This window comes from Semicossyphus pulcher, unplaced genomic scaffold (genome assembly GCF_022749685.1).
Source record: "Semicossyphus pulcher isolate SPU_LCO1_2020_fin unplaced genomic scaffold, fSemPul1.0.p SCAF_6, whole genome shotgun sequence".
In the NCBI taxonomy this organism is placed as follows: Eukaryota; Metazoa; Chordata; class Actinopteri; order Labriformes; family Labridae; genus Semicossyphus; species Semicossyphus pulcher.
The window spans coordinates 1,699,691-1,843,869 of NW_027211737.1; the positions used below are offsets into that span (position 1 = coordinate 1,699,691).

Genomic DNA, 144,179 nt, shown 5'->3' on the forward strand with positions numbered 1-144,179 from the left:
GTGTGCGTAACGGGCCCAGAGCTCACAATGTGTCGCTGATCATCAAACACGTTCAATACTAAACTAAATATTCAGCCTTCATTGGTCTATGAATGTGGGTGATTCTTATTGTATCTAAACAATATATGAAGAGCTTCTCTTTCAGTTCACGAAATCCCTGCAGCTGCAGCAGCTGATACACAGATAAATCCGCAGTCCCGGAGAAGTGCCGCGCCAGAGCGCATTGCCATTACGCACGGCCATTCACTATGTTTTACCTTCATGAAATTCACCTGAAAATGATACCAAGCGGCTATTGTATAACCATACAGACCTACGTACAGACCTTTACACACAGCAGAGTGTTCCATCAATAGTTCTGCTTTTTTATGAAGGAGACGCCGTCTTACCAGGGCTCATCATAGCTTCTTTTCTCACTTTGTCCACAAATCAACACACACGCACACTACTCCGCCTGTTGCAAAATGTTGTTAAATATATTTGTTTAACGTGCCTTTTTTTTGGGCATCAACCTCGCGTTTACACGATTATTGTGGGGAAAGACTAATAGTGTAAATTTACACTTACGACCTGAAGCGTTTATTTTTAAGCGCTTCAGGTCGCCCAAGACGTGAGCCGGCACAGAGCAGGTGCATTTATTGCACTAATGTTTCGGAATTGTTCCGCTCTAACTTCACATGCCTGGTGGAGATCTGCACTAAGATATAGAATATAGAATATCGTTATTTGCACTCTACTGGGAGCCTTAATCTAGTTTTAAATAAAGCCTAGCTATTCTTACCTCTTGTGTCTTGGTCCCTTTCTTGAATACGGGCGAAGATTGTATAGAGGCACTGTTGTGGGGCACTCCTGTGAGGCTGAAGGCGTGCTTCTGTCAAGATTTTGCCCGAGGCCTGTTGTAGTCGGCCTGCCACGATTAAAAAAGGAGCGAACTTCTTCGTCAGGAGAACGGTATTGGGCACGGGTACTATCGGGAGGATTTTGGCCCGTACAAGCACTTTCCAATGAGTTAATAATGTCCTCATTGCTCAGTATTGCTGCAACAAGGTTCCGAGCTAACAGACTCATTCTCACTTCTTGCAGCAAAATACAAGAGGGCAGCAGTGCCTTGATGACGTCAGTCAAGTTTCATTCCATATATTCAAAGTTCATTCAATATATTCAACAATTAATTCAATATATTCAAAGTTTCATTCAATATATTCAAAGATTAATTTCCTGAACGGCATGCCATAATATGTATATGTATATGTATATATTTGGACAACCATGCGATTAATCGCGATTAAATATTTTAAACGATTGACAGCCATAGTTAACTTGTGATTTATCGCACATTTTTTCACCTGTTGTAAATGTACCTTAAAAAGATATATTTTTTAAGGTTTTTATTCCTATTATCTACATGGGAATGGACAAATATGCTTCCTTTATGCAAATGTATGTTTATTATTATTGCAACATTCCAAAACAATGACAAATACAGTCCAGAATATTCTACAGAATAACCTCAAAGGTACTGCATGCTCAAAAAGTATGCTGAAAGCAGAACATGGCAATCATCACATATATCAATGATTTATGTAAGAAGCACATCACATGTAGACTTACTCAGTCTGGATTACCCTCTTTCTAGATGCTTATTTCTTACTTCCACAGTTCAATTGTGCTCTCTCTTTCGCCTTAATTCACGTTTTAATTCACAAACTACTTTAATCTGATATCTTTGCTTTGCTTCAGTCCCCCAACACACCTGCACCTCTGCTCTCTGCACAGTTTCTGGCCCCGCCCCGTCTGTCTGGCTGCTGTGTTGACTGTCTTCATCAGCATCTGTTTGATTAAGTCACAAAAGTTAAATATTTTCTCTCGCAATTCAGTTCTCACAGCACGTGAGCCACGCGTGCAGGACGTTATTAATGACGTAGCGATCGAAATGATTGATCGTTACCGAATGACATCTGCACCTTTTATAAGCTTTATAAACAGCGACAATCAATGCATTTACAATAGGGACATACGGAGATACACAGTAGGAATGTTGACATTGCGTTACAGAACTTCATATGATTGTGTGCGGACAGAGAGCGTCCTGATGTCCTGTGACTCCTGTCACTGTGTCAGTGCTCTTCCTCAACAAGGAGAGCGGGCGAACGACAGGCAAACACTGCTGATGGTCACATCGACAAATAAACACAAAGAACTTTTGTCTTGTCCAGAGAACCATCAAGCAGGGCTTTGAAGCTTAATTTGTCATTAAAAAGACCCTTTTCTTTTTCTATTTCTGCTCATGGAGGTTTCTGCATGCTATCCACAACATTGCGGCTGCATCGCTTCCTGATCTCTCAAACTACGGGGCGGGCGGAGGGTCATAATAATAGAGCGCACTGCGTTAATCACGCGTTGTGGCGGTAAAGGAAATGTGCGTTATTACCGCGTTAACTTTATAGGAATGAATATATATATCTATATAGGAATTAATATATATATCTATATAGGAATTAATATATATATCTAAGAATGCTTTCAAAAATGTTCATAGTTTATTTCCCTCACTGAACAAAATGCAGTGAATGAACAGAAGAGAAATCTAAATCAAATCAATATTTGGTGTGACCACCCTTTGCCTTCAAAACAGCATCAATTCTTCTTGGTACACTTGCACACAGTTTTTGAAGGAACTCGGCTGGTAGGTTTTTCCAAACATCTTGGAGAACTAACCACAGATCTTCTGTGGATGTAGGCTTCCTCAGATCCTTCTGTCTCTTCATGTAATCCCAGACAGACTCCATGATGTTGAGATCAGGGCTCTGTGGGGGCCATACCATCACTTCCAGGACTTCTTGTTCTTCTTTACGCTGAAGATAGTTCTTAATGACATTGGCTGTATGTTTGGGGTCGTTGTCCTGCTGCAGAATACATTTGGGGCCAATCATACGCCTCCCTGATGGTATTGCATGATGGATAAGTATCTGCCTGTATTTCTCAGCATGGAGGACACCATTAATCCTGACCTAATCTCTGACTCCATTTGCAGAAAGGCAGCCCCAAACTTGCAAGGAACCTCCACCATGCTTCACTGTTGCCTGCAGACACTCATTATCGTACCGCTCTCCAGCCCTTCGGCGAACAAACTGCCTTCTGCTACAGCCAGATATTTCACATTTTGACTCATCAGTCCAGAGCACCTGCTGCCATTTCTCTGCAGCCCAGTTCCTATGTTTTCATGCGTAGTTGAGTCGCTTGGCCTTGTTTCCATGTCGGAGGCTTTTTGGCTGCAGCTCTTCCATGAAGACCACTTCTGGCCAGACTTCTCCGGACAGTAGATGGATATACCTGGGTCCCACTGGTTTCTGCCAGTTCTGAGCTGATGGCACTGCTGGACATCTTCCCATTTGGAAGGGAAATAAGCGTGATGTGTTTTTCATCTGCTGCACTAAGTTTCCTTGGCCGACCACTGCGTCTACGATCCTCAACGTTGCCCGTTTCTTTGTGCTTCTTCCAAAGAGCTTGAACAGCACATCTTGAAACCCCAGTGTGCTTTGAAATCTTTGTCTGGGAGAGACCTTGCTGATGCAGTATAACTACCTTGTGTCTTGTTGCTGTGCTCAGTCTTGCCATGGTGTCTGACCTGTGACATGAAACTGTCTTCCACAGCCTCACCTTGGTAGCAGAGTTTGGCTGTTCCTCACCCAGTTTTAAGCCTCCTACAGCTGTTTCTGTTTCACTTAATGACTGTGTATCAACCTTCATGTGAAATTGATGATCATTAGCACCTGTTTGGTATAATTGGTTGATCATACACCAGACTAGAATCCTACTAAATCCCTGACTTTGTGCAAGTGTATCTATAAGAATTGATGCTGGTTTGAAAGCAAAGCGTAGTAACACCAAATATTGATTTGGTTGTTCGCTCACTGATCATTTTGTAAATTGATCAAAAATAAACTATTATTATTTATATTTATGAAAGCATTCTTAGTTTATAGCATTTTTTCACACCTGCCTAAAACGTTTTGCACAGTACTGTGTGTATATATATATATATATATATTGTCTTGGGCCAACTCTTTCTTTTTAGCTTGCTTTTCCTTATTCCTCATATATTATTCAATTTATAAATTTGATATTTTTAGACAAAAGATTTGTTTGGTTTAAATATATATTTCATAAATAATAAACGTTTGTTTGTATAGCAATTATCAAACTAAGGTTACAAGATGCAAATACAAAACATAAAAGCCCAACAATAAAACACGTAAAACAATGAAGGAATACATCGGAAGACACAATAAAACGATAAAAATAAACGACTTTTATTTAGATATTTACATATTTTTGCCGTTTTGATTGACGTCATAAAATCTAAAAAAAATGTTTGAATAATTTTGTATTCTATTTTTCTGAAGCTCGTCACATTAAACTGATGAAGAGACCGGAGGCTGTGTGTGATGATGAGGAGGGAGGGGCCGCACGCACACACACAGACACACACACGCATTGAGGGAAGATGGAGGACGGAGAGGCAGCGGCGGGGCGGACCTGCAGCTTCTTCTCTGCTGAATGAAGGTGAGTTCTGGTCCGGTTCGGTTCCGTTGCCCAAGTCTATAAGCCGCCCCCCTCACAGCCCGGGGGCGGGGGCGCTGCTCGGTTCTGTTCTGTATCTGCAGATCTCTTAACGGAGGACCGTAATCGCTCGCGCTACTCCGTTTTTCTCTGAGAGATGATTCATGAAAGCATTGCGACGCATTCAGAGGAAAAACAGAACCGGGACTCTGACCACGGACCCGGAGCTGCAGGGGTCTTTGTGCCGGTCTTGGGGGGGGGGGGGGGGGGGGGGGTGCTAGCGGTGCACAGAGGCCCTGTTGTTGCAGGTGCAGACCCGCAGCCTCTGTCCGGATTCTGTTCATTACTTCAGGGTTCGGTTCCGGAACACGACTGCAGCTCGGCCTCATCTGGTCACCTGACGCTCGAGTTAAAAGCAGAAACACGTTTAACGCAGCAGACTGTGTGTTTGTCTGTGCGGCCTGCTGGTGTTTACACACAGGATGCTGCTACACATTACTGTGTGTGTGTGTGTGTGTTTGTGTGTGTGTGTGTGTGTGTGGTAGTGTGTGTGCGCACGCGCTGCAGATCCTCAATCACACAGACGTGGGGAGGCGGTTTGGTTGGGGGTCCACATGCTGTTTATCCGTTAAACTGTCAACATGGTTTTTAAATGGTTAATTTGTCGTGTTTTTCTCATGAAAGTTTACATTTAAAGTCTTAGCTGAACTACACACATTAACGGCATAGGGCCGCAATCAGCTCAGAGCTGGCCTATACAAACTGGCCCAACTCTGGACTCCCATATGTTAACCAGCTGACAGCCTGTAAAAAAATAACTGACCGAGTGGTCTGCCAGAGCTACCACAATATCTGCCAATGATTGACCCTGTACATAGCCAGAACTAGGAAATGTTAAATTACATATAATTAAAAAAAACGCAAAGGGCCCTTCCCTTATCCACTGCAATATTAGCTTGTTTGTGAAATTGACTACTCTTCAATTAATATGCAAATATCTGCCCTTCTTAAATGTTTTCCTGCCAGACGCAAGATGTGTCGTACTTCACTGAAGAGTCCATTCTCAGTGTATTCTCAGAATATAAAACGCTGTGTACATACAGTGCATCACTCTGCACAGTGACGCTCCAACAAGTGAAAATAAGCTAAACAAACTGGAGTGGAGGGGGACACATTAGTTCCTCCCCACCCCTGCATTACCCCAACCCCATAACATCCATACATGAGGAACTCTGTCAGTTAGAAACGAAACCATGAACATCATTTAAAAGAATTTATTTCAACAAAAAATAACTGAAACGATTAATCAGTTATCAAAAATAATTGGCAAATCATTTTCTTTGGATCGACTTATCAATTAATTACTAATTGTTGCAACATATGATAACTAAACTGCATGAACTGCCCATGAAGGACTCCTGTTGCACCCTCCTCAAACACACACACACACACACACACACACACACACACACACACAGACAGACACACACACATACACACACACACACACACACACACACACACATACACACACACACGCACACGCACACACACACACAATCAAATCAAATCCTGTGCCATCAAATTACTTTGATGGCACAGGAAGACGTCCCTGAAGTCCACAGGATCTTAAGTATGTGGGGAGACACCTTGTTTTCTTCCCACAGGTAAATATTGTATGATTAAAGTTCACTCAGCAACTAGAATATGAACTTTCAGAGTCTATATTTAATGCTGGGGTTGTTAATCTTCACCAATGCAGCATACTCGTGTACAAACATGTACAAACTGAACATATATTCAAAAGTAAAGAAATATTACACAACATTAAATAACATTAAATATGTTTACTTCTTTTTTGCTGTCCAAAAACTGAAGAACAATCTGTAAAGTTAAGCTTTGAGAGTTGGTTGTTGTACAGTATAGCAGGAACTGCAATCACACAATATCAAGGTAAACAAGATCCCACTAACAAAACAGAGCCTTATATGAATGAAATAATTGTTCAATTTAGCTAATTTGAATTAATTCAATTTTAAATTGATTAATTCAATTTTGCAAAGTAAAATAAATACAATTAAATTCAAATATATCGCCTATTTTTTATTGAAAGAAAGAACAGAGCAAACCAGGTCCATAGGTCATTATGAAATCACATAGGTCTGATGGGTGACACCCTTACAATATATTATTATATTGTTCTAATATTATCATTATGAAGATCATGATGAAGTGATGATAATAATATAGATAAATAATTAACATACAATCAGCCAAGATTTCAATTCTATTGGATCTATTACAATTTGGATACACATACACACACACACACACACACACACACACACACACACACACACACATCTTATAAAGATGTGTGTGTGTGTGTTCTTTGGTGAACTTGTTCCTCAACATAACATTTTTTTGTCTGTCAACATTTAACTTGGATTCGATTGCTGCTTAAAGAGCACTATCGCTTTCCTTTATTAGTTTCCAGGTATCACCCTTTAACCATAGGAGAACCGTCTTTTGACCATGCTTGGTTTTAATGACCTTCTGGTATCTATTTATAACTGAGAGAATGGCAGATATGACTGACTGGCTATTGTCTTCTACATCAGTACCTCATAACTGATCTGACCAGTCATTTCTACCATTGTATTTTCAAATTCATATTACACCTGGGGTATTGCTAATCGATATGAGTTGTTGTTTCCAGAACACTTAAAGCGCTGTTTTGAGAGTTTACGAGCAATAAGTTCACAAGTAAGAACGAGTTCACTAATCAAGTTATGATCTGATAAACCTTCACCATATTGTAAGACTTAATTATCCTCTCTGGTTTGTTGCTAAAGACAAGATCGATATGTGTCTGACTTGAGGAAGTTATTCTTGTTTGTCCTCTTACCATCTGGACCAGATCAAAAGTGTCTACAAGTTGCTTTAAACTCTTCCTGTCGGTTTTATTCTCCCAGTTGATATTAAAACCACCTAATATGATAACTTCCTGATCAAAATTACATTGCCTTAGTAAGGCCTTAAGCTGCTCAAAGAAGACAATTTTTGCACATTAACTACACACTTACTTCACATTAAAAACACATTTACTACATACAAACTACACACAAACTACACACTAATTACAGACTAACTACACATTAACTAAACTTTAACTACACAATAACTACACACTAATTACACACTAACTACACATTAACTACACACTAACTACACATTAACTACACACTAAGTACCATTAAAAACAGTGCAGTCGCAAAGCAACCTGCAGCCATGGTCTGATGTTTCAAACACAAAATTGTGAAAACAGCTCTAAATTCTTGGATGGTCTGGAGACATTACCAAGTGTTGCCAATACAATGTAAATTCTCTGTTAAGCGGAGCAAAAAAAATGTGCCTGCCACGGTGTGTTTAACTGACACTAAAAAGTGAAAATGGCTGTGAATTGTTATGTGATTTGGACACAACATCATGTGTAGACAACACTGTGATATTGTCAGTCTAGCAAAGGATGGATGTAACATGAGGCTTACTGCACTGAACAAAAATATAAATGCAACCCTTTTGTTTTTGCTTCCATTTTTCATGAGCTCTGGTGGACATTCCTGCAGTCAGCATGTCAATTGCACGCTCCCTCAAAACTTGCAACATCTGTGGCATTGTGCTGTGTGATAAAACTGCACATTTTAGAGGGGCCTTTTATTGTGGCCAGCCTATTGCACACCTGTGCAATAATCATGCTGTCTAATCAGCATCTTGATATGCCCGGCAAAGGAGAAGTGCTCACTAACACAGATTTAGACAAATTTGTGAACAATAATTGAGAGAAATAGGCCTTTTGTGTACATAGAAAAAGTCTTAGATCTTTGAGTTCAGCTCATGAAAAATGGGAGCAAAAACAAAATTTGCGTTTATATTTTTGTTCAGTGTACTTTGTACCAGTAGGTGGCGCTCTGATAAAGACTGATTTGCTGTAGGAGTGTTCAGGCAGGGGCATATATCATACAAATAAAGTTTCAGGCTGACCAGACCCTGTATAGTTGAGTTACAGCAACTTCCTGTTTCATGGCGTGACATAGAACTTTGACGAGCTGCCACAGCCATGCCTTTTGAGTTGTGTAAAAGTTTTCAATAACTTTTCATTGTTAATCTCTCCTCTGTATACTGGGTAAATTTGAGGTGGACTTTACGAAAGCCCTAGGAGGAGTTCGTTAAAGTATGACCCCTGGCAATGGCGCAAAAACACAGTTTTTTGACAACAAAATCTAAATTAGCGGTCTTCCTGTTTTACAATATGGGTCTAAAAGGCTTTTTTGTAGGTCTAGACATCATACATATGTGTGCCTGATTTCCTAAGTCTAGGTTTGAAGTGCTGCATGGGCTGCTTTTTTGAAAAGTTATAGGGAACGTAGGGCTGGCCACACCTAACAAAATCAATACAAATCTTCCCATTACCTCACTGGGGACATGTTTACCCATTTTCATGGCTGTATCAGTATTTTAAGTCCCTGAAAAATTAACTTCCTGTTAGTGGCAAACAACGCATCGCTATGAAAATGGAGAATGGCAAAGGTCTTGGGATGTTGCTGACCAAATCTGAAGGGGTTACAAACAAGCTGATAGGAACTGGACATGTAAAAGTAGACAGAGTGACTTCCTGTTGCCAGTAGGTGGCGCTGTGCCTGTTGCAAATATGATCAGGCCAGGACTCTTATTAAGCACATTAAATTTGGTGCAGATATGATGATTTACAGCCGAGTTAAAGCAGTTAAATTGTTATTGGTGAAGGATTTTGGCAACTGTTTTTTTGCCGCGCTGCCACAACCACAACTCTTGAGGCACAGAGTTTTTCCCAGACCTGAAGCAAGGTGTTAGGTCCCTACTGACACAAATTTGAGGAGGATAAGTTGTAACGTCTTGGAGCAGTAGCTTGTAGCATAAAACATGAAATTTCCTGTTGTTTCCTGTCGCCAGTAGGTGGCGCTAGGAGTATCACTGATGGCATATCAACATGTTCAGGCCGGGAGCCTTATCAAACATGGAAAGTCTGGGTCAGATTGGAACATGTACAGCTGAGTTACACACCACTTTTTTTAATAACTTTGCATCCCCGAGGTCTCCTCTACCTGTACACCGAATTTGAAGTGGATCGGGTGAAGTCTCTAGGAGGAGTTTGTTAAAGTATGGACCCTGTAAATATATCATATATCATATCATATATATACCTACCAAATTTCATAGACCTAGGTGAAAGTAACCTCTATGGGGAGGCCTTTTTGAAATTTTCTAGGGGCCGCTATGGAGCCATTTCACCTATCTCATGGCCGAGGTCATAATCAAATATAAAAAAATTTCGCCACACCTGATGCATGTGCACACTTTCTAAGCTATCTCTGCCCAGACAAAAGCCTCTTACTTGAGATCACTCTCTGTAGTGATCAGCGCGTGTTTTGTCCAGTGTTTGGCGCAATCCTTGGTGCGATCCTTGGCATGATCCTCGGCGCGAACAAAGGTGGATCCATGAATGGATTCAAGCAGATTGTCCAGTGTTGGATGAAGAGGGTACAGCTGGACTCAACAAGCTTCTGGTGGCTTCTGCTTCTGCAGGTGACGAGATGCTGTGCAGAGATGCTTTCAAGTTACTTCAAAAAAGTAGGAACTTTAAAACTCTCTGTTTAATCAGCGTGGAGCTGATTGGGGCTGGTGCTGTTAAAGTTAACTTTAAGAGGAAAAATTGAAGGGAAAGGTACCTCCTAATGCAACTAGTCACACATGGGAAAGGCAAAGATTTGTAGATTTAACTGGCTTTTATAACCTGCATGAAATCCTGGCTGTGACACAGGGACCCCCTGGGGTGCCCTCGGCTTTCCTTCAATGGAATTTCGCCCTTCCCTTCACTTTGCACTTAGGTGTGAAGGAAGGAGCATTCTGTGATACTGTCTTTGTGGTGTTTTAGTACCCTTATCAGGCTCCTCATCTCCCAAGTAGGCCTCTCCTTTGTTTGAGCCACATGGTGAGGTCCCAACAACACTAACTACACAATAGTCGTTCTTAGAAGATCTGGTTGACCATATTGAGCCTTCAGGTTCCCCCTGTGACGCTGTCTCTCCTCGTCTCCTTAAAGAGGTTTTTCCTAGTATAGGGCAGTCAGTCCTAGGTATCATTAACAGCAGTCTGTCTTCTGGTGTTGTCCCCTTAAGTTTTAAACATGCAGTGGTGCAGCCACTACTTAATAAACCTGGCCTTGATCGCAGCGTGCTGGCCAATTTTAGACCCATCTCCAAGCTGCCATTTATTTCAAAAATTTTGGAGAAAGTTCATGCTCAGTTAAAATTGTTTCTAGATGAGCATGATGTCCTGGAGGTCTTTCAATCTGGCTTTAAAACTCTGCATAGCACCGAGTCAGCTCTATTAAGAGTTTTTAATGACATCCTTCAGGCTAATGACTCTGGTGACCACGTAATCCTTGTTCTGTTGGACCTAACTGCAGCTTTTGACACTGTGGACCACAACACCTTAGTGGCTCGGTTCCACCACCTAATGGGTATTCGTGGTACTGCTCTACAGTGGTTAAAATCTTATCTGGCTGACAGGAGCATGAGTGTAAGCCTGGGAAATTTGGAGTCCAGCGCTGCTCCACTGTTGTATGGGGTTCCACAGGGGTCCATTTTAGGGCCCCTGCTTTTCTCTTTGTATTTACTGCCTCTGGGATCCATTCTGAGAAAGCATGGCATCTCTTTTCATTGTTATGCGGACAACAGTCAGATATATGTGCCGCTGAAAAAGAAAAATGCTTTCTCTTTCACACCACTTTTGTCATGTCTTGAAGACATCAAATCCTGGATGGCCTTGAACTTTTTAAATTTGAACGAGGAAAAAACAGAAGTGATGGTGTTTGGCCCCAGTGGCTCTTGTGAACCCCCGCCCGTTGACTTGGGCCCTTTGGCAGGCTATGTGAAGCCAATAGTCACTAACTTGGGTTTTAAGATGGACAGTGATTTTAAATTGGATCAGCAAATTAGTGCTGTCGTGACGTCCAGCTTTTTTCAGATTAGGCAGCTGGCAAAGGTGAAGCCTTTCCTTGCACAAAAGCACTTTGAGACAGTGATCCACGCCTTTATAACATCTCGGCTGGATTACTGCAATGCACTTTATTTTGGAGTCAGCCAATCCTCCCTTGCACGTCTCCAGCTGGTGCAAAATGCAGCCGCTCGCCTGCTAACTAGAGCACGTAAGAGGGAGCACATAACCCCCATCCTGGCCTCCCTCCACTGGCTGCCTGTGCACTTTAGAGTCCATTTTAAGATTCTCCATTTTGTTTTTAAGTCTTTAAATGGTCTCGCCCTGCCTTACTTCTCTGAGCTCCTCCAGCCCTACACTCCTGCTCGGTGCCTCAGGTCAGCTGACCTGCTGCTCCTGGAGGTACCGAGGTCAAAATGGAAGCTCAGAGGGGGCCGAGCTTTTTCTGTTGCTGCTCCTAAATTATGGAATGAGCTACCGTTGCACATCAGACAAGCCTCCTCACTGTCCATTTTTAAAACTCGTCTTAAAACCCTTTTTTACTCCTTGGCTTTCAACCCCGCATGAGACTCTGCTCTTGTTTTATTGTTTTATGGTTTGTTTTTATTTATTGTTTTATTGTGTTTGATTGTTTTAAAAACAATGAAACAACTATTTTAGTGTTTATTCTTGTTTTATTTTATTTTATTTATTCTATTGCTTTTAATTGTTTTATTTTGTCTATTTGTGTACAGCACTTTGTTTTCAGCTGTGGTTGTTTTTAAAGTGCTATATAAATAAAGTTGAGTTGAGTTGAGTTGAGATTAACTACACATTAACTACACACTAACTACACATTAACTACACACTAAAGACACATTACACATTAACTACAAATGAACTATATATTAACTACACATTAACTACACACTAACTTCACATTAACTACGCTTTAATTACACACCAACTACACATTAGCTACAAATGAACTATACCTTAACTACACATTAACTGCACACTAGGTACACATTCAAACATTAACTACACACTAACTTCACATTAACTACACATTAACTATACACTAGTTAAGTCTCTAACTACACACTAGTTAAGTCTCTGACTTCCTGTCCAAGAATAATCTGTTGGACCCAAATCAGTCTGGCTTTAAGCCGGGCCACAGAAACGGCACTACTGTCGGGAACAGAATCACTGCATCTGGCTAAAGCTGCTGGACAGTTCTCAGCTCTATTGCTGCTAGATATGTCAGCTGCCTTTGACACAGTGAACCACCAATTGCTCCCCTCTACTCTCTCTGAGCTTGGTATCTCAAGATCTTCCCTCCTCTGGTTCATGTCCTACCTCTCAGGGAGATCTTTTACAGTATCTTGGAAAGGAGAAGTGTCCAAACCCCACAGCTTATCCACAGGGGTGCCTCAAGGGTCAGTGCTCGGTCCTCTCCTCTTTACAATACATATCACCTCACTTGGTGCAATCATCCGCTCCCATGGTTTCTCATACCATTGCTATGCGGACAATACCCAGCTCTTCCTGTCATTCCCAACTAACGACACCACAGCCTCGGCACAAATCTCATCATGCCTTGCCGATATCCCCAAATGGATGAAAGAATGCCACCTTCAGCTCAACCTATCCAGGACTGAACTCCTTGTCTTCTCAGCCAGTCCCTCTATGCAACCACAGATCAACATCCAGCTTGGACAAACTGAACTCATACCCACTAAGTCTGCCCGGATCCTGGGCGTCATAATTGATGACCAGCTAAGCCTCATGTGGCCTTGATTGCTCGGTCATATAGATTTACCCTGTATAACATCAGGAAGATCAGACCCTACTTTTCAGAGCATGCAACACACCTGCTGGTACAGGCCCTCGTAATATCATGCATTGATTACTGCAACTCCCTCCTGGCAGGCCTTCCTGCATGCACATTAAAACCTCTGCAGATGATCCAGAACGCAGCAGCGCGACTGGTCTTCAATCAACCCAAAACAGCACATGTAAATGGACTGTACTTATATAGCGCTTTTCTAGTCTTTCGACCACTCAAAGCTGCTTTTACACTACATATCACATTCACCCATTCACACACACATTTATACACTGATGGCTGCTACGTACAGTGCCCAACTGTCAATCAGATATCACATTCATACCTGTTGGCTATGCCACCGGGAGCAATTTCGGGTTCAGTGTCTTGCCCAAGGACACTTCGACATGTAGCCTGAGGGAGCCTCCGACCTTCCGATTGAAAGACGACCGACTCTACCACTGAGCCACAGCCGCCCTATAATGATCATGACATGTCACTCCACTGTTCATATCCCTCCACTGTTCATATCCCTCCACTGCTCATATCCCTCCATTGCTCATATCCCTCCACCGGCTCCCAGCTGTCGCTCACATCAAATTCAAACCCTGTTGCTCGCTTACAAAACAGCAACAAAAACGTCTCCTGCCTACCTGAATGCCCTCATCCAAGTCTACACTCCGCCCACTACGCTCTGCCAATGAAAGGTGCCTGGTACTCCCATTACAACAAGGTCTCTAACTAGATTCTTCTCCTCTGTTGCCCCCCGGTAGTGGAACAAGCTATCAAACTCCATTCGGTCTGCAGAGGCCCTTTCACCTTTAAGAAGAAGCTAAAGACCCAGCTCTTTATGAACACCTCTGACCTTAATGCTATTGATGCTACTGATGATGATGACATTGAGGATGTTGTTGATGTTGATTATGATATTCATAATAATGATGATATTGACGTGGTTGATGATGATGATGACACCGTGTGCATTGCCTCTGTGCACTGCCTGTCAGAACCTGTGTCCGATCGCCCTTGAAGCTTACGAATATACAAGCCTCATTCACCTTCATTAGACTTTCAACAACATCATATAATAGAAACTGTGATGCAGACTCGCAGTACTGAGAGGGGGAGAGCTCAAGCACAGAGGGAGGGAGGGACCGGTTGATCACGGACTGAAGTGATGATAAAACTTCAGTATGATCATGAAACGTAGTTTGATCATGAAGCCCAATGCTTCTACACTAAGTAGTATAGAGGTGACACAGTGAGTGAAGACATGGTAAATGATGAGTGTAAGGTGTAACTGGGTGAAGGTGATCAGACCGAAGCTTCAGTCCAACAGAAACATGAAGTCTGAACGTTTTTTGTGTTTCTAGATATTTCATTGTTTCTGATGGAAACTTTAAGTTTCACCTTCATTTACAAATATTTGTATTCATGAAGGACACTCGCATTAATGTGTTCACCATGAAACATGACTGTAACATTCATACATTTTACTTATTGAAGGGGTGTAAAGATTGACCGATACGAATCAGTAACAGACTTTATTGGTAAAGATGACACCACATAGGTACGCCGAGCTCTGGGTCTGTAAGACGAGCTGATCGAAGGATCGATTAAAGTTATTAATTGATTTACTGAAGAAGTGCTGCTAATCCTCCGTTTCCAATCTGAGACTCTGACAGTGACCAAATTTACTTTGCTCTTTTTGTACACTTGCACATTAAATATTAAATATTAAATATTAAACAAATACGTACAAGCCTACATTCAACACTTAATATTAAACTAGTATCTGCAAGCCTACGAAAGACAATGAATAGATGCTGAAACATATATGATGATATATGATTTAGGAAAAATATGTAATTATGTTACAGATGGGTTAATTTACATGAGGTAGATAGTTTCCAGTATTTACAGTAAAAAAAAACTGCATAGATTCGTGCCAGATGACGGATGATATTTAGATGAATAAAATGTGCGTCCATATGATGAGATAAACAATAGACAGTCTTATTTACAGGTGACGGGTTTTTCCACACTGATTGTTCTGACGCTCTGTGACTGTTCAGTGTCCGTCAGAGTGACAGCCTGTGGGAACAAACTGTTCCTGTGTCTGGATGTTTTGATGTACAGTTCTTTGTAACGCCTGCTGGAGGGGAGGAGTGTAAACAGTTTGTGTCCGGGGTGTGAGGGGTCTGCAGTTATGTTACCTGCCTGTGGGTATATGAATGGGCATAGATCTGATTAGAGATGGGCACTTAGGTCATTGCCATCAGTGTATGAATGGGTGAGTGGCTCAGTGGTAGAGTCGGTCATCTCTCAATCTAAAGGTTGGTAGTTCGATCCCTGACTGCTACAGTCAACATAATAAATTCCCATCCAGAAATAGACAGCATTTTCATTCACAATGGCATAGAAATTAAAGAATATCATAATAGAAAACAAACAACATTCCCAAACAGCAGTCTGAACTGTTCGTTCTCAAGTTTTGAAATACAGTGCATTGAAGTAGGAACAGCAAATCCATTATTAATCACCCCTATGTATCGTCTGCCAAAGCCTCAAAAAATGTTTTTCCCGCAATTTGCAGACGTCCTATCACAGTTCATGCCTAGCTTTGATAGAGTTTGTATTCTTGGTGATTCGTTGCTGTCCAACAAAACCACTGGTTTCTGAATTTATGCACCTGATTGAATCCTTTAACTTCACCCAACATATTACTGACCAAACTCATAACCTAGGTCATACACTTGACTTGGTTTTGTCATCCAGTGTTCCTGTTCACAATGTAGAAATAATTGACCCATGTCTTTCAGATCACAGTGCTGTTGTGTTTAATGTTTCCCTGTCTGTCTTGCCTTCAAAAGCTCTCCTCCTTGTTGCTCTCGCTACATCAAACCTTCCACTGCCAGTATTCTCCTCCCAACTCAGCACAGAGGATCTTGTTTCCTTGTTCAATACCAACTGCTCCATCATTCTTGACCCTGTTGCTCCCCTCAAAATAAAAATGCCTAAGCCTAAATCTCAGCCTTGGTTTCACAACACCACTATAGCCCTAAGGAGGCGATGTTGAAAAGCAGAGCGAAGGTGGAAGCAGGATAAGCTCCCAGTTTCGTTTGGCATCTTTGAGAGACCAGCTGATAAAAAAAAGTAGTTAAGCTAGCAAGAGCAAAACATTTTTCAGAACTGCCATGATCCTAAGGTCCTCTTCAGCACTATAAACTCTCTCACTTGCCCCCCTCTTAATGCAAACATTGTGGCCCTAACCAGAGACCTAACTGTCTCTCTAGTCTGCTTTGCCCAGTTAAACTCCAACCGATCTCCTTAGCCTCACTCAGGAAGATTGTTTTTAGCATGAAAGCTGCTACCTGTCCCCTTGACATAGTCTCCACTCCACTCGTCTCCTTAAGGAGGCCTTTGACATCATAGGTCCCAGCATCCTTTCCATTATAAACAGCTCTCTGGCCTCTGGTTCCGTTCCCTCCTGTTTTAAACATGCTGTGGTCCAGCCCCTTCTAAAAAAGCCCAACTTAGACACTGGATTACCCATCTCAAAACTACCCTTCCTGTCCAAGATCCGAGAAAAAGTTGTTTCTCCAAACTATTGCCACATATTGACCAAAACAACATCCTAGATAAATTCCAGTCAGGTCTCTGGGCAGCTCACAGTACAGAGTCTGCAATACTGAAAGTCCATAATGACCTACTTGTCACTTTCTCTGTAAATGTAGGCAACTCTACCTCCTCTAGAGCCAACTTATCCTGCAGAGTCTCACAAGGCTCCATCCTAGACTTTATTCTCTTTTCCATTTATAAGCTGCCATTAACCAAAATCATAGAGAGGCACAACATCTCCTGCCACTGCTACAGTGAGGACACCCAGCTGTATCTCCCCAACACTAAACAGTAACATTAATCAAAATTGCCTCAGAGAATGCCTTGAAGAGATAAAAAGCTGGATGCTCAAAATTTCCTCCAACTGAATGACAACAAATACAAAGTCATTTTTTCGCCCCCCCCAGATTCGATTTGAGCTTAGGTCAGCTGTCCACCTTCCTTAAGCCATTTGCAAAGAACCATGGCGTGATCTTTGACTCCGCCTTTACTTTTAACAATCAGGTAAAAGCAGCAGTAAAATACGGTTTCTTTCAGCATCGGACCATTTCCACAATAAAAACTTTCCTCTCTTTCTTTGATCTAGAAAAAGTTATCCATGCTTTCATCCCCTCCAGGATTGATTACTGTAATTTCCTGGTTACTGGGATCCGCCAGTCGTCCTTGTCCCACCTGCAGCTGGTACAAAATGCTGCTGCCAGGCCTTTGACTGGTTCTAGGAAAAGGAACTATATTACTCCTATTCTAGCCTCTCTTCACTGGCTTCCAGTACGCCTCAGAATTGATTTTAAGGTGTTACTGTAACTGTTTGCTTATAAAGCAGTAAATGAAGGGCCCTGTCCTATATCACAGAAATCTTAAGCCCTTACACTACCTCCAGGCCCCTCAGATCGTCCGACATGAACCTTCTGGCCATCCCGCGCTCTAGACTTAAACTCAGAGGTGGCCGCGCATTCGCAGTCATGTCCTCCAGACTGTGGAACAGCCTGCTCTTTTCAATCAGATCCGCCCCCTCTGTCGACTCCTTTAAGTCTCAACTCAGAACACACTTTTACAGACGAGCATTCGAGCCTTCCTGTTCCAAATAGGCTGCTTTATTACTGTGTTTGTGTCTTTTAATGTTTTTATATATTTTACTTATACCACGTGTTGTGTATATCTAGTTTGTGTTTTCTATGCTTTTTTTATTCCTTGTGTTGATGTTTTTGACTCTTCTGTGATTGATCTTAAGGTTAAGGTTAAGGTTACTTTATTATCCCCAAGGGACAATTTGTTTCACAGCAAGCAGTACAAACAGCAAACACAACAACAGTGGACAATACAATACAATAGACTGCTCCTGACTAAAATCATGGGTATTAAAACGATGATAAAAAGTGTTCAGTTCAAAAGAAAGTTCATGGTCGGACTTGTTGAGGGAAATTGGACACTTTGTAACTGTACAAAGTGTCTGTGACTGTAAGCCCATCATGGACTGAACTCCCTCTCATGCAGGTCATGATTTTATAAGTAAAATTATTATTATTATTATCATTATATTATTATTATTACATGTCGAAGTGTCCTTGGGCAAGACACTGAACCCCACATTGCTCCTGGTGGCATAGCCAACGGGTATGAATGTGCATAGATCTGATTGGAGATTGGCCTTTGCCATCAGTGTGTGAATGGGTGAATATTACATCCATGTGACCACAGGAGGGCGTCATACAGCATCAGTGTAAGTATGTATATATGTCTATACATATTTATATATATATATATATATATATATATATGTATATACATATTAGCGCTGACAATCGATTACAATATTTAATGCTTCCTTTATGCAAATTATTATTTTTTTATTATTATGTTTATTATTATTGCAACATTCCAAAACAATGACAAATACAGTCCAGAATATTCTACAGAATAACCTAAAAGGTACTGCATGCTCAAAAAATATGCTGAAATCATAACATGGCAATCATCACATAGATCAATGATTTGTGTGAGAAGCACATCACATGTAGACTTACTCAGTCTGGATTACCCTCTTTCTAGAGTCTTATTTCTTACTTCCACAGTTCAATTGTGCTCTCTCTTTCGCCTTAATTCACGTTTTAATTCACAAACTACTTTAATCTGATCACATTGCTTTGCTTCAGTCCCCCAACACACCTGCAGCTCTGCTCTCTGCATAGCTTCTGGCCCCGCCCCCTCTTCCTTTCTGTCTCTCTGTCTGCTGTGTTGACTGTCTTCATCAGCAGTCTGTTTGATTAAGTCACTAAAGTTCAATATTTTCTCTCACAATTCAGTTCTCACAGCACGTGAGCCGCGTGTGCACAAGGGACGTTATTAATGACGTAGCGATCGAAACGATCGATCGTTATCGAATGACATCTGCACCTTTTATAAGCTTAAGGGTGGAGGGTCATAATAATAGAACGTGCGTTAAAATAATTTGTGGCGTTAAAGGAAATCTGCATTCACGAGTTAGTAACATGTTAACTTTGACAGCCCTAAATGGTAAATGGACTGTACTTATATAGCGCTTTTCTAGTCTTTGCGACCACTCAAAGCTGCTTTTACACTACATATCACATTCACCCATTTACACACTGAAGGCAGAGGCTGCTACGTAAAGTGCCCAACTGTCAATCATTCATATTTGGGCAATTTGGGGTTCAGTGTCTTGCCCAAGGACACTTCGACATGTAGCCTGAGGGAGCTGGGGATCGAACCTCCGACCTTCCAATTGAAAGACGACCGACTCTACCACTGAGCCACAGCCGCCTTATGTATATGCATTAGCATGTTTGAGTGAGTTGCATGTTAACTACAGAATGTCAGCAGTTAGCGGGTGAGGAGCCGCTACATCACAAGACTTTGGCTCCTCCTATTTTTCAAAAACATACCAATCAGTGTCGGATTCTATAAACACTTTCCTGACGTGTTCTCCCTCTCTGTCTCCATCCTCAGTCTCTTCCCAGAATCCTTTGCTCTGACCTCACACCCGCTGATAATGGACTCCTGAAACCTCCTTCTGTCTCTGCTCTGTCACTGAACCTCGAGAACTGACCGCCATGAACCGCCAGGAGGCGGAGCTCGGCCAGGAGGTGACAGAGGAGACTGACGTCCCTCCACGCCATCACCAGAGCAACCACAACAGCCGTTCCCGTAACCATAGCAACCAGGAGAAGCGCTACAGGCGCTGTGAAGGAGCAGTAGGTGTTGGAAGCAGAGTGAGAGCCCCACAGCTCCGCCCACAGGAGGAAACAGACATTGAGCTGCACCAAGGAGCTCAATACCCCCAGCCCCCCCAGCCCATTCCCAGACCTGCAGTGACCCGATACCGTAGACAAGGGGACAGCGAGGCCCGGGTCAGGGCCCAGCAGCAGCGGCACAGGCAGAGGCAGCAGAGGGAGGCAGAGCGAGCTCAGCAGCAGGAGAAGCAGCTCCACACTGAGGACGATGAGCGAGAGCGCGACGACTCAGCACTGGCCCGCTCCGCCAGCACAGAGAGCGGCTTCCACACCCACACGGACCGGGCCGAGGGTGATGATGGGCCGCTCATCATGTCTCTTGATCCTGAGGACGAGGCGGGGAACTATGGAGTCCAGCTACGACCAGAGGCAGAGGGATACACTGAGAGTGCTGAGGCTGAACAGCAACACCTTCATCCACATCCTCACTTTCCTCCTCAGCCCCCCCCACGGGACCCCTTGCCTGACATCCAGAACCCCCACATACAGGAAGCAGCCGATGAGATGCCGAATGCTGGATACTCCAACTACGTCTACACGCAGCCACTCAGCGCCCCTGGGGGGCGGGAGGACGTGTCAGCCAATCAGAGATTGGACAGTTTAGATGCTGAACTGGCAGACGAGGCCTACTCTGAGCCGTACGACATTTACTCGCTCTCTGAGCATGTTTACGAGGAAATTTGCGATGCTCCGACTTCAGGTTCTCCTGCAGCAGGTGGAGCGGAGTCCCTCCAGCAGAGGAGGGCTGGCTTCCAGCTGTTTGAGGGCCGGGCAGGGGGCGGAGACTACCACCAGCAGGAGGCGGTGGGCTCCCGTTTACGTCACTACGACGAGCGCTCGGACGGAGAGTCTGACAGTCCAGAAAAGGAGGCGGAATTTGCCCCGTACCCTCGTGCCGACAGCTGTGACCAGGAGGAGGACGTTGACCACGTTATGGCCGAGGTCAAGGAGAGCCTAAGCACTCACAGTCTTCATCATGCTGCAGGAGACACCATAGAAGAAGAAACTGAGCTACCTCAGGGAGAAGAAATAGTCCCTGAGGCCGACTCTGAAAACAAACAGCGAGCTGCCGGCCGAACGAAGACGGGCAGGAAACACGAAACTGCAAGTCCTTCAGAGGAGGCGGGAGCAGTGAGGATAGGTCAGGAGAAGAGAGATGCCATTTCTCTAGCCATCAAGGACATCAAGGAGGCTATCGAGGAAGTGAAGACCCGGACGGTTAGGTCACCTTACACACCCGATGAACCCAAAGAGCCAATCTGGGTGATGAGACAGGACCTGAGCCCCACCGCAGAGTGCGACCTGCAGCCGTCACTAGGGGGCGACGTGAGTACAACAGCTCATTACTCATTACTTACTTATTACTCTTCATCTAAAGAGAGAGAGAGAGAGAACACATCTAAAGAGAAAGAGAAAGAGAGAGAGAACACATCTAAAGAGAGAGAGAGAGAGAGAGAGAGAGAGAACACATCTAAAGAGAGAGAGAGAGAGAGAGAGAGAGAACACACGTCTAAAGAGAGAGAGAGACAACACATCTAAAGAGAGAGAGAGAGAGAGAGAGAACACGTCTAAAGAGAGAGAGAAAGAGAGAACACACGTCTAAAGAGATAGAGACAACACATCTAAAGAGAGAGAGAGAGAGAGAGAGAGAACACGTCTAAAGAGAGAGAGAGAGAGAGAGAGAACACGTCTAAAGAGAGAGAGAAAGAGAGAACACACGTCTAAAGAGATAGAGACAACACATCTAAAGAGAGAGAGAGAGATAGAGACAACACATCTAAAGAGAGAGAGAGAGAGAACACGTCTAAAGAGAGAGAGAAAGAGAGAACACACGTCTAAAGAGAGAGAGAGACAACACATCTAAAGAGAGAGAGAGAGAGTGAACACGTCTAAAGAGAGAGAGAGACAACACATCTAAAGAGAGAGAGAGAGAGTGAACACGTCTAAAGAGAGAGAGAGAGAGAACACACGTCTAAAGAGAGAGAGAGAGAGGAGGAGGCGTCTTTTAGACCCTGATGTCTGGATGATGGATGATGGATGATGGATGATGGAGGGTCTGTGGTCGATGACTGTCAGTGATGAACGATGACATCATCAATCAGAGATATAAACAGTATAAAGTGATCAGGTCATAATAACGAGTGTGTTGATACACAGGGAGCTGCTTCCTGTCTGTTCTATTATAAATATCATGTGATATGTGTTGCCCCCCCAATGATTTATTGATCGGGGTGAGTCACACAGGTAGATGGTGAGACAGGTTCAATAATTCAGTGAGGATCACATAACAGAGCGACAGGAGCTGTCTCTCTGTTTCCATCCGATCACACCTGCAGCCTGTTCAGAGGGTTCATTAACATGTTTTCATTCATGTGCTCACAACACGCAGAGTGAATTCATCACATCATACACATAAATGAAGATAACATGGAGTCAGACTGTGAACACAGACTGTCCAGCCTGTTGATGTCATGATGAATTCTGATACCTGAGTGTCACCTGAGCTGTCTCAGGTGTCGTATTAAACCAGCAGCTGCCTCTCTGGACACCACTGTAGCTGCAGCACCTGTTGAACATCACTGTACCTGCGGCACCTTTGGAGCTTCAGCTGAGTCTGTTTTTACTGAGAAACATGGAAAACTTCTGGATGTATCAGGTGGAGAAGTTGGAGGAGGAACAGGCAAAGCAGGAGGAGCAGAGGGAGCAACGAGGAGCAGAGGAGGTGTGGAGGTTTATTTCTGTAGTTTTCATATGACGCTGTATGACGAGAGCTGCTGAGCTGTTGTCTCTCCTTTTCACTTACAGTCAGATTGTGATTTTATGAAGTCAGAAGAAGCAGCTCAGGACTAAAGTGATAAAATGACTCTGTGGTGTTTGTCAGATAAACAGCTTTATAATGAATCCTCACAGTACAGCAGCTGGTCAGTGTGAGCAGTAATATAATACTATAACACTGAAAACATACTCTCTTTATAACATTGGAATAATTTTATGTCTTACAGTTGTAATTATGTGTTAATCACTTGTGTGTTCAAATGTGAAACAGCTTTAAATGGTGAGAATGAAAACGTGAATGAAATGAGACGATGACGCTCCGTTCTGCACGTCCACACACAAAGCTAAAGAGTCATTTCAAAACCTGACAAAGCAGTGTGCATGAAGGCACACGGGAACCAGAGACTGTGTGAATAATGGATGTGATGTCAACATGATGTCATGTCGTGGTGCGAGGGGTTAGCAAACACTGAGTTACCAAAGCTAAACAGTCTGTGCCCCTGGCTAATTCATTAGCTGATAATGAGCTAGTTAACCATCATGTTTCCCACAGAGTGAGCCTCTGAGGTAGTGACTGACTAGAGTTTATTTATCCGTTTATTTATAAGAGCTTGACACAGAGAAGTCGCTGCTCGCTCACTTCACTGAATGTAAAAACAGTGGGTCAGACTTGTTGGATGGTCTGTTAGTCAGTCAAGTGGTCAAGAGAGGAACTGCAGCTTTTGGTTCATCAGCATTGGTGTCATGTTTCAGCTCTGGAGGTTTCTTGTTGGGAGGAAGTGAGAGAAAGTGTTTTTTAAATCAACCTTGCAAATGTAATGAAGCATGCTCTAATATCTAAATAGGGAAGGGGAAGGGGGGTTTTAAGAAAAAATTGTTCCTATTTTTTCTTCTCCTTCTAAAAACGGGACGCCCTCAGAAACGTCACAAAAACTGAGGCTGTCCCGTCGGCGACGACACGTTCATTAATCTGTCGCCGTAGTGCTCACGGATCACTACTGGGACTATGCTAGCGGGCCCTTAGCCCTCAGGGAAAAATATGGCTAGTCTCTCTGTCCCTTGGTCCGGTCCCTACTGTGAAACCCCTACACGTCTTTCTCCCACCCTAAGGCCTCGTCCCTGACTTAAGGCTAAAATACCAAAGGGAGAGACACGGGAAGGGGAGGGGGCTGAAGGAAAAAAGCCCCCTTATCTGACTTTATTCACTGGCCTAAACACCCATAAGATTTTATCTTCCTCCGTATGAGAGCCCTGTTAGTGGGACCCCTGTATGATTTAATTCCTAACAGCTATGAAGGCCTCAATAAACATAGATGCCTAACATTGCTCAGGAAGGGGCTTTCTAAAGGTGCTCTCTGCCCTGTGTGTGTGTGTCTGTGTGGCTATAAATCAGTAATGTCGCCGTAGTGTGAATCTCATGAGCTTACCTCGGGGGCGTAACGGAACTTTGAAGAAAACCTTTCTCACTTTTGATTTAATACCACTCACTCCGGAACAAAAACTCCCTCCAAAAGATTTATTAAAGTTTTTTATGCCTTTATTTGTTCATTCAGTTATAAATGACACAAATAATAAAAAAGAAAAGAAAAATAGTTAAAAACTCAAATTTGTCAGAACTGGTCTGGTTCTGTTTTCAGATGCCTTTAAATAAGGCTGATAATTTAGGAGTTGGACAATTTGGATGCAATTTAAGAAACCTTAAATTACATTCTCTCTATCTATCAGCTAAATTTGGGGGTCTCTGGCGGGCATTGATTATTCACAAAACCTCGAGTCCTGTTTAGGTTTGTCTACCAAGAGATACCATGCAAACCCTCGAAAGGCGTATTATCGCCAGGAGCTTACGAGCATCCCCATTATGGCAGGCCCAACAGTTGTCAAAGTCTTGCTTCAAATCTAAATTACGCCAGAAGTTCAAGTCACAAACGGACAAGAGTCAGATTTAAAGTTTTTCAGGCTATCTGCTTTACCTCTTCCTGCGAATGGAGAATCTCTGAGAGACGGGTAGGCATGTCCTGAGGAGAGCGGAGCGGAGAGTGAGCCCCGATCTCCGGACATTTGCCTTTATATAGGCCTCTGCGCAAAAGCTGGAATTTCCCAGCTCCTGCACCTGCAAGTTCACGAGGCCCGTCCACGTGAGGTGAGGGACACTTTTCCAGCCCACCTATAACTATTGGCCAACCAGAGCCGTACCACACGTGGGCCAGCTGCGGCCGGGGAGCCAATCATAAATCTTTTCACAGACAAGACCAGTTTCAACAACTCTCCGACCCACAAATTAAGTACTCAAAGAGAAGTTCTCTAACAACTCAATAAATGTAAGCATCAATGATAAATGTTCAACAAGTCCAATAAATGGATATATGACATGGTTACATGAGTATATAAAAGTACATTGACAGAAAAATCAACCATGCAGATTGATGAAAAGACTAAAGTAACTACTAGAAGGAGAATAGTAGCACAAATCATTGATTAAAAGTCAAGGTTAAAATAATTCCTTGCAATTCACAATTCACCAATAAATTGTGTTAATAAAAAGTCAACATAATCGAGTAATACTCCAAAATAATATGTAATCAAACATCATTCTATTTTCTCTAGTTAAGAAATCAGATACTAATCCATTAATTAATAAACTCATATTATAAGTTGTGAGCTATAAGCTACACAGTGAGTTTACAATGTTCAAACTTAAACGCACACGTATAATAAATCTAAAGAAAAAGACCAAGAGAGCAAAGGCTATAGTACATAAAGCTTGCTGGCTATAATGTTAAAGGCTGACATAAAGTCAGTGTAAATGAGGGAAAACAGAATATAAATCAAGAATAGGATCTTTAAGGACTCAACTGCAGTAATTCTCAAGACACTCAACTAAGAGCATCAGAGGCCAACATGGCAGTAAAACTTAAAGCATACATGTTAGACTCTGACACCTCAAGAGGAGTACAAGAGGAGTAGATTTAAGATAATACAGAGAACATAAAAGTGATATATTCTCAAGACTCAAACGTGCACAAGTTATTCATAACAAGTGTTCTGGCTACTCTTTCATGCCAGTGTAAGCTTATGGAGATTTCCTCCTTATCATTTGTTTTTGTTATTTTTTAACTTGTTATTTATATAGTCCCGTAAGGGACATGGGCGAAATGCAGGAGTCCAAAGACATGTAACCCATTACATCCTACATAAACGCTCATTTAAAAAATATTTAATTATAGTAGTCAAATATTAACAACAATTGCATTTAATTTTACCTGTCCTGTCTGTTCAGACTGTTCAGTAGGTTGATGTGAGCGTCATCCTGCAGGATGTTTCTGCCGTCTCTGTGTTGTGACATGTTGCTGCTTTCTGTCCCACAGTGAGCTCATCCTATGTGATGTTTTGTCTCCGAGCAACAACTCGTCCTGCCGGTATTTCAGCTCACTCACATTCACACTGTGAAGAGTATGAGAGGATCTGTGCTGTGCAAATGATGCTGTAGATGTTGAACTGATGCTGTGGATGTTGTAGATGTTGAACTGATGCTGTAGATGTTGTAGATGTTGAACTGATGCTGTAGATGTTGTAGATGTTGAACTGATGTTGTAGATGTTGAACTGATGCTGTAGATGTTGTAGATGTTGAACTGATGCTGTAGATGTTGTAGATGTTGAACTGATGCTGTAGATGTTGAACTGATGCTGTAGATGTTTTAGATGTTGAACTGATGTTGTAACTGAGTGGTTCTCAAACTTTTTCTGTCAAGCCCCCCCTTGGAGAAAAAAAATTGTCCAGGCCCCCCCTCGACCCCCCCCCAAAAAAACAACTATTTCAATTGCTTCATCAGACTTGTTCAAATAGAAATATGGTGTTTCCGCTACATACATTTTGCTGTGGGGGCCCTGAAACAGTGACAGGAGTCACAGGACATCAATCACATGTGAAGTCGTGGCAACCAAATAAATAACAGCGGGACCAGTTTACTCCTCACACAGTGTTCAAACGGGTAAAAGAGGGTCCAACATCGGACGCTCTGTCCACACACAATCATATGCAGTTCTGTTACGCAATCTAATCTAAACAATCATATTGTGTATCTCCGTACGTCCCGAGTGTAAATGCATTGATTGTCGCTGTTTATAAAGCTTATAAAAAGGTGCAGATGTCATTTGGCAACAATCGATTGCTAGTTTTGATCGCTACGTCATAAATAACATCCCTCGTGCACAAGCAGCTCACGTGCTGTTTTGAATTGCGAGAGAAAATATTTAACTTTTGTAACTTAATTAAACAGACGGCGGATGAGGGTAGTCAACAAAGCAGACAGAGAGACAGACAGATAGAGGGGGGCGGGACAAGCAGCTGTGCAGAGAGCAGAGGTGCAGGTGTGTTGGGGGACTGAAGGAAAGCAAAGTGATCAGATTAAAGTAGATTGTGAATTAAAACTTAATACAGTGAAGGAAAGAGTACAGTTAGAGTGTGGAAATCTACATGTAATGTGCTTCTCACAGAAATCATTGACATATGCAAGGGCCTTTAAACTGATTATTTCAAGTTACCTCAAGAAACTCATAAAGCGTCAGTGTTCGCTGTAACAGTCTTAAATTGATATGGACTACATGATTGACACGATATGTCACTATGGCTATGCCACCGGGAGCAATGTGGGGTTCAGTGTCTTGTCCAAGGACACTTCGACATGTAGCCTGGTGATCGAACCTCCGACCTTCTGATTGAAAGACGACCGACTTATCACTGAGCCACAGACGCCCCACGTATATGATGCAGCAAAAGGACCTTGCAATTAATATTGATGATAATGAGTAGTTAGGTATTACCGTATATCATTTTTTATTATTATTATTATATCACATGTGGAAAAACATCAGATAAGCTCACTCGATATAAAATAGTACACAGATATCACTGGACCCCAACTAGACTTCCAAAGATGGGGATTATTGATGACAATCAATGCTGGAAGTGTAAGAACGAACTGGGCACATGTGATCTGGGAGTGCACCATGGTGCATCCACTATGGTGTTAGGTTTTGGAGATATTTCGGAATTTGGCTTGGTACTACCCTGCCCATACATCCACGGCTTTGTCTCCTTGGTGACAGGACAATGTTACCCAATTTTGAAGATTTTTATTTTTTACTTTTTATGCCTATATTTTAGAGGGAGGACAGTGGATAGTGGTGTAAATGGTAGAAAAGAGAGTGGGGATGACATGCGGCAAAGGGCCGAGGCCGTGAGTTGAACCCGGGGCCGCCACATCGAGGACTGTAGCCTCTGTAAATGGTCACCAATTTAACCCTTGAGCTAAACCGGCGCCCACAATGGTACCTAATTAACATCAAATTCAGTGTTTGAACACTAATGAATTAATTATCTAATGAATCTTCCACTATTATTATATTTTACAGGGAAGCAAATGTGCTTCCACACAGGTGACATTAATGAAGCGGGGGGTTCTCCAATTCTTCTGCTCCTCTGGTAGCCATAGCTCACCTGTGACACATGAGCTAGTTAATTAGCATGCCCCTGCACACTGTGAACACGAGCCTTATTTTTGTTTTCCATAATAAGCCAATCATAACGCTTCAGAGTAAAATAGAATGCCCATCTGCGTTGTCTGTATCTTCCGCTCTGCATCGGAATTGGGGGAATGATTACGTTACAAAGTAATGGGGCAGGTATAAGTGCAATTTACACCTTGATGGTTAAACTATGCAAATAATACATGGATCACCTGCATACCAAACTGAGGGAGTGAACCATACGGCTCACATATCAATTATGATCTATTACACCACTAGTTTCAAGGCTAATCGCCAATGGGGTTTCAGGTGTCAACCAGGAAGCTGTCTTGGAACCAGGAACAGGTGTCCGTCGAGTCACAGGCAGGTGTTGGCCAGGATGCTGTCTGGAAATCATGAACAGGTGTTGGTAAGGCCACAAACTGGCTACCAGACAGGGCTGGTGACAGTTCTCTGGGGTGCGTAGCAGAGTCTCTGTGCCGCTTGGCGGCTGGGATTTCCACCATACCAGTGAAAATGGCCCAAAATGTACTCTTCCAAGGAGACTGATGGATGTCAAAGTGGTTCTACAAACAGTTCATGGACAGCTGGACATTCCTCTAAGGATTCAGGGAATGCAGCATCAGGACAATCCAGTAGTTGCTTGTTGGCTCAGAACAGGTAGGCTGCAGGCTTACAAATCAGAGTCTAACAGACTGTAGAACTGGCTCAAGTAAAAGCAGGTTCTTGCATACTGGGAAGCTGGCTGGATGCTAGCAGACTGGGGTTAAGGCTGAGGTGCAGGCTGAAAGCTAGTACACTGGGTTTAGAGGTGCTAGGGAGGCTATGGTCCATGCAGGCAACAACTACCTCAGCCAGGGCTTAGAGGACACTCTCTTCTTTCCTAAACAGTAGCATTTCTAATCACATTATTGGGTGTGGTTCTCCAATAATCTTAAATGCATAGAGGAGTTAAAATCCAATCATACAGTTCTCCAAAAAAAGAGTCTACTGGGTCAGTGACTGGCCAGTTCGCTCTCTCAGGGTTGGGAGAGCAGGTAGGAGCAAAGGACCCAAAAGCAGACAGTACAGCAAAAGGCATGGGCCATAGAAAAAGACTAAGCAATGAACTGGCCACTAAACAATAGAAAAGTTATATGTGGATTGAGACTGAAGTGGAGACAGGTGAACAAGTGGGCGGGGGAGGTCAGGAAACTCAAAGGCTGATTAGAACTTGTGACTAACTGGGAAAGGAGCAATCTTACACCTTATCACTTTCATCAGGGTGAAAATATTAGTTTCCTGCACACCAGCACATATAATGTGATTCTCCATCACATTATCTTCCATCACTGGTTTCAGGCCGACTGGCAGCAGAAGAGTTGAAGGCAGCTAGGATAGGGCCAATGAACTTCATCTGTTTTTCAACAGATTTGACAAAGCCCCTTTTCATCACCACCCTGACACTTCTGCTGTCTGCCTTGCAGCCACCAGCTACTCCAGCTACTACTGCCCGCCCCTTACCGCCCCTAATCCTCCTCAGGTGATGGTCCTACTCGACCCCCCTCCTCTGGCTCCCAGTCTAACAGCCCTGTCATTGCTCATGACTCCACCCCACACCCTCCTGTCACCTCTTTATTGTGCTTCTCAGCTGATGTTGGAAGACAGCTGATGAGACTCCACACAGAAAAGGCTGCAGGCCCTGATGGTGTTAGCCCCAGGGTGCTCAAAGCCTGTGCCCCCCAGCTTTGTGGAGTGCTTCACCGAGTCTTCAACATGAGCCTGAGTCAAAGACGCCGTGTCCCAGTGGCTCCATGGACTACTGACCAAAGTAACCAAAGTAAAGTACAAGAGCTCACCCTGAAAATAGACTATCTCGAAAACAGGCACTGAAGATCAAATCTGAGGATAATTGGCCTGCCTGAGAAGACCTGTCAGTGGAGGTACAGAAACTTTGGAAACTTCATGACGAGATCAAGAGACAGCTAGAGAATTAAATGTCGACTTTTATCTTTCCGGCCAAGATGAGGATCATACATCAGGGAATCCGCCACCTTTTCACCACCCCTTCGCCGGCAACAAGATGGGTAACGTCAATGAACAGACTGAAATACTCTGATGCAGCGTTTCACGTTGCTAAAGTAACCCACTGAAATTGGATTTGTGAAGGACAGACATTTGAATATTCAGCCTTGAACTGTTATCTATCTTCGAGTCATTTTATGTTTATTTACAACATCAAACGAGCACCTTCACTTAGACTCTGTTTTGATACTGCTAGAAATGACACAGTGACCTAATCAATATTACAGTAATCCAGGTCGTCGAGTGGATTACTCATTTTGTGGGGGGGTTTGTACAGCAGATGCTTTCTCTGCTCCTTTTAAAGGATCAGGTGGTAATAAGGATAAGTGTGTCATTTATTCACAGGTGGTAAGGTTTGTGTTTTGGTCATTCTTTTTGCTGTTTGGCAATGAATATTAGAGCCCGGCCGATATTCACACTTTGCAGATATATCGGTATCAGACTATTTGTCCTCCGATATGCTCCGATATTTATTAATTACATATTTGCAGTGCTGTGGGTTATACGTCATTTCACCTCCTAACAAGCAGAGAGTGCAATTTTAAATAAGACAGCATGAGAGCCGGGCTCTCAGTCTTTTCAGCGAAATACAGCTGAAGTCAAGAAATGAAACAGCCACCTCACTCATGGTTAAACTATAAACCAGCACAAAAATGACGATTACCAACATATGCAGAACATATGTTCTAAACAGACACATTAAAAACACTAACAAAATATTTTTTTGCATTTTGGAACATATATAGCAAGCTTAACAACTTAAACTACTCAGTCAGCACTAGGCGGCAAGCATGATGGGAAATGAGGACGTCCCTATCGCTGCCGGAGTGCGCATCACAGCTGAGCAGAGCAGTAGACACAGGAAGGGAAGCATTAGGAAGCATCATCTTTCCCATAAAGAACGAAACATTGTGAAAAACAAACTCATGTTAAAATCTCAGTAATCAGCCAGAGAAAGCTTGCTTTCAGAGCACCGCTGTTTCTACCCTCTGCACATCTAAACTGCGCAGACGAGATCCCGTGTGCACAGTCTGGCTCTCAGATAGCTTTAAGCTTTATTGTCTGCTAGTTTCACAGCGGTTACGCTCTAAACAACAAGCTTGCACGTCTGCACCTTCGTACCACCCTGCAGGAAGATACAGGGTTTTGTTTTAATAAGCCATCTTCGCGCTGCTGCCAGGCGTGTGCGTCTGTCTACTCCGCCCTCAGCACACCTGCAGCTCCTTATAGCAGTCAGACACACGCGCGCAGATTTATCATTATTTAAGGTTCCTTACTTAAACCAAGACTTAATTTTGGTGAATGTATACGGTCCTAATAATGATGACCTGGACTGCTTCACTGTATGGAGACATTATAATGGGGGGAGATTTTAATTATACCCTTGACCCAGTACTTGATCGTTCCGCAGGCACAGATGCATCCCACCCAAGAAGTAGGAAAATGATTCACCACTTTATGCTTGAATTAAATTTATGTGACACTTGGAGATCAGGAAACCCCACAACAAGAGAGTTTTCATGTCACTCTGCAACCCATAATACTTACTCCTGTATCGACTATTTCCTAATTTCCAGATGAATTATTCGAAATATAAGTGGGTGTATGTAGAAAAGTATTTCAATTTCAGATCATACCTTAACGTTACTTACTTATTCCGCTACAGCTGCTGTCAGAGGGCAGACTGTATGGTATCTGCAAAACCCTCATTTTCTGGAATATATTGGATCCAATATTGAAAACTACTTTCAGCTAAATACAACCTTTACCTCAATAAGGTGGGAGGCCTTTAAAGCTTCATTAGAGGCCAGATGGTGGGGTACACCAAAAACAAATTAAATAAACAATACATGCAGATGATAGAAATTGAAAGAGAAATAAAAGAGCTTGAACTGGAAATAAATATAAGTAATAACAGAAGAAAACAACAAAATATAATAAGCTGTCCACCAATAAAGCATTAGCCAGCCTTATAAGACTGAAACTAACATTATGATCAGGGAGAGAAGGCAGGGTAACCATAAGTTAAACTAATTGCTACTTAATTATTTTGGTGAAACATTTTTACACTGAAAAATATTAAGTTAATTTAAAAGCTGTGAAATCATATACATTTACCTTTATGAATTGAGTAAATATATGTAAAAAAAATAAGTAGATCTGAATAACTAAATTTTTTTTAAATGTCACATAAAATTGAGTAGATATGGTTGAAATCCTATGTAAATATAACAGTAATCTTAAGACAAAACCAGTAAAAGCAAATAGAAGTAATTGAAATATTAAATGGATGTAACTGAAAAAGACGCTATTATGAAACAAAATAAATGTGCTACATTTACTCTATGTTTTTCACTTCATTTAACACATACTAGACTTATGATTAATCAAAATTAAATGTTACCATTACTTTTTTTTTTTTAACTGTTTATACCCAATACTTCACTTGAGGTCAATATAGCAAATGAAAACAAAACATAAACAAACCCACTGTACACACATGAACATTTTCATTAAATATTTATTTAAAGCATGACCATAACCCATGCCACCTGGTTATATCTCAACAATGGTAATACAGTTCAGTTTGGGCTTACACCAAGACCCATGATTGTTGCCCTCCAATATAAGCAAAAATAAAATGAAATAATTAGTCTATAGTCTATTGTATCAGTGGTTATGCTCTGTAGCCTTCCAGCTACTCTAACAATTTTCACATACCTCTGAATCTCACTTTACATATATCAGGAACTTATCAACATATCAGCCCCAAGGCTTTTGCTGTAGTTTAACCTATGCAAGAAAATGTATGAAAATATTTATTTGTCATCAGCCAACATTACAGAACAAACAAGATACTTTCCTCTTACCTCAAATCTCTATTAGATAAATGTTCATCACATTAAGGTTACACAACTTCACTACACAACAAAACTTCTGCATCCTGACAAATAGGAGTCAGCAACTACGTACACAGGTAATTTTTCAGTCTCTGAACCTTGTTAGAAAGGTTTCCAGGACCAAGCTCCGGTATTAATTTTTGGAATACCTCAAAACTGTATTTTAGACTCTTGGGGTACTTCATGTCTAGGGCATATGTTAGTCCCAACAAATAGGAGCAGGCTCTGGCAAGAGTTCCAAGACTCCTGAGGACAGGGATGCCCTCAATCACAATCCCAACATCACTAGGTTCACTGACTGACCCATTTTGGTTCCACAGCAAGTAAATCTTGATCACCTCCTCTGCCAACTCCTCTTGTCCATCGACTGGTTCATCAGTAGCATGCTGCAGACATGGTATACAAAACTGATTAGGACTAACTCTCAGCATGCATTTCCTAAGACACACAATATTTATGACCTTGCCTTACAATCATCTGGGATTACATTAGTTGAAATTTCCAGGGTTTCCCATACAATAATTTATTTGGACGCAGCCTGTGACAATATAATTACAAGCTTCATATTATTTAATTACATTTCTATTTTTAGAGTACATACACAGGAAGTGTTTGTACTAACAGCCTAATTCAGTAGCTTTAACACAAAAAACTGAACAGATCAAAACAAGGCTTCATACTGAAGTACGAGTGTGAAACAATGTTAGAAAGTATAACATGCATCACTTCTTGTAAACATTGGCTGGAATAGTTAAGCAGCATTCTGTGCACAACTTTAAAACTCCTGTGACGACTTTCAGTTTGTGTTGATTTTGGCAAACCCCTGTGGACAAAGCTACCTCATCCCTTTGCTGATTTTGTCCTGTACATGCTTAAGTGGTGGTTTTTAACAACTAATCTGATTCTGCTTTCTTTAACAGTCACATGTATCACTCACTTAAAATTTTTGCCCTGGAAAATGTAAACAAAGGCAGCGTGCAGTTCATCAGTTACTTATTTTTATTCTAGTTCTGTGTTAATTGTTCGGCACCAAAACCACCAAAACAAATTCCTGTGTCAACGTACTTGGCAATAAACCTGATTCTGATCGCTTCGTCTGACACCTACCTCCTCGCTAGCAGTTTCAGGTATTAAAAATAACTATACAGAAATTATCAATTTTGTTGCTGATGGTCTGGTTTGCTTTTGTAGCTCATACAGAGTCATCAGAATTAATTTCAGTCCGTTTCATAACTATCAGAAAACTCCTCACAGGACTTTAAGCTCTATTAACACTACCACACAACAGAGGCAACATCCTGTGGTGCCGAGTTTATCCACTATCCTGGGGCTTCTGCTAACTAGCCGCACGCTACTCAACCTTTCCATCTACACCTGACAAATGCTGGTTTAGTCTGGTTGTTTTAAATTAAAATAGTTTATGGTCCTACACCAGACCATACTGGTAAAACTGAAACCTATCCAACCCTACTTGTCAGGTGTAACCAGACAGTGCTGTGGGCAGGACAATTAATGAGACCATAGAGTGGTGAGATTGAAAGTAAGCTTATAATACTTACATGACAAACAATAAATAAAACCATAACACCTGAAATTAAATCATATTACATGGTACTTAAAAGTAGGGCTTCAGCTACTGATTTTTTTAGTAATCGATTATTCTACCCATTATTCCAATGATTAATCGAGTAATCAGATAAGAAAATACTTACGTGTTATTAAATAGAAATAGTAAATATACAAAAGAGAAAATACGACAGGTCTCCTAATATGAACAACTAATTGATTATTGATTGTAGTGAGCAGGCTCAGCAAGTGGAGGCTGCCTCTTCAACATGAAAAACAAATGTACATTAGACAGTCTTTTGAACGAACAGTAACCCTAAGTTCAGAATGGAAGAGCCAAAGTTTACAAAACATTGTTGTTGGCACATGGTAGATATTGTTTGTACTAGATTTGCAGTGTGTGCATTACAGTTTAGCAGCTTTTTTGATCATTAATGTGGCCTTTTTCTGGATAAACAAAAATGTAAGGGTAATATCTGCTGACAGTAGTTACCGCAACCAATGGACAATTAGCTGTTCATTTTCAGAGACTTGTCCCATTACTTGATCAATCAATGGAATTATTACTCGGTTACTAAAATAATTGATAGCTCTAGCCCCAGCTTGTTCCCAAAAAATCAAACAGAGGTAATAAATGTTCATGTGAGCATTATCTAGTGAGTAGACTGTTTTTCAAAATATACTTCTGTCCAGCACAGAGAATTTTTACTTGGATGGATGTGTGTGTTTTCATAACAGTTGTGCATCCATTTGTAGTCTCATTTATGTTAACAATTATATCTACCACCAACTATAGTTAAAGTAAAAAATGCCCTAAAAAATAATTTAAAATGATCAAACTCTGTCCAAATCAAGGTGCAAGTAATTTTGCTTATTCGCTGCTTTCCTGAACCTTTATAAACCTGAATAATATATGTGGATCATTGGTTAGTGTTTACACATGTAATCCTCCTAGAACAATATTATAAATGGATGAAAATTTACCTCTTCTTTCTTGTTCATTTTTTTTCCTCTTCTTCCTTAGCAGGGTTGGTGCTGTAAGACAGATGTCAAAAATGTGTTCGACAAAAAATTCAAATTGATTCCTTTTGCCATAATCAAGTGTTTCCCCCCAAATATGAAAACATACACTTAGTTGGGCAAGAGCGCTGTTCTTAAGAGAATACATACAATGCTTTATAAGCATAATGATAACAGTTTGATAAAAAATAAGCAAGCCAATTTACAGCTGCCAGACTGTGGATACAGTTCTGTGACTCCAACATTTTCCACTTTCTGAAATTCCCCCCACCCACTACTGTTTCTAGATCAGCAACATTAAAGTTTACAACAGCCAAGTCACTATATAGGACACTGAATATCTTACTGGGGAAATATTTTAATGACAGCAACATAAGTTATTCTTGACATCTAAATACTGAATGAATATTTGAAAAAATAAAGAGCACATACCTGAGATGACATCAAAGTCTTTTCTCCTGTCCTCTGCCAGAAGTGCTGGTTAGGGGTAGGGGGCTGTGGGACTGTCGTCTCAACCAGTATCTAAGTTTACAAGAATTTGACAAATTTTAAGATTTTTGGAAAACATAAACAGTTAGGCTACAGACTGTTGACTGTTTTCGAATTAGATTGTTGTCTCTACTCTTCTACAGCGAGTAGAAACACACGTAGCCGGCCCCCGCCTGCCCTTGTCACTGCTGTCTGCTCCTTACATGTCTGTCTGTCTGTCTGTCTGTCGCTTCGGTTTGTTTAAAGTATAGATATTATTATGGATATTTATCGGGATTCAGGACACGGAGCTTGAAACCCGGACGTATGGTCATAGATTAAACACATTTCAAAAGAGACTTACTAACCTATCGTTGTCATTCTCTCATGAAATAACATGCTTGCACATCACTGATAGCTTAATAAGCCAGAGTTATAATCAACTCGATTAAACGTTACTTTTACTCTCCTGGTTCACAATCTCCAGCTCGGCCTCTCTGCCCTGCAGCCCGCTGTGTGTGTGGAATTATTCCCTTTTTACTCGACTTGTTAAACTCGATAAAACGTTACATTTACTTCACCTGGTCACTGTCTCCACCGCGGCCTCTCTGCTCTGCACTCCACTCCACTCTGTGTGTGTGTGTGTGCGTGTGTGTGTGTGAGAAGGAACCCCCCTCCCCCACTCCGTCAACTTTAAGAAGAGGACAAATAAGCTAGCGCGTTGCGCCCCATAAATGACAGTTAAACGTTAAAGAAAACTCTCGGACATTTTTCCTTTTATTTGGCTCAGACGTTAGAAAAATATGAAAACCACTCTTAAGGTGACACTGCGCTACCCTCTCTGGTCGTGCGTCGTGCTCGCTTCTTTGTCGACGCCATGATAGCTTAGGTAAGGACAGCATGGCAGCACGACGGTATTTATAACATTACAGCCTATATAGCTGTTTATGCACTAAGAAACATCAATACATATTGATATTCATCAATCAATATTTAATCACCTTGTTCTAGCTGGTTACTTACCCGGATTTTGAAGTACTCCCGCTATGGTGTCTCGTGCCTGTTCCAACACGTTCCCTGACAAAAATGGCAGATTTCCTACGAGGACGCGGTGACGGGTGTCAACGTCATGACATTTAGCGCGAAACTTACTCAATATCTTAGGTTATTGTTGAAGACAAAGATCACTGACTTGGATTCAGTAAAACTTGTTGTTTTTGAAACTAATCAGTATAACTACTCCGTTCTCAAATATTTTGAGAGAAAATCACTAAATACATTAGGGATATCTTGAAAATGTAATTTGTTAGTCAGATGCTAAATTCTTTTCATGAAATAAACTTAAACAATTCTTGTAAATGTAAGGCAAAACAAACTGTTGGATTTTTAGGCACTTATTTTGGTGTGTCCAACTCAAACAATCACTTAAGCCATATTCAGAGAATTTATTAAGACTTTGTAACTTTTTGTTTTTGTGATATTTACAAAGCCACTGAACATTTTTTTAGGGTGCAGGCAAGGCGTGCAAAACAAAAGATCTATCAACAATTTAAGTCGTACTACTCACAATTACACACATCAGAATCTACTGAATCCTTCCAAAACTTTTTGATGCGTTAAATATTCCTTCACTCAGTGAGGAAGCTAAAGCTGAGCTAGATTCCCCAATCATATCGTCCAATTTCACTGATAAACTCAGGTGCCAAAGTTATTGCTAAAGTACTAGCATATAGGCTAGAAAAGTGGCACCCGCCAAGGCTGTCCCCTTTCGCTGCTACTATTTGTGCTAGCAGTGGAGCCTTTGGCTATGGCTATTAGGAACGATTATGAAGCATTATAATATAGACTTCAGTGGATATAATGCTTCGTTTCAGATGTTTTAACAACAAACAATACAGGAAAATGTAACAGGCAACACTAGACAAAATAAAAATCAACAGACAAAATAAAAATCAACAGACAAAACCAAAATACAATAAAATAAAACAATAAAACAGAAAATCTACAAAACACAGACGTAAATAATATGCAAATAATATAATAGATTGTGACATTTCAGGGAAGATTCTGTGTAGTTTTACTTTTGATTAATGCAGCCTGTGTAAGATTTTAAACTGTATTAAACAGTGTCTGGCATTAAGGGAGCAAATTTCTTGTACGTCCTCAGGAGATGTGGGGCTATTATATTGACAAACTTTTTATAGAACTTTATGCATACCCCGTCAGGCCCTGGACTTTTACCATTCTTTAGAGAGAAAATTGTTTTTCTTATTTCCTCGCATGTAATTTCCATCTCCAAGGAACTCTGATCGCTCTGTTCCACGGTGGGCAGATTACAATCATGCAACAACCTCAGGCGGTGCCTGGGTTTGGTGAAGTGTACAGTTTTCCATAGAATTGCTGAAATGCGCTACTAATATCATCTTCAGAGGTAACAGGAGTACCATATTCAGATTTGATCATGTGAATGGTCCTATCGCTTTCCCTTTTACGCAGCGGTGAAACATCATCCTTCATCCATCATCCTTTTCATTCAGCTCAAAAAGCAATTTCGTCTGAGTCTCCAAGTACTCACAAGCTGTTTCCTTGTAAGCAGTTGGGGATCAAACCTCCAGGATCTATATGTCTTTGTCGCCTCGAGCAGCCTCAGTGAGACAGAAAGAGGACCGGGGTCAGAGATGACTGTCGTGGTACTTAGCCTTTTGCACTCCCGACACAAGTTTACCATCTAACCAAAAAAAATCTGTCCTGGTGTATACATTGTGGACTTCAGAGTGAAAAGAGTACTCTCCACCTGTTGCATTCAAAATTCTCCACACATCAAATAAATTAGTATTGTTGATATATGATTTCAGAAAATGAGAAGCATTAGATGAAGCTACTCTCTGAGTGGATGATCTGTCGAGTTAATTATTGTTATCACTATATGTGTTGTAGAGACATCAGGGATTCAGCTGAAGACTTTACTAAAAAAATCAGGATCGTCCCCATTGGGCCCGTCAATGTTTACCAAGGTAACGGTGTGGACTGTATCTCACCTGTAACCAAAATATATGTTCCTTCTTCATCTGCACTGGTGTAAGAATGGAACATTTTTATAATGATATCCACTCCCCTAACCTTTGTTGAAATCTTGAATGAGACACCTGACTTATCCATTCAGAAGCAATTTAGCAGTGTGCTTCTCTTTCAAATGTGTCTCCTGTCAGAAAGTCACATCAACCTGCAGCTCTCTTACACGAGACAACACTTTGCCTCGTTTCACAGGCTCATTAATTCCATTCACATTCCATGAACAGAAAGTTAAATTCCCACCTGCTCCTATGTCTCCTCCTGCTTCTCTTCTTCTTCTGATGCCCCAGTCATGACGACAAATCATTCTCATGCACTGTTTTTCTGATGCTCTGCCATCAGTCGTTAAAGTCAATAGTTTAGGCAGCACTTCCCCCCCATCCCACCCATACCTGCTTTCTTACTCTCATCCTCTCCTGAACACACCTACAGTTAAACTTCTGGGAGTCCAAGCTCCCCTCAAACTATCACTACCACCCTGTCACTTAAGGGCAGCTCCACAGTTATTTGGTGAACCAACATCAAAACTTCTCGGGGTTGCATAAATAATGAAAGGAGAAAAGTCCTGCTTGTGTATGAAAAAGTAAATTTATAAAATAAAGTTATTGAAATTCAATTCTTCTCTAAGTTTTCCTTACTTCGTTAATACTACTTTTTGCTTTTAGCCATTTGTACTTATCCAACAATAACACACAACAAAAAACACTGAGAGCTGTCAAACAGTGTCTACTCAGCACAGGCGCTACTGTACAAATACGAGAAATACGTCAGTGAACTTCAACTCAGGCCTTTGAACAGAGTAGGCCATAATACTGTGAGGAATATTAACATTGACAGAATGTGCAATTTAACCTGTTATGCAAACAATGAGCTTCGGCAAGAGCCGCACTGTATGGTCACTTGCTCGAGGCTCCCGTTGGAGTCCTCATTACCAGTCTCTCCCTAGGGGTCCAAAATAGAAAAGTCCTCATCATCTGGAGGATTGGCATGAAGAGACCTCATTCTTGGTCTTTGTCTACAGGTCCAAAGTGGCGTTCTGCATAACGACAAGCCTCCTCCGGGTCAGTGAAGAGCATCTCTGACACGTTGTGTGACACCCGTAGCTTGGCTGGATACAGAAGTCCAAATCTTCGCGTAGCATCCTCCTGGCCGGAGTAAAAGCAGCTCGGCGATGAACCACTTCTGGTGGGAGGTCCCTGAAGATTTGGATCCGTTGCCCCTGAAATTGTCCTTAATGGACATCGCTTTCTTTATTATGTCCTCATATGCGTGGCAGTAATTCCTTACGAGCGTCCTCCCCGCCGTTTCCTTCTTTGGTCGAAAGAGGCTTCATTGGGGCCTGTTTCATCCAACTTTGTTTTTGCTTTTTTCGGCATTTCCACACTTTTTTTCTTCCTCCTTTGCTTTCTCAAATGTATCTATGACACGCTTGGTCAATTTGTTACTTTAGATTTAGTGTGGTTTTGTTGAAAAATTGCATTTTAACTAGAATCTGTTGGAGCTACTGGTGAGTGCGTCCTACTCGCTCATCGCTCGATCAATCAAAATCTTTTGTTCTTTTCCTTAAACATTCTGAGAGGATAAGCCCGCCTGTTCAAACACCATTTTACCATTCCTCATTCATTCAGCCCGTCTCACGCGTGTTTGAGCGGTTACAGAATTAAAAGAAGAAACGTTGCGTCTCTGTGCTGCTCTGACCCCTTTGCAAAAGTCTTTTATAATTATGATTAAAAAATCAAAAGACAAATCTGTGTCAAAGTCATCATTTTTAGATTTCCACCACCACTGCCGAGAGCACTCAAATAAGACGCTGTAAGTTATTGGTATTATTATTATTTTTTTAAACTAACACAATTCAGTTCAATCAACATGAATTATAATGTATGTGAAGTCAGCATCATGTTAGGGATAAAGCTAATGCACATTAAAACAGCCACTGAATGATGTTTCATCTTTTTAATATTTAAAAAATGATTGAAGTGAGGTTCAGCCATGAGCCTGTTCTGCCCGAGCCGCACCTTTGAATGATGTTCTGGTATTTTATTTTTAACTGCTTCCATGTTCATTTCTCTCCCGCTGGATTGCTCCTAAATTAATATAAATTTTAGCGTCCGGTCGTGTTTAAGTATTAAATAAATAGACCAGTTCAAACTTGCAAATTTACTCGAGCAGCAGTTTCTTCCCACGCCGCTTCTCTCTCTTTTGCAGCTGCAGCCGTGTTACTTTATTTTTCTAAAAACATGCTCGTATTCGCTGAACGTCCGCGTGAGGATTTCAAGCTCCACTGGTGTGACGTAGGAGGACCTCTTTTTGTGTACCGTTGCCATGGTGAATCGTGGTATCAGGGCTCCATTAATGCTGGCTTTTTACAGTCAGCGTGCACGCACTTAACTGCGGCCGAACCTACTCAGAGTTGATTGAACTAACTCTGATCAGCTGTTCTGGAACCGAAAAGAGTTTCCTATCTCAGAGTAGATCAACTTCAGGGTTAGACTCAGAGTTTGTTGAACCTGCTTTGTGAAACGGACCCCTGGTCTGCCGATCACTTGGTGCATGTCATCCCCCACTCTTTACTCCCAACATTTCCTGTCTATCTTCAGCTGTCCTGTCAAATAAAGGCAAAAGCCAAAAAATAATAATAAAAACAAAAAATTGAATAGTCTTCTTCTCTCTACCTTGGTATAAAAATGAGCCCTAAAATCAATAACTTAATATCTGCAAATTATGATCCATTAGTAAACTGTGTGTCCGATTCAACAGATAGATGGTCAACGTTGCCAATTTCTTTTCTTTTTTTTAATTGGTGAAATAACATGACAATAGGGAGAATGAGAAAAAAAACAAAAACAAAACAAACAAACAAGCAAAACAAAAAACACATGAAAAACATACAGTAGCATTGTTGACAGTATATGGGGTGATATCACAACAGTCCGGGAGTAGAAATTAAGTTGGCTCAGGTATGGCGTGTGTGTGTGTGTGTGTGTGTGTGTGTGTGTATGGTTGTATGATTGTGTATGGTTGAGTCCATGTTGAGTGTCAGACGGGGGTATGGCATGTGTGGCAGAAACATAAATAAGTAAATAAAAAAATAAATGGGTAAAATGTTGCTGTATTAATAGAATTGTATAATAATCATAAATGGACTGTACTTATATAGCGCTTTTCTAGTCTTTGCGACCACTCAAAGCTGCTTTTACACTACATATCACATTCACCCATTCACACACTGATGGCAGAGGCTGCTACGTAAAGTGCCCAACTGTCAATCAGATATCACATTCATACCCGTTGGCTAGGCCATAAACATTATATACTATATAACAATAACATGTAAGCAACCAAATAATAATATAACTTGATGTAGTACAATTTCATAATATATTATATAAAGTATGGGTATGTAATATCCTAAAATGTATAACAATATCATTTCGTATATTATGATAATGAGCATTATGATCATTAATAATAACTTTATGCAGCAGTGAGGGGTGAGGCCGGATCAGGGCATCCTCCCCCTCCAGCCCCTAGTGGTATAACCCAAAGCCCCGACAGGAGACAGGCAGGACAAGCAAAGGTCAGCAAAGAACACCCTGCCCCCCACACCCCCCTTTTAATAAAAACCCCTTTGCGTTTAGCTTACATTTTTATTTTTGGGGGCAACCTTACTTGGAGCCGCACCCAGGCCCAGTGGTGGTTGCCCATTTCCATGATCGGTCGTATCAGTGTTCTGAAAGATCTCTTTGAGTCCATTCCCACTGAACCGCCTACTAAGTACCACATCCCATTTACAGCTTAAGTCATATTCATATATATATATATATTCATATTCAGCTAAATTAAAGAAATCCACACATAACCCATTTGCGAAAAATACAATACAGGTCCGGATGAGGTACATAAATATCTGGGCGATACATGGGTATTATCACAATTTACACCAATCTGGGGCAACTGTGAATTCACACCAGGTACGAAAGATTTGGATTTCAAAATCTGGGCCTACAAAGGCTTACTCACAATTGCAGATCTCTTTGATAAAGCCATCTTTATGTCTTTTGAAGATTTAAACCAAAAATACAACATCCATCCAAAACACTTTTTTTAAGTTCCTGCAAATTAGAAGCTACATATCTAAGACACACAAGTTTTATCTGTATTATTTGTCTCACCTAGAGAAGATGGTAGTGAACCACCACTCCACCAAAGGACTGATCTTGTGCTTTTACGAATTAGTCGTAGATCTCTCACAGGTCTCCTCAGAGAGTAAAAGATTTGCATGGTGTGAGGAAATAAATGATGACATTACAGTTGAGGGCTGGCAAGGGATCTGCTTAAATGTTCAAACACGATCCATAAATACCCGTTTTAAACTACTTCAATATAAATGGATATCGGACTGTATGTTTCACCAACCCTGTTAAATAAATTCAACCCCTGTGTGATAGAGAAGTCGTTGGTTACGTGAGCCCAAGCTTAAGACCTCCTATTTATGAAGAATCCCCAGGTGTAATCTTTATAATGAATTTACAATCGCCACAGATAGTCCGGTAAGAACTGGAGGAGAAGAGGATGTCCTCAAATGGTAATTTATTAATTACCACACACACATATAATGCAAGCCACTCTCTATAGGACTGTGAACTGACATGTGGTTTCTGCAACATAATGAAAGGCAGAGTAACAGATATTAATGATCATATCGTTATGCAATTTCCCCAATATTTAACAAACACAAAATTGCTATGTCGCTATAATTTACAAAAAATAGAAATCCACCTGATTTATCAACAGCAGGTACATAAGCAAACAGATCTTACTCAGTTATGAAAAGAAATTACTGCAGTAATGCCATTAAACTGTAGCTGAATTGGTCCACACTTACATTAAATTGAATAACTGAGGATTACACAAAGGTTGCATAAATAAACCAAAGTCATGAATTAAAATACAGAAGAAAATATAGCAATATTAAAATATTAAACTTCAGACAGAATGAGGTGTAAAACTTACAGTCTCATGGACGCACAGGACCTCTCAGTCCACAAAGTCTCCAATTAAAGTCGTCCAGGAGGGAATTATTGAGTAACATATCCTGCCAACGAGGCAACCGTAGTGTGGTGAACTATCTGCCACAGTAGCTTTCTATTGAGCAGGAAGCTGGAAACTGGACACAGCAGCCACAGGTGCCCGTCCCTGATTGGCTGAGACTTAATTGGTAATTAACGGTGCATGCAGCCCTAATGCTGACCTTTTGAACACCCTGTATATCTGATCTATGTAGTAAATGTGGAACAAAGGGCACACTTTTCATTGTCTGTGGGTATGCACAATTATCCATGTATTTTGGGTTGAGGTTTTGGATATTCTTTCTGTTGTTACTCTTAGGAAGTTGACAGTATGCCCTAAATGATGTATTCTTGGATATTGGATGTTTGTTTGTTGTAATAATGGAGGAGTTGCGTTGAAAAACAGTGTAGGGTTTCAGTGTCTTTGTACTCAGATCTGTGGTCTTTAATCTGAGCTGAGGAGAACCTCGCTATCTGTCTGAAGCCTTTCTGTTTCAGCTGCTCAGTGTTTGTATTGAGCTAATGCTAGCATATTCCCACTTGCTCAACACAGTAGCAGTTTGATTTGCTAGCTAGTTCGCTAGTATATTATTAATATTAAAATTTTTAAGATAACTCATTAGTGTTTTATGTCATCTACACATCAGTTGAACAAGAGAGCAGCAAGTGAGTCTCAGCTGTTAGCGACTAAACACCACACTAAAGGACTGCGTGGCTTTTGCACCCGCTAAACCTGCAAATGATACAAAACGACTCCGTCTCATTCTCCAAGCACACACAGAGGGTTGAATGCACCCCAAAGTGCGCTGCCCCAAACTCTTGCCCCCCTGCTGTGTTTTTTCTGTAGCAGATGCTGGAGACATTAGCATGTATGCTAGCCCGGCCTGCACCTCTCCTGTTGTCTCTGAACTGATGCCTGCCTACCTTAAACAGCACATAGCAGTGTCTCTGTATCTGAACAGTGGCGTAGCAGTGAGCGCCTGACAATTAAAACAAACCAGTTTTCAGCTTTTAGATGTAAAACCAAAATGAACGCAGTAAAGACAACAGCTCAGAGCTAATGATACTTATAATTATAATTCATTACACATCCTGATGGTCAAGATATTCATCAGTGCAGATTTGGATATGAAGCTGAATGTGTTTAGTCCAAATAGCATTAATTAAATTTCATCACAGTATCACCTTCATTATCACCTTCAGTATTCAGACCGTTCGGTCTGGATTCATCAGTTCATCCTCTGAATGCTCTGACATCTCTTTGAACTTGCTCCCTCAGCTTTACTGTCTCTTACAGTCAGTCCCCTTTGTCTCCACAAATTGAGTTTTGTTTAGTTAAGGTTCAGTATTTGGTCACACATGTTTAAAGGGTTTCTTGGTTCTTGGTTCACTGATTGTTTTGTGTTTCTCTTTTAGTCTCCTGGTTCAGGCTCCCCATCTCCTCCAGGAGCAGAGTCCTCCAGCCTCCACTTGCTGCAGGACAACAGCTTTGACTCCTCCCCTTCCAGTAAAGAGGTCAGAATTTACTGTTAACAACATATTACCTGTCTGATTTTGACTTCCACCATCAGTAATAATCCTCCTTTCTTCATGTTCAGTCCAGGAGAAGTCTGGCTTCCTTCCCCACATATGTAGAAGGTAAGTTTTTCCTCCTGGTCATGAGGAGGTGAAATCTGCTGTCAGGGGGAGGGTGGGGGGTGTCTGATGTGAGCTGGATGATATTGTGGAATCACAGATATAAACGAAACAAAATAAACACAGTAACGTGACCCCCCCACCCCGGCTTCAGTCCCAGGACCATGTGACCCTGACGACCTCATCGATGGGATCATCTTTGCTGCAAACTACCTCGGCTCCACCCAGCTGTTGTCGGACAAAACACCGTCCAAGAACGTCCGCATGATGCAGGCACAGGAGGCCGTCAGCCGCATCAAGGTTATTATTGTTTATGTATATCATTATTACTTTTATTATTATTATTATTACTACTAATATTATTATTAATATTGTTACTATTATTATTATTATTGTTATTATTACTATTATTATTATTGAAGTGAAACACACAGTGAACACACAGTTAAATGTCATTGTTATTGTTTCCTCTGTGTGAAGTCAACATGCTTCAGGTTGATTATTGTGATATTAAAAATCACCGCAGGCCTGTTTACATCAAAATACCGGTAATAACAATAACAACAATAATAACAATAAATAACAATAATTATAATAACAATAATAATAATACCTTGTAAAAACAACAGACTAAAGTGTTTCTCACAGAGACCCCTGCTGGTGGAGGAAGGTTACTGCACCTACACTGTGTGTTCATTCATGTTGTTATGGTGACAATAGGCTCCACTGTACCATTACTGCACAGGCTGTACAGACTACATATGAGCACATGAACATTACCTGTACAGACTACAAATGAACACGTGAACATTACCTGTACAGACTACAAATGAACACGTGAACATTACCTGTACAGACTACATATAAACACATGAACATTACCTGTACAGACTATATATGAACACATGAACATTACCTTTACAGACTACATATGAGCAAGTGAACATTACATGTAAAGACTACATATGAAGACATGAACATTACCTGTACAGACTATATATGAACACATGAACATTACCTGTACAGACTATATATGAACACATGAACATTACCTTTACAGACTACATATGAGCCCGTGAACATTACCTGTAAAGACTACATATGAACACATGAACATTACCTGTACAGACTACATGTGAACACGTGAACATTACCTGTGCAGACTACATATGAACACGTGAACATTACCTCTGCAGACTACATATGAGCAAGTGAACATTACATGTAAAGACTACATATGAACACGTGAACATTCCCTGTACAGACTACATTTGAACACGTGAACATTACCTGTACAGACTACATATGAACACATGAACATTACCTGTACAGACTATATATGAACTCATGAACATTACCTGCACAGACTATATATGAACACATGAACATTACCTTTACAGACTACATATGAGCACGTGAACATTACCTGTAAAGGCTACATATGAACACATGAACATTACCTGTACAGACTACATATGAGCACGTGAACATTACCTGTACAGACTACAGATGAACACGTGAACATTACCTGTACAGACTACATATGAACACGTGAACATTACCTGTGCAGACTACATATGAACACGTGAACATTACCTGTTCAGACTACATATGAATATGATCAGTCCATCCTCTGACTCTTCTTCTCTCTCATTTATTCCTGCAGACGGCCCAGAAAGTCGCCCAGAACCGGAAGAAGGTGAAGTATCTGTATACCTGTGTCCTCCACTCGCGTCTCCTTTGTCTCTCTGTATCTCTTTCGGTATCTTTGTCTCTTTCTCAATTCAGTTCAATGCAAAGAACTTTATGAACATGGGAAACATACATCAAATTAAGTCTAATGAAAGAAGAGAAAGACAAAATGTGTAAACAGAGCTGTATAAACCTGGGGTCCATTTCACAAAAAAGGTTCAACAAACTCTGAGTCTAACCCTGAACTCTGAGTTGATCTACTCTGAGATAGGAAACTCTGAGTGTTCGGTTCCGGAACAGCTGATCAGAGTTAGATCAATCAACTCTGAGTAGGTTCAGCCAGAGATAAGTGCGTGCACACTGACTGTAAAAAGTCAGCATTAATGGAGCCCTGGCACCACGATTCACCATGGCAACGGTACACAAAAAGAGGTCCTCCTACGTCACACCAGTGGAGCTCGAAATCCTCATGCAGACGTTCAGCGAATACGAGCATGTTTTTAGAAACATAAAGTAACACAGCTGCAGCTGCAAAAGAGAGAGAAGCGGCGTGGGAAGAAACTGCTGCTCGAGTTAATGCGCAAGTTTGAACTGGTCTATTTATTTAATACTTAATCACGACCGGACGCTAAAATTTATATTAATTTAGGAGCAATCCAGCGGGAGAAAAAAACTTACATGGAAGCACTTCAATCATATTTTAAATATGAAACAGATGAAACATCATTCAGTGGCTGTTTTAATGTACATTAGCTTTATCCCTAACATGATGCTGACTTCACACACATTATTATTCATCTTGATTAAACTGAATTGTGTTAGTTTAAAAAAATAATAATACCAATAACTTACGGCGTCTTATCTGAGTGCTCTCGGCAGTGGTGGTGGAAAATCTAAAAATGATGACTTTGACACAGATTTGTGTTTTGATTTTTTTTATCATAATTATAAAATACTTTTGCAAAGCGGTCAGAGCAGCACAGAGACGCAACGTTTCTTCTTTTAATTCGGTAACCGCTCAAACACAAGCGTGAGACGGGCTGAATGAATGAGGAAGTCGAATGAGGGTTTTATATTCTAGAGGGAGGAGACGGAGCGAAACTCTGAGTTTCCTGAAGAAAACCTGCTCATGACCAGGTTAGGTTCACAGACTCAGTTACCATAGTAACCAACTCATAGTTAAAGTTACCTCTCTTTCTGAAAAGGCAAACCCAAGGTTTCCCTCATTTCAGGGTTAACAAACTCAGGGTTTTCACTAAACCCGCTTTCTGAAACGGACCCCAGCAGCATTATAATCACTTAGGAAATATGTGGTGTTTTACTGAAAATACAAACTGAAGATGCTGAAGTTACTCTTTACATATAAACAAAAAATAATAATATAAAAGTGACAGCTGTGTAAACCAGGGATCTTTTTTTCTATTTGTGTTTAAAAATGTATTTAAAGTTATTTATTCTTTGTATGGACAGTCTGTCTATATGCTCCAAGAGCCGCCATTGCGATGTCGCAACTTTCTCCACAATTTCCCAGTTTGGGATCAATAAAGTACTCTATCTATCCATCCATCTATCTATCTATCTATCTATCTATCTATCTATCCATCTAGAGGTGAACAGTGCAGATGCTCAGTGCAGGTATACACAGGTGCTTAAACAGTCTTCATGGAGGTTTGGGCTGTTGGACGCCCTCTTTCTGTCACAACAGTTCACACACCTTGCTGCTGTGTTTGCACATTGCTGTACAGCAGGTATGGGAGTTTCTGGGTTTTGTTCATATTGTCAAAGTCCTTTTGGGTGTGTTTAATCAGTGGGATGTGTGTGTCTGTCTTTCTTTGTCTCTGTCTCCCCCTCTCTCTCTGTCTGTATCTTTCTCTCTGTCTCAATTCAATTCAATGCAAAGAGCTTTATTCTCTCAATAAAAAAATAAAAATGAAAAAGCTTTATTGGCATGAATGTAATTGTTACAATATTGCCAAAGCATCATGTAATTAAAATATATACAAAGAACATTTCAATAATGAAATAATACTAAATAACTAAACCAACAAACAAAAGAAAAGTTTTGTGTGTGTGTGTGTGTGTGTGTGTGTGTGTTCATGTTCTACAGGCTGTCATGAGGTCAGGAGGCAGGTGTTGTTGTCATACTGGGCGGGTGTTGTGTTCCTGAGGCAGGTGTTGTGGTTGTATTGGGGGGGTGTTGTGGTCCTGGGACAGGTGTTGTGGTCGTATTGGTGGGGTGTTGTGGTCCTGAGGCAGGTGTTGTGGTTGTATTGGGGGGGTGTTGTGGTCCTATTGTTAGGGGTGTTGTGGTCCTGAGGCAGGTGTTGTGGTTGTATTGGGGGGGTGTTGTGGTCCTGGGACAGGTGTTGTGGTCGTATTGGTGGGGGGGGTGTTGTGGTCGTATTGGAGGGGTGTTGTGGTCCTGAGGCAGGTGTTGTGGTCGTAGTGGGGGGGTGTTGTGGTCCTGAGGCAGGTGTTGTGGTCGTAGTGGGGGGGTGTTGTGGTCCTGAGGCAGGTGTTGTGGTCGTATTGGGGGGGTGTTGTGGTCCTGAGGCAGGTGTTGTGGTCCTATTGGGGGGGTGTTGTGGTCCTGAGTCAGGTGTTGTGGTCGTATTGGGCGGGTGTTGTGGTCCTGAGGCAGGTGTTGTGGTCCTATTGGAGGGGTGTTGTGGTCCTGAGGCAGGTGTTGTGGTTGTATTGGGGGGGTGTTGTGGTCCTATTGGAGGGGTGTTGTGGTCCTGAGGCAGGTGTTGTGGTTGTATTGGGGGGGTGTTGCGTTCCTGAGGCAGGTGTTGTGGTCCTATTGTTAGGGGTGTTGTGGTCCTGAGGCAGGTGTTGTGGTCCTATTGGAGGGGTGTTGCGTTCCTGAGGCAGGTGTTGTGGTCCTATTGTTAGGGGTGTTGTGGTCCTGAGGCAGGTGTTGTGGTTGTATTGGGGGGGTGTTGTAGTCCTGAGACTGGTGTTGTGGTCATATTGGTGGGGGGGGGGGGGGGGGGGTCCTGAGGCAGGTGTTGTGGTCCTATTGGAGGGGTGTTGTGGTCCTGTTGGAGGGGTGTTGTGGTCCTGAGGCAGGTGTTGTGGTTGTATTGGGGGGTGTTGTGGTCCTGAGCCAGGTGTTGTGGTTGTATTGGGGGGGTGTTGTGGTCCTATTGGAGGGGTGTTGTGGTCCTGAGCCAGGTGTTGTGGTTGTATTGGGGGGGTGTTGTGGTCCTTAGCCAGGTGTTGTGGTCGTATTGGGGGGGTGTTGTGGTCCTGAGCCAGGTGTTGTGGTTGTATTGGGGGGGTGTTGTGGTCCTTAGCCAGGTGTTGTGGTCGTACTGGGGGGGTGTTGTGGTCCTGAGGCAGGTGTTGTGGTTGTATTGGAGGGGTGTTGTGGTCCTGAGGCAGGTGTTGTGGTTGTATTGGGGGGGTGTTGTGGTCCTGAGGCAGGTGTTGTGGTCGTATTGGGGGGGTGTTGTGGTCCTGAGGCAGGTGTTGTGGTTGTATTGGGGGGGTGTTGTGGTCCTGAGGCAGGTGTTGTGGTCGTACTGGGGGGGTGTTGTGGTCCTGAGGCAGGTGTTGTGGTCGTACTGGGGGGGTGTTGTGGTCCTGAGGCAGGTGTTGTGGTCGTACTGGGGGGGTGTTGTGGTCCTGAGGCAGGTGTTGTGGTCGTATTGGGGGGGTGTTGTGGTCCTGAGGCAGGTGTTGTGGTCGTACTGGGGGGGTGTTGTGGTCCTGAGGCAGGTGTTGTGGTCGTATTGGGGGGGGGTGTTGTGGTCCTGAGGCAGGTGTTGTGGTTGTATTGGGGGGGTGTTGTGGTCCTGAGGCAGGTGTTGTGGTCGTATTGGGGGGGTGTTGTGGTCCTGAGGCAGGTGTTGTGGTTGTATTGGGGGGGTGTTGTGGTCCTGAGGCAGGTGTTGTGGTTGTATTGGGGGGGTGTTGTGGTCCTGAGGCAGGTGTTGTGGTTGTATTGGGGGGGTGTTGTGGTCCTGAGGCAGGTGTTGTGGTCTTATTGGGGGAGTAACCAGAGTTTATTGGCATGTCGAATGTTATATTTCGTCTGATTGCGTGGAAAGCCTTTCTTGCTTTGTCTCTCAGATTTTCACAGCTTCCGGTGGAGCTGATGTTGAGGCCCACACGTGTAGTTTTTAGTGTGTTTTAGTGTAGAGGTGTCCAAATATAAATTATGTGTGTTTTCTTGACTTCTGGTCTTCTTTTGAAAACCATAATGTTGTTTTATTTAAGGTTAACAGTCAGTGCCCAGGTCTGACAGAACTTATGCAGCAGGCTTAGGTGCTGTTGCAGACCTTCTTTGGTTAGGGACAACAACACCAAGTCATCAGAATATAGGACACCTTTAACCTCTGTGTCATTCAGGGTGAGGCCAGGTGATGTGGGCTGATCTAATTGGTTTTCAAATTCATCAATATATAGATTGAAAAGGATGGGACTGAGGTTACGTCCCTGCGTCACTCCTCAACCCCGGGAGAAGAAGGCTGTGTGTTTGTCTCCTCCTTTAACAGCACACTCACTGTTGTTCACAGACTTAATAACATATGTTTTTCCTCCTATGCCACTCTCATCAGCGTATAGGAGACCTTTGACCTCTGTGTCATTCAGGGTGAGGCCAGGTGCCAGGTTTTTATTCGGTTTGTCCAAAGCGAGAGTTAATACAAAACAAGAAAAACAAAAGCTCCGGCACTCACAGAATCATGGATGACTCAGTTTATTGTGGGTAACGAATGTGTTTCGGCTCCATGCCCTCCTCAGCATACTGAGGAGAACAAAGGAAATTATTTATATGCCCAGGTGAGATGAGTGAAAGGACCGCACAGCAAGAAGGAATGCGGGACGAGTGTCTATACAAAGGCAAAAAAACATTTCATTTCTTCAAATAACATAAACAGACTTTTTACATCGGCCAAATACATATCAGAAAAACAAACACATTTCCTTGCTTCTACAGAGTCAGTATATAGATAGGGGGTTACAACTGCCCATTACATAGAATAAATTAGAAACTTTTTTTTATGTATATATATATACATAAATACACATATTCATACATAAATATATACTGTATATACATACATATACACATATAAACCCATATCACACACACGCACAAATACATACACATATACATAACTACATCACACTGCACAATCTTAATAGGCATAAATAATATAATGATGCATGCCTTGACTCATAAATACTAATTACAAGAAGCAACCAAGGCCTTTAGGGCTCTCAATTTGTAAAGAATTAATCCAGAAAGCTTCCTTACAATATATACATAAAAGCAACATAAGGAACAAAGATGAAAAATCTCTGGTGGACAGACATTTTAATGCAGCAGGCCACGATGTCTGTTCTCTCAAATTTCAGGGCATTGAAAAGGTTAATTCTTTGAACAGGGGTGGAGATTTGAACAGGTTTTTTTGCAGGTTTTGAATGTGCATGCAGGAAGGCCTGTCCAGCAGCTTTAGCCAGACGCAGTGATTCCTTTACAGTAGTGCCGTTTCTGTAGAGTGACCCGCTTAAAGCCAGACTGATTTGGGTCCAACAGATTGTTCTTAGACAGGAAGTCAGTGACTTGATTAAAAACTGCGCACTCAAGTATTTTTGACAGGAAGGGTAGAAGTGAGACTGGTCTGTCGTTTTCAACCTGGTTTTGGTTGAGGGTGGGTTTTGGTGCAGGCTGAGTTGGTCAGGCTCAGAGAACTGATTCCTGATGGTAGAAACCTCATTTGTGAAGAATGTGGGGAGCATGGCTGGAGTGAGCAGAGTGGAGGAAGGGGGAGGCGGTGGATAGAGGAGTGAGTTAAAAGCAGAAAACATTTTCGTGCATCAGCGGCACCACAGATCTTGTTTTGATAATAAGCAGTCTTTGCAGATTTTAAACTGGCAGAAAAAGATGCAAGTTTTTGATGGTAGTCACTGAGGTCAGTGGACTGTCTGGATTTCTGCCACTTTCTCTGTGCTGCCCTGAGCCTTGCCCTTTGCTCTCTGATGACCTCAGTGAGCCATGGACTAGAGGGGGCGTTATGAGCTGGTTTGGACACTAGAGGGCAGAGTTTGTTTAGCGAGGAGGCTAGTGAGGAGCAGAGTGTGTCTGTAGGCTCATTTAAACAGAGTGTGGTGAATTCCTTAAGAGGAGGCATGGTAGCCAAGACCTCATTAGAAAACTGGGTTGGTTACAATATTACAATGTTACAATTTCATTTAGCTTTTGTCCAAAGTGACGTACATCTGAGAGTTAATACAACACAAGTAACAATCGAGACAGGAGGGAACGAGGTCAGTAAGAGCCAACAAACAGCTGGTGCTGACAGGAAGTGTATAGGGCGTTTTTTGGTTTTTTTTTTTAAATAATGACCATCATCATCAGCAGCATCAACAAGATCAGTCTAGTCACCATCATCATGAAAATCCTTCTCATCTTAAACTACATCCTCCTACATCCTGTCATCATCATCAGTAGCATCAATATCATTAAGGTCAGAGGTGTTCATAAAGAGCTGGGTCTTTAGCTTCTTCTTAAAGGTGAAAGGGACTCCGCAGACCGAATGGAGTTTGGTAGCTCGTTCCACCACCGGGGGACGACTGAGGAGAAGAGTCTAATTAGAGACTTAGGGCCCTGTTGTGATGGGAGTACCAGGCGCCTTTCATTGGCAGAACGTAGTGGGTGTAGACCTGGATGAGGGCGTTCAGGTAGGCAGAAGACATTTTTTTGTTGCTGTTTTGTAAGCGAGCAACAGGGTTTTCAGGGTGTAAGGGGTCGGATGTTTCGGCGGTATTAGAACATTTGTGCAGTTTGGGGGAGTTCAAATTCAATCAAATTTTATCTGTATAGCGCCAAATCATAACCAGGGTTATCTCGAGACACTTTACAGAAAGAGCAGGTCTAGACCGACTCTTTGTTATGTTATTTAAAGAGAGGCCCAACATGAATCACCATGAGTAGCGCTTAGCAATATTCGGCACATTGGCAAGGAAAAACTTCCTTTTAACAGGCAGAAACCTCGAGCAGAACCAGACTCATGTTGAACAGCCATCTGCCTCGACTGGATGGGCCCAGAATGAGATAGAAGGAGATGCAGGATAGAGACAGGCAAAGAGAGCAACAACAACATATGTTCTTGTTACCACAACAACATATGTCCTTGTTACATGAACAACAACAGACACATACTTATGGTTACAATGCCAATAATAGTGGTAGACTTGGGTGAAAATTAGCTAAATAAATAAATAAATAAATAAATTAGCGAGAGAAGCAGAGTAATGATAAAGGCTGAGGTAATCGTAATTGTAACAGTTGAAGTCAACAGGTCTACTATTAGCATTAGCAGCAACAATAATGATACTATGGGGAAGGCTGATGTTAGTAGTTGTTGCAGTCGAGCAGGTCCACAGCAGCAGGTGGTCTGCAGCAACGATCCCCAGGAACCTTCAAGACAAGGGAGCACAAGAACTCCCGGGAAGATATGTGGTTAGTAATGTTAATGGGACCAGAAGATACAGAGTTAATGAGCTGCATTAATATGACAGAGAGAGAGAGAGAGAGAGAGAGAGAGGGAGAGAGAGCGAGAGAGAGGGAGAGAGGCAGAGAAACACAGAGACAGAGAGAGAGAGAGAGAGAGAGAGAGAGAAGCTTGGTGTGTCAGATCCCCCGGCAGTCTAAACCTATAGCAGCATAACTATGGGAAAGTTTTAAGTCTACTCTTAAAAGAAGAGAGGGTGTCTGCCTCCCGGACCCTGACTGGTAGATTGTTCCAGAGGAGGGGGGCCTGGTAATTGAAGGCTCTACCTCCAACACTACTCTTAGAGACTTTAGGTACCACAAGCAGGCCTGCATCCTGGGAGCGCAATGTTCTAGAGGGGTAATATGGCACTATGAGCTCTTTAAGATATGATGGTGCCTGACCATTAAGAGCTTTGTAAGTAAGAAGAAGGATTTTAAATTCTATTGTAGATTTTACAGGAAGCCAGTGCAGAGAGGCTAATACAGGAGAGATGTGATCTCTCTTCCTAGTTCTTGTCAGCACACGTGCTGCAGCATTTTGTACCAGCTGCAGAGTTTTCAGTGACTTATTAGGGCAGCCTGATAGTAACAAGTTACAATAATCCAACCTGGAAGTAACGAATGCATGGACTAGTTTTTCTGCATCGTTTTGAGACAAGATGTGTCTGATTTTTGCTATGTTGCGAAGATGAAAGAAGGCTGTCCTTGATATTTGTTTTATGTGGGAGATGAAGGACATATCCTGATCAAATAGAACTCCCAGATTCCTAACAGTAGTGCTGGATGCCAGGCTGATGCCATCTAGGGCAGCTATATCATTAGAGAAAGAGTCTCTAAGGTGTTTTGGGCCGAGCACAATAACTTCAGTTTTGTCTGAATTAAGTAGCAGAAAGTTTCTAGTCATCCAGATCTTTATGTCCTTAAGGCATGCTTCTAGTTTAGATAGCTGATTGGTTTCGTCTGGCTTCATTGATAAGTATAATTGAGTATCATCTGCATAACAATGAAAATTAATGGAGTGTTTCCTCATGATATTACCCAGAGGAAGCACATATAAGGTAAAAAGAATCGGTCCGAGCACAGAACCTTGTGGAACTCCATGACTAACTTTGGTGTGCATAGAGGACACATAATGAACATTAACAAACTGAGATCGATCTGATAAATAAGATTTAAACCAACTTAATGCAGATCCTGTAATGCCAATTAAATGTTCTAATCTCTGTAACAGGATGTGATGGTCTATCGTGTCGAAAGCAGCACTAAGATCTAACAGGATGAGTACAGAGAGAAGTCCTCTGTCTGAAGCAGTAAGTAGATCATTTGAAACTCGCACAAGGGCTGTCTCAGTGCTATGGTGGACTCTAAATCCTGACTGAAAGTCCTCAAATAAACTGTTGTTATGAAGAAAGTCACATAATTGATTAGCGACTGCTTTCTCAAGGATCTTTGAGATAAAAGGAAGGTTAGATATAGGTCTATAGTTAGCTAAGGTGCCTGAATCTAGGGTAGGCTTTTTAAGAAGTGGCTTAATTACAGCTAGTTTAAAAGACTGGGGTACATAGCCCGTCGATAAAGACATATTGATCATATCTAGTAAAGAAGTGCTAATTGAGGGAAAGACTTCCTTAAGCAGCTTGGTTGGAATCGGGTCTAAAAGACAGGTTGATGGTTTAGACGAAGATATCAGAGAATTTAGCTCAGGAAGGTCAATTGGAGAAAAACAGTCAAGGTAAACATCAGGTTTTTGAGCAGTTTCCAAAGATACATCTGCACCAGTTAACGGCAGGAGGTTACAAATTTGGTCTCTAATTTTTAGGATTTTGTCATTGAAGAAGCTCATGAAATCATCACTGCTGAGGCCTATAGGAATACTTGGCTCAGTGGAGCTGTGACTCTCTGTCAGCCTGGCTACAGTGCTGAAAAGGTACCTGGGATTGTTTTTATGTTCTTCTATGAGGGAGGAGTAGTAGACACCTCGAGCATGCCGTAGGGCCTTCCTGTATTTATTAAGACTATTTTGCCAAAGTAAACGAGACTCTTCTGTTTTGGTGGATCGCCACATTCTTTCAAATTTACACCACATTTGCTTCAAGTTACGAGTTTCTGAGTCATACCATGGAGCTAGCCTCTGTCGTTTAATAATCTTCTTTTTTAAGGAGGCAATCGAGTCTAGAGTACTTCTCAGCAAACCTGCAGTACTATCAACAAACTGATCAAGCTGAGAGGGACTAACATTAGCATCAGAGCTTTCTGTAGTAAACAGATGTGGTAAAGAATTAAAAGCAGCTGGAATTGTTTCCTTAAATTTAGCTACAGTCCTATCAGACAAACATCTTGTGAGTACATTTTTGTTAACTGGAGAGTAGTCGGTTAATAGGACATCGAATGTTACTAAATAGTGATCTGATAAAAGAGGATTTTGTGGGAAGACAATTAAGTTTTCGGTTTCAAGGCCATAAGCTAGAACAAGGTGGAGGGTGTGGTTAAAGCGGTGAGTAGGCTGGTTTACACTTTGAGTGAAACCAATAGAGTCCAAAAGGGACATAAATGCCATGCTAAGACTATCATTATCAACATCTACATGAATATTGAAGTCCCCTACAATAATTATTTTATCTGAACTCAGGACTAAATCTGATAAAAACTCTGAGAATTCAGTTAGAAAATCAGAGTATGCGCCAGGAGGGCGGTATACTCTCACAAATAAAACAGGCTGTAAAGTTTTCCAAGCTGGGTGTGAAAAACTCAGAACAAGGCTTTCAAAAGAGCAGAAACTAAGTTTTGGTCTAGGGTTGATTAGAAGACTAGAACTGAAAATAGCTGCCACTCCACCACCTCGACCAGTGTCTCGAGGAGTATGAGTATTAAGATGACTGGGAGGAGTGGATTCATTTAAGCTGACATATTCTTCCTGACACAGCCAAGTCTCAGTTAAAGAGAGTAAATCAATATGATAATCTGATATCAGATCGTTCACTAATAGAGCTTTAGATGACAGGGATCTGATATTTAACAGACCACATTTAATTCTCATATTTTTTGGCATAACTTCGGTTGTTGTTTTAATTTTTATTCAATTTTTTTGATTTACTCCTTTTTTATTTAAGTTTGAATTAACTGTAATAAAAGGCCTGGGTTGGGGGGCAGACACAGTCTCTAGAACATTAACATTGTGGCTGGGAAACTGCTCACAGGGAAGCTCAGAGGAGTGTGTAGGACTACAGCTCTGCCTCCTGGTCTCAACTCTGGTTTGTCAGGTTTTACGACTAACAAACTTAGCCATATTACGAGACAAAAGAGCTGCACCATCCAAAGTGGGATGAATGCCGTCTCTTCCGATAAGACCAGGCTTTCCCCAGAATGTCTGCCAGTTATCTATGAAGCCCACATCGTTTGCTGGGCACCACCTCGACAGCCAGCGGTTGAATGATGACATGCGGCTATACATGTCATCACTCGTCAGATTGGGCAGGGGTCCAGAGAAAACTACGGAGTCCGACATCGTCTTTGCAAATGCACACACCGACTCAACATTAATTTTAGTGACTTCCGATTGGCGTAACCGGGAGTCATTAACGCCGACATGAATTACCAAATTTATGATTATCCTTTGTCAGCAGTTTTAAATTGGACTCGATGTCACCCGCTCTGGCCCCAGGAATACATTTCACTATGGCCGCTGGCTTCGCTAACTTCACGTTTCTGACTATGGAGCTGCCAATAACCAGAGTTGGTTTCTCAGCGGGTGTGTCGCTGAGTGGGGAAAACTTGTTCGAAACGTGAAGTGGTTGGTGGTGAACCGTGTGCTTCGTCTTGCGGCTATGCTTCCCTCTGAGAGTAACCCAGCCACTGCATCCCGGCTGCTCGGGAGTTGCCGGGGGAGAAGCTACGCTAGGTCGGCCCGCACCGGCTACTGGCCCTGGGGGCTTGCTGCTGACTACAGCAGCTAGCGATGCTTGGTTTTCCAAGGTGCGGAGCCGCGAGTTCCGGTGTAGAGGCGGTGAATTGGATGAAGAAGTGATCTGACAGATGTAGGGGTGTGTTGGTCAGATTTGCTGTGGGGCAGTTCCAAGTAAAACTGAGATCCAGAGTATTACATGTGTGGGAGGGGTCGGGACCTGTTTGAGGTCAAAAGAGGACAGAAGAGAGAGGAAGTCTGTTGCCTGGGCTTTGTCCATGTAAATGTTCATGTGTTCCCATGACAATAAGCAGGGGGCGCAGTTTTAATTTTGACAATCTCTGTATTTTTTATAAAATACACCTGAAGTCAAGAAATGAAACAGCCTCCTCACTCACTATAAATCAGCACAAAAATGACAATTACCAACATATGCAGAATATATGTTGTAAACAGATTTTGGAACATAAATAGCATACTTAACAACTTAAACTACTCAGTCAGCACGAAGAAGCAGGCATGATGGGAAATGAGGACGTCCCCATGCTGCCAGAGTGTGCGTCACAGCTGAGCAGAGCAGTAGACACAGGAAGGGAAGCATTGGGAAGCATTATCTTTCCCATACAGAACGAAACATTGTGAACAACAAACTCATGTTAAAATCTCAGTAATCAGCCAAAGAAAGCTTGCTTTCAGAGCACCGCTGTTTCTACCCTCTGCGCATCTAAACTGTGCAGACGAGACGTCTGTCTACTCCGCCCTCAGCACACCTGCAGCTCCTTACAGCAGTGAGACACGCGCGGACTCTTCTCATTCACAGAACGGCAAATGAAGACGTTTTGTGAAGTCCCTTTCACGTCTCATGAAGATGTTAAAGTTACGATGTTACGGTGTTAGAGACAGACGGAGAGCAGAGCAGAGAGACACCATGTCACCGTGATGCTACGTGTTGATTGAGTCCCGACCTGCGGACTGTTGGCTGAGCTCCAGACCTCTGCCCCGCGATAGACTGTCCATAGATCGTCCAAAATGTCCCAAACAGAGCAGAATAATAAGAAAGAAACACAGACGAAGGGCAGATCCTCTGCAGATACAGACACCAGCTCACACTTCTCCTGGATTATAATGATGATTAATAGGGAATATTTAATATGGAAAATCCTGCTCATTAAGCCTTTTTATTACTATTATTAACAGTATCAGTCTGTCAAATGAGCTGGTCTGTGTTTAGTGACTTATCTTCAGCAGCACTGTGTGAAGGTGGGAAAAACAAGAAAATCATTTTTGTTCCTACTTTTGTGTGTTTTTGTGTTATACTCACTTCTATTTAATTTGATATTTTATTTTAGTGCTATTTAAGCTGCTACAGAACAATATTTTATTTGAATTTTGTATGTCATGCAAATGTGAGAACTTTTCCGATTTGGAATTTTAATATTTTAATTTCAGATACATTTTGAACATATGTGAATATATCGGCCAATATATCGATATCGGAATTGTTTTACTCCACAATATCGGAATCTGCATCGGCCCCAAAAATCCAATATAGGTTGGGCTCTATTTACAGCAGACTGGCAGTTCCAAAGGCCTGAGTTAATGAAGGAGTGTGTAGAAGAGACTTTTCTGAGGGAAGGGAGGTTGTTGGGGTTGCATTGTCTGTAATAGTTCCGTTTTTTTCTACACCCATCAATGACAGGAATTTGTTTGTAGCACATGTTGCCTTAGGTAGACAACAGAGAAAATGGAGGAGAGGGCAATATCAGCCGGTGACTTTGCTTGGTGGACTCGTGCAGGTAGAGTCGCTGGTCTTTTCCCAATTTGGTCTTAACACAATGAGGGCTGACATTTAAGGGCTGACGCTACATCTTAGCTTATGTGTATAAATACCAGGAAGTGCCATGGCTGACCCGCCCCTGTTTGATTTTACAACAGCAAGCAACAGAGGGTGTGACTTTCGTCAGCAGACCTCACGTAATGATGCTCAGTGAGTGAAACTCAAGTGCTCAGCCCTAACAAAGCCTGACAACGACCAAATCCAATATCAATTCAAAGTTTTGTCTTACCTCAGCTGACTGCAGAAACCTTCCTATCTTCAAGATCAGAGCTTGTTCTGAACACAGCATCTTTGTTCAGACAGATGTGATGTTCACATGTTTTTAGTCTCTGTTGTATTTACACTTCAGGCATTTTATCACAGAGTCTTTAATTCAAATATTTATTTTATATATAATTAAACTCAGCAGCTGTTTTATATCTCCACTGTTTCTCTGTTTATATTGAGATCTGGAGCAGCTGCTCTCTCACATTATGCTTTGTTTTAATAAGGAGATTCTAATAATATGAGAATATCTGTGTTTATCTGTGTGTGTGTGTGTGTGTGTGTGTGTGTGTGTGTGTGTGTGTGTGTGTGTGTGTGTGTGCGTGTACGTGCGTGCGTGCGTGTGTGTGTGTTTGTGTGTGCTAAGGCCCCTGAAGGTGAGCCTCAACCGATGACAGAAGTGGATCTCTTCATCTCCACACAGAGAATCAAAGTGTTGAATGCTGACTCACAGGTAGACACTTTATGAGAGATTTCATCTGTCACACACATCATCTGTTCCTTTAATCTGTAACACACATTATCTGTTCTTTAATCTGTGTAACACACATTATCTGTTCTTTAATCTGTAACACATATCATCTGTTCTTTAATCTGTAACACACATCATCTGTTCTTTAATCTGTGTAACACACATCATCTGTTCTTTAATCTGTGTAACACACATCATCTGTTCTTTACATCTGTGTAACACACATCATCTGTTCTTTAATCTGTAACACACATCATCTGTTTTTTAATCTGTAACACATATTATGTGTTCTTGAACCTGTGTAACACACATCATCTGTTCTTTAATCTGTAACACACATCATCTGTTCTTTAATCTGTGTAACACACATCATCTGTTCTTTAATCTGTAACACACATTATCTGTTCTGTAACCTGTGTAACACACATCATCTGTTCTTTAATCTGTAACACAAATCACAAGTGTGGATTTATAAAGATCTTTAGAGGTCTAACCTGCAGAAGTGAAGTTACTCCCTGATGACACCGGCAGGCAGCGTGAAGAAGTGCACTCACAAACACGAATGATTAGAAAAATAAACATCAGTGCTCTGAGATGGTCCTACAGTTGTTCAGACTAATGATACATGGTTAAAAAAAAGATTGAAGTATTATAAAGATGTTATATTGTATTATATTATATCATGTGTATTAAGGGCTGTCGTGGTTCTGTGTAAACCAGGAGACCATGATGGATCATCCTTTGAGGACCATCTCCTACATTGCTGACATCGGTAATGTTGTGGTTCTGATGGCCCGCCGCAGGATGCCCCGGCCAGACTCTCAGGAGAACCTGGAGGCCTCCGAACCGGGTCAGGACAGCAAGAGGCAGTACAAGATGATCTGTCACGTGTTCGAGTCAGAGGACGTGAGTCCAGTTTATACTGTGTATATATGTGTGTTTGTGTATTTATACTGTATAAAACTATATACTGTGTGTATTCATGTATAAAGATATATGCCAGGGTTTTTCCTGGCTCAAAATAAGGCAGAGGTGGTACCTTCGTTACCGTGTACACACGTGCACGTGTATCATGCGTATAATTGTATAATTAAAGAATTCTCACTTTTAAGCCTGTTTTGTTAAAAACATAAATGAATGTGGACTGTTCAAATTTAAATTTAATACAACATAAGAGCTAATGTCTTCATTTACAGAGTTAAAATCAAAGTTATTCAAAATAAAATATTTTTTGTTATGATGCACGGCATGCGCTTCACTGGGGGCAGCCAGCCAATGCCGCAGCTTGTGTAGCTCACGTGATGAATTACAGGAAGTTACGCTTTCTCTGGTGTACTTTAAACATTTATTTTTCAATGAGGAGTATCTGTTTGTTGTGCAGTGCTGATGATGTGTTCGCCTCTGATAGATTAGTGTCCATTTACACGGACAAGCGCACGATTACAGTTTCTAACGTTCATTTAAAAACAAACGTAACGGACTGAAACTCCATCTGTTTTATTAAACATCACAACATGGAGAGAAAACTGACGGGGAGTATTTCTGTCTGTGACATTCTGAATTTGAATTAACTTGTATTAGTGTGGTGCTCGGTGAAGCTGAAAACGTTACACTGGTCGGATATTCCGTTAAGGAAAACTTAATAAGAAACTGGACGTGCTTAGATGCATTGGAAACAGCATTCACATGTTTAAAGAAACACACATTATCAAAGCAGTGCCTTACCTGTAGCTAAAAAACACAGGCGTTCTCCGTGGAAAACTTTTCACTCCTCTCACTTTTCTTCCTCTATGGCAGTTTTGGCGGCACCTTTTCCGCTGCACTGAACTGGTTATAATACAGCACCGCCACATCGGCGTAATGCCAGAATTGCAGTTAGAAATGGCAAATTTATCAAGTGCTGTCCTTGTTGGAAAACTGCCTTCTTCATAAAAACATATGCTTTGCCGGTTAGCTCCACCTACCCTCTCTGGCAGACCAACCACTGACAGCCTGTGATTTTTTCCATGAATGTTGCCACAGACATCCAGTCCATAATAATACTGCAAATTCAAAGGCTTTCATCAATGGGCCATATGCTCAGTCACCATTGTATTACCTAGATAGTGACTTAACAGACATTTATTTACATGAAAAAGTTTGAGATTATACCTTTAAAATGCAGGAAACACCCTGACAGTGACGACAGTTAACAAGCTATGAAACTGACCTCTGTTAGTTTAGATGCATATATATATTCAGCTGAATATAAGAAAACATAAAAAATGCTAATAAATATTAACAAAGTTATACCCCCCACTCCATCCTGCAGGCCCAGCTGATCGCTCAGTCCATCGGGCAGGCCTTCAGCGTGGCATACCAGGAGTTCTTACGAGCTAATGGCATAAACCCAGAGGACCTGAGCCAGAAGGAGTACAGTGACCTGTTGAACACTCAGGATATGTACAACGACGACCTGATCCACTTCTCCAAGTCCGAGAACTGCAAAGACGTGAGCGTGTTCATGAAGTGTTAATCATGTATACTGTTAAAGCTACACCGTGAAATTACCAATGAAGTATAGTGTTATATATATTTTTAAATATCTTTTCATTAGAAATTAAAGAGTAATTCTGACGTTGTGTTGTCTGTTTCACTAACATTTAAAACATTTTAATTTTATTGGCCTCCCTGCTGTGACCTCAGGTGCTTATAGAGAAAGGTAAGGGGGAGATTCTGGGCGTGGTCATCGTTGAGAGTGGGTGGGGCTCCATCCTGCCCACCGTCATAATCGCCAACATGATGCATGCTGGTCCGGCTGAGAGGTCAGGCAGACTGAACATTGGTGACCAGATAATGTCCATCAATGGAACCAGTCTGGTGGGACTTCCTCTGTCCACCTGCCAGAGCATCATCAAGGTGCGACTTCATTTTAATCACAACATTTACAAAGTTTGAGGTGAAATTTGTGAATTATTTGTTTTATTTCTTCTGATTTGTTTTTGGTATTTTGCCTTCATTTAAAAAAAGAACAACAAATTCAGACAGTAAATGTATGGAGAGAGAGAGCGACAGACAGAGACACAGAGAGCAAGCAAGAGAGACACATAGAAAGAGAGACAGACAAGGATGAGTGAAACAGTTCCAGCTTCCTGTTCATAGTTTCATCTTTACATCTGAACTCCAGGTAAAGATTACTGTCTCAGGCTCTCTGACGGAATTATGGTAAAAGGGAGATTATGGGCGTGGTCATCGTGGAGTAGGAACAAAAGATTTCAGTTAAAATGATCCAAGATAAAAATTATTTCCGAAAGGTCAGGTCAGTTTAGAGTTGTGTATCAGGAGGATGTATCATCAGCACAAAAGGAAATGTCATATCACAGCAGAGAGTGATGCCAAATATTAGAATAAGGAGTGAAAATTAAAGAGGACCTGGAATTGATCCTTGAGGTACTCCAAACTTATCATTTATCATTGCAGAGATGGGACTGACTGTGTTAAATTAACAGGCAAGAGGAGAAACAGTTTCTCCCCTTGTGTCAAAATCTGCGAGTTAATGTGTATGTGTTCAATGGTAAATGGTAAATGGACTGTACTTATATAGCACTTTTCTCGTCTTTGCGACCGCTCAAAGCTGCTTTTACACTACACATCACATTCACCCATTCACACACTGACAGCAGAGGCTGTTACATAAAATGCCCAACTGTCAATCAGTTGTCACATTCATAACCGTTGCCTATGTCACCGGGAGCAATTTGGGGTTCAGTGTCTTGCCCAAGGACACTTGTAGCCTGAGGGAGCTGAGGATCGAACCTCCGACCTTTTCGATTGAAAGACGACCGACTCTACCACTGAGCCACAGTGTTGGTAATATTTTTGTACAACTAAAATATAGCCTAAAGTTGATGAATTATAATTACATTTTATAATGCACTGCACTGTACATGGAAGGCCTGATCCCCCGTAGTGCAGAGATTAGTCCTGTTTGGCGGTTTCTTGTTGAAGTTTAATGTGGGTCTCAAAGATCAAGTGAGGATCAATTCTTAGACACAGGTTGGTGACTAATGATGAGAGGAGAATGTCCTTGCCAGAAAAGGATATATCGGTTATATCGGATGACTGGAACTGATGCGGAGTCCCGACTACAAGAGCTTCAGTTTTGGAGCTGTTGAGTTGCAGGAAGTTGTGTTTCATCCCAGCCTTTATCCTCTCAAGGCAGGTGCTTAGTGTTGATGATGTTGGCATGGCTGCAGAGGGGGTTGGGTCCATTTCGGGATAGAGTAGAGGGTCATCAGCATAGCCCTGAATGGTATTCTGTGCTGGCTAATAAGGTGGCCGAGGGGGTCAGGGGTCAGGCCGAGGACCGATCCTTGAGGGCCCCTACAGTTGTCTGGGACTCAGTATTTTATAATGCAACATATCCTTCATTTAGTCAGGTCAAGGAGGATGACTAGAGATGGGGAGCCGTCACCAGCCGTCATCAACAGGTTGTTTGTGACCCTAATCAGACTAGGGACTCATGGCACAAGTCCAGAAGCTTTGAGACGCCACTCAAGGACACACTCAGCTGCCTTCATTTTTCATTGGTGCCTTTATTGCAGCCGATAAAGGCACGTACATATTGGTTACAACATCAAGGTTCTGCTTTGCAATGACTTTCCCCAGAATTTAGAAAAAACTTTGAAAACGAGGAAATTGGATGAAAACTGAGCCAGTGAGCCATCAACCCCAAGTCCCGATCAACCCTTATTGTCTGTGTTGCTGTCCACCCTCTGAATTTTTACTTATACAGCATCGTTTCCACTCTGCAGGGTCTGAAGAACCAGGCTCGCATTAAATTGAACATCGTCAGATGTCCCCCGGTGACCACCGTACTCATTAGACGACCGGACCTTCGCTACCAGCTGGGCTTCAGTGTGCAGAACGGCATTGTGGGTGGTTCTGTGATGATGTTTAATTTAAACTTTAAATTTAAAAATAATTTTCTGTTCGTCATTAAAATAAATCTGTTCACAGATCTGTAGCCTGATGCGGGGGGGCATTGCTGAGCGGGGTGGGGTCAGAGTGGGTCACCGCATCATCGAGATCAACAGCCAGAGTGTGGTGGCCACACCCCATGAAAAGATCGTGCACATCCTGTCCAACGCTGTGGGGGAGGTGAGATGTTGCACTAAAGACAGAACAAATATGGAAGTTAGTAAAGAGCTCCAACAATGACTGCATGAAGAAACATAGAGAACATCTGTCTTATATGATATCAATAATAACAATGTAATTAGAATGATAATTTGCACTACAACGTGCATTCAGTGTGTCGGTCATTGTTCTATTGTTCTATCATCATTGTTTGGGAGAATTTGACCCTTTGTTGTTTCCGTCTCAGATCCACATGAAGACAATGCCTGCAGCCATGTATCGCCTGCTGACGGCTCAGGAGCAGCCTGTTTACATTTAACAAGACAGAAGCCTCCCCCCTTTAAACCTCTTGTTATCACCTGACCTCCCCTTTAACCCCCCCCCAACCCAGTGCACAACTAATGGACCACATTGAGTTGTTGTTGGGATTATTGTGTTCTTCAGCCTGGTCATTGTGGAAACACAAATGATCATCAGTTATTGTGTTTAAAAATATGACAAAGTTTCTCACAGGAAGTTATATTTGAATCTCTATCAGAGCCTCAAAGCTCCACCCTGGATCTCTGCTGGAGTTCGAATCTCGGCATGTTTCACTTGACAACCCGTCAGCTCTTGACGTGTCTTTGATGTTCAGTCTAGGAAACTCTTACAGTTTCTGTCATTGTTAAATAAGAGAAATTATAAGTTACAAACTATTATCTGAACCCTTATTGTTGACTGTAAGGCGACCTACACATTAAATCCTGATCTTCACAGCCTGACTGAACTTCTGCCATGCTGCTATTTCACTGTCACAACTCTGTTTATGGGCTTTTTATTCACTCGAGTTGTGGAAACATCTCATGGGACCAGACTGCTTTCACTCTCCCTCCCTTTACTGAAATAGTTGTAAAAACTCTGTAAGACTGTGCTCTGTATACAACACCCTGTTCTGTTCTTCTGCTCCTCAAAGTCCACACATCTGCTGCCTTGTTCTAGAGTCAGTGTTACAGTTTGTTCTTCACATCTCCAATAGGAGGCTCTCACACTCAGTCGACTGTTACAGCAGGTGTTGGGTTTTCAGTAGGTTACTTGTTATAACACATTAGACTGACACCATGTAATAACACACATTAAACTAACACCATGTAATAACACATTAACTAACACCATGTAATAACACACATTAAACTAACACCATGAAATAACACGTTTAACTAACACCATGTAATGACACACATTAAACTAACACCATGAAATAACACGTTTAACTAACAACATGTAATAACACACATTAAACTAACACCATGTAATAACACACATTAAACTAACATGATGTAATAACATTAAACTAACACCATGTAATAACACGTTTAACTAACACCATGTTATAATAACACACATTAAACTAACACCCTGGTATAACACATTAAAGAGGCTATATGTAAGATTTCACATATATTCATCAATCAAATATTATTTTGTATTGCCAATGTGTGAAGGGATGGTAGAGGAACTGATAAATTGAGACCTTCCCCAACTTCCTCCATCGGCCCTAACAACCTGTGGGCTGATTTTTATGTAAATTACTCGAGACGTTTTTCTGTGAAACAAGAGGATGTGACGTATCTGTGCATTCGCGAGTACCTCTGCCGAGAACTCATTCTACGCCACTACAGTCAACAGTGTGCAACACGAGACAACGCATGCTGTGAAATTGGACAGATAATGCCAACAAATGACAGCACCCACAACAACACCAACACAAACTACACACAAGAATTAAAACAAAAATAAGTTTTATCTAGTGAAGCCCGTGTGACCAAACAGGAAGTGACCGACGTCAGGGGGAAAACTAGAGTAAACATCTTCAGGGCATGTGAATCATGGAGACCTTCGATTGCTTTTGGGGATCAAAACAGACCCACAACTTATTGTTGTCACAGAAACAAAACCTGCGTGCAGCGTTCTCTCACTGGGTGCAGCATTTTTTCTCCCACAGCACAAGTGCTTCATCCTAGCCTCTCTCATGTTCGCTAATGCTTGTGATGATTTGCTGATTCTCCAGCGTAATTTGCCGTTTGGTCACGAAACACAATGCCGGAGTCATGCAGTGTATTTATGTTAGAGCTAGCTGGCTAACCTTAGCATACTCGCTAACGTTATGACTACCAAAATACTATCCGAGTGTGTATGTCAGTTATCTAGCTTGACGCATAACTTCACCAGCTAACATGACAAACCGTGTTGATTTTGGCCAACAGTAAATAACGTAGCAGAACAAAGCAAATGTGTATAACTACCGATTGTTTTCTATTAGCCAATATCATTGCATTATCTGCCTGGGCTAAGGTTAGCCAGCCAGCTGTTAGCTGCCAACAAGCTACCGTTAGCTTGTCTGCTATTGCAGATGATTTGCCAGTTAGGCAACGTAGCAAAACACCGTTGTGTAGATAACATCAGCTAACTCACGCAGACTCCCGGGGCTGATCTGGCTGGTAACTTAGTTATTTGCCGTTTTGTTACGAAGCACAATGCCAGATCCATGCAGTGTAGTTATATTAGAGCTAGTTGGCTAACCTTAGCAAGCTCACTAACCTTGGTGACAACCAAAATACTATCGGAGTGTGTATGTCAGTGTTGTCAGTCAAGTTCGACAAATAACTTGACCAGCTAACATGATACTAACTTAGGAATTATGACAAATAGTGTTGATTTTAGACAACATGATGCTGGTTAATATGATACTGGTTAATAAACCGTGAAAAGTAAACAGAGCCGAAGAGTTTCGTGACTCAGCATGCTCAGTTTCGTGTCTTTGGCAAAAACCCCAGATGCTTGTTCATGTGAGTGTCCGCGCGAGGTTGACTGCAGTTCCCTCAACGGCCGTCCGTGTCGCTAGGAATGAGGATTTTCTGAAAGTTACATATAGCACCTTTAAACTAACACCATTTAATAAGACATTAAACTAACACTATGTAATTACACCATTTAATAACACACATTAAACTAACACCATGTAATTACACACATTAAACTAATACCATGTAATTACACCATGTAATAACACACATTAAAGTAACCCCATGTCATAACACGTAAAACTAACACTATGTAATAACACATTAAACTAACACCATGTCATAACACATTAAACTTAAACCATGTAATAACACACATTAAACTAACACAATGTAATAGCACATTAAACTAAAGCCATGTAATAACACACATTGAACTAACACCATGTAATAACACATTAAACTAACACCATGTAATAACACATTAAACTAACACCATGTAATCACACCATGTTAAAACACACATTAAACTAACCCCATGTAATTATACATTAAACTAACACCATGTAATAACACCATGTAATAACACATTAAACTAACACCATGTAATAACACCACGTAATAACACATTAAACTAACACCATGTAATCACACCATGGAATAACACACATTAAACTAACCATGTAATTATACATTAAACTAACACATGTAATAACACATTAAACTAACACCATGTAATAACACACATTAAACTAACACCATGTAATAACACATCAAACTCACACCATGTAATAACACCATGTAATAACACACATTAGAAACACACCAAAAGAAACACGTTTGTGATCTGTGTTGAGGTACTTTTAATGAAACTTATAATTTCCTGCAGATGTTTCATTTAAAAATCTGTGAAACCTTTGAAGCGCTGGAAGGCTTTTAATGTGAAGCATCAGTTCATTACAGAAGCTAAACTGTGAAAACAACAGGTTGAACCAGGAAGTGAATGAGTGAATAATTTCCAGAAATCAACCAACTCTTGTCCAGCTGCAGCCTTTAAAAAATCATCACAGTTCTAATAAATATGTACTTTTAAGTACATGTGAGAGATTCACATGAACCACCAAAGAGCTCCTCATTAACCCTGAAACACATGTAGCATCTTTGAATCACCAAATCTGACTGAATGAAAGTTTCATTATGTGTTAATGTGACATGTTGATCTTTGATGTTCTCTTCTAGTTCCCTAAATGATAATTATTCAGTTACTGTCAGCAGGAAGAAAGGATGGGAAGATAGGGGACATCTTGAATGCTCTTAATGTTTGTTTTTTTCATTATGGTATAATTCCCAATTAAGTGTCCATTAATAGGAGTTTATGGACAACCAAGATTCTTCTGCGAAACCCATAAAACCTGATTATGGACTGTTCATAACTATCACAAACCTCTGCCACTTACAAAAGAGAAAAAAGATATTAATTTATGTTTTTCATGCATTTTCTAATTAAAATATGTTTCCCTGGTAACACCCGAGGGTCTGAAGAAAACCTGATACAATCATTACCACCACATAATGCTGGCACTTGGTGAAGGTTTGTGCTGTCTCCACCCAGCTAGAAGGTTCCTGGTTTGAATCCCGGTTCAGACGTAGTGGGCCTTTCTGTGTGGAGTTTGCATGTTCTCCACGTGCATGCGTGGGTTCCCTCCGGCTTCCTCCCACAGTTCAAAGACTCGTTCGGTTCATCAGTGACTCTAAATTGTCCGTAGATGTGAACGTGAGCATGAAAGGTTGTCTGTCTCTTTGTGTCAGCCCCACCTCTCTCCCAATGACAGCTGTGATAGGCTCCAGCCCCCCACCCCACCAAACCCTAAACAGGATTAGTGTTACAGATAATGGATGGATGGATGGTGCTTATGAGACTGGATGTAACCTGACATCATGTTTGTAGCGTTATTATCCTGTATGTTTTTTTCTCATTTAGACTCATTTAGCTGAAGTGTGAGACTGGTTAAATAACCACAGTGAGAATTATTGTTGTCAGTCTGACCGTGGTTTACTCAGTGTCTGTTGAATCAGAAAAGTCCTGCCCTTAAACATGATTACACAGTGACACAGATGGCCGGGGGGATTATTGATTATCTGATACTGATAATCTGACATGTTGATTGGATTCAAATGATTTTGTTCCTGCCTTCTTGTGAAGATCCAACATGTGAAATCTGTTAGTGTTCAACTAAAACACATTGAAGTACCAGTTAAACTGTTTGTTATTATCATTTGTATCATTATTTCACTAAGCTTGATGCTCGTCTTTCCCAGTGAAACTAAACCACTCTGAACTGGACTTACACATGTGTAAGATTTCCTGGTGTTCCTTTCAGTATGAAGAGTTTAAAGAGACTGCTTGGTCACTAAAGTTCGCTAAAGTTCACTAAAGTTTACTAAGTTCAAAGTAAAGTTTGGACTGATGAACCCTCCCAGAATGTAAATGTTTGATGTTTGTTTATCTCTTGTTGGATGTGTTGAAGGACTGTTCAGTGTCTACACACCTCTCTGAGTTTAAACATTTATCTCTCTTCTTATTCTCTCTCTTTAAATGTTTGTCCTCATGAAGCTCATCTCGGCCTTACTGAGCATGCTCAAACTTTTCATTATGGTCAAACTGACAGAAAGGGGGCCATTTTGTACTTCAAGAAGGCCTGAATATGCTATTCTGACTTTGTGTGAGTGTGTGTGTGTGTGTGTGTGTGTGTGTGTGTGTGTGTGTGTGTGATAACAAAAATGTACTCATATTGAAACAGACCAGCCGGGTATATACACTACACATATACTGTATATGACATATATAAACTATGTAAAGTATAAACATCTAAGACTATGTGTGTTTGGCCTGTAGACAATGTGTTTAAAGGTGAATGTAGGAAACTGTAAAATAACTTTCATGTATATAAACAGCACAGATTATATAAAATGTGCGTGATTTCTCCCTCTGCGTGGTCTGTCAGGGTCTCTAGGCTAACCTGACACAGTAAAGGGAACCACGGCAGGATGCAGGTTGGCTGACATTGTTTATAAGTGCACTCATACTGAATGTAACATTAACTCTTAATGTGTCTAAAGATAAAAACAGGTTTCTGTAAAGCAGCAGCAGCAATGTTTATTTATTTGCAAGCTTTTTTCTGTGACGTTCTGTTGGAGCGACGCCCCTGTAGCAGAGCAACATGTTTGTAACTGTATTTACAACAATAAAGGACTAAAAAAGGAACTCTCACTCTGCTGTTTGAAATGAACTCTGCATGGACCTGTTCTTATGATTTATATACTTAATCACTCAATAAATTGTTATTTATATAGCGCCAATTCATGAAAACGTTATCTGAGGAAACTTAGCAGAGAGCATAGAGCAGGTGTTGAGCAACTCTTTGTTGTATTATTTACAGAGACCCACACTCTAAAAACTTTAACTCATTGCTACTGCATTTCTTTGGTGACACATTTTTACACTTAAAAATATTAAGTTAATTTAAAAGCTGCAAAAATGTACCTTTATGAATTGAGTAAATATATGTATATGTTGATTTCATATGAAATTGAGTAGATATGATTGAAATCCTAAGCCACTGCAACAGTAATCTTAAGACAAAACCAGTAAAAAAACATAGTAGAAATAATTGAAATATTAAGTAGATATCCTAAAAAGAAGTTATTATTTAACAAAACAAATGTGCGACATTGTTTTTAACTTATTTTAACACATACCGGACTTATGATTTATCAAAAATAAATGTTACCGTGACTTATTCTTTTTTAACTGGTTTTACCCAATACTTACTACAACAAAAACAAAATATAAACAAATGCACTGTACACACATTAACATTTTCATTAAACATTTATTTAAAATGTGACCATAACACATGCCACAAGTCTGCATTTAACCTGATTAAATCTCAACTGTAGAAACAGTGGTAACAATCGTGGTACTGAAGAACCATGCAACAAAATAACCGTACTTTAAAGACAGCATGTTTTCGTGAAACACAGGACATCAAGGCCTAATTCAGGGGTCGGCGACCTTTTTGATAAAGTACCATTTATACATTTTCCAGTTACTCAGTGTGCCATATCAGCATTAAGCTTAACTAGCATTAAGTTTAAATATGACAGCACAACAAAATTCAAATCACCAACAAATCTGTTATTTAAAATGTTATAGAGGCAACATGCACAGCAACATTTTCAGAAAACATTTTCCTCCCATTTTCAAGACCTTGTAATTATAAGAGCACTATACAAGAAGACTGCCATAGTAAACAAAGACATCTGAGTTTAAATCGTTAACCCCACCAACCTTCCACCATCTTGTTCATCGCCAGTTAACATAACACTCATATGTCATAAATATCAAAAAAGGAGAATTAAGTGTCCTTCTGGAAACATCCACATCTAAGATTTTCCTGCTGAGCTCCATTATATGGCGGCCGTACTTCGTCACTTTAAGTTGCACACAAGCTTTGGAGTGGTCTGTTGTTTAACAGCTGCAGGAGGTACTGAGCACGCTCTTCATGTGTGAGAATATTTGCTCACAGAGATGTTGACCTGAAGACTGCTGCGCGTGTTTTTCATGCTGTGTGTGGACATAACATAGTTTTCTGGAGCTAAATTGCTGAGTGGTGAACCATCTCGCATCCTTACTATCTCTGCTAAGAGTTGTGCATGCAAGACAGCCACCTGGAAGCAACAAGTTTTTCCCACCTGCATTCTATGAAGAGAACAATGAGTATTAGCCAATCAGAGGCAGAGTGGGGCGGGTCTTTAGATTGGAGAAAAAAATCAATCAGACTGCCGTTAATAACAGGCCGCAGATGAGAGGGCATTTCAATATTTCCCAAACATTTTTTTGCCCACTTATTGCTAACATGCCATTGGTTAAGCTCCTGCTTGCCAATGGTGGTGTTACACTTGCACTGAATGATGGCGCAGTTTCATCCAGGTGCCAGATTGTTGATTTCACTGTAAACACAGAAAAGAACAGTCATGCATGAGAATCATGTATTTCAGTCGCTGCTTTCATGACTGTCTGCTCACACTGGTTAGCCCAGTTGTCCTTTGGAAGAATAATCTAATAACAGAAGTCTTGTGTATCATATGACTGCCATTAACTCTGTTATGACATTCAATGCATTATAATCCACTGTGATTTACACTATAGGTTAACTAACTATGACGTGACATGAATTATCAAAACACACAGTATGAAATGTGCACCCTTCTAAAACCACAAACGGCTGTGTAGGTAGGTTCGTCTAGGAGCCCAATTTATGTGAAAACCAAAGACAAGGACACAAAGGTAAGGTTCAAAAATAATATATTAATAATATAATATTGTATTATAAAATATATAAACACACAAAATAAACAACTTTTGTTTCCCTTTTTTTTCCCAGTTCATTCCGTCCTTGTAGACACTTTTTCCAAATGTTCAAAGTTTGGTTTCTTCCACAGGGGAATAAAAAAAAGAAAGAGTTCAGTTCAATCCTACCACATTGTGGAAGGAGATTCAGTTTGATCCAGATATCATGGGTACCTCGCCTTAAAAACAAGGGAGGAAATAATCCAGGTGGTCACACAATTATGACCATAATGGTCGCACAAAAACCTGACCTATATGTAACCGAGTTAGGTCTAGAGGAGGAGCTCTGCCTGACTGATTATTATGGAGATGACCAACAACGCCACCTTGGGACTCTCACCCAAAGAATATTCGGTGGGTAACACCTGACCCCCCCCCCCCCTTTAACATGAGGGTTCCCCTTTTGTAAGAACCATAACCCCAAGAAAAATACACAGGCATGTTTGACAAATGAATACAAAGGCGTGGTTTACAAATATAAATTCAATCTTTATTTTCTTTCAGCAAAAAATATTAGTTTAAAACACAATTATATTTAATCTAGCCAATAAATAACATCAGGCCATGCAAACAGTCTATTCAGGGGGAAGCCATGCTGCCAGAAGGGGGCGCAGCTGTACCAGCACCGGAACCCCTGCAATTCCAGTGCCCCTTTGTTTATCTCATCTAAATAAGGAAAAAAACAAGAAACACTACAATGGGCAAACTAAAAGAAGAAAGAACCAAGGCACACAACTAATGAGATACAACAGAAGAAGAAAGCCCTGATACAACAGGTCCGGCGCCGATACCCCTACTGCAAAATATATAATATATAAAATATATAATATAACTGAAGACAAAGCAATGCTTTAACTCATGGAAACAAAAATGTTCAATTAAAGGCAACAAAAACCTTAACTAAAGGCAACAGAAACTTTAACTAAAGGCAACAAGAGCTTTAACTAAAGGCAACAAAAGCTGTAACTAAAGGCAACAAAAGGCAAGACAACAGTGGCCGTCTGCAACCAAAAGAAAATAGAACATGTTAATACTTTGACTGACCAACATGAAACCAAAATGATAATTAATATAAACAAAAATAAACAATAAGGTGTTACCTCGGTTGTCCGCAGCGCTAAAGCGGCATCGCTCCCTAAGCTCGCCACCCCGACATGTCACAACACCCCCGCTCACCGACACAGCAGCGACAGCAACCAGTCAACCGCCGGCCTGGAATAAAGTTAAAATCACAATCTACACAAATACAGACAGCATGAAACTCAGCGCGGCCCATACCTGCCCTGGAAACGGAAGTACTGCAGAGGGTGAGGGGAGCAAAGACAGGGTATTTTATCCCCAGAAACTGAGTGAAAAGCCACAGATGATTGGTCCCCGCCTTAACCTGACATACTCCGGAGTGCACCCTACCAATCAGCCGGTTACATATACAATGTCAAAAAAATGTATAATTACCTTTTACATATCTAAGTTCAAAGTCAGTTCCAAATCCTTTGTTGTACAACATTAAATTAATCTCATTGAATCTGAATTTGAATGAATTTCAAAAAGTTACATTTTTAGTGCAAATGAAAAACAACTTTTTGTCCAGGATACACACAATAAATACTGTTATAAATGCTTCACAAACAAAAATATCAAACTTAAATACATTCAGGGGCTAACATCAGAAGCCCTACTACAGTATCAATACATAATATATACTTTGAAACAGTAATTTTAAACCAACTGCCTTAAATCGTCAGTTTCCCTATGGGAGTTTTGCATTGCGGCTAACCACGGAGCTAGTGGGAGTTACGCCAGCTAATTATGCTAACTGCATGCTAGCAGGAGCTGCTTAGGAGAGGATACGTAACAGATACAACTAACTGCTGACTGCAGAGGATTTTCAAACACAAATTTTGCTGTATGTTCAGTTTCGTCCATGCTGCTGCTTCTCATGTGCCATTCATGCTGCTGCTTTTCATGTGCCATTCATGCTGCTGCTTTTCATGTGCCGTTATGCCAGAGTGGAGTGAGAGGAAGTGATCTCCCGTAACCCGGATATTTAAGCTTTGACAGCTTGACTGTTTTTTTCTTACTGGGTTACACTTCCCCCCGATCTCATGTATGTCCCAATACATAGAACTGACTGAGTGTTAATTGTTTGTTGTGATGATACAAGATGGGGAACTTCAATGTCAATCCATGAAACAGAGACTGAATAGTATCTAATACAGGATGTCCATGTTTTCTATACTCGAGTTGATCTGGATGTTTCCTGGTTCTAGTTGAGTGTCTTAGAGGAAGTTCATTGTCAACGTCCATGACCTCGTTTGAGGATTCCAGGGGAATGTACAAATCTTGGTCCATAGAAGAATGAGCTCTTTCCTCTACAGAATTATTGGCTGATACATTTAAACTAAGCTCTGCATTCCCAGGCAAGTTTGAACTTCCAGGACTGTCGGTAGTATCAGATATATCAGATATATTCTGAACAGCATTCCCAGCTTCTGCATAGTTTGTGTCAGATTCCCATTTGTCTGCAAGTTTCTGTTTGCCTCTTAGGCAAACAATTCTGACCAAAACACAATCAGAGGCAGTGATATGCCTGTCATATCTGGTTTTGTTTCTTTGTGTGGCAGGTTGAGTGCTGCTCCACCTCCACTCAATCAATACCACCTGTGCCTGATTGCGCAGTTGTGCCACCTGTTATTAGTCGCGCTTTCGCGGGTGCGCACACTATTGCCTGGCGTTCACTGAGGGAGGGCTTGCTGGCGTGCTCCGGTTGTTTGCCCCAAGCAGGATTTGTACGGTAGGCGTGAGTGTTGCTATACTTATAGACTGATTTTATTGTGCATCATGGTGTTACAGCTGCGGTGATTTTGTGGCTCCACAGCGTTGTCGGCCGTGTTGATTGGTGCCGCATTGTGAGGAGGTTGAGGAGTGTGGAGTCTGCTCTCTGCCCTCACAGCTGAGTTTTTGGTGCTAAGTTTCTTTTGTTCATTATTATCTTGTTACTTAGTTTTCAGATCCGTATTTGGTCTCCATCATTGAATTAGTTATTAGGTTCATTTCTTTGTCTGTTTGGTGTGAGTGTGTGTGTGGTGTAGTATTATTCCTGTTTTAGCTGTACAGTCCATCTGCCTGAGTGTCCCATCATACGTGGTATTATAATTTTGTTTTCTTCTTTTCCAGGACAGGAGCGGGTGTAGCGTGCGGCAGACTCCCCCCGGTGGTGGTTCCCCTCTCACTTCCCAGAATTAGGTGTGGCACGTGGTGGTTAGTAGTGTTTTTTTTTGGGATTGTTTTGCTTTAGTCTGTCCGCCAAGCTAAGCCTTAGCCCTGTTCCTGCCATTTGTTTATGCTTTTACCACAATTTACAGTGCTTTATTATTTTGACACTCAGGCTGTGCATTTGTGACATCTTTGTGTTCTTTTAGACCTATTCAATAATTTTAATTAATAAATCTTATTGTATGTGGAAGTCCGTCTCTCGTCCTCTTTAAATATATTGGTGTAACGAACCTGTGTGATCTTCTATAGTAAGAGTGGTTATTGTATTTCCTGGGGTGCAATTCCCCAGGTGGCGTTGCCTGGCTATTCTCGACTCTCCTCCCCCCATTTACGGCCACATTTGCATGACTTTGTCTGCATTTTCTGTTGCGAGTTTGTAGCTCTCCTTCAAGTAAGACTTAAGATTTTGGACATACTGAGAATAGGATGTATGTTGGTTCTCTGTAATGGGAAGTCCAAAAGCCAAGTCACCAGGCAGTTGTAGTTGGCATCTAAACATGAGTTCATCCTCCTTCAGATCCTTCAGGGTTCCAACAGCGTAGACTGAAACACTCCACAGGGTTTCCTCTGGGGTGGTTCTCATTTTGTGGATTCCAGCCATTTCGCATAGTTCCTTTTATTGCCTGGGATTCAAAATCTCATCCTTGTTCACTGTGAAGTTTTTCCGGGATTCCATAGTGAATGAGGAGGGTTGTCCCACAGACATTTTGCGACTGTCCTGGCCTTTTGGTTGGGTGTGGGAATGGCCAATGGATATTTTGCGAAATGGTCTGTTATTACAAGAATGTCCTTGATCCTGCTTCTATCTGGTTCCAATGATAAATAGTTCATGCAAACAAATTCCAGAGGTCTGGTTGTTTTTATGTTTATAAGCAGTGCAGCTTTCTCAGGCAATGATTTCCTTGTCACACATCTTTCACAAGTTTTTATCTTGTTGTAAACATCAACAGAAATTCTTGGCCAATAGAATCTAGCTAGGACCAAGTCAAGTGTCCTTTCGGTTCCCATGTGACCCATGTGATCGTGTAAACTGGTCAGGACTTTTAAGACAAGCTGATGAGAGCAATCAGGCCCTATTTGCATCATTCTAACGAGAATGTTGTTATGGAGCTCCAACCAGTTTAATTCTCGAAGGAGAAAGGGCAAATCGGGAAGTTCATCTCTCAAGGTAGATGGTGATGACTCTCTGTGCTCTAGTGGATTAATGACATGCTTAATGGTTTGGTCTTCTCGTTGCTTTGCAGCCATCTCAGGCTTTGTAAGCTCAGGAATGAAATCCATCACCACGGAAACTCGCTCCACTCTGACCAACTGCCTCACCGAAATAAAAACATGGATGCAAGCAAACTTCCTCTTACTCAACTGTGAAAAATCTGACATAATAATCATCGACCCCAAATCCCTCACTAAAACCACCCACGACCTCTGCCATTTTGGTCATTTTCGACGGTAAACTCACCTTTGAACAACACGGCAATCAAATCACCAGGACTGCTTTCTTTCACCTCAAAAACATCGCTTGTTTCCGTTCATCACTCTCTTTCTCTGCTGCCATATACGGTTCATCCTCCAAGTCCTCAATAAACTCCAACACATTCAGAACTCTGCTGCCCGCCTCCTCACTCACTCCTACTCCCGTGAACACATCACCCCCATCCTCCAGAACCTCCACTGGCTCCCTGTTCCACAACACAACCAGTTCAAAGTCCTCCTTTCCACCTACAAAACCCTCCATAACCAGGCCCCTCCATACCTTACAGACCTTCTCCATTGTCACACTCCCTCCCACAGCCTCCGCTCCTCTGATGCAAACCTCCTCTCTCCACCACTCAGAACCAAGCACCGAACCTGGGGTGACAGAGCTTTCTCCATAGCTGCCCCCTCCCTCTGGAACTCTCTACCCCAACACGTCCGAGACTGCACCGACCTGACTTCCTGCAAATCTCTGATCAAGACCCACCTTTTTAGAACTGCTTTTAACCTCTGATGTCTGATTTTTATTCTCATAGTTCCTCTTATTGTGTTTCTTTTTTCTGTTCTTATTTTGTTTCTTTAGTTGTTTTTAATAATGTAAAGTGACTTTGAGTACCATGAAAAGCGCTATACAAATAAAATGTATTATTGTTATTATCATTATGATGGAAGATTCAAACTGACTGTCATTCATAAAACAGTGTTGGGCAGTGCATCAGTGGACATGGACAGCGACTGAACAAGGGCAAGATTATGGTTATGTTGTTTGAACCATAGATGAGCTGTCTGTCACAGGTGGCCTGGATGGTGTGTTGACCAATGGAAATCAAAGCAGGATCAGACAGATGATGTTGGGCGAATTTCCATATTCGCTCTCTCTCCTTCTGAGAATTGAGATCATCTGACAGATCACCATAAGGTCTGCGAGAAGGCCCATCTGCATCTGCACTTTGCTTGCCAGCATGATACAAGATTTTAAAGGAAAAGGTGGAAAGTGCAGCAAGCCACCTGTAGCTGGTTGCATCCAGTTTGGCCACTGTCAGAAGGTAAGTAAGTGAGTTGATGTCCGTTACCACTGTGAAATGACATTCACACAAATAGCCACTAAATTTTTCTGACACTGACCATTTGAGGGCAAGGAATTCAAGTTTATGAGCTGGATAGCGTGATTCACTTCAAGAGAGCCCTCTACTAGCATAAGGAATTACTTTGTTTTTTCCCTCTTGTTCTTGATATTACACAGCTCCAAGACCAGTGGAGCTGACGTCCGTATGAAAAAGGCATGGCTTCTGGGGATCAGCAAAAGCAAGAACTGGGGTAGTTGTAAGTTTCTGAATTATTGTTTCAAAGGCTTGCTGACAAGCAGATGTCCGTCGGCCACCAAACGGCTCTTTGGGGTTCAAGTATTGTTCTGGTTTTAAGGTTGGTCTTAATTTCTTCTATGATGGTGGATAACCAGACGTAAGATCATGGAGGGGCTTGACTTGACTTCCCAAGTAACGACCAGAGGTTTGAAAGAATATGCACTTCATTAGCCTTGCCTCATGTTCTTCTAAGTTGGGTGCAAAAACAATCAAATCATCAATGAAGACAAGGACTTCCTTCAAATAATTTTTTCCTATACATTTCTCCATTAGTGCTTGGTGCATGTGTTACTCCTTGGGGCATGTGGTCAAACTCCCAGAATCCTAAGGGACATACAAAAGCGGTTTTGGATTTGTCTGCTTTGTCCATTTCAATTTACTTGTAACCAGATTTCAGATCGAGCCCTGAGAACCATTCAGATCCAGATAGTGCTGTGAAAGTGTCTTCCAGCTTTGGCTAAGCATACACATCCTTGATGGTTTGTAGAATAAGTTTCAGATAATCAATACAAAGACCAACACTGCCCTTCTTTTTTTCCTCACCACCACAATGGGTGATGCAAAGGGACACTCTGATTGCCGGATTACTCCGGATTCATGGAGTTCTTGCTGGTGTTTACGGACAGCGTCAATGTCTTGAGGATGGATGGGTCTTGGTCTTTGCTTGAATGGGGTTTCGTCTGATTGTTTGATCTGGTGTATGACTTTATCGGTTCTGCCAAAATCGAGATCATGCCTTGCAAAGACTACTTGAACTGTGTTTAGTTTTGTTGTTATGCAGTCTTTCCACTCAGGTAACAGTCACCAAAATTGAGACTAAGTGACTTTGATGTTGAGGAAACATTGACTGGATCAAGAACACTGTGCTCTTTTGAGATGATTGTCTGAAATGCATTGACTGCTACAATGGTAGTTCTTGCAGGGATGACAATATAGTGATTAGTTTAATTTGTAATGATGACAGGCAACTGGCATGGCTGAAGTCTGGGAAGGTCAACAAGACATGATTTAACTATCAAGCTACCAGGCAAGGGGAGGGAAGACAGATGCTCAATAATAAACTTTCTGACTGCAAGGACCGAACACTGATAACTCCTTCCAGAACAATGGTTCTTCCTGCTGGAATGGTTTGTTGACAGGGTTTTATAGAATGTATATAACCTCTGGAAAGTGAAAGACAGTCTCATCTGGATGACACTTAGCGTTTATTTGTTTTTTTATTTTTATGAGAATAAACTCTTTTTGCATCAGATTCTGCTGGTGACTGCTTGTCTGCTGAAACTTTTTTGAAGACTTGCACTATATTTTTAAGAATGCCCCTAATTACGTTGTGGCAAGGGGGTTCAGACCTCATCTGGCCCTTGGGTCTGGACTTGTACCACAACAGTTCCCATTTCGGCATATCATATTGACTCACTGGCATAAGAATTAACAGCAAGAAGAAGTGCCCTTTCTATCAATCAATCAATCAATCAATCAAATTTTATTTGTATAGCGCCAAATCATAACCAGGGTTATCTCGAGACACTTTACAGAAAGAGCAGGTCTAGACCGACTCTTTGTTAAGTTATTTAAAGAGAGGCCCAACATGAATCACCATGAGTAGCACTTAGCAATTCGGCACATTGGCAGAAAAACTTCCTTTTAACAGGCAGAAACCTCGAGCAGAACCAGACTCATGTTGAACAGCCATCTGCCTCGACTGGATGGGCCGAAAATGGGATAGAAGGAGATGCAGGATAGAGACAGGCAAAGAGAGCAACAACAACATATGTCCTTGTTACAACAACAACATATGTCCTTGTTACATGAACAACAGACACATACTTATGGTTACAATGCCAATAATAGTGGTAGACTAGGGTGAAGATTGACTAAATAAATAAATAAATAAATAAATAAATTAGCGAGAGAAGCAGAGTAATGATAAAGGCTGAGGTAATCGTAATTGTAACAGTTGAAGTCAACAGGTCTACTATTAGCATTAGCAGCAACAATAATGATACTATGGGGAAGGCTGATGGTAGTAGTTGTTGCAGTCGAGCAGGTCCACAGCAGCAGGTGGTCTGCAGCAACGATCCCCAGGAACCTTCAAGACAAGGGAGCACAAGAACTCCCGGGAAGATATGTGGTTAGTAATGTTAATGGGACCAGAAGATACAGAGTTAATGAGCTGCATTAATATGACAGAGAGAGAGAGAGAGAGAGAGCGAGAGAGAGAGAGAGAGAGTCAGAGAGTCAGAGAGAGAGAGAGAGAGAGAGAAGCTTGGTGTGTCACATCCCCCCGGCAGTCTAAACCTATAGCAGCATAACTATGGTCTGGTCCAAGCCTGAGCCAGCCCTAACTATAAGCTTTATCAAAGAGGAAAGTTTTAAGTCTACTCTTAAAAGAAGAGAGGGTGTCTGCCTCCCGGACCTTGACTGGTAGATTGTTCCAGAGGAGGGGGGCCTGGTAATTGAAGGCTCTACCTCCAACACTACTCTTAGACACTTTAGGTACCACAAGCAGGCCTGCATCCTGGGAGCGCAATTTCTACAACAAGCAATGTCGAAACAGACGAAAATCAACCCATGATGACTACAATGGCTGCTAGCCAAACAACAGACCCGCTTACGCCAGGTGATGAGCCCTTCCCAGCGGTGGACACTACGGTGCTGACTCAAAACTTTAGCGAAATAGTGGAAGAGAAGTTCTCCAAGTTCACAGAGACTTTGGAAAAATATCCACAACATTGGAAAGTCAATCGAAACACATTACCGAGGTAGAGCAGAGAGTGTCGGATGTGGAGGATATGGTGTGTGCTCAGGAAGGGAGACTTGGTGAAGCAGAGAAGAAATTTAAGGTAATGGCTGACGGCGTGGATGATATGGAAAACCGGAGCAGGAAGAATAAATATTATGTCCTCAACATGTGTGCTGTGCACAAATCGACAGACAGTTAACAGACTTCAAAAGGAAGTCAGAGGCTGGAGTAAAGTTAAATTCTCTTTACTGTTGTCGTCATTCTCATGATGATAACTGAAATGTTCCAAAATAAAGCACCAATTACTGGATACTAGTAAAATAACATTGCACGTTCATATACATTAAAAGTAACAGCAGCTACAAAAATATAACACAGGAATAGCTGAATAAAACGTGTAAGTATTCTGTAAATATAAATTTGACCAGCATTACATATTAATTTAAACAGTACTGGTACAAATGTAGCGCTGTTGCCTCACAGCTAGAAGGTCACCGGTTCAAACCCCGGTTTGGGCAAGGTGGGCCTTTCTGTGCGGCGTTTGCATGTTCTCCTCGTGGGTTTCCTCCTGGGTCTCCGGCTTCCTCCCACGGTCTAAAGACTTGCTTGAAAGGTTAATTGGTGAGTGCGAAAGGTTTTCTGTCTCTATGTGTCGGCCCTGTGATTGACTGGCGACCAGTCCAGGTTGTACCCTGCCCTTCGCCCAATGACAGCTGGGATAGGCTCCAGCTCCCGCGACCCTGAACAGGATAAGCGGTATTGATAATGGATGGTACAAATGTAGCAATAAACAACTCCAATAGAAAACATGAGTGCCACTTGTGCCTATTTTAACATAAGCAATGTTCACTTGCAAATATGTTTATTTTAAATTGACATGACAGAATTCAATTAACAACACTTGATATGAACTGATATGATATGCTGCAAGAGCAGCTAAACTTACAAGCGAAGCTTTCCCAGGCACAAACAAAGGGAGGAAAGAAAAAGGCGACTGGAACTGCAGGCTGGCCGCATGGCAATAACTAAGCATTTCCTGACTCAAGTCTAAGCTGCCACGTGACTGTGTTACATGACTGTATCGACCAATAAGAACAATAGGATACTGTTTTTTTTTACAGTAGCATCTTTTTTTATGAGGGTGCCACATTTAAATAGTGACCTAGCTGTGTGCTGCCGTGCAAAGGCAAAAGGCCATAACTTCAATTTTGGTCAAAAATTAGTTATTGTCATTTTTGGAACATTAAACATCAGCTTCATTACGTGGACAAATATCTTGAGTCAATGTTGTTGTTTTTTTGAGAAAATAGCGTGTTGTTTATGCCGTAACTTCCAAAGCCCCTAGACAAACCAAAGCAGAAAATGGTAACATCAGTCACGGTGCTTTGGCTTTGTTTGTCACTGCACTCCAGAGTGTTCCAACTGAGTTACGGTGCTCTGCCTTTGTGTTGCTGCGCATCAAAGTTAAGTGACTGTTTGCAGCGCAGCAGATACGTTGTTTTATCTATGGATTAATATCTGTCATCGAAGCACCCACACACACACGCACACACACACATGGTCCTCCGGCACTGATAGCCAAGGAAACTGCGAGTGCACTCACATAGACGTAGGGCTCAACACTCACATACAATTAAACAGAAAGCCTACCTTTTCTTGTAATCTGATGAAAATTCATCCTCTGAGAAGTTAAATCCACAATTTAAGATTCAAGCATCACTCGCCAGCGTTCAACACCTTAAATCCACAACATGAGTCTTCTTCCTATTCTGGCATTTTGCCAACTTAATCCAAAACACGCGTCTTGTGTGCAGAAGTATTGGCTGCAAAACGCTTTCCTCCCACATACAAAACTATTTTGTTGGATAGATGTCATTTCTGTTTGTCATGTAAGGAAATCACGTTGCTCCATATACGATCATAAATTGTCAACATGTATCTAATTGGCTAATTCAATCCGTCCGTGAACTTGTAAGACTATGCAGCTTGGAGCGTTTTTTTTGTTGTTTGTTTTTAAACCTTTATTTATACAGGTAATTTTAATGAGACACAGAGTCTCCCTCTCCTGGTACAGAATAATAATATAACTCGTACAATGATTAAACAGTTGTTGTAGATTGATACTAATTAATCCAATTTTGGTCAAAGTTTGTTTAAAAAGCATGATGTGTATTTATTATTATTATTATTATTTATTATTATTATTACTATTATTATTATTATTATTATTATTATTATTAATAGGAATTAAAAGTTGCACATGAATTGAAAGTCACAAACAGTATATTAAGAACAGGGCATGCAGGCGTTTAACATTAACATTTTACGTTAATAAAAATACACACACAGATGGGTGGCAGTCACCCTGTTACCCTTTACCTAAAGTACACATTACAGTTTTTTTCAGGCGCTACCAAGCGCTTGTCCAACCAGTGGTCACATTTTCAAAACTCTAAACACAATTAGCACAGCATCGGTCTTTTGTGGCCATACCATTCATACATTTCATGTCGTTTTCACACAATATGCAGTCAGTGAACACATTTCCACAATGCTTACATTTTCTTAACAGACAAGCTATACCTCCCAACAAAATTATGGATTGTTTTTGTATTATTTACGAATGTTAACACACAACATCCCACAATGGCAAAAACAATATTCCAAACCTTAGATACAGTCTAAAAACCTCTTCTGCAATGATAAACAAACAATTGAATAATTGACACACAGCTGATTTATGTTGGGTAAATTGGGCAAACCACAGCTGATTCCAGTCTGGCTTAGACTCAGTGGCATTACTTATACAGTAAAAGGAGGACTTTGAGGAGTGATGTTTTTGGAAACAGAAACAGAAAAAGACAAACACTGTAATGTCTGGACGAGGAAGAGTAAGAGCAAGGGGCCCAGGGAGAAGAGCAGGCCCAGTGAGAGATGCAGTGAGAGGTGCAGGAGCAGTGAGAGATGCAGTGAGAGGTGCAGGAGCAGTGAGAGGAGAAGGTGCAGTGAGAGGTGCAGTAAGAGGTGCAGGTGCAGTGAGAGGAGCAGGGCCAGGGAGAAGAGCAGGCCCAAGGAGAGGGCAAGGTAGAGGTGTAAGAATGCGTGGTGGTGGCATTCCAAGGGCTGCAAGAACAGTAGTCAGTGATGGAATTCGTGCCACTATCATTGACCATGTAATCAACCACGGTCTTTCACTAAGAGAGGCTGGTGAAAGAGTGCAGCCCAATTTGAGGCGGGCAACGGTTGCCTCCATTATACGCATCTTTCAACAAACCAACAGGTAAGTATTGCATTTTACATGGATTGTTTCTATTCTCACTTGACATGTCAATAAGGCCATACAGTAATGCATATGTTGAATTTTTTGTCCCTCTAAAGAATGCAACGTCTTCCTCCCTCTGGGGGAAGAGGAAAGCTCCTCAATAATGATCAAGAGCTTGCCATTGTAGAAATGGTTGTTGCAAATAATGCAATAAAACTGCATGAAATTCAAAGTAGAATTGTGGAGGACCATGAGATATTTGACAATATCGATAGCATCAGCCTCACAACCATTTCGCGGACATTGTCCAAACACAGAGTGCGGATGAAGCAGCTCTAGGCTGTTCCCTTTGAGAGGAACAGTGAGAGAGTCAAGGAGCTACGACGACAATATGTCCAGGTATAGTGTATATTCAATTCAATGTCCAGTTCTATAAGCTTTGCACTTTTCAAGTAGGTAACCTACACAGTAATAGGTTACAGTACAGTATGGTATACAGTAATGACATGATTTACATAAACTTTGTTTCAGAGAGTTATGGAATTGGAGGCCAACCAGGCCCCTCATGAATTCATATACATAGATGAGGCAGGATTCAATCTGGCCAAAAGGCGTCGACGTGGACGAAATGTCATTGGAAAAAGGGCCACAGTTGATGTGCCAGGACAGAGAGGGGCAAACATTACCATGTGTGCAGCAATTGCAAATGCAGGATTACTCCTTCACAGATGTCAGGTTGGACCCTACAATACCGAGCGCCTCCTTGCCTTTCTCAATGATCTCCACCAGCGCCTGGTTCCAGAGCAGGATCAGGAGGGTGAAAACATGAGGCGCTTTGTAATCACCTGGGACAATGTGGCTTTCCATCATTCGCAAGCAATAACAACATGGTTTGAAGTCCACCCAAGAATGGTACGTCTCTTCCTTCCACCCTATTCACCTTTCCTCAACCCCATAGAGGAGTTCTTTTCTGCATGGAGGTGGAAGGTTTATGACCATCAGCCACATGACCAGATGTCCCTCCTTGAAGCCATGGATGCTGGCTGCAGGGACATCACAGTTTTTTTTAAACAATATGTTTATTTCCTTTTAACAACATAGTTATAAGACATATCCTATACATAATATATACCTTACACAAACTTTATATCAACAGCGTAAATAATAGGCATAGAAAGGACAAAACAACAAATAATAATAATAATAACGAAAAAAACATAAAAACTTGAAATGAGGGGTCACGTGATGCACTTGGACTGAGAGGATCGCTTTTGCCGACCTCCCGCTTCCTCAGCCGATAAAATTCATTTTTGACGGACTAAACTTGAATTATTTTGGCTATTTTTGCTGGGGAACATGTCCGGCACTAAAGGGAATACTAATCCATGAGAGACATCGCGTAAAGCTCGCCTCGAAGCAAAAAAGCCGCTCGCGGCTAACACAGAGGCTAGCATGGATGATGGTGACAACATGTCGTTTGAGGAAAGCGTGGCTAACACGGTTTCCAAAACTGTTACTGAAAAGATTGGCGCTCTCATGGAACAGAAGTTCACTGAGCTGCACTCTACTCTGGACAAACTAAGCAGCCGCGTCAAAGACAACACAAGGCGAATAACTGAGACCGAGAACCGCATCTCTGATGGCGAGGACCGCACAGCCACTCTGGAAAACAAGCTAGCTGAACTTGAACAAAGAGTGAAGATTTTAACCGACCGAGCCGAGGACAGCGAGAACAGGAGCCGCAGAGATAACATACGGATCATCGGCCTCAAGGAAGGTGCAGAGGGGAATCAGGCTGTCAGGTTTTTTGGGACCTGGCTCCCAGACACGCTGGGTCTGGAGACCAAGCGAGGCTCGATTAAAATTGACCGGGCACACAGAGCCTTAGGCCCGCCGAAGAAAAATTATAATCGACCTGTTATTATCAAGTTGCACAATTTTAGCGACAAACAACGGATCCTTGCCGCTGCTCGAGAGAAAGGCGAGGTCACCTACCAGGGCGACAAGATTTACATCCGACAGGACCTATCAGCCCAGGTGAGGGACGCCCGGCGGCAGTTCAACGGGGTATGTGAACGCCTCATCCAGAGAGGACTGCGGTTCCAGATGCGCTATCCGGCCAGCTTATGCTTCACCTTCAACGGAGAGGAACGCTCCTTCAAAAGCCCACGGGAAGCAGAGGACTTTCTGAGCAAGAACGGTTAGTATCGAGCGTGGAATAAGGATAACTTTAAGTGTTTGTTTATTTTTTTATTCGCTTCTTTTACACGGTTTACACGGCAGACACAGTGACTGAACTTTTGCCGAATGGAAGATGAGGAATAGAGGTCTGCAGTATGTGTCTGACACGGGGACAGCTCCGCAGGAGATGGGTACCGGACGATTATTTTATCATAATCTGGATCTATGGAATCTATCATTTCTCTTCTCAATGACACTTAATTACCTAGGGACTACGGTTTAACCACATCGGCTGTTTGGCTGGGGAGCGGGGGGGATTGCAGAGAATGGGCGTCAGCAGTGGGATGCAGGTGGACACTCCTGCGGCTGGTGTAGTTTTTTCTCTCACAGGTGGGAGGATACCTCTCTGCCTCACCTACCCTAAGACTTTTAACGCCTTTGTAAGGTTGTTCTTTGTTCTTGTTTTCTTGTTTGGGGGGCTCTATTTCGTTCAGGGTTCTGAGCCACCGTTTGGGGAGGGGTTTTCACAGACAGCCTTATTTATTGTGTTATTTTTGTTTTTGCAGTATATGTTTAGCTCCAGTCCTTTATTGATTACCAGATCAGATGCTGCCTTTTCTCTTCTGTGTTTCATTAGTGGCTGCATAGAATACCTCCAACTATGTGAAGGGCTTAGTTTTACATGAGTGACCTTAAGGTTGTTTCACTTAATGTGAAGGGCATTAACCATGTCATCAAACGCCAGAAAATCCTGTCCTTCCTTAAAAAAGAGAGATGCCAAATTGCCTTTCTCCAAGAAACCCACCTTTCAGACCTGGAACATATAAAACTGAGAAGAAGCTGGGTGGGCCAGGTATTCTACTCTTCTTATAATTCGAAAAGTAGAGGGGTTGCAATTCTCCTACATCGCTCCCTGCCTTTTACCCTTGATAAAACAATATCAGATAAGGAGGGACGTTATGTACTTCTGTCTGGCTACCTTTACGGAGAACATGTCGTTTTTGGGTGTATATACGCCCCAACAATATATGAGGCCTCTTTTATTCCACAGCTTATTTCAGATTTGGCAACATTTTCTTCTCCATGCTTACTTCTAGGAGGTGACTTTAATTGTACATCTGACCTGAATATTGATATATCTCCCCCTCAATCTACTCTCTCCAAGAAAAGTGCAAAAATGGGCGAATTTTGTAAAGATTTAGATTTATATGATGCTTGGAGGGTGCTACACCCCCTAGATAAAGACTACACATTCTATTCAATCCCCCACCAGGTTTTCTCCAGAATAGACTACTTTTTGTCTTCAAGGACAGTTCTGGGTAGAATACTGAACTGTACAATTGGCACTAAGTTTCTTTCTGATCACTCCCCTATCAGTGTAACTGTCTCTCCCCCTTATAGAGATCCAGACTGCAGGCACTGGAGGCTTGACCCTACTCTACTAAGTAACCATTCTTTTACTGAGTATATTACATCTGAGTGGCGGCGGTTCATTTCCATAAATAAAACCCCAGATATCAGTCCTTCTACACTGTGGGAAGCCGGCAAAGCATATATACGTGGGGCTATTATATCTTATATGTCAGCACAGAGGAAAGATGCCCTTAAAAGACAGTTGGACTTAGAGAAGACAATAGATAATTTGGAAGCTCAGTTTAAGAAATCTCACAACAGTTCTCTGGAGAAACAGCTAGATGCAGCTTGATCTGCCTTAAATCAGCTCCTAACCAGGAAAGCGGAGACACAGATTTTTTTTGCTAAACATAGACTATTTGAATCAAGCAATAAACCAGGCCGGCTACTAGCTCGCCTTGCTCATGGTAAAACTGAGCCCAATGTAATCCCTTCTCTCATAGACAGAAATGGAGTGAGGCGCCTCACTTCTTCTGATATAAATGAAGTAATGAAACTGTTTTATAAAGACCTCTACAGCTCTGAATGCACATCTTCTTCCGAGACTAGAGCAAAATTTCTTAACAAGATAAAATTACCGTCTATTTCAGATGTACAGAAAGCAGATTTATGCAAGCCAATTAGTAAAGAAGAAGTTTTACAAGCCATACGCACTCTTAAGGGAGGTAAAGCTCCAGGACCGGATGGTTTCGGCCCTGAAAATTACAAAACTTTCAGTCAGGAACTAGTTGGTCCCCTTAAAGACATGTATTCAGACTCCTTTAATAGGGGTTACCTCCCCCCTACACTAAGCACTGCTAATATCTCGGTTATTCTGAAGAGGGATAAACCTCCTGACATGTGTGGTTCCTACAGACCGATCAGCCTGATTTCTGTTGACAGCAAACTGCTGTCAAAACTCCTGGCCAGGCGCCTGGAGAAATTACTTCCCATACTTATAAATCCAGATCAGACGGGCTTTGTTTATGGACGCTATTCAACCAGTAATGTGAGGAGGCTCTTGAATATTATACAATTTACCTCACAATACAAACAGAAGGCACTGACCGTCTCTCTGGATGCAGAAAAGGCCTTCGATAGGGTTGAGTGGGGTTATCTGTTTGATGTTTTGGGGAGATTTGGTTTAGGGGGGGACTTCCTTAAATGGATCCAAACCATATATCACTCACCTACAGCTGTTGTCATAACTAATGGGCGGCGTTCTGAACCCTTCCCAATAGCAAGGGGTGTCCGCCAAGGGTGCCCCCTCAGCCCGCTCCTCTTTGCCCTAGCATTGGAACCATTAGCCGAAACTATTCGACTGCATACCGATGTAAAGGGAATAAAAATAGGACATGAGGAACACAAAATTGCCTTGTACGCGGATGATATCCTTGTGTTTCTGTCCTCCCCTGAGCTATCAATTTCTGCAATTATGGATATTTTCAATAAATTTAGTAACATATCAGGCTATAAAATACATTTTAATAAATCTGAAGCTATGCCACTGGGAACGCTAAATACTACGGATGTTCGGGAGAGTTTCCCTTTTAGATGGTCGAGATCTGGCTTTACTTATTTGGGGATAAAAGTGTCCTCAGACCTGAGGGATCTACGAAGATTAAATTTTGACCCAATCTGTACTTCAGTCAAAAGAGACCTGGAGCGATGGCAGAGCTTACCCCTTTCCCTGTTTGGTCGAATTAGCCTCATTAAGATGAATGTGCTCCCTCGACTCTTATACCCTTTGCAAATGCTCCCTTTATACCTATCGAAGAAAATTAACCAGGACTTAGAGAGGGCATTTTCCAAATTTATTTGGCAAGGCAAAAAACCTAGGCAGAGGCTTAAGATATTACAATTACCTACAGACATGGGTGGTCTTTCTATGCCTAATATGTTGTTTTATAACTGGGCCTGTCATGCACGTCACTTCTGGCTTTGGTTACATTCATATGTTAAGAGAGAGACCTGTATTGACTCCTGGGCCTGCCACGCTCATTCCCCATGGAGCTTAATCACATGTGAGGCAAAGAAGATAAATCCGGAAGTAAAACGCAATCTTATCATTTGCAACAGTATCAGGATATGGCATGATATATCTAAATACCTGGGAAGAAAAAATGTGAAGTCTTTACTATCTCCCATAACCCAAAATCCTGATTTTTCTGCAGGTGTTAGCTCTCCCACGTTCCTCTCTTGGAGAGACATGGGAATTCATGTAATCGGCGACTTATTGAGAGATAATACCTTAATGTCCTTCCAGCAGTTACAGGAGACATTCAATATTCCCAAGCACCATTTTTTGGGGTATTTACAGATTAGACATTTTGTGTCTTCCTCTTTCTCTATGAACATCTCTTACAGTGGGGCTGAGAGATTCCTTCTTGAGCGCAAAAACAGAAAACATTTTATAGCATCATTTTACTCACTTCTTGGTTCTTCTGTCACATACCACTTACCAGACATCTCTCATAGATGGGAAAAAGACTTGAACAATGAATATATTGAGGATGACTGGCAGGCATCTATACGCCTGATCAGGTCCACATCTACCTGTAACCGCTTGAGAGAAACTCAGTACAAGATACTTCACAGGCTACATATTACTCCAGTTATTTTACACAAAATTGATCACTCCATTTCTCCTCTGTGTACCAAGTGCAACTTACAAAGGGGGACGTATTTCCATTACTTTTGGGAATGTAAATCGATTTCCAGATTTTGGTCACGTATCTCAAAGGTGGTCAGTGGGATATTTAAAATAAAAATTAAGAAAGACCCTGGAGTTTTCCTCCTAGGCCTTCCCTCTAGGGACCTACATCTCACTGCATCACATTATAAGCTCTTTGATAAACTCCTTCTAGTTGCTCGAAAGTGCATACTGCAAAACTGGATCAAAACTCTTCCACCTAGTGTCACCCTTTGGTACAGGGAGATTTTTAACACCCTCCCTCATGAGAGGTTACAAGCCGTTGTAATGGGCAAGGACGAGTTATTTTTAAAAGTTTGGACACCCTTCCTAGATTATATACCTGCAGATCTGAAAAATCTGCTATTGATGGGCAGACAGTTTTCTGAATGGAAGAAGGCCTCCCCCTTGCAACCCTCAAATTGAGAGACGCAGGGTATAATGGGCTGCTGATGACTGGTTGCCCTCAACTCATAATTATATACCGTGGACTGGAGACAAACTAGAACTGTTTTTCTTTTTTTCCCTTTTTTTAACATTTTTTTTTCAATTTTTATTTATTTATGTTTTATAACTATTATTATTGTTATCTTATTAATCATGCATCATTATGTCATTATTATTATTGTACTGATCATTATGACTATTTTCACCTTTTATTTGTCTGTATAAATCTGTAACTTGTATGTGCTGTCTGACGGGTCGGGGTGGGGGGGGTTTGTTTCTGTATTTTGTATTGTCTCTATGTTTAAAAACAATAAAATGTGTTAAAAAAAAAAAAAAAATGAAGATGAAGAAACAGACAAACAGACAGACAAAAATAAATCAAATTAAATAAAAAAACAAAAAAAAAAAAATTTGGGGGCAGGGACAACAATTTCCCAGACAACGCACATAATCACATCACTAGAGGTACTTTAAAAAACGGACCACAGACGATCACTGGCAGAATGGATCTGTTCCAGTTATTCATTTTTAAATGTAAATTTATTTGCTTATTGTTCATTGTTTATCAAAAATTCAAAATCTTTGCCATATCTGGGGTAGAGCAAAGGGAACGAAAAGTCAATGATCATGTGCAGTCCCCCACAGCTGTTGGCCAGATCTCTCATGGATTCATAGTGACATCCCTTTGTAGCAGACCTGACACACTAACATTCCCCAGTAGATGGGTGAAAGGGCCCCAAATTTTTTCAAAGATTTCACCTTTCCTTTTCAGGATATAAGTTATCTTCTCCATAGCGTAACAATGACTCATTTCTCTAAGCCACTGGCCCACCTGTGGCCTTTGAGTATTCTTTCAGGATAAGGCAATTTAACGTTTTGCTTGGAGTAAACACATATTCATAAGAATTAGTTTATTTCTTGAAATGACTAGGGTGGGAGGATATAACCCTAAAATAAACATTTTAGGATCAAGGGGTAGCTTTACAGCTAACATTTTATGTATTATTTGTGAAATCTCACACCAAAAAGTTGCAATCTCTTTGCAATCCCACATGCAGTGAAATAGTGTGCCTTTAAACTGTTCGCATTTAACACAAATATCTGGAATATTATTATTGAACTGATGTAATTTGGCAGGAGTTAGGTAGGATCGCATCAGCCAATTATATTGTAGTAATCTTAATCTTGTGTTTGCCGTTTGTCTATGTGCATTAGTACATATCACACCCCAGTCATCCAAGGAGATATCCTCCTGAATATCTTTCTTCCAGGCTTCAAGCCGGTCAGTAGAGGATTCAGGTGAGTTAGAAACCAACATATCATACAACACTGAAATATGCCCTTTGCTATGACAATTCCCAGAGATCAAACGTTCCATTTCAGAAAGAGGTGGAGGAGTTAATAACTGATTACGGGAAGCGGTTATAAAGCTTCTTACCTGCAAATATTTGAAAAAGTGGTTATTCAAAAGATCATATTTAGTGCGTAGCTGTTCAAATGACATCAAATTTTCGTCTTGAAACATATCCCCTATTTTAGTAAGACCTTTTGTGGCCCAAAGACGAAAGCCATGGTCTGCTTTACCTGGTTTAAATTGGTCATTACCCCAAATTGGACTAAAATGGGATATTGAGGAGTTTTCTCCAAGGAGATCTCTAACATTGTACCAAACATTGATCATATTCAACACAAATGGGTTGGTTGTTTGTTCCCTAAGTTTTTTAATACTTGCAGAGTACATGTATGCGTTAAGTGTTAGTTTAGGTGTAAGTGAAGATGATTCGATGTCTACCCATGCTGGGGCTGACTCTGAAGAGAAGTAATACATTATAGTGCGCAACTGCGCGGCCCAATAATACCACTGGAAGTTTGGAAGTTTGAGTCCCCCCCTGTCATATGGCAAATATAATAATGTCAAACGTAGCCGGTGTCGTCTGTTATTCCAAATAAAATTCAGACATGTTTTCCTTAATTTAGAGAAGTAGGATACTGGCAGGGGTAGAGGTATATTTTGAAACAGGTACAATAGTTTTGGTAGAACATTCATTTTAAGTATGTTTATTCGCCTTATCAAAGAAATCGGCATATTAGACCATCTTTCTATTGATTTATAAATTGACTCCAGAGTAGGATTATAATTGGTTTGGACAATTTCCCCCACATCAGGAACTATGTGTACACCAAGATAGGTAAAATTATCTGTAGAGCTAAATGAGGAAATATAATCCATAGGGTTGCGCCTTTCTAGTTCATTCAATAACATTATAGAGGACTTTGTATTATTGACCTTATACCCTGATAATAATCCAAATGTCTTAATTACATCTAATAAGGCCGGGATTGAGTTTCTATCAAACGCCTTTTCAGCATCGAGTGAAAGCAGAGCTGTATCGGGGGCATCTTTTTTTTCATGTAGTATATTTAACACCCTACGTACGTTATGAAAACCTTGTCTCCCTTTAATAAACCCATTTTGGTCCATCTCTATAATATTTGGGAGTACAGACTCTAATCTACGTGCTAAAACCTTGCAAAGAATTTTTATGTCCGAATTCAAAAGTGAGATTGGGCGGTAAGATTGACATTTATGGGCCGGTTTGTTCGGTTTTAAAAGTAGAGTGATCATTGCTCCTCTCAATGAAGGAGGGAGTGAACCGTTGTTATAGGATTCCTGAAACATTTCCATAATTGGAGTTATAAGTTTATTTTTAAACTTTTTATAAATGTCAACTGGCAAGCCATCAGGGCCAGCTGCCTTACCGGCATTCATGGCATCTGCTTCTATAATTTCATTCATTGTCAAATTAGAATCTAGATTGGTTTTTGCTTCTTTTGAAATGTTTGGAAATTTCAAATTTTCTAAAAAAAATGTCTGTGTGTCCGAATTAGGTGGGTATTCTGAATGGTATAGAGATTCATAGAACTCTCTAAAGGTGTCATTTATCTCTTTAGGGTCCACAGTCATTTCACCCCTAATATTTTCAATTGCATTAATCGCTCTTTCCGATTGTAATTGTTTAATTTGCCAGGCTAGGAGCTTCCCTGGTTTCTCTCCTTGGTCATAAAAAGTCTGTTTCAGTCTCTGTAAGCTATTTGCAGCTCCCTCCGCAGACATTTTGTTGTATTCAGCCTTAAGTAGTAATAGTTCCTGATGTGGGTCTGTTGAACCATCCAAAAACTCATCCCTCTCTAAAGATTTGATTTTAGAATCTAGCTGTTCTAGTTTTAGACGGGTGTGCTTTAATTTAGGAGAAGTAAAACTTATAATTTGTCCTCTTAAAAAGGCCTTAAAAGCTTCCCATTTAGTACAAGCCGAGGTCTGTGTTGTGTTAAATTCAAAAAACATATCTATTTGATTTCCAACAAAATCTGTAAAAGCAGCGTCCTGTAGCCATTTTATATGAAAACGCCATCTCGGAGGGCTATTAACCAACTTAGTATCGGAATAAATAAAAGATATCAGCGCGTGGTCTGATATTAATATACTATCATATTTGCAGTCCTCAATTTTATATCTAATCTGTGTCGAGATTAAAAAGTAATCTATTCGCGAATACGTTTTGTGTGTGCCAGAGTGACAAGAATATTCTATATTGTTTGAGTTCAGTTCACGCCAAATTTCAGATAAGCTTAGATCTTTCATGAAATTTAATATAGATTTTCTTGCTCTCGTGTGAGATGTATTGGAACCTGTAGACTTGTCTTTAAGTGGGTCTAGGGTGACATTGAAATCACCCCCTATGATGAAATTCCCTGGGAGCGTTGACAAGGTCAGGAATAGATTATCAAAAAATGCAGGGTCATCCTCATTGGGACCATATACATTCACTAAGTTAAGTTTCTTGTACACTAAGATGCCCTGAAGAATAATGTATCTACCCTTGGAATCAGTTATTGAGTTAACTACCTGAAATGGAATAGTTTTATGGATTAAAATTAAGACGCCACGGGCGTGGGAACTATAGGAGGCCGAATACACTTGTCCCTGCCACCTTTTTTTAATTTTAGATACATCACATGGCATCATATGAGATTCCTGAAGAAAAACTATGTTTGAGTGTTTTTGTTTCAATCTACTGAGTACCTGTTTCACTTTAGTCAATTTTCCTAAACCCCTGCAGTTCCACGATGTCACCTTAACCTTCATAGAACCAGACATACCTCGATCTCACAAAGCTTTTTGTCCACATTGTCGTCCTGTGACTGTGCACTATTTATAAGAATATTCATTACTGCCCTCACAAAAAACATCACACAGATGTGTTCTATTTTGAAATGAAGAGTTAGTATATATTTAACAAAATGTGTTTTTGAGAAGAAAATTATCCATTTGGCCAATTGTGGTTTGTAGGTGTGAGTCTGTGTTAAGAAAAAGTATCTGAAGTATGGGTAAGCGCTTGTTAGCGATTGAAAAAAACTGTCATTAATTCTTATTTACATTATATTATATTTGTTTATATTATGTTGAGCTTAACCAGGCCTTTTCTAATAGTCTGCCTACAGTTAATTTGGCTGGACAACAAAAAACTTTAAAGTAATTTTCTCAGTTCTACACTCTAGTTAGTTAAGGTCTTTTGCCTTTGTAGGGCAGTGTGGTATAGTCACCATTTCATATTGCTCCCTCTAATTTGTTAACATTTATGAGGGGCCCTTTTGTGGTCGATAATATCAGTTGTGGAAGCTTTATGTTGATAGGAGGCCAGAATAATGACAGGCTGGTAATAACGTTATTTTGTGGGAGCGGGGGGGCACATGAAGTTTTTTTAGCTTTCACTCCAGAAGTGGAAACTCCTTTTAACAGCATGTGATCCTGTAGCACTACCCAGTGGGTAGCTTTTTGTTCATGTTTGGTTTTGATTGTTTATAATTTCCATACTGTGTTGTTTTCTTCATGTTTTTGTTTTCTGAGTATGAAGAACGTTCTAGTTGTTTTCTCACCAGTAGTAGATGGAAATGTTTATGGCATTACTGTTCATCTAGATCATATGCCAAATAATACTTTTTGACCATATTCGTCAAAAAGTAGAGGGGTAGCAATAGTTAAAGTCATCCGAGACACAGAGGTAAGGTTTGTTGTAATTACTGGGTTTCTATACGGTAAACAAATTCTTAGTGTAGTGTTTATGCACCAACACCTTTGACTGTTTGACTAAGTTACTGGCCGACACTTCCTCAGTTTGTCCGCCTTATGTAATACTTGGTGGGGATTTAAATTGCGTTTTGGCTTCTGAGATCGATTATTAACCCAACCTCCCTCAAAAATGGCAAAAGCCACAATGGAGCTTTGCTCAGATCTTCAGAATCTCGATAGAACACCTCCCGCCGTACTATGACCCTTTATCTAAACACTGGCGTTTAAATCCTTCTCTTCTTAGTGCAGCAGTGACAGCGAGAGGAAGAGAATTGGAACATTGAATATTGGAATATCTGTCCAATGATATTACCGTTATCAAATCAATTGAAAATGTAGGTTGCCAGACAACGCCACTCTGGGAGTTTCACCCAGAGAATTATTCATTTTCCCCACACTTAGGACACACAGATTCGTATACTCAAGAGGCCAGAGACGTGGTTCCAATAATTACAATATAAACTTTATTTCAGTTCAGTTTTTAAAAGTAATTCTTAAACACACCATTCACACAAGGGGGGGGGGAGAAAAAAGAAAAACCTAATCAGGTGCTGAGGCTTATCAGCTGGACGGGGGACTAGTGAAGGGGGGAGGGATCCACCAAAACAGCAACTGAAAAGGAATAAAACATTTAGTGGAGTCAAAACAATAAAACAAACAAACAATATAACAAAACTATACTAACTAATCTGCAAGTTACACATTAAACAAACTATACAAATTAACTACCCAAATGAAACAAAACAAACAACTTAAGTTCAAATAAAGGAACTAAGGAACAGGTAATCTAACTAAATAACAATAATCCAACAAAGGGAGTAAACGTATACAAATTAATCTAAACAAAAAGGGATATAAATCCCCACCACTCAATCACAACATTAAAATGTGCATTAAACGCCAATAAGCGGTATGGATGGCTTCCGTCTCCCTCTGAAGGAGGAGGTGAAGCAGCCAACTCTAGCAGGTAGCCAGACGAGCAGCACGCAGGGCAAGAGACGGACAACCAAACAACTTCCGAACAGCAGAGCCTGAACAAACAGCAGGCTAACAGTCAGTAGAAGCCTCGAAACAAAGCAGCAGCGTTCCTCGTCAGCTGATAGTGACGTGATGTAAAGCGGCGGTATTTACAGTCACTCAGTTGAATTTCACCTCTCAGCAGCAGCAGACCCACACACACACACGAGAGGAGGGCAGAAGAGAGAGACCCAGGCAGCTACCGGCATCTCACCACATTAACCCGGAGAGAGACACGCACGCGCCAGGGGCACACCAGTCGCTCTGTCGCAGCGGGAAGTGACAGACGGGAGTGCAAAAAAAAAGGCAGGGGGGAAGTCGCTGCTTAAATGCTTCCCCCTAGTTCAATGATTGGCCTCCAGTGGCGCTCCATTAATTGAAGCAGCACACTGCATAAAGAAATAAATATATTTCTATGCTGCTACATTAGCAACCCCACATTTGTAACATATTTAGAAAAACAATGGGAACTTTTTATCTCCACAATTGATTCACCTGATGTTTCTGCCTCTACTTTATGGGAAGCAGGCAGCAATTTCTTAAACAGTTGCAAAGAAGTTACGATAACAGTTAGAGCTCAAACGAGACATTGTTATCTTGGAGAGAGACATTAAAGCGTCTCTCTCCACCTCTGTGTTAAAGAAATTAGAGGCAGCCAGATCTGCTTGAGATCAACTGCTAACTCAAAAAGCAGAATCAGCAATATTTTATGCCAGGCACAGACTATCCGGTAATAAACCTGGTCGGCTACTTGCCATACTAACTAAGGCAGGATTGCAATATCCTTGCTCTGAGATAAGAAGGGTGAACAACATTTGGATCAAAAATTGGTCAAATAATGACAAGATTACTACCAGGAATTCATTCAACTCATCTGAATGCCAAAATACATCAATTCTAAGGAATAGGTTTTTTTGACAAAATTAAGCTACCTACTTTATCTGAAGAAAGCAGAAAAGATTTGTGTTGTCCGATAACAGCCCAGGAAGTCCTGGAGAACATCAAGTCCCTACAAAGTGGAAAGGTTTGTGGTGGGTCCTTTAACTAACATGTTTATTGAGTCCTTTGGAGAGGGCACAATTCTACCATCCTTAAATCTGGCCCGTATCTCTCTGATTTTAAAGAAAGACAAACCTGCTGATTTGTGTGCAACTTACAGACCACTAGCTTGCTTGGGGTCGATTGTAAAATCCTATCCTAGCTTCTGGCTAGGAGGTTGGAGGAGGTTCGGTTTGAGCTCAGGCTTTGTTGAGTGGCTTAAAGTTTTGCACAGGTCTCCAGCTGCCATGATCTTGGTAAATGGCTGGGTCTGATGTTTTCCCCTTGAGCAGAGGTACACGTCAGGGTTGTCCCCTCTCACCTTTATTATTTGCACTTGCACTCGAGCCACTTGCAGAGGCCATTAGGACCCACCAAGGGCTTTCTGGTGTAAGTTAGGAGACTAGGAATACAAAATCTTGCTATCTGCTGACGATGGATTATTGTTTATTACTAACCCAAGAACTCCATCCCTACTTTAATATCGATCATATATCCATTTGGCCAGATTTCAGGGTTAAAATTAATTATACTGAGTCAGAGGCCCTATCATTGGGTGACTTTGGGGACGGGGCATCTCTTGCCAATTTTCCTTTCAGGTGGTCAACCTCAGGCTTTACTTACCTGGACATCAGAGTGTCAGCAGACATTACAGAGATGTATAAACAAAATTTTAAAGCAACTTTGACATCAGTTAAAAGTGACCTCAACAGGTGGTTTGATCTTCCATTGTCCTGCATGGGTGGAATAAGTCTGATTAAGATGAATGTACTTCCCAGGATTTTATACCCTATGCAAATGCTGCCACTTAAGATTAGTAGGAGAGTCATTTTAGATATTGAAGGATCTGTCAAAATTCATATGGCACGGAAGACATCTAGGTTAAAGACTTTACAATAGCTAATAGACAGGGGGGGTCAAGCACTTCCTATTTTTCTGTACTATAACTGGGCTTGTCATAAACCCATAATATCAAGCTGGCTTAAATATTTTTTATATCGGGGGAGTCGCCCATGGATGCATGGTGTTGTGACTGGACTTCAAAGGAAACAAAAAGACATCTTACACTCCCAAAGGATCAATCAATTTTAAGTCCCATTAAAAGCTTTCTTCCTAATTTGAATTTGACTGCCTTCGATGACAAGAAATTCATGTCTCTCTTTTATGAAAAATGAATCTCTTTTAACTCTCTTAATACTGAAAAAACTAGGTAGCTATGGGCTAGGAAAATATTGCTAAGAATATATTTACATGCAATAGACTGCAAGAGGGTCAATATAGAATTGTACATAGGGTGCAGCGCACTCACTTTCTACACAAAATTGATCCCCAGATTTCTCTGTGTGTAAAAAAGAAGTAACCTACTTTCATTTTATTTGGTAACGTCCATAGATATCCAGATATTGGAAAAATGTTGCAAAGGAACTTCCTTCTGAGTATACCTACAGGACAGCTCTCTTTATCCTCTGGACAGCTGACTTTAATGTGTAAACTTCTGCTTCTAGCGAAGCGATGTATTCTGTTCCAGTGGATTCAGGATGGATTCAGGTATGGAACATCTCCGCACTATTTCAGAAGATAACAACACCTTCTTTAACATATGGCTTCCGCGTGATCTTGTTGATCTGTTGCAGAAAGGTCGCCTGCACCTTGTCTTTACAACTAAGTCAGAAACTGTTAGACATCTTCCTTCGGCACTTATGTAGACAATAATATACACGATATGATCCAAATGTGTATTGTTGTGACCCTTATATAATAATTATATTATTATTATATTATTTTGTAAGTTGGCAAGATCTGTGCTGTCTGGCTCTTTGTTTGTTAATGTAAAATGAAACTAATAAAATATTATTGAAAAAAAAAAACGATTAGAAAGGAAAGGCTCAACAAGTTGAAAAAAGCGTTTGACAGGGTTGACTGGACTTCTTTAGTACAGACCCTCAGCTATATGGGATTTAATGATACGTTTGTTAAGTGGATTACATTTTTTATAAAAACCTTAGATCGAGAGTTAGGGTAAATGGACAATGCTCAGAATGTTTTCCTGTGGGTCGGGGTACACGCCAGGGACACTCTATCACCCTCCTTATTCGCACTCAGTATAGAACCACTGGCTGAATTAACAAGAGCTAATCCTCTGATACCAGGAATACACGATGAAGGACAAAATCAACACAAATTAGCACTTTTTGCGGACAATATTTTATTATTTTTAGAAAACCCCATTTCTTCTGTCCCCGCCCTCCTACATAGCCTAAATAAATATAGTGTGGTGTCGGGATACAAGGTCAACACTAACAAACCTGATGATGGCCTCCCCAGTGAGAGGACCTGGTGTCTTTTAGAAGATCTAAGCTGGGATTTAGATATCATGGTGTTGTTCTCACACCTACAACCACACAGATATTCTCCTCCAATCATGAGAAATTAATAAAAGAGATTAAGAAGGACCTAAAAAGATGGGATGTGCTGCCTTTACCACTCTTTGGCAGAATAGAGTCTGTTCGAATGGCTGCTTTTCGTGTCCCAGTCCCTCCCTGTCCAAGTGCCACAGCCCACATGTAAGTTGTTGGAAAAAGAAATGCAAAACAAAAGACCAAGAATCCGATTGAAAATGTCATCAAAAGAGAGAGGAGGTCTGGGTCTACCTAACCTTAAACTTTACTACTGGGTGGCCCAGTGCCGCGCAGTGGTGGCATGGGTTGTTGAGGATCTAGAAACTGGATGGGTCTCTATTGAACAAAATTACATAACAGGAATATCACTATTTACCCTCCAATTTGTTAATGAACAGTCTCAGAAAAAAATTAAAATTAGTAATGCATGGATCAAACACACTGAAAGTCTGGAACTCTCCCAGAGTTTCTCCTGGCCTGCACTCTCCTGACCTATTTATTTACAAATCTCACAAAACATACTGAATAGCAGAGACAGACTGCACCACAGACTTTAGACCGTAGACCATGTTTTTGTTGGTCTATGGCGCAGTCGCTTTCTGCGTCCTCAAAATAGCAACACGCCACCCATTTGCCTTACCACATCTCGTTTTAAGACCAACACGCCCATGGGTGCACAAGATCACTTGCTATTGACACAATGTGGGCGCTGGGCATGAAAATGACGACATGCTGGGTGGAAAGTAGCAATGACACTTGCGTTGCGCACTGAGGTGCTTTGCGCTGGGTGTACGATTGGGCCCCAGAAGTCTATGGAGGCTGACAAGAGCAACTGCACTGCAGGGGCAGCAACGAGCAGGAGACATCACAGTGAGAGCTACATGAAAGAGTCCTTCAAAATCCTGGTAAATAGCCAGCTAACAAAAGTTTATTAAATATTGACAACTAAATAGGCTGTAATTTTATAAACACTGTTGCAGCCATGCTTTCAGTACATAAGCCATCATGGCGATGACGGAGAAGCGAGCATGACCAGAGAGGGTAGCATGGTGTCGCCTGAAGCGTGGTTTTCATATCTTCATATACGTCTAGCCAAATGAAAGGAAAAATGTGCTGAGAGTTGACTAACGTTTTGCTGTCATTTAGAGTTGCGCTAGCTTATCTGTCCTCTCCTCAGAGCAGAGCAGAGAGGCCACGGTGGAGACAGTGGACCAGGTTAAGTAAATGTAACGTTTTATAGAGTTTAACAAGTCGAGTAAAAAGGGAATAATCCCACACACACAGCGGGCTGCAGAGCAGAGAGGCCGCGATGGAGACTGTGAACGGGGGATGGTTAACTATCTGACAAAGTATGTTCCAGAGCTCTATACCGTGGGACAACCTCTGTTGCGCCAGAGAAGTCCTGACGTCTAAGCGACGCAGAGACAAGGTACGCACAAACTGAGAAGTGCTTGGTCAGTGTGTGGGCCTGTGAAAGGTTTGAGAAGTACCTGTTCAGACTTGAAAACTTCAGGCTGATCACTGACCATAAACATCTGGTACCTCTCATGAACAATAAAGACTTGGACAATGTTCCCATCAGATGCCAGAGACTGTGGAGCTTTCCACGAAATGTGGCAGCACATATCGATGCTGTTGTGTGCCATGTGCCAGCCACCCCCCAGAGGATAAAGGAAATTAAACAAATTACTGAAAAGGATCTGCAGCTCCAGACAGTCTTGGGATTCATTAGACATGGGTTGCCTGTGTATGTAGAGAAGGTGCTAGAAACAGTCAGAGACTTCTACCAGGTGAGAGGGGAGTTATCTGAGCTATAGGGCTTAGTCACCAGAGGGAGTCGTATTGTAATGCCCAGATTTGAGGGAGATGATTTTGGAGAGAATCCATGACGGGCATCAGGGTCTTTTCAAGTGCAGAGAAAGAGCAATCTGTTTGGTGGCCCAAAATGTTAGAAGACATCACAACAAAAGTCCAGCAGTGTGCAGGAAAGAGCCTTTCCCTAGCAAGGACCCCACCACAACTATATGCGTTTGAATATTTAATGTTAGTCCTAAAATTATAAATGTTGAGACAAATTTCTGTGAAGGTGATAGGCATGTCTTCTGTAAGGCTGGTCTGGGAGGATATGCTGAAGGCTGGGCAGAGGGAGACTCAGAGTGGGGGTTCTGTCTCAAGCATAATCTACCAGAGCTGATTTCAGCCCCCAAAAGACTCAGATTTAAAGAGCTGAGTTGAGTGTGGGCTTGATGCAGATAGTTGAGATTGTTACGGATGTAGGAGTGTTATTCCTGGGAGAACCAGTGTTTGAGAACCTGGATGGTTCGGTCCTAAATGACTAGTCTGGCTGGGTTAAATAGTGCGTTATGGCTGAAATGTGGAGGACTTGTGAAGATGTTTATGGAACCAGAAATGAGAGGCCACTTTTCCTGTTTTGGTGATGAAGAGTGGGTGATGTGGTAATGCCTGAGCAGCATATCTGGAGCTGATGCATTGTGTCAGAGGCTCGTAAGAGCTGAGAAAGGAATCGAGGTGGAAGATGTTAATGGAGACAGAAACTCTAAGTTGATCTGGTTTGTGATGTTAGATAGGTTGGGATGATGGAAAGGATTAAGATGGATGAAGTTGTAACGAATTCAGAGTACCTCAGGAAATCGAAGAAGGCCAGCATAATCGACCACAGGGGATAAGTAGCCTGAACGTAGTGACTGAATGCAGAGAATGAGAGGTGAGTTGGAGTGAGCATGGGTGATGAAGTGCAGATGGACATGAAGTCCGGAGATGAAAATGATAGCCGGTATGTGGCGTGATACACCTGGAAACGGTTCAAGCCAGTTAGTTAGACTAAGAGTGTGCTTGGAGCAAGACTGTTGAGGATTGCTTCATGTGAAGCGTTAGAGGTTTCTCAGGTGTGGAGTTAATTGAATGTTGTGGCTGAAAACGGTGGGACAGGAATGGGATGCAGATCCGATTCTGGGGCCCAGTGTCAGCAATGGTGTTGTGGTGACCAGAAACATGGGCTGCCCTGAGGATGGTGGTGAACTGGTGTTGTGCCGAGATTAAAGTGAGTCTGCGCAGAAACTGCATGATGTTTGGAGAATGAGTTCGACCTTTGTTGAGGATCTCTACGACTTCTTAGTTAACGTAGCGAGTGTATGATTATTGATTTCCTGGACCATTCGTGCCACCAAAGTAAAACTGCAATAATGATGGGGTAGAGCTCATGAAGGTCAGATGAAGGAGAGCAGGATTCTGAGTCGAGACATTTTATCTATGTATATATAAGTGGTGGCTAACCATTTTCCTCTGTAGTAGCCACCAAAACCTACAGAAGGGGCTGCGTCCGTATAGAGCTGGATTTATTCCGGTTGGGTGATGAAATCATTATAAAAGAAGGAAATGCCATTCCAGGATGACAGGAAATGCTGTCACATGTGCATTTCCTTTTTGCATGCCTCATCAAGAACAAGGGGGGGACAGCTGCAGCTTTAGTCTAGAGATTGGAAAGGAAGGACGTAACTTGAGGAATTATGCAAAAGGCATAACTGAGGTGGCCAAGGAAAGATAGTAGCTGGCGTTTTGTGCATCTATTTGCCAAGAGAAAGTTAGACAGGAGCAGAGTGATGCACTGTATTTTGTCTGAAGGCATGTGTCAAGCAATCCTGAAGCAGATGTAGTATGTATGGAAGTCTGTAGTTGTTGAACAGAATCCAAGGTCGTGGCAGATGTACATCTATGGCTGGATGGAAACCATGAGTAAAACCATTAAGGAGAACTCTCTGTCTGGATGTTTTTGAAGAGCTGTGGTGAGGGTCTTAGCCTTAATTGGTGTGCCAAGGTGCTGTGCTAGTGAGTGTGCAGAATGAGCAGACATGCACTCCCTTGGGTATGGGGATGTTAACTGAAGAACGTATGTCTAAGGGAGTGGGGATGATCGGAGGTGGAGGTGCTGCTGGTGACAAACTGTTAAAGACTGGGGTGTTGCGTGAAGCAGACAGACGTGAGTGAGGTGGAGGAGCAATGACTGTGCATGCTGTGGCAGGGTGGGAGGGAGCTCCACGTAACTCGCTGGAGAGAGAGGTGCGAGCTGCAAAGATGTGGCAGTACAGTGCAGGGTCAAGGGGAACCCAGTATGTTCCTTGGTTGAATTGTTGTATGCGGCCGGCAGCCTTACTTGCAAAGTGAATGTGAAAACTATAAAAACCTGTTCTTCCAAAACGTAAGGCCAAGTTGAGAAGGATGGAAAGGTAGTCATCTAGCTCAGACCTGCACAAGGGAAAGACTGAGCAGATAATGTCACAATAAAGAGAGAATGCTAGAAAGAACTCTGTTGGAGTTTAGTCCTTTGAACTTGAAGGAAGTGATTGGTGAAACTGAACTGAACCGAAATTGGTCTGCACTTCTCTGGGCTGGCTAGTGTCAATAATGGATGGCTGGAGTAGTGTGGCTAAGTCTACATAATGACCAGAGAGAATTTGTTAGCGTAATGCTGGGGAGACAGGAGAGGGGTGATGGATGAATGATGATACATTGTTTCTATAGTTAAAATGACCATGATCGCGATGCTAATTCTGCTAGCCCGTTATTGGCAATTTTCCATTATTTGTTAGCATCAAGCTAATGAACTAAGTCTTTTTTATATGGATGCAGCAGTTATGCTAGCTGTACGGGGAGTTGTTTGAGCAATGTGCTACACTCTATAGTTGATTGAATATGCATGTGTTACTTTGATAATGTGACAAGTTTTGTTTCTTTGTGTGTTTTTATTTCACAATACCTTTATTTGGGAGGATACAAATAAACAGCCTGAACCTGGAAGATGCTGTCCCTAATGTGAAGACCGGTCTACCGCTCTTCTGTCAAACTAATGATAACCATCAATGATCAAAGTTATTTATTAATTATTTCTCAGGTCATGACATGCAGGCTGTGGTGACTGTGTTCCTACTGGCTATTGTCCCAAAGTGACCTCATTATCTGTTTATTAATTTTTAACTGATGACTTACAAAGATATAATATGTTATGACTTTACTTGGTGAAGCAGGATTATTAACTCACTGTGAAGTACAAAGGGCCGTGTATGTTTATGTTTACAATGTAAATGTATAATGTAAAGTTGAAATATTCGACTTTTTTTTTTTTTCAGGTGTCAACAATGTACAATTAAAGTGCAAGACAGCATGACAGCAAGTGGACGTTTAATCTGAAATAACTAGTGGATTAGCATCGCTGTTTTTATCAACACGACATGGATGCCAGGGAACCTGGATGTGTTTTATGAACTTTTTGGCGGAGGATGGATTATATGCACGGACAGGCACAGGGGAGAAGGCTGCGTCTCACAGGTAGGACAAAAAGGTTTGTTTTGACAGCTGACTAACGGTAACTTGTTAATATTAATCAGCTGTGAAGTTGGTGCTGATCGGGTCTGTTTCGCCTGGGGTCAGGTCCAAGATAACTCCGTTCTGGCCCCAGCTTTCAAATAATAGACGGGTCCGGATCCGGGATTTCTCAGTTCTTCACGGGTCCGGGTCCCAACTATCAAATAATAGACAGGTCCGGTTCGGTTCCGGGTCGTACATTAATGGGTCTCTTAGGGTTCGGGCTGGAAATTTTGGACCCGTGAACACCTCTACTTGGATGGCATTCAGTAAAGGCTGAAGATGTTAAATGCCTACTAGCTCACTCACTCTTACTGTGTGAGTGCTGCAATGCAATGGAGGAGTTGATATGCTAGCTAACATGTGAGCAGTGATCCAGAAACTCCCTTACAAGCGAACAAGCCAGTTAATTATTGGAGCACTATCAATGTAGAGCATGTTTTATGGATATTGTTGTTTACATTGAGCGCCAAATGAGGATTGCATCTGACCCCATCTTTGGAGATTTACAGGACAATATCTATGGAATATCAAGTAAACTTGGAGACAAGGGCAAGTCGCCATCAAGGACAAGGATCAAGGGAAATAGCTCTGCCACAACTATTGTAACTGCTGATCAGAGTGCAACTGAAAAAAATTGCAGTTAACAGCAAGCTGAAGAGAAAATGTGTTCAATCAATAAGGGCAAATGTGTGTTTGTGTTGCTCTAGTGAGGGCGGCTGGGGTTCAGTGGTAGAGTCAGTCGTCTTTCAATCGGAAGGTCGGTGGTTCGATCCCCAGCTCCCTCAGGCTACATGTCGAAGTGTCCTTGGGCAAGACACTGAACCCCAAATTGCTCCCGGTATGAATGTGATAATTGATTGACAGTTGGGCACTATACATAGCAGCCTCTGCCATCAGTGTATGAATGTATGGGTGATTGTGACATGTAGTGTAGAAGCAGCTTTGAGTGGTCGCAAAGACTACATAAGTGCTATATAAATACAGTCCACTTAGTGATCATGGTTGGAGCAGTGCCCTCTGCTGGACAAGAGGACAATTAGGCAAAAGATCAGCTTTCTAAAGGAGAAAGGCATCTGTTTTGGCTGCTTGTGCAGTGGGAGACAGCGAGAGGTGCATGACCTGCAAAGTTTGCGGCTTGAAAGACCCTAGTGTTCTTCACATCAGCAAGGAAAAGGGGACAGATACACTCCAGTGGACAAAACACTCGTCTCGACTTGTGGTCATACAGGAGCCAGTGGGAGTGACGGCATTCTCCCTATCCTCCCAGATCAAGTAAAGTCCTCTAAAGGTGACAAAATCATTCAAACATATGCATTCCTAGATCCAGGAAGCAAGTGTAGTATCTGACCTGACATGTGAGTTGCTTACGCAAGTGGCTCTGGAACGTTTTATGTAAGAGTAGAAAAATAATAGTATATGCCCTGTCTAAAATGATGTATATGATGCTGTGGACATGCTGATACTTTGTAATAAACCTACTCTTATGCAAACAAGTCAGTGTCAACGAAGGCTCTTTCATCACCTGCACATCATCGATATCTGAGAAACAACAAGAAATTTGGCGTCATGAACAGGATTCAGATGTGGTCTTCTCCAGTTGCCGACAGCTTTGACGCACCTACTCTCGCAATATTTTGACTGGTCATGTGAGTGTTTTCTCACACATATTGGGGCGCTGGTTCGATGAGGCTGTTGGGTTGTTGCTGGTTGGCTGCACTGTAAAAAAAATAAATCAATTGTGCGGACATGCTGTGATGTGCTGATGTTTGAAGTTATATTCCGTCTAAATTGGGGTTTATTGCGTTGTTAATCACGCAAAATAGGGTAGTGCATAGAGTAAAAGGAAGAAAAGAAATAAAAAGTTGAAGTTAAAAGTTGAAGAGAAATAGCGTTGAAATAAAGTGTAGAATAGCAGAACTAGTAACACTAAGTGAGCTAAATAACCATGCAAGATTAATGAAGCCAGGGCCCACATCTTCATGACATGTGTAAATTAGACACAGAGTGAAAGTTGGCTTTAAGAGATAGTTGAATTGTGTAGGAAAAACAGGGAAAGAATGGCCCTGGGTTGAAAAAAGAGAAGAGAAAGAGATAAAATATAGAGAAGATAAATTTAAGAAAAGTGAAAAGAGGAAAGGCTGAGCGATGAAGCGAGTGTTGCCACTCTTACAATATGACGAGATTAAACAGGCTGCCCTCGAGGTGTCAATGCCGAGACTTTCCTGCTAGCGACGGAACGTTCAGTTATCTTCCGCCTGTGGCACTCACCGATCGACGGGACTGTGCTAGCGGGTCCTTAGCCCTCGAGGAATGATTGACTTAAGATCCCAATTTTAATCAATGATAAATATTAAATAACATCAATATAGAATTAAAAAAAATAATTTTTAATCTATGGCAATGAAAAGATTCATAAGATTTTGACTTTAAATCTTAATTTTAATCTCTAACTATAAAGTATATTACTATATAATTTTAACTTTGCGTCTATTAGATAATCAATAACAACTAATTACTTTAAATCTTAACATCAATCTCGGCTAGTCTCTCTATCCCCTTGCCCGGTTACCACCGTGGGTCCCCTAGTGTTCGCTCCTCGCTCACTGGCCTCGTCCTCGACCTGAAACACTTATGAGCCTTGAGGCGTGTGGACACAGGAAGGAGGGGAAGGCAGAGTAAGGCTTCCCCATGTGATTCTCTCCCACTGGCTTCTGTAGGTCTCCCGACTCCCTGACAAACCTTTTACTATTCACTTAGTTTTGTTGTCTAGTACTTAGCCCCTATAGGAGTCTCTCTTTGTGCCTCCCCAGGGTCACCAAGGGGAATACCAAAACCTACAGCTATCTCTTCTCTCCGTCTGAAGAACCTGTAAGGATCCCTAACCTCAAAAAGCATAACAGTTAAAGCTTTTAACCAGGCCCCAGCCCGGGGAGGGGCCCCGACAGATTCTCTACCAGATGTATATATGTATACGTGTACCCTAAGGTCGTCAGTCGTGTAGCCGTAGTGTGGGTGCGCATAAGCTCACCTCTCGGGGGCTTCATGAGGATCTTTGAAGAAAACTCTTGTGTGTGTCCTTGTGTGATCAACACTCAGAAACAGACAACCAGAATCTCCCTTAAAAGTTTTAAAGGGTCTTTATTAAGTCAGAATCGTCAATATTCATTTTAGTCTCAAAAGAAAAAATAATAAAAGAGATTAACAGGGGGCTCTAAACTGAAGGGGCACCAAAAATTCCCTCATCTAGTTTCCTACTGTTGGTTTGAGTCTTGTGAGAAGACTCGCGAGCAGCACGAGATAGCTGGTTATATACTGCAAGGGGAAGTACCTAACCATTCCGTCCTCCGACCTTTTTCTCCATGCAAAACTGTTGAACAGTCCGTTCTTGCGCACACGCACATATCAAGAACGCGCCAGGACCGTTCACCTGCACTCTAGCTGGAAAGTCCCTGGGTCAAACAGGGGTGAACACCTGCTGGCTCAAAAATAAATAAAAATAATAATAAATAGATAATTAAAAAAAATTAAAAAATTAAACACCTGCTATGTCTGGGTCAAAAAAAGTTTAACACTTGCTCTGTCTACGTCACAACTGGCATGTTTCTGTGTGACTTCCTGTGCAGCTACAGTTGCTTCCTGCTCTCACAAACACACACACACACACACACACACACACACACACACACACACACTTTCTGACAGCAGTTACAGGGGCTTTTAACAAAGCATAACACTATGAGGATTATAACAAATGCAAGCTTATAAAAATTGTTTTCTTTTTCTTTTTTTTTGTAACAAGATATAACAAACCGAATAATATTGGCAGTATAAAATGCTTAAACCTTAAAAAAGTAAAAACTTATTTTTGTCTAATATCACACCAAGGAGATTATATGTTGTCAAGCAAATGCTATCATTTTAAAAAGTAATATTATGAGCAGAAGAAGAAGATAAGTTTAGCTGCTAGAGGATAGACTTTGTATTTTGCCTGCTGATTGAGAGGATACTGCGTGGGCTTTTGTGTGCGTTCTTTGTCCCTGACTCTGTGCTTTAATATGCTGGGTTGATTTGACTCTGAAGGGAGTCTGGGCCGGATGTTCACTCTCTGATGGCCAGTATAATCTGGAAGTCTTTGCTAAAATTTTGAGAGGCGGAGCAAGGGGTGATGCGCCATTTTGAGCACCAATAAGTTTGCTCTTCCTGATACAGTGAGTGTGAGCTCCCCCTCCCTCCTCTCCTTGTGAGATAAAGAGAAGGAGAAAGAGGAATAAGACTTAAGGTGTTATTAGAATAAAAAGCGACAAAAATATTACTCTTTTGATTCCTAAATTGACAATGCCTTTTATAAATAAAATAAGTATAGTAAGTAAATTTAGAAGACATGCAAGTGAAAAGTGAGGAATTTCGTTTTGAGAAGAGTAATATGATAGGTATGATACATTTCTGCCTGTTAGTAGTTGCTGTTTAAAGAGTAACTCTTGTGGGAAGACACTCCTTGTGGTGGATTAAAACAACTCAAATGTTGGCAGATAATGTGTGCAAACTTCACTGAATTGATTATTGCATTGTTAATAAGAATCTAGGTTGATCATAAGACATTGAACTCTTGTTTTGTTTTCTCTTTTTCTTCCTCTATTTAACTATGATGTATGAGAGTTGGGGAAGAGACAGAGAAGATGGAATGTGTTTGAATTTGGATCCTCCAAAGGACAGACGAGAACACAGCTGATCGTGCTTCACACAAATTGGGGCTTGCGGATGACGGCACGTGCAGATCCTGCATCCAGCTTGATCAGGGCTAGTGCGATTGTATCCACAAACTCTTTTAACAAGTGTCTGCATTTATCTATATGACTCATTTATAGTCAATATTGTTGATACATATTTAGTGTATGTTCACATAAAGGCCCATAGTGTTTCTTTTTCATTTGTTGCTGTTGTAAATAAGATAATTTCTCAGCCTCAGTTCATTAAAGTATGTTTTGTTCACATATACATGAGAATACTACACATTGCAATTATTTAGAAGGGAATCTTGGCAACGATCTGATCAACTACAACATTAATTAATTAATAGAGTATCATTGATTTAATTGATCATTTGTGTAAAGTTTGATTTGGTTTAAATACTGTTGAGAGTTGCGGATGTTGGTTTCATTATCTGAGCATGATTTAGTTTGACCTGAGCTGATTTGGGATTAAACATCAATTATTTTGCTTTTCTTGATTGATTGTGGCAATTCGGTGCTTCATAAATAGCCTTTTAATTGAATTGTTTTGATTTACGATAAAAGATTATAACGAAGTCGCTACAATGTCAAAGCTGGACATTAAAGTTTCAAAAGCAATTACCCCCGTTGATGTAGTGCAGAAGAATAATCCCCTTGTTAAAGGTATCGCAGAGATTGATCAACCTTGGCCCTTGGAAGGGACTCTTAACCTAGATGTAATTAAAACAATGCAGGTGCTTGTATCCACATATAACGCAGGACAAAAGAAAGGTAAAAAGGGACAGAGACGTAAGGAAAAGAGACGGATAGAGCTTGGCATTCTGAAGTTGTTTGAAAATGAGGGACAGAAAGTGTTAAAAGCAGCACAGGAAATGAGGGAAAGAAGTGCAAAAGAAATAGAAAAGAGTGTAAAGGAAACAGAAAAGCTAATGGCGAAGGTTAATGCACCCTTCTCACATATAGACCAAGTAAAGAAGCCTCCACCTTATGAGGAGGAGGTGAAGTTTACTGATGTTTATCCCGAGCTCCCAGTGATAAGCCATGAGGGTAATTATTACTTCCAAGATGATGAGGAGCGAATAATAGAGACGGGGAAGGCTAAAACAACCATAAAAATGTACCCTAAGCTAAAGTCATAACAATAACACCTTACTGTGTCTCTGTGAGAGGGAGTTCTTTCTGTAATGTATAACATACACTGTGAACCTTGATTCTGTGTCAGTCAGTTAGACAGCTGCGTGCTGTGTAGTACTGGTCTGACCCAGCTCGACTTGTTAATTGCTTTTACTCATCTTTTAATGTTCTTCAATTAAATGACATCAAAAGACAACTTTGTTTCCCTAAGAACTTTATTGGTCTCGTCATCAGAAAATTGCCACCACAAACTTGGCGACGAGGATGGGATTTGATGCCTGATCGGACTCCGTCAGAAAAGAAAACTGGCAGAAAAGCGCAGCTGACCGCCCTGCGGAGCCCGGCCAGCGCTCGGATCCTATGGAAAGGGAAAAAGAACCAATCCAAAACCATGCAAAGATACAATACAACGTTGCGAGAAAATTTTTATTAATTTTGAAATTTTCGAATGAGGGCTGGTTGTTGAGTATTGATTTTTGAGTAGACTAAAGGTTTACCGGTAAAAGAAGTAGGCCTAAGGAAAAAGCTTAAAATCCTACGGACCATGTCGCCAAGGAGAGAGTCCGGCTGACTCGTGAATGACTGATACCAAGGTCGTTTATTAAAGTAGAGAGAAGTTCTTCACAGGGTCGTTGATAGACGTGTCATAGCAACTTAACAGAGTGTGGGAGTCCGGTGACTCACAGATAACTGATACCAAGGTTGTTTATTCAAAGAGAGAGTAAGTTAAGGCTAGGGATGGATGGGAAGGGCTCAGAGCAAGCAATCAGCAACCAGGTCCGGAACCTATATTCCAATCAGACATGATTAAAGTGATGGAGTCAAAGCACCCAGGAAGTGGTGATCAATTATCAAAATGGGTGGAATTGGGTTTCCCTCAACAGGGCAGTTTCAGTCTCCGCCAACTTGACCAGTTACGTGAAATATTAGAATATGTTCCATGCAAAGAACAGAAGGACAGAAAGAAAGCAAAAAAAAAAAGTCTAATCTAAAAGTAAGTAGTTTGTGCCATTTCAGGCTGACTGGATCGCAGTTAATGATTGTGAGACTGAGGAATGAAGCGAAGAATGTAAATAAAGCTGAAAAGAATGGAACAAGACAATTCAGAAAAACACACACTAACCCAACCCTTATATCCTGTGTTACATGGGCCCTCTGGGAGAGGAATGGATCACCACCTGGACTCCGCTCCACCACCACCCTGCAACCCAGCACCTCCGGGCCAGGCACCTTCTCCCCACCAAGACCAAACACAGGATCAGCTAGGGCCTCCGCCCCTACACCAACAGAGGATCGGACATATGACCTCAGTGGAAACATTTCATCAAAAACCAGGAGAACCAGTGGACACTTTCCTACAGCCCAGTTTGACCAACACAGCAGCATACAGAATCCAGGAGGAGGACTGGGCAAACATCCACTCAGCCCTGATAAATCCAACCTAAAGAGACTGTTCTTAGCCCAGATGCACCCACATCTGTGTGAAGCTGTGAAACGTCCTGCATCACATGGGACACAATCTCTCTGTCAAATATCCTGCTACATGCGGAACATGCAGAAGAGCAGGACCGACGGCAAAAAGAAAAAGAAGAAAAGAAACAACGGGACACGAGAGCTCAAGCTATATTGACTATGGTGCAGTTTGTCACAGGCCGCAGCCGAGGAGATCATGGTAGATCATGCCTAACTGTAGGAGCTAGTGGTACCCCAGTACAGGAAAAGTTCACTGTTTACCGTCTTACCCCACCCCATGCATGGTGCAGTACAGCCGCACTCACTGCTGTATGCCTATGTGTGCCAACTCATTCCGCACACACTCACCAGATGTTCAGAGGAACTGATTGCATTTGCAAACACACACACACACGCACACGCACGCACACACACACACACACACACACACACACACACCACGTGCAGATGACTACATGCCTACAAACGATTTACATTGCACCTCAAACATTCATGAAGGTCCAGATAAAGAGTATGAGGACAGATGGTTTAGACAAGTTGTTGAACCAGAGAGAATAAGTTTAACTCACGTATACTGGAAAAGTTCGGTGTTTGCTGTTTCCCTGTCCTCTCTCTCTGTTTTTCAGAGAAATAAAACGCATGTACCTGTGGCTAAAACACGAGAATGGAAGTGGCAAGATCTGGGACACTGGGTTCGTCAGAAAGCTGCATGTTATGATTTCGTTCACCACAGAGGATCCTAAGAGAATACAGCGCGCAAGGTGATGTATATCGATAGTCAGTAGTGGTTTGCGTTTTCCATCAAGGCTCCCCCCTCATTCAGTGCATTCGATCTAAAAGGTGTGATGCCCTTCAGCTGAAGCCTGTCAAAGATACACTCACACTGCTGACGTTCCTAGCAGAAAATGGCCACAATGCAAGTCTCACAAAACTGCAGTTTGTCCAAACTAAAGAAACCTATCTGGGACATGTGATCACAGCAGAGGGCAAATCCCTCTCTCCCAAACGTGTTCTGGCTGTATTGGAGCTCCCAAACCGGTAACAAACAAACAAATGATGAGTTTCCTTTGCATGACGTCATCAAAATGATTGATCATTACTGTATGACATCTGCACCTTTTATAAGCTTTATAAACTGCGACAATCAATGCATTTACAATAGGGACATATGGAGATACACAGTTGGAATGTTTACATTGCTTTACAGAACTGAATATGCATCTGTGCAGACAGAGAGCGTCCTGATGTCCTGTGACTCCTGTCACTGTGTCAGTGGTCTTTCTCAACAAGGAGAGCGGGCGAACGACCGTTCATTTGGAGTGTAACCGTTTAATTGCACAGAAATCTGAAGCAGCGGCAGCGGCGCGTCAAAATGTATGTAGCGGAAACACAGGTGGTGGTAACTCAGTTCACATCGAGTAAATACAAATAACTTTTGTCTTGTCCAGAGAGCCATCTAACAGGGCTTTGAGGCTGAATTTGCCATTTAAAAGACCCTTTTCTTTCTCCATTTGTACCGCTGCATCGCTTCCTGATTTCTCAAACTACGGGGCCGGCGGAGGGTCATAATAGAACGTGCGTTAATCGCGCCTTAAAATGATTAGTGGCGTTAAAGGGAATGTGCGTCAACGCATTATTAACGCGTTACCTTTGACAGCCCTAATTATTATATAAGTCTAAGGAAGGAGACTGAGCCTACGTGTTTATTTGCATACAGAGCGGGACAGTGAGATCCGATCCACAAAGTGGTCACAGAAGACGCATTCGAGGGGCGCGTTAATGCTAGATGTGAACTGCTGTGCTTAGAGCTGTCCACTTGTGATCCGATCATGAAAACCACATGTTGATGCCAGGTCTGAACAGCCTCTTTGTGGTCTTGTTGAAGGCCAAATTTGGGCCTTCATCAACTTTGTAGGAATGTAGCATGGAAATCTTGTTTTTTTGATTAACTGCATAACCAACTAAGAGTGCAATGAAAACCTGTGAATGATTTATTGAATCTAACTTTCTCTATTTTCACCAAATGTTTTTACAATTTGTTTCTAGTCTCTGGTGATTGATACACATAAAAGTCAGTGAGAGGTGGCTAAAGAGGAAATATTTATCTGCTTTCTTGCAAGCTATGAATTAAATTTTAAGTCATACAACCTACCACCTACCTTGTTAGAGAGAGACTTGATTTTAGTGTTTATCCTTAAGATTTCAACAAAAGCTGGTTTGATTATGACTAATGATGGGATCAGCCTGAAGAAATAAAGTCACCAATCAATCCATGTTAACTGCAAATATTTCCCTTCTTTACTGAGTGAGGAATATGAATCATGCATTGCAGAGTCATTTCAGGGATCCTATCCAAGACTGCAGGAATATAGTTACTGGAACAACAAACCTACAATGACATCATCCTCTTAAAACTAATGGCTGGCCACATGTGTATCAGCCCCCCATCCCTTTTTGGATTTGTGTGAAAAAGAAAACAATTGTTTCTCTGTTAGATTTTACTTTCAGTTTATTCCCTTCTCTCCCGCGGTTTCAATGGCTGTAACAGCCTTAATGGCACACTGTGAACTACACCGGTGTGAGGCAAACAGCCTGAGGCCATGTGCGGTTACAGCCAAAAGATTGATGTGAATTGTCAATTTGCCAATTTGACTGAGATCCCAGAATTCCAGAGGAACATGGTGTCTAATGGAGTGTGTCGACTCATCCCTCTTCCTGAATTATGCAGACAAGCCAGAGACTTTTTTCTTTTGCTTTGTGGCTAAGGGTATGCAAAGGAACCAAAAACTCTCTCTTAAAATCACTTAGCAAACATAGTCATTAGTCATAGCCATGCTATTTATATTTTAGAATTGCAAAATGTAGTCAAATACTTTATATCTGTTACTGCATTAAATATTAATGTATCATTTGTATTAATGATCTTGTTTTATGATCATGCATATCATATATATATATATATATGAAAACTAAAATTACACACAGTGTCTTTCTATCATTAAATTCATGGATCGTTTTACAGCAATTAGGAAATTGGCAGCAGTTTTAAAGGTATATACATAAATCAAGAACAGGGAAGTGCCACACTTTCTAAAACCTCAGGGTTCAGCGATTGTACAGAAATGTCAAACTCACAGGCCCTAAACCCATTATTATTGTGACCATCTACAGACCATCAAAGCCCTCTGCTGTTTTTCTCACTGAATTCTCATCATTATTAACATTTGTCTGTGCGATGTCCCCTAGTGTGATCCTCACGGATCGGGAGACACATCCAGTGCACTCACTAAAGATTTCACCTCACTCCTTGACTGTCTTGGCATCATACAACATGTCAATCTCCCAACTCATAACAAAGGTCACACATTGGACTTAATCTGCTGTACTGGTATTCCCATCAATCTCGCTGTTGCTGAGTTCCCCATCTCCAACCACAAAAGTTGTGCTCTTTGAGGTTCACGCCCCCTTTACCAAAGCTAAAGAGCAACAGATCATCACCTTCAGAAACATCAAACATATTAACCCCACAGACCTCACTACCCTGATAAACTCATACCCCAACCCTCCTCCATCCCCCTCCCCTGCTGACTTGGTGAGTCACTACAATGGCTGTCTCTCCCATTCCCTGGATATCCTGGCCCCCCTGAAAACCTGCGCAGTCTCCTTCGCTCAGGCCGCTCCCTGGTTCACCTCTGACTTCTGCCAGCTCAAAACCACCGGCCGTCGCCTTGAGCGAATGTGCAAAAAGACCGGACTCTCAGTGCACACTAAAATGTATGCTGATCACCTGCACCACTACAAGGCTGCCCTCTCCACTGCCAAATCATCCTACTTTTCCCACCTCAGTAGTAGTGGGAAAGGCAACACCAGAGCCCTCTTCTCTACCGTCAGCCACTTACTTCAGCCTCCTAAAACCCTCCCAGCAAATATTTCTACTGATGACTGCACCGCCTTTCTGCAATTCTTCAGCAACAAAATCAACACCATTCACTTACAGCTTGCCTCCTCATCCACTTCCTCGAGGGACCTACCTCTAATGGTTACCACGTGCCAACCTCCCATCAGCTCCCTGTCCAATTTCACCCCAGCAACAGAACATACCATCGCAGAGCTCATTCACAAAGCCAAATCCACTACCTGTCAGCTTGATCCCCTTCCCACTACCCTCATCAAAGCCTGTCTGCCATTGCTATCTCATCATCGCTAAAATAATCAACTCTTCCGTCACGACTGGCTGCAACAACACCCACACTCAACAAACCCGGTACAGACCCAGCTGACCAAAACCATTACAGGCCAACCTGATTGGCCAAAAAATTCTGGAGAAGGTGGTTGCCTCTCAACTACAGTCCCACCTTGACTCAAACAACCCCCACAAACCATTGGTTTCCGCTCCAAAATACAGTACAGAAACAGCCCTGGTTAAAATCACCAAGGACCTCCTCCGTGCAGCTGACTCTGGAATCCCTACCTATAAGCCCTTCACAATCTAGCCCCCACCTACCTCTCTTACCCCTTTTCCACCAACACGAACCTGGTTCTAATTCAGGGCCGGTGCTCGTGCTGGTTGCACGACTTGCAGCTTGTGAACCAACTCGGAACCTTTTGTTTGTTTTTCCAACCGCTGGAACCCTTGGAAGAACCACGTCATGACGTCACTCTATACGTGGCCCCTTTTCCCAGCAGCAACTTTCTCTCACAATAACAATGACGGACTACATGGTATGTTTGCCGTTGTTGCTCCTCTTTCCAAAATCACATTAGATCCCCAAGACAACCTGTCCAACACATTTGTGCTACTCTTTGTGCTTTCCATGGACGGTGACTTCTTATGAGAAGAAAGGTAATGATCCACCCATTTTTATTCTTAATAAGACTGAACGTAAGATGTTGTTAGCCTCTCTGCTAGCCCGCTAGCTCGATTTAGCTTGTTATTTAGCATCGATTAAACTGGTGTCTATAAAACAAATCAGTAATCTTTTTACTACATTTTCCAGGGAGTGTACACGACGCCAGAGTTCTTAAACACTCTCATCTGGATGCCCTCAGTGACGGGGAGTTGCTGGGGCAAAACAAAGTGACCATCTCCGGCAGTGATGTTGGACATTACCTGATCGGTGGCCCGCCGGCGCACCCAATGCAATATCGGCTCATGAAACCTTTTTCAGATACTGGCAGACCGAAACCTGCTGTGTACTTCTACATATGTGGCGAACATGGCGATAACTTCACATAAGTAGGGACGAGGGACATTTTTCTTACTCAAAACTACACAGTCTAACAAACCTGTTCTCTTTGTGTTAAAGCGATCAATATTGTCTTTATATGTTTCTCTTTTGATTAAAAAAAAGCACTGAATCACAGACGAGTCTCTTGTTTCATTTTAAAAAAAAAAAAAACATTAATACATGTGTACAAGCTTTATACAACATGGATTTTAACTGTGGCAGAGCTGCTCGATGGTGCAGGGGAGCTAACATCAGCGGTGGCTGCAGCGTCCCGTCGGCCTCAGCATCATCGACTGCAGACAGTTCTGTAAAAAAAAACAATGAACAAAACGTTTCCATTGCACACAATGCTTGCCTAGGAGTCAAATGTTAAGTGACGTTAGTTTATGAGCCAGTGGCAAAATGTAGCACGTTAGTAGCAGGCTAACACTAGCAAGCTAGCTAGCTGTTGGTGAGCTAACATTACCCAAATATAACTACAGGGTTTAACGTAACATCGATTTGAAAATGAGTAGCATGCCAAACACAGCCTAGTGATGTAGTAATTATCAGTAGAGCTCTGAAAGTGTAACGAGTCCACCACCATCGAATCCAGGACCGTCACCGGGTTTAAAGCCCCGGTGAGTCGGCACGCCGGTCTGTCACCGAGCACCAAACTGCAAGGAGGCAGCTTGTCTTCTCGGCCAACCACTGCTTCGCATTTATATCCATACCATTCCTTGTTTTACGTAGCTGAATGTAGAAAAACGGACACTATCGTTTGGTTTGTCTCCTTGGTCACGGCAACCCTGTGCCTCGTCCCTGATGTAAGCGGTTTGCGGTTCTAGACCAGCAAAGAGTTGGGGCCGCTCTGGAACCTGTTTTCCTGTCCGGGAGCCGGTTCATTTTCAGTCGAAACACAAAAAACTTGTTTGCAATTGAGCACCGGCCCTGAAACTGCCTTGGTGGAAAAGGGGTATCTGACTCCTCCAGGAGTACACCCCCTCTCGCTACCTGCAATGCAGGTGGAGGTGGCAAAATTCTGGAGGAGCTGGAGCCAACTTGCCGGTCCAAACCTCCTTATCAGAAGCAAATGGCACACCACACAGAGGAATGATGCTAAAGGAGACATTGTGTGGATTGCAGACCAAAATGCACTGAGAGGACAATTCAAACTTGGCAGAGTCATCAGCACCAATCCAGACAGCAGAGGCATCATGAGGGATGTCAACATCAGGGTCTACCCAAGCTACAGTGTCCCTGTGATAAGAGCTCAGAAGGCCAGCAAAGACAACCCAAGCTCGGGCAGACAACGGGAGAAGATGCAGAGCACCATTCTTCATCGGGACGTCAGGCGACTGGTTGTGCTACTACCTGCAGAAGAACAGATGGTGAATCAAGATGGCAACACCCAAGTTTGACTTCGAAGCTGCCCAGTGCTTCCACAGGAAGATCGAGTGGGAGGTGTAAAGTCAAAAACCAGATTGGTAAAGGGTTGGAAAAACAGAACAGGCTTTAAATACAGTTAAACTAAAGTAGGACTAAAATTAGTGTCTACAGGAAAAAAAAGATTATTTATATAGGTAAATTCCAGTCAAATAAAAATAAACATGTGCCGCTAAGCAGACCTAAATAAATAAATAATTGTATATTGTAAATCGTAATAATATCTTAGAGACAGACAATAGACAGTTAGACAGAAATCAAAATTGTAAAATAAATAAATCGTCATCGGGCATCCCTGAAAAGGGCAGATTTCCTTTCGGAGAGGGTTTGACTTAGTTTCATCTGACGCGCCTGGAGCAGGTGAGGAGCGCACATTGAAGCCTGGCAGGAGGCAAGCAGCGTGCTCCCTAAACTATTTAGATCGGTGGAGCTGTGTAGAAGAAGACAAACTGCAAAAAGCCAAAGAGGCAGCCGGTAAGAGACTTCGTCTGATTATGTAGTTATTTGTTGTCGGCAGTAAATATAGTTGCGACGGTGCCGGCACGGACGCGCGCCCGGCCTGTGCTCCGGGCGGGCGCCCGCGTCTCTTTGTTCTTTCATTCATTGTTAGTCCGGTTTACCGTAGTGAAAAAATATAATAAATCGTAAAAACCACATAAATTATGTTTGGTATTGATTATTGATGACGTTTGCTACTATTAGGAATAATTTGACCGCCAAAATGACTGCCTTAGTTTAAAGAAAGTTAATGTCTAGTTTAAAAATTCTTAAATGAAAGAGAAAAAGTCGAATTAATTATCTGTAAAGGAGAACATTAAGCTGTAGGCTGTTTAGTTTTGTTTGTGGCGGATTTTTTGCAGCTGAATATGATTTGCAGCAATAATGTGTTTTCTTCCAGGATGCATGCTGCTTAAATCAAGAATATAATTTATTAAACTTGTTCTATTTCTCTGTTTACTTTAAAGGTTTTTTACCTTGAAAAGCATTAAGAAAGACAAAGAAAATAAAAGGTGAAACCAAGAAGAACCTGTCTGATCTGCTTTAATGAGTGAATTCCAGTCATCTTTGGGCAGTTTGATCATTCCTTGCAAGTTAGGAAACTGCACAGCTAGGATAAAACTTGACATTGACCTAGTGAAGAAAAATAAAAAGGCAGTTATGTATTGGGTGCCGATTGTAAAGTGTTGCACGCTGAAATTTACAACAAAATTTTGCCACACTTAGCTCCAAACACCGACAAGATGAGAGGATCTGCATGGAGTAGCTGGGCAGCCAGGGAGCAGGATGACGACAGCATCACTACAGGATACATGAAAGGGAAAAGAGGGATTTTAATTTAACAGCACAGATCATAACGTTACATCACTGAGCTGCTGGAGCATATCCAAAGAAACTTTTAGACATGTATAGCACCAATTCCTCCTGACTCACAGTATGCATTTACCGTTATCTTTATCTCTTGTTTCTCCCCCGTGCTGTGTTATCTTTTCTGCATTGTTTACTTCCTTGCAAGGCTAACATAATCTACATAGTCTATATGGCTCTCAAGTTAAATGCTATATATTCACATAAACACAGAGTCTGTCTTACGAGTTGGCGCCTCTGGCAAATGTGCTTTTAGAGGGAAAATGGACTAGACTCACCTACAACAGCGCAATCCTTGAGCTGCCATGACACAAATGACACAATACATAACCCAGCTTGTCTCTACTGGCTTACGTTAGCTAGCTTTGCTTTTAATGTTAACATTGGATAGCATGTTAGAAAACAAACTTACCGAGTTCCGTCTGTGGTGTATGCTGTTGCATTGGCCAAAGCTTGAATTGAAGCCAAAACGGCCCTTCCAGTGTTTTTGGCAAATTAGCTGAAAATTAGATATATTTATATTTCAATTTAATATTTATATTTAACATTTACATTTATATTTAACATTTATATTTAGATATAATATTTAGATTTTAATTGAATATTTAACATTTATATTTAGATATAATATTTATATTTAACATTTATATTTAGATATATTATTTATATTTAATATTTATATTTAACATTTACATTTATTTTTAAAATGTTAGATTTAGATTAGATTTATTAAGATTTAAATTTAATATTGAAATTTAGATATAATATTAAGATTTAACATTTATATATAAATTGAACATTTATATTTATATATAATATTTAGATTTAAATTTAATATTTAGATTAAACATTTAAAATATATATTAAACATTATATTTATATATACATTTAACATATATAATATTTAGATTTACATTCAAGATTTATATTTATATATACTATTTAGATTTATATTTAACATTTATATTTAATATTTACATTTAATATTTATATAGAGATATAATATTTAGATTTAGATCATATTTATTTTTAATTTTAATGTTTTTATTTAACATTTAAATTTAGAGACAATATTTATATTTAACATTTAATATTTAGATTTAGATAGACTATTTAGATTTAGATAGACTATTTAGATTTAAATGTAATATTTATATTCCATGTTTAGATTTAGATATAATATTCATATTTAACATACACATTTATATTTAACATTTATATTTAGATATAATATGTAGATTTAAATTAAATATTTATATTTAACATTTAACATTTATATTAAACATTTTTAATTAATATAAATGTAAAGCAGTGGGGACGGTTTTTCCGGGAAACAAGAGGATGGGACCCATCTGCGTGTTCGCGAATACCTCTGCCAAGGGCGCATTCTATGCCACTACAGTCTACAGTGTGCAACACGAGACAATGCAAGCTGTGAAATGGAGAAGGATAATGCCAACAAACGACTGGCACCCACAACAACACCAACACAAACTACACACAAGAATAAAAAACAAAACAAAGTTTTATCTAGTGAAGCCCGTCTGACCAAACAGGAATGTGATCGATGTCAGGGCATGCGAATCATGTAGACCTTCGATTGCTTTTGGGAATCAAAACAGACCCAAGATTTATTGTTGTCATAGAAACAAAACCCACGTGCAGCGTTCTCTCACCAGGTGCTTCATCGCAGCTCTCTCCAGCCACCCTGCCCTGCCTGGCTAATGTTCACTAATGCTTGTGATGATTTGCTGGTTCGCCGGCATAATTTGCCGTTTGGTTACAAAGCACAATGCCGGAGTCATGCAGTGTATTTATGTTAGAGCTAGTTGGCTAACCATACCATGCTTGCTAACGTTATGATTACCATCTTAAATAAAGTGGTATTAAATAGTCCAAGATGTGCTTTTTAAATGCCGATGGGAGAGAGAGAGGATTGTAGAATCTCCTCTGTGATGGATTTATTAGTCTCACACAGCAATCACTGTGATTTTCTGAAATGTGTGGGTGGTATGTAGTTGTACTTGTATTGCCAAAGAATAGCAAAGAGTGAAGATGTGTGTTGTTATCCAAGTTTTCTGTTCATTGTTTTGTTAGCTGTTTCAGTCATGCCTGCAATGTTGTATATTGCACCTTTAAGGGTAAGACCAGTGTTGCTCTGTATTTTCAAAAAACACATGGAAGGACAAAAAAACGTTCTTTTAATCAATACTTTACGACTTCATTACCTTGTCAGCGGGAACTTGAGCCCAAGACCTTTTCCTGTTACAGAAGATGTAATATCCTTAAAAAGAATTTAAAAAGAATTTTACACTGTAGTTTTAAACAAATGTTACTCAAATAGGATGAAATGGTTATTTGTTACAAACTAGTTTCAGCTACATACTTATGCTCTATGGCAAGCAAGGCGGTATACATGTGTGACTGAGTTAAAGGCAAAACTACAGTGTGTGTTCATGAAAATGAAGTGTGGGTCATTATGTGTTTTGGACAACATTGAAGCTCAATGGCCCAGAGGAAGAAGATACGTGTAGCTGTGGCTACACAAACTATACAAGCATGATTTATATGAATATATAGAATGTCTGCTGCCCTAGTCCTAAGATGTAGGGCTGAGCCTGGCCACCCAGAGAGGAAAAACATTTCACCTGCTTGTATCTGTGATCTCTGCAATTGTTGTCCGCCAGAACCATGGCCTCAGACTTGGAGCCGCTTATTCAATCAATCAATCAATCAAATTTTATTTGTATAGCGCCAAATCATAACCAGGGTTATCTCGAGACACTTTACAGAAAGAGCAGGTCTAGACCGACTCTTTGTTAAGTTATTTAAAGAGAGGCCCAACATCAATCCACCATGAGTAGCACTTAGCAATTCGGCACATTGGCAAGGAAAAACTTCCTTTTAACAGGCAGAAACATCGAGCAGAACCAGACTCATGTTGAACAGCCATCTGCCTCGACTGGATGGGCCGAAAATGGGATAGAAGGAGATGCAGGATAGAGACAGGCAAAGAGAGCAACAACAACATATGTTCTTGTTACCACAACAACATATGTCCTTGTTACATGAACAACAACAGACACATACTTATGGTTACAATGCCAATAATAGTGGTAGACTAGGGTGAAGATTGGCTAAATAAATAAATAAATAAATAAATTAGCGAGAGAAGCAGAGTAATGATAAAGGCTGAGGTAATCGTAATTGTAACAGTTGAAGTCAACAGGTCTACTATTAGCATTAGCAGCAACAATAATGATACTATGGGGAAGGCTGATGTTAGTAGTTGTTGCAGTCGAGCAGGTCCACAGCAGCAGGTGGTCTGCAGCAACGATCCCCAGGAACCTTCAAGACAAGGGAGCACAAGAACTCCCGGGAAGATATGTGGTTAGTAATGTTAATGGGACCAGAAAATACAGAGTTAATGAGCTGCATTAATATGACAGATAGAGAGAGAGAGAGAGAGAGAGTCAGAGAGAGAGGAAGAGAGAGAGAGAGAGAGAGAGAGTCAGAGAGTCAGAGAGAGAGAGAGAGAGAGAGAGAAGCTTGGTGTGTCAGATCCCCCCGGCAGTCTAAACCTATAGCAGCATAACTATGGTCTGGTCCAAGCCTGAGCCAGCCCTAACTATAAGCTTTATCAAAGAGGAAAGTTTTAAGTCTACTCTTAAAAGAAGAGAGGGTGTCTGCCTCCCGGACCTTGACTGGTAGATTGTTCCAGAGGAGGGGGGCCTGGTAATTGAAGGCTCTACCTCCAACACTACTCTTAGATACTTTAGGTACCACAAGCAGGCCTGCATCCTGGGAGCGCAATGTTCTAGAGGGGTAATATGGCACTATGAGCTCTTTAAGATATGATGGTGCCTGACCATTAAGAGCTTTGTAAGTAAGAAGAAGGATTTTAAATTCTATTCTAGATTTTACAGGAAGCCAGTGCAGAGAGGCTAATACAGGAGAGATGTGCTCTCTCTTCCTAGTTCTTGTCAGGACACGTGCTGCAGCATTTTGTACCAGCTGCAGAGTTTTTAGTGACTTATTAGGGCAGCCTGATAGTAACGAGTTACAATAATCCAACCTGGAAGTAACGAATGCATGGACTAGTTTTTCTGCATCGTTTTGAGACAAGATGTGTCTGATTTTTGCTATGTTGCGAAGATGAAAGAAGGCTGTCCTTGATATTTGTTTTATGTGGGAGATGAAGGACATATCCTGATCAAATAGAACTCCCAGATTCCTAACAGTAGTGCTGGATGCCAGGCTGATGCCATCTAGGGCAGCTATATCATTAGAGAAAGAGTCTCTAAGGTGTTTTGGGCCGAGCACAATAACTTCAGTTTTGTCTGAATTAAGTAGCAGAAAGTTTCTAGTCATCCAGATCTTTATGTCCTTAAGGCATGCTTCTAGTTTAGATAGCTGATTGGTTTCGTCTGGCTTCATAGATAAGTATAATTGAGTATCATCTGCATAACAATGAAAATTAATGGAGTGTTTCCTCATGATATTACCCAGAGGAAGCATATATAAGGTAAAAAGAATCGGTCCGAGCACAGAACCTTGTGGAACTCCATGACTAACTTTGGTTTGCATAGAGGACACATCATGAACATTAACAAACTGAGATCGATCTGATAGATAAGATTTAAACCAACTTAATGCAGATCCTGTAATGCCAATTAAATGTTCTAGTCTCTGTAACAGGATGTGATGGTCTATCGTGTCGAAAGCGGCACTAAGATCTAACAGGACGAGTACAGAGAGAAGTCCTCTGTCTGAAGCAGTAAGTAGATCATTTGAAACTCGCACAAGTGCTGTCTCAGTGCTATGGTGGACTCTAAATCCTGACTGAAAGTCCTCAAATAAACTGTTGTTATGAAGAAAGTCACATAATTGATTAGCGACTGCTTTCTCAAGGATCTTTGAGATAAAAGGAAGGTAAGATATAGGTCTATAGTTAGCTAAGGTGCCTGAATCTAGGGTAGGCTTTTTAAGAAGTGGCTTAATTACAGCTAGTTTAAAAGACTGGGGTACATAGCCCGTCGATAAAGACATATTGATCATATCTAGTAAAGAAGTGCTAATTGAGGGAAAGACTTCCTTAAGCAGCTTGGTTGGAATCGGGTCTAAAAGACAGGTTGATGGTTTAGACGAAGATATCAGAGAATTTAGCTCAGGAAGGTCAATTGGAGAAAAACAGTCAAGGTAAACATCAGGTTTTTGAGCAGTTTCCAAAGATACATCTGCACCAGTTAACGGCAGGAGGTTACAAATTTTGTCTCTAATCTTTAGGATTTTGTCATTAAAGAAGCTCATGAAATCATCACTGCTGAGGCCTATAGGAATACTTGGCTCAGTGGAGCTGTGACTCTCTGTCAGCCTGGCTACAGTGCTGAAAAGGTACCTGGGATTGTTTTTATGTTCTTCTATGAGGGAGGAGTAGTAGACACCTCGAGCATGCCGTAGGGCCTTCCTGTATTTATTAAGACTATTTTGCCAAAGTAAACGAGACTCTTCTGTTTTGGTGGATCGCCACATTCTTTCAAATTTACGCCACATTTGCTTCAAGTTACGCGTTTCTAAGTCATACCATGGAGCTAGCCTCTGTCGTTTAATAATCTTCTTTTTTAAGGAGGCAATCGAGTCTAGAGTACTTCTCAGCAAACCTGCAGTACTATCAACAAACTGATCAAGCTGAGAGGGACTAACATTAGCATCAGAGCTTTCTGTAGTAAACAGATGTGGTAAAGAATTAAAAGCAGCTGGAATTGTTTCCTTAAATTTAGCTACAGTCCTATCAGACAAACATCTTGTGAGTACATTTTTGTTAACTGGAGAGTAGTCGGTTAATAGGACATCGAATGTTACTAAATAGTGATCTGATAAAAGAGGATTTTGTGGGAAGACAATTAAGTTTTCGGTTTCAAGGCCATAAGCTAAAACAAGGTGGAGGGTGTGGTTAAAGCGGTGAGTAGGCTGGTTTACACTTTGAGTGAAACCAATAGAGTCCAAAAGGGACATAAATGCCATGCTAAGACTATCATTATCAACATCTACATGAATATTGAAGTCCCCTACAATAATTATTTTATCTGAACTCAGGACTAAATCTGATAAAAACTCTGAGAATTCAGTTAGAAAATCACAGTATGCGCCAGGAGGGCGGTATACTATCACAAATAAAACAGGCTGTAAAGTTTTCCAAGCTGGGTGTGAAAAACTCAGAACAAGGCTTTCAAAAGAGCAGAAACTAAGTTTTGGTCTAAGGTTGATTAGAAGACTAGAACTGAAGATAGCTGCCACTCCACCACCTCGACCAGTGTCTCGAGGAGTATGAGTATTAAGATGACTGGGAGGAGTGGATTCATTTAAGCTGACATATTCTTCCTGACACAGCCAAGTCTCAGTTAAAGAGAGTAAATCAATATGATAATCTGATATCAGATCGTTCACTAATAGAGCTTTAGATGACAGGGATCTGATATTTAACAGACCACATTTAATTCTCATATTTTTTGGCATAACTTTGGTTGTTGTTTTAATTTTTATTCAATTTTTTTGATTTACTCCTTTTTTATTTGAGTTTGAATTAACTGTAATAAAAGGCCTGGGTTGGGAGGCAGACACAGTCTCTATAACATTAACATTGTGGCTGGGAAACTGCTCACAGGGAAGCTCAGAGGAGTGTGTAGGACTACAGCTCTGCCTCCTGGTCTCAACTCTGGTTTGTCAGGTTTTACGACTAACAAACTTAGCCATATTACGAGACAAAAGAGCTGCACCATCCAAAGTGGGATGAATGCCGTCTCTTCCGATAAGACCAGGCTTTCCCCAGAATGTCTGCCAGTTATCTATGAAGCCCACATCGTTTGCTGGGCACCACCTCGACAGCCAGCGGTTGAATGATGACATGCGGCTATACATGTCATCTCTCGTCAGATTGGGCAGGGGTCCAGAGAAAACTGCGGAGTCCGACATTGTCTTTGCAAATGCACACACCGACTCAACATTAATTTTAGTGACTTCCGATTGACGTAACCGGGAGTCATTAACGCCGACATGAATTGTCATCCCGGCCACTTCAAACTCAGATTTCTTACAGTTTATTTACAAGCTGTTGCGCAGGCAATAACAACTACAGTTTGTGTAGGTTTTCAGCAGCCAAAGGTTTTTGTAGCACATTTACACAGGTTCTGGTGCCGTTTGTATAACTCAGAACTCAATCTAGTCAGACTTTTCCTGGTGTACAGAAATCAAATGGCTGCTATCAACACTGACGGGCTAATTAAATCCTTTGTGACGTGAAACAAATCAGGAAAGTACTTCATCAGCCTTGTCAATTTGTGGTTTTCAATAGGACAAAGCTTGGATTTCTGGGGCTCCTTTATAGGCAGCTGGAGTAATGATAAGAAAGCATCTGAGATATATTTTCCAATATCAAAGCCATTACTGGAACCAGATGGTTAGCTACTTCCTGGTTTTAACAAGCGCATTTATTGACAGAATTGTTTCATGTTTTGTTGTTTGTGAAAGTTGTACTGACATGATTGATTTCAGCTCATGAAAGTCTTAACTTTAAAACATTTATTAGTTTCAAGCTGCCTCAGTCAGTGTTTTAGATTATGTGCACATTTTCATATAACTATTCAGAAAACAAAGGAAATTGCATGGGAAAGCCATGCCTGTTAGAACCCCTGTCCATCACTTACCCAAGTGCAATACGGTTACTGAACAAACAGCAGTTTCAGTGTCCTGAATAAATCCTTGTTCAGGATACTGAAACGTTTTTATTATGTTCAGTGTGCAATATATGTATCTCTACCGTTTGTGTGCTTATATTTATTTCTATTGTATATCTTTCTTATTCTTACTTTTTTTCTTTTTTTTTGCACCACAAGAGTCGTCTATTAATTTCGTTGTACACTGTGTGTGTATAATGACAATAAAGCATTCAATTCAATTCAATCAGCATAGACTATGTGAAAACAACATTTTAAAATTGGACAGTTGATTAGACAGTGCTTCACTTCGTATAAGAAAGCATCAAAATTCACCATCAGTCCAAAATGTTGATAATGTTCATTATCTGTCAATCATGGCGACCTCCGTGGTACCTCTTATATCTTTGCTGGTCCTGTCCAGTGCTTGCACAAGAAGTTTTCTCTTTTTACAAAAGTCCTTTGTCTGATACTGACCTGGTGGCAACTGTAACAGATAGGCTTGGGAATCAATAACAATTCATCAATTCAATTCCGATTCACAAGGTCCCGATTCGATTTCCGATCCGATTTGATTCGACATCCATTTTTGTTAGGGGTATTTCAGTTACACTATCAATGCACCTCTAACCTGGTGCAAAATGTTCAATGTTTACAATAAGAATTTACCCCAAAGAAGTTACATCATGTACTTTTTATTTAGCATGACCAACACACAGCAGTCAAAACAATATTAACAATTTTATGAATTAGACAGCTTATGAACTTTTTTTCAAGTTTCAGATTTTAGTCTGAACATCTGGCTCATGGTTTTGATTAAATGAACTGGGCTCCAACTTGCGCCACGAGACTAAGGGATATGGGGAAATTCTACCTTTTTTTCACCCTAAATATTTAGTTTTGAATACAGTAGTTAGGATCCTGATCCACACTCCTTACCAGTTGGTGGTAATTCACCATAACGCTGTTTGTCAACCGCCATAAAGCACCACATAAAGAAGAAGAAGATATGGGGAAAAGTATATTGTAACAACATGCCGAAAATACACTCACAACTAAAGCCGAGAGCAGAGAGTAACATGAATATCAGAGCAAAACTAACTTAAATATTCTTGGACGCGTACATGATAAAAAGAGTCCACCCCCTACAACATGATTTTGTCTCAATCAATCAATTAACTTTTCAACGTGTCTTGACTTGTCATGAAAAGCACACATCACTCCAGCCTGGTTACAGCAATTGATATCACTCAGGTACGCACAGTTTCAATTATGAAACCAAAACAACACATACTTCTTATGCTATCCATTCAGGTCAATGTGTGCTTTTGTGGGCAACACTGAAAGCGCGTGTGTGTGTGTGTGTGTGACGGCTGCAGGACGTGATCATTTTCATTAGAAATGCATGAAAACAGATGCGTCTTCATAATGGGAGGCTCCTATTTTTACTGAGAGCCATGTGCGTTTCTCGGCCAAAATACACGGTGAAAATGAATTGTGATGAGTCCTATTAATCTCTTACAGCAATAATAACATCTCGTCCTGTAGTAAAAATCACAAGCATGGAGAGTAAAGTAGGTCAACACTTCCGGTATGCTTTTTCAAAATAAAACCTGTCTGGAATTCTGACTCCCCTCATTTGGACACAATGCTTCTATTTTGAAGTGTTTCCTGGGCTGTTGTTGTTGTTATTTTTTTTACTTAATTTGTAACTGTTCCAGGAAATGATTTGATCATTAAAGTCACTCACAGGCTCTTTATTGCAGTACCTGCTTAATTTTCTTTGAAATAAAAACGTAGTCATAAGTCTCCCCCAGGCCATATGTTAGTAAAAATAAATAAATATAATTTTACAGACTTAACTTTGGTGCGATCTGTCCCTCTCGCCCCCTAGCTTGCTCTACGTCTCTTCGTCTTGGCTCATACGGTTGTTAGCTTGTCTAGTTTTCATTAAAACTACATTTTCTCCATCATGCAGGGAAGCTTACAAATATGCAATTATTTGTGATGCAGATAATTACATTTTGGATGCTTTTGATATTGTATTATTGTTTGTGATGTCTGTGTAAATGTCTGTTGTAGAAAGGGTGATACAATCTGTAGAGCATGAACCATGCCACATTTAGGAAGTGTACAAAGTGGAAAGGTATGATCTGTTTAAATACTATTAAACTGCATCCTTCCTAACTGTCTTTCTTAAAGAAACCACTGATCTGATTAGACTGAATTAGTCTTAACAATTGAACACTGAGTGACAGCAAATCTGTGGTTTTTTGGTGGAATAATGTGGTTCAGTAGAATATACACAGTTTCCATGTTATCAACATAATGTGTGATTATGGATGGCGGAGGTGTGACAACATCAGGATGGGAATTAGTGCATAGCTTCTCTCTCTCTCTCTGTATGTGCTTGTGTCTCTCTCTCTCTCTCTCTCTGTCATATTAATGCAGCTCATTAACTCTGTATCTTCTGGTCCCATTAACATTACTAACCATATACTGTATCTTCCCGGGAGTTCTTGTGCTCCCTTGTCTTGTAGGCTCCTGGGGATCGTTGCTGCAGACCACCTGCTGCTGTGGACCTGCTCGGGGTTCAGTGTCTTGCCCAAGGACACTTCGACATGTAGCCTGAGGGAGCTGGGGATGGAACCTCCGACCTTCCGATTGAAAGACGACCGACTCTACCACTGAGCCACAGCCGCCCTGTATACTTGGGAAATATACTTGAACTTTACTTGAGTTTACTTGCATAAAATGAACTTGAAGTATACTTCTTTTTTGTAAGGGAGGGACTTAAGCCAACTTCTTTGCGCCTTACGCCTTGGTTTGAGCCCAGATTGTGCGCTGTGTAACTAAATGTGGGTCAGACTAGCCCTAAATCACTGCATGCACTGTAGACTGTGCGCCTTCCGCCATAGCACCCTACATCTTTTTGATTCTGTGCAGACTGGCACGTCATATTTCATGAATATAATGGAATGGCATCGAAAATGCCATGTGAATATCCTTTTTATTATGTTAACAAGCTGACCAAACTTGCTTTTGGCTAAAAACATAATTTACAGTTAAGGCTTTTGGGAGTTTAACTAGTTATCAAGTCTTTTGTCTAAAACTAAAGAGGTGAACAAATTTAAGATGACAATTATACTTTAAACATTTTTTTAACTATCTGTCTAACTAACTAACATTTGCAATGTCTAATCTATGAAAAAAAAACTCAATTCCATTCAGTTTTTTCATATTTATGTAAAATTTGTATGTACATGTAATTGGCAGCAAGGCACCAGTGACATTCAAATCTGAAACAAAATAGTGCTAAAACAGACCAATAAACAAAATATACCAAAACACAGAGTTGACAATATTTTTGCACTTTGATTACTTTTGCACTGTCAACATATATGACTTCTAGGTGTTTCTCATTATCATTGAATACTGATTACTGCAATGCTGACCAAAGAAAAAATGCACGCAGAAATCAGGAGATGTACCACACAGGCCTACATGTTATCTATGTTAGAAAGTGGTGGTTATTATTCTCTTAATATTTTTTGAGCAACAAAATAAATATAACCAAAGAATGAGATAAAAGAGATAAGGAAATGGTCAAAATGATTGATAGTGCAGTCAGTCTTAATTTGACAAAATTCTCTCATACTTTAAAATAATTTATTCGACAGGACTCCTTTGAGGAGCAGGTTTGAAAAATTCATTAGTCATTGATTATACGATTATTTCTTGTATGATTGGAACAAGAGAAATAAGAGAAATTTAAAACAATAATTGAATACTCTTCCTGTTGAGATGAGCAGATCAATACTACTCTCAAGACTGTTGGCCTACATGTTGACTGGAAGCAGGAAAATCCTGCGTAAAAAATCCTCTGTAACTAAATGGAAATGTTTAAGTTTGTACTATTGGACAGTGCCATATTAGCTGTTTATCCACATCTCCCGTCTTTGTGCAAGTCTTTGCTAACTGTCTCCTGGCTTTAGCGTGATATTTACCCTGCAGACATGATAGTGGTATCAATCTTCTTGTCATATCCAAATATTCCTTTACAATAAGTCCACTGACCTGTCTAATGTAGGAGTGTGACAGAGTATCTACATACATTTGGGGAATATGATTTTAGTGAGAAAAGGCTTTTAATATAATGTACTTTTCTGAAGCAGAATGGAAAGAGAAACCAAAGCTTGTTTTTATGGTATCATCACTCATACTCAACTACATTTCAACAATGGGAAGTATATTTGTAAATATGTTTATATAAAGATATATATATTTATATAAACAGAAACAAGAAGCAGAGTTTGTAATGCTTGTGCAAATTCTTATGTAGTATGCAATAAGACCAATGAAGGTGTGTGTGTGTGTGTGTGTGTGTGTGTGTGTGTGTGTTTTGTCGGGGTGGGGGTTGGGGACTTATTATTTGAAGACATTGTCAAATGCGGGACATTTGTATGTTTTGAGTTTCTTGATGGCCTTTTTGAACTCTTTGCTGGACTTGTCCCACTTGTGTATCCCTGTGAGGAGGTACTGCTTATCCACCTTGCGGCCCATGATTAGATACTGGTTACTCAAATTATCAAGCTGCTGGCAGGGGCAGTCCGCACCGTTCTTCAAATACAACACCAGTGTCTTCATGTCCTTCTTCTTTAGGTTCCCTGCTTTTATCATCTTCTTCTTTTTCTGCAGGAACACCTTGCGGTCCATGTTTTCCCGGGTCACCTCCTTGATCTTGGTTTTGAAAGCTGTTGATGGAAAAGGGACAAATTCAGTTACCTCATGTTTTAAGTTGAATAAGTTCATTTACAAAACCTTTGATCAAATCACAGGCTGCTTCAGTATACCATTTCTTAATACTTGAAATACCAGAAAAATTAATCATGATTATGGGTGTTAGATTGTGTAAAGGGTTTACTTGTTCGGCAAAGAAACCCAGCTTCACTGGTATATTTATTGTACACTTTATTTGCTTTATATCTCTTTACAACAACTGATGGCCCGAATCATATCTGCTGAAGTGCATTGCTCAAAGTACCATCAATTTCAGTTGTACAAAAGGAGAAGGGATTGATAAATCACAAGCCTGACTTTTTACACTACAGTTGAGTTAAAGTCAACTTATTAGTTTTTATGAGAACTCTTGAGAGACTGTCATGGTAAAATGGTGATCATGACAGGTACTGACATCACGCATTTGTTAGATTATAGTGGATAACTTACCTCTGTTACACTTACAACTTTCTGGTATTTTTGTAAACTGTAAAGAGTGACAGTTGGTAACTAGCATTTTCCAAAGAAAGACTGGCCCTGTCACTGTTATACGGTTTATTCAGAGAATTTCTAATCTATTGGAGAGCCAAAGAGGTGGACAGCATGGGCTTAATAAATCTGGAAGCATCGCTATCATCTGACAATAATTTAAAATCAAATCAAAATCAAATCAAATTTTATTTGTACTTGTATTTGCACCAAATCATAACCAAAGTTATCTTGAGACACTTAACAAAAAGAGCTTATGTTATTTAAAGAGAGGCCCAACATGAATCACCATGAGTAGCACTCAGCAACATTTGGCACATTGGCAGAAAAACTTCCTTTAAACAGGCAGAAACCTCGAGCAGAACCAGACTCATGCTGAACAGCCATCTGCCTCGACTGGATGGGCACTTTCTACAGACATCTGCATATAAGTATGTCCTGGCCATTATTTAACTCCATTCTACAGCTACTAGAAGTTTGCTTCTGCTCTTTAAAGATATTTAGGTATAGAATACTTTTGGTGATAAAGAGGAAACCTAGTATCAGCCTCCACATATATTACATATTATATTCAGAGTATGGCTTAATGAGATATTGTTTCAGCATTGACATCATGATCAGGGTTGCCAGTTCCTAATTGGGTTTCTATGTATTTCAGAAGGTTGTACTTATGTCCAAATGTTGGGTAGACTTATTTTCCATGCAAATGACAAGAATTCTGTAAGCACTGAATACCATTGACTGGGGACACTTTCTCCATCATAGACTCAGTAAAAAACATTATACAGTCTATGGTCTCTTTCCAAACTCTGCAAGTTAGAAAGCAGTTTAAAAAAATGATTAAAATTGCAAAACAATGAAACAAACATTTTTTTTAGATTCCAGTACATCTCTGCAGCACAATTGTAATTCTTTATAATGTTGTTTATTATACACTTCACCTTAGTTTATTATTATTTTTTGGCTGATTTTATTTGAGGTTGGGTTGTTGGTTTTGTTTGGCCATTTGGCTGGCAACACAGACCTGGCAACCCCAAACGGGATGTGCTCATGTAAAATAGTCACATAGTCACAAGGGCATGCAATATTTTGAATTAGGAATAGAGACCTGCGACTGAGCTTTTCTTGTCTTGTCCACTCTAACAACCTGCTTACTATTCATCATCCCACTTATTACACAGCTAATCACTTAAGAAATCAATAATTTTACACAAAATATAAATGACAGAATCAGAAATGACAGAAAAAAAAGAAAGAAAAGAAAAAAAAGTGTTAGACTCTACAGTTGGAACTACGTCAATGTCATCACTTAACTCTGTCGCCTTCTTAAAATGAGCCAACTTAGTTGTAGCTAACATTACATTTTCACTGGTGGTGAAGTGAGGCAAGTTGGAGGGAAATGCACAGATCACAGCATCATGGTCAAAATCTGTTCACACTTTCTTTTCCACTCACGCGTCTCTAAATGCTGTTGGAAATGGTAAATGGACAGTACCTATATAGCGCTTTTCTAGTCTTTGCAACCACTCAAAGCTGCTTTTACACTTCATGTCACATTCACCCATTCACACACACATTCATACACTGATGGCAGAGGCTGCTACGTTAAGTGCCCAACTGTCAATCAGTTGTCACATTCATACCCGTTGGCTATGCCACCGGGAGCAATTTGGGGTTCAGTGTCTTGCCCAAGGACACTTCGACATGTAGCCTGACGGAGCTGGGGATCGAACCTCCGACCTTCCGATTGAAAGACGACCGACTCTACCACTGAGCCCGCCAACCCACACTTTGTTCTGTTTCATGTTTACTTCATGTGCTATTTAAAAATGTAGTAGATTTCTCTGCCATAGCCTACAACTTTTTGAGTGTTTTAACCTCTCTTGCCTTTTCTCTGGTGCTTTAATCTCTTTCCCTTCTTCTTCCCACAGTAAACAAACCGACATCAAAATAACCAGACTTCTTTCTGCAGCTGCATATGATTACGGTTAGTCCTAAAGAGTCTGTGATAAGACCTGTGTTCCTAGAAAAATTCTGTTCTTTATAGCAACAGTCTGCTCCAAAGAATTGGAATGCTGTAATTAACCAATCAGAATTTAGTTTTCAACACAGCCATGTAATAATACATTCTATTGCACCCCTTTACCACAGCACCAGAACTGACCACTGTGCAAGCACAGTTGGCGTAGCATCGGCCATTAAACTTGCACGTGACTCAGCTAAAATCACATATATTGCATCCTTGACGCTAGAGGTAAATATAAAGTTATGCAATATGGCTTTAAGTGTGAGTAATTCCATAAGCTGCTCCTCTTGCCAGTGCTTGTCAACCCTGTTGCTACACTAAACATGTGACGCATGCAGATATTCGCATAGCTTATGTGCCATAGAATGTAACCTTTTAGTGTACTTGTAGAGAGCCTACTGCATGGGTTTGTGAGTTCCAGATAATACAAGAATGTAGGCATATGTTTTAAAAGATAAGTGTCAATAAGCTGGTCTTTGATTTAAAGTATGAATTACATGAGACTCAAAAAACACACACAACATGAAGCATAGAGATCTACTTACTGTTCTTACTTAAATGTCCCCCCTCCCATAACATCCTCTTTTGACTGTCATATGTTGATGTTCTTGCTGCACTGACAACTTTGTGATACACCAATGTGAGAAAAAAAGTAGAACAAACTGACCATGTCTGCAATAAAGTTTTGTAACCAACAGTTCATGGAACCTGATGAAGCATGAATCAATTCACACTCAACTAAAGATCTGGCATGTAAAACTCAATTTTTTTCACAGTGTTAAGAGTGCACATGGTAGGGATTAAGACTTTTATCCTTTGTCTCTCATCACTGAAATGGTCTCTGTGCAGAGACTTAGTGTTCAGTAAAATCAAAATGGGCAGCATTCATAATTAGTGAATCATACCAGAGAAGGCCTGGCCCATCCCTGAAAAGAAGTCACCTTGATAAATTCTTTACCCTTAATAATCCTTTGACGCAAAAAATGTTCTTATCACCTTGTGTTGTTCAGGGCTTCATCACGTCAGCAACAGCGTACAGTAAGAATCAGTTGATATCAATGCTTAATTTTTACCTGGTAAAACTTAGTCAGTGTACACATATGATCACAATGTGCACAGTGAGATTTTTAACCAACTTTTATCACTTGACATAAAAATCCACAAAAGATCCACTAGCTGTTCTATATTTTTATGCTTCGATTCTAATTTTACAGACATATCAACTAAAGACTGTGAAACTTATTTTGACACTTTGGCAATGTAGAACTTTCTAGAACATGTGCTTCAACAGGTAGCGGCAAAGTTTGGTAGCTCTGAATTTCTCTGAATCTTTACTTTATTTTCGTTGTATTTTTCTCATATTTCGTCAACTATTGATGGATGTTTCTGTGGGGAGAAGAGTTTATTCGGTAGAAGAACTTCTTTCATTGAAACGGAGCAAATCTGGAGGATACCACCCTCTTCCAGCTGAGATGGAAAGGTGTTTTCATGGTTGCCGTGATGGTGCAGAGGTGAAGGCTTGGAAATGGAGATGGAAGCCCTTTCTGCCATCAGTCATCGTGGGAAATGTCAACTCTCTGCCCAACAAAAGTGATGAGCTCGAGTTATTGGTGAAGACTCAGAAAGTTTACCGCAACTGCTTAAGTTCCACGTGTTCTCCATGAAATAGTTGCCAGGATACAGACTCAACATCCTGAGGCATATTCTGCAGTCTGCTGGGGAGGCAGTATAAGACACAAGGATGCAATGCGACAGGACAAACGGTCTCTGTGACTGGAGCCAGGTTGGACTCACTGGGGGATGTGGTGGAGAGATGCACACTGAAGAAGGTTGAGGCCATTCTAAACAACACGGATCATCCACTTCATAACACCTCGATGGACCAAAGAAACTTCTCCTCTCTCTTCGCTGCAGGACAGAGAGACATAGAAGATCTTTGTACCCACAGCCATCAGACTTTTTAATTCTGCAGTAAATGGTGGATGAGATGCCAGACAAGTGAATTTCCCTTTGGGGATCAATAAAGGTATTGTTATAGTTATGTAAACGTATGTTTCCATGCCAATAAAGCTCTTTTGAATTGAATTGAATCTCACTCAAACAGTTATCTGCAATTGTTCCTGCAACTATGTGACCAAAACAAGGCTATTTGTTGTGAGAATAAGGGGCTTGAAACGAATTAGTCAAGAATTAAAACATTTTAGTTAGAACAGCTGAAATTGCCTTCAGGATATTTATAAAAATGGTTCTCCAGACTCAATAAATATCTATCTTTTGCATTTACTTTTTTAATTTGAACTTTTTCCCTTTCTATTGTAATCCCTGTAAAACTGATTTCCTCTGGTGGTACACAGCTCCCAGAGTGTCATAAACCCAGCAGGAGGGTATGCACAGCTCTCAATTCTTCATAATGGAAACACAACTGATCCTATAGGCATAAATAATCAGTCTTCTGGGGAAGGACCATCCTGTTCTTTACTGCATCAGCAAAGGGAAGGCGTAATTAGGCTGCAACAACAAAGTGAGCCTTCCGAGGCAGAGGTATGATGACGGACTGTAAAACCTTAAGCATGGAGAGAAACTGGGACAGGAAACATCCATCCATCCAATATCTTCCGCTTATCTGGGGCCGGGTTGCAGTGGCAGCAGGCTAAGCAAGGTGACCAAGGCGTCCCTCTCCCCAGCATTGTTTTCCAGCTCCTCCTGGGGAATTTTCCGAGGCATTCCCAGGACAGACGGGATATATAATCCCCCCGGCTAGCTCTGGATCTGCCCCGGGGTCTCCTCCCAGTTGGACGTGCCCGGAAAACCTCCTATAGGAAACTCCCAGGAGGCATCTTAATCAGAAGCCCGAATCACTGCAACTGGCTCCTTTTGAGGCGAAGTAGCGGCTCTACTCCAAGCTCACTCTGGATGTCTGAACTCCTTACCCTACTCTAAGGCCAGACACCCTTTGGAGGAAACTCATTTCATCTGCTTGTATCCATGATCTCATTCTTTTGGTCACTACCTAAAGCTCCTGACCATAGGTAAGGATTGAAAAGTAGATCGAGTGGTAAATCGAAAGCTTTGCCTTCAAGGCTCAGCTCCTTCTTCACCACAATGGCCCAGTACCACGTCCACATTACTGCTGATGCTGCACCGATCCATCTGTCAATATAACGATCCATTTTACCTTCACTCGTGAACAAGACCCCCCCCTTTACTTGAGGAAGAGACTCACTCCCCACCCGGAGGGGGCAATCCACCATTTTCCGGCATAGAACCATGGCCTCAGACTTGGAGGTGCTGACTCTCATCCCAACTGCTTCACACTCAACTGCAAACCGCCCCAGTGCCTACTGGAGGTCCCAGTTTGATGAAGCCAACAGAACCACATCATATGCAAAAAGCAGAGATGAAATTCTGAGGTCCCCAAACGGGAAACCTCCTCCCCCCGGCTGTGCCTTGAGTTCCTATCTATGAAAACCACAAACAGCATTGGTAACTTTGTGCAGAGTATGCGGACACAGCTCTCACTTTGGTGTATGTAGCGGAAACACTGCAACAAAGTTGATCAGTGATCTGTGGTCTAGAGTGTTCTGGTACCAGGTACACTTATGAATCACCCTATGCTCCAACATGGTGTTTGTAAAGGCCAATCAATGATGAGCATAGAAGTCCAATAACAAGACGCCACTGTGGTTCAGATTGGGCAGGCCATTCCTCCCAATCACCCCCCTCCAGGTTTCTCCATCATTGCCCACATGACCATTAAAGTCCCCCAGTATAGAATCCCCAGGTAGAACCCCTTCCAGGACTCCAACCAGTAACTCCAAGAAGGCTGCGTACTCTAAACGGCTGTTGATAAACTGGAGTGGAACAAAAAAATAAATCCAACCAATGCCTGAAATTGGCCCATAATAACCACTACTGACAACAAGTGCTCATTGTTTTTCATCATGAAAAACGGAGCACCAGCAAGAAGCAGAAGTTAGCAACTGATGTGGGTTCTTTTCTGAATACTAGTGCTGCAGTAACTCTGCCATTAGAACAGCTGCCATCTATAAAGTACAGCCCTGGATGTTCACTACAAGTTCACTACTGAGGGCATATTTTATTATCTATATCCTTAAGTGGCATTCATCTACTTCTAACCAATGTGAAATGTAAAAAAAAACAAAGTCACTGCAACATTGTAAGATAAATTAAAGATTTTGTCACGCTTTTGCTTCTCTGTCTTTTTTTAATTATAAAGCAAGAAATATAAATTAATTTGCAGTTATTAACAATTTCATACAATTCAGTAAAACTACTCTGAGAACGCATTTAATGAAATGGCATCATCGCAGCTAAGAAAGATCTACAATCTTGCCCGCACATTATGGACCTTTTGTAAACGGCAACATATTTGAAGTGTTTTTATGGTAGCAAACATGCAATATTATATTATGATTTAATTTGTAGATTCAAAGGCTGATTTGATTTTGATTTGATTTCAAAGGTTTCATAAAATGTATTGCCATGTTATTTATGTAAAAAAAAAACAGTGGAAATGTATAATACATTCAATACAATGCATACAAAAATAAATTTGAAGTGGGACATATAAACAAGACATGCATAAAAACATAAATAAATATTGAAAAATGCCACTATCATGTTAGGCAACTGCTAA

At 41.1% G+C, this 144,179-nt stretch overlaps 2 protein-coding genes across 2 annotated transcripts in view; one reads left to right on the forward strand and one right to left on the reverse strand.

Moving 5' to 3' along the window:
- Positions 1-4,487: 4,487 nt before the first annotated feature.
- On the forward strand, positions 4,488-72,719 carry apba1a (amyloid beta (A4) precursor protein-binding, family A, member 1a). Its single transcript, XM_069682599.1, has 13 exons — positions 4,488-4,566; positions 19,997-21,606; positions 46,162-46,260; positions 46,344-46,383; positions 46,535-46,680; positions 48,047-48,079; positions 61,949-62,035; positions 62,774-62,959; positions 64,365-64,544; positions 64,739-64,951; positions 66,847-66,966; positions 67,052-67,192; positions 67,419-72,719. The coding sequence occupies exons 2-13, from the start codon at positions 20,101-20,103 to the stop codon at positions 67,488-67,490; spliced, it is 2,823 nt and encodes a 940-aa protein (XP_069538700.1). The 5' UTR covers positions 4,488-4,566; positions 19,997-20,100; the 3' UTR covers positions 67,491-72,719.
- A 62,745-nt stretch (positions 72,720-135,464) lies between these two features.
- sfrp1a (secreted frizzled-related protein 1a) overlaps positions 135,465-144,179 on the reverse strand; it is a 14,336-nt gene continuing 5,621 nt past the window's right edge. The window contains exon 3 of the mRNA XM_069683042.1: positions 135,465-136,982. Coding sequence (XP_069539143.1) covers positions 136,657-136,982 — 326 coding nt within the window. The 3' untranslated portion in view covers positions 135,465-136,656. The remainder of the gene's footprint in view (positions 136,983-144,179) is intronic.

Excerpts from the sequence above, each read along its gene's own strand:
- apba1a (XM_069682599.1), top strand. The coding sequence starts at position 20,101 with ATGAACCGCCAGGAGGCGGAGCTCGGCCAGGAGGTGACAGAGGAGACT. Across the intron at positions 21,607-46,161 it reads AGCCGTCACTAGGGGGCGAC|TCTCCTGGTTCAGGCTCCCC; the intron begins GTGAGTACAACA and ends TTTCTCTTTTAG. Across the intron at positions 64,952-66,846 it reads CCTGCCAGAGCATCATCAAG|GGTCTGAAGAACCAGGCTCG; the intron begins GTGCGACTTCAT and ends TCCACTCTGCAG.